The sequence below is a fragment of the Falco peregrinus genome, unplaced genomic scaffold (assembly GCF_023634155.1).
Source record: "Falco peregrinus isolate bFalPer1 unplaced genomic scaffold, bFalPer1.pri scaffold_35, whole genome shotgun sequence".
NCBI lineage: Eukaryota > Metazoa > Chordata > Aves > Falconiformes > Falconidae > Falco > Falco peregrinus.
In genome coordinates, this window is record NW_026599603.1 from 1200118 (window position 1) to 1314735 (window position 114618).

The following is a 114618-nucleotide window of genomic DNA, read 5'->3' on the forward strand; positions in this document are numbered from 1 at the left end:
CCTTAGTTTTATTCTTATTTTTGCCTCCTCCCTTTCCAGCCACTCCCTCCGTCCCCAGCCCACAACCTCTTAAAGAGGAAATTCAATGATGTTGACAGTTAAGGGCGGGGATGGGAACTTCTGATAGCTGAGGGCTTGATGCATTGATCACGAGAAAGCGAGAAAGCGCAGCCTGGCACCTCCTGGGGAGTGCCCCTGCGCAGATGAACTGCCTGACTGCAGCATCGGGGGGGATGGGTGGGTGGGTGGGTGGTGGGGGGTGGGCGTTGTGAGCCACGTGGAGGTGGTGCCCATGGGGGAAACGCACGAGTGGGACAGCGGGGAAGAGCCTGGCTTCCAGACTCGGGACGGGGTTCGGTTAGCGATTAAGAAGAGTGGAGGCAGCAGCATCTTCCTCCGCGCGGGGCTGCACCCTGCCTGCCAGGTCTCAGACCAGGCAGTACAGTCTCCCTTGCGGCTCCGTGTGTTATGGGTGGAGAACCTGAGCGTGGAGAGGAGGGTGGGAACGGATGCCCGCCAGTTAACAGCAGAGGTGGAAAGAGAAGCACCACATCCAGTGCTCCCTTTGCAAGTTTCGTTTCTTCCTGTGGGCATCTGCTGGGGAGATGAGATGGTTAATGACCATGCTTTTGCTTTTTTTTGGCTTGAACTTAGGCCTTTTCCTGGTGTTTGCGTTGCAAGGAGATGGTAGCGTCTTGGTTCTCTGTGTGGCGTCTGTAGCATCATTGCTGGGGTGGTTCTCGTCACTGGAGGCTGGGAGCAGCGACCCAGTGGGATGTGGTCACTGCGTGTCCTCCCTGCCAGGCTGGGCAGAGGCCAGCAGTGCCGCAGGGTGCGGCTGGCAAAGGGAGGCGGCCAGGGCTGCTGCAAAGCTGGGGAAAGCTCTCCCGTGCATGCTTTCCCCTTCCAGGGGGGTGTTCTATTCCAGAGCTGAGACCCTGGATGCACTTCCACCTGCGCCTGGGCGCAGAGATAAGGCCAGGTGGCCCAGGGAGAGCCCAGGTCTTGGCCAAACTGCACCAGGCAGTCTGGAAACGGGCTCTCTTACTGCCGCAGGGCTGCAGGGATTGCCCAGGGTCGTGCAAAAGCGTCCCATTGGACAAGGCATGGGCACTTTGCTCGTGGCTGTCTCTGATTGCATCCCTGGTTTTTTCTTCCCCCTCTTTGGTTCTTCTGGAGCTTGCTGCAGCCAGCGCAAGCAGCCCCTGCGGTGTGGCTGGAGCACCGTGCGCAGGCAGCGCAGCGGAGGAGCGCAAACCTGGGAGGGGGCGGGGGGTGTCAGCAGGTTGCCCACACAACACAGATGGACATGGGAAACTCGCTGCTCACAGAGAGGCTGTTGCGCCTCTTTGTTTTCCCCACTAACTGTTGTTGTGGTGTCTTGCAGGCACAGAAGAATAAGGCAGGATGGATGTCTGTGACCCTCAGATGCCGAATGTCGTGCTCTTTGGAGGTCTGATGGTGGTATCAGCCATCGGGATCTTCCTGGTGTTCACCTTCATGGAGAAGGTCCTCCGTCCTTCTGAGGAAGCCTTGGCCAAGCAAGGCAAAGGGCTTAAGAAGACTCAGCAGAAGGAAAAAGAGAAAAAGAAGAAAGAGGAAGCTGTTGAGAAAAAAGGAAAAGGAAAGAAAAATCAAGAGAAACCTAATGGACAGGTCCCAGAGGCGCACCAAAGTGCTCCAATGGTCAGCTCTGTCACCATAAAGAAAAGCAATGTTCTTCCAGCCCATGAGGAGCAGAAGCATAATGGACCTGTCAAGAAGGTGGCTGCATCCAAGAAGAAGAGCGAGCCAGGTAAGGCCAAGTTCCTCTGCATATATCCCCGTCGGGTAAGCCGGCAGAGGGATCGGAGAAGGGCTGGAGTCATCTCATTCCCTTAGCAAAGAGCTGGAACGAACCTGCCTGGTGAAAGGCAGGAGACGACCTTGCTGCTCTGCATCACTGGCACCGCTGCGTGGAGCGACAGTCCCCCAGCGAGGCTGTGTCACGATGGAGTCCAGCTTCTGATGCCCACCACGTCTCTGCTCCCTGGCTTTAGCAAAGCGTGCCCAGCTCCGTCTGGAATCGATCAGTGTGATGGAGGGCGGTGGCAGGGCGGCAGGAGCAGTAGCAGAGCCAGGCAGAGGTGGCAGCTGGCTCAGGGAACGCTTGTCTGTGGTGAGCGCCGTCCCCAGCGCTCGTCACATTGCTTTCAGTTAGAGAGGTATCAAACTTGGCTGTGGACATCTGGGCGGTTGCTGGCGTGAAACGGCAGTTATGGGGTTGAAGTCAACTGAGGCGATGCTACTCAGCCCTGCCGTTGGCTCGAGCGCTCCCAACCCCTCCTCTCTCCTCCCCAGCACCTGCGGACTCGGATGGGCCCCTCCACCTGCCCTACAAGACGCTCGTGTCCACGGTCAGCAGCACGGTGTTCGGCGAGGGGGAGGCCCAGCGGCTCATCGAGATCCTGACGGAGAAAGCGGGCATCGTCCAGGACACCTGGCACGCGGTAGGGCTGCCAGCAGCGTCGCGTCCACCAGGGCTGGGCCAAGCCTCCGGGGGTGCGGAGGGGTGAAGGCAGCCCGTTTTCGGGCAGGCTGTCCCCCGAGGGGCAGCCTTAGAGACAGGAGCTGAATTTTCCCTGGGGCAGAGGGCAGGACCCTGTGCGTGTGGGGTGGAGGGGTTGGATGCGGAGGTGGTGGTCCCCGCTGATGTGCCACCCTGCGCCGGCAGGCCAAGCAGAAGGGTGACCCTGTCACTGTCCTGAAACGCCAGCTGGAGGAGAAGGAGAAGCAGCTCGCCACCAAGCAGGAGGCTGCAGCCGCTGCCAGAAACAAGGTGGAGGAGCTGAGCCAGGTAAGTGCCGCGCAGCCCTCCCGGCACCCCTGGCACGGGCTCTGCGCCTCACGGCTCGCCGTGTGCCTCCCTCTCCCCGCGTCTTACCCGCCCTTGGAGGTGAAGCCCAGGGGTTCTCTGGGCCCTTCATCCATTTGCTGTTTTCTCCCCAAAAAGGGGAGGAGATGCCCACCTGAGCTCCTCTCCTGGGCCTGATCCAGCCCGGGGAGGCACGTGCCCTGTTGGGCAGCCGCAGCTGGAGGGGGCTAAAGCCGTGCCCGTAAGAGACTGCAGCTTTCTGCTGCTTTCCGGAGGACAGTAAAGCCCTTCTCATCTCTTGGCAGAGCCCCTGAGCTGAGAAGGTGTTGATCAGCCCCTTTTTAAGGAGCCTGGTGCTCTTTACAGCCCCCTTGCCTGGCTCAGCCCCTTGCCTCCACCTCTCGTTGGGTGTTGAAGTCAGAAGGGACCCCCGGCGCGTCGTGCTCAGCACCTCCTGCCCCGCAGCCGCCAGGACCCTGCTGCAGCAGGTCCATCTGCCTGCAGGCAGGAGAGGAGAGGGCGAAGCCACCCTGTGCACTGAGTGCTGTGCTAAGCCCCGGCCTGTGCAGGCAGCCCCGGGCAGCGGCACGGCATCACCCAGCCGGCCAAGAGAGCACCCCTGCCTTGGCAGGGGGCGGAGGGGGGGTGTGTTTGGTTTGTGGGGGTGTTTTCTTTTTTTTGTTTTCCTGCTTTGCCCCAAACTTGATGTGATGATATTGATCCTGGGGCCGGGGAGGGGAATAAAATTCCAGGCTGTCACTCCTGTCTCTTAGCTGGCCCAGTGTGGAACAACAGTGGCATCCAGTGGCCACTGAGCCCAAAGCTTAATGCAGGAGGAAATGGAAGTGCGGAAGGGTGTAGCTGGGCCTGGGGGCAGCGCCGAAAGGGTTACACTTCTTAAAGTCTTCTGAGCCAGGAGGCCACTTGTTTCGAGTCCCCTTAAAGCAGGGAGGTTCCTGCGCTGAAACTGACCGGGTGGCTTCTCTCCTCGAAGGAGCTGGCGGCCGAGCGGGCCAAGGCGACGGCCGTGGAGGGCAAGCTGAAGGAGCAGCTGCTGGCCCGCGAGCAGGAGATGGCAGCGGTGCAGGCACGCGTGCAGGCCAGCTACCAGGACCATGTCAGCGAAACGCAGCAGCTGCAGGGCAAGGTGAGCCCCACGCGGTGCTCTGCAGCTTCCTCCGCTGGCTGCCGGCTGGCCCTCGGTGGCAGCTGCCTGGTCTTTTGGAGAAGACCGAGGTGGGCGAGGGGGCCAGAGCCTCGGGGAGGGGCGAGAGCCCCGCAGTGCTCCTGAGCCGTGGTGCTCACGCTAGAAGAGGGATGTGGGAGCATCCTCACGGGATGCAGCAGCCGCAGGGGCTGTCAGCAGCACAGACACCTCGCTGTGGCTTCCTTGCCAGTCCCTCTTGCCCATGGAGTGGGCTCCTCAGGGGAGAGCCGAGGGGCTGGCAGCAGCGGCATCAACCCCTGTTGGTCTCTCCCTAGATCCGCACCCTGCAGGAGCAGCTGGAGAATGGCCCCGACACGCAGCTGGCTCGCCTGCAGCAGGAGAACTCCATCCTGAGCGATGCCTTCTGCCAGATCAGAAGTCAGATGGAGAGCAAGTAAGACTAGGGGTGGGGGTGGGGGCAGAGCCTGGGGCCGCCCTCTGGCAAGCCCTGGGGGGGGCTGTCCATCATGATTGGCCACCCCCTTTCTGGAGGGTGCTTCTACAGACGCCCCAGCTAGCTGGAGGTAGAGGAGGGAGTGAGGAAGAGATTGCCAAATGGCTTCTGTGGGCCTGGCAGGGGAAACAAGGATGCTTTTCCCAAGTGGAAGGGCAGGGGAAGCCCTCTCTGCTTTGGAGTCACCTGTGCTGATGCTAGCGGAGGGGGCAGAGGGGACCAGAAGGCACTGCAGCATTTCTCCACACTTCGGAGAGCTTGTGCTCACCAACTTCAGAAGAAAGGTCGCTGGCTCTTTGATGGGAGCGGTGCTGCAGAGAAGCGAGACCTGCCTGGTGCATACAGAACAACCAGGAGCTAGGGAGAAGAATTTGGCGCTCCTTTTTGTAGAAAGTCTGAAATGGCTGGTGATTAACAGTGGTCAGTTAATTACAGAGCAGACGCCAGCTGCTTAGAGTGCTTTCTCCTGTGTCTGGGAACACAGATCCTTGCGTCTTCTACTTCATGAGAAAGAAATGTCTCCTGTGATGGAAACGGAGCTTTTGAAATTGATGTGTCGGCTCCTTCCACCCCATCCCTGAAGGACCAGGCGTGTCCGAGAAACAGGCCAACACAACCGTTGAGATGTTTCAAGCCCTGTTATCAGGCCCACCAGGAGGATGTGTTCCCCCTGGGTAACGCCAGGGATGCTTGACTGGCCTGCGGGCTGGAATAACGCTGCTTCTGTTGGTGCAGGCAAAACGCTGAGGTGGCCAGGTTACAGGAGTGGTGCGGCAAGCTGATGAACGAGCTGTCTGAGAAGTCAGAGGTGCTGCGGCAAGAGGAGCAGCTGAGGAAGAGCTGGGAGATGAAAGTGGCGGCCTTGGAGAGGCAGATGGAGCAGCTGCAGGTCAGGCAAGCACCTGCAAACCTGCTCCCGCCGGGTGTGAGGGTGGGGGGGGAAGCCTAGGTGGTGCACCGTGCTGGGTGGTAGCCTCAGGTGAGAGAGGAAACCCAGTGGCCCCTGCCAGCGGGTGCTCACGAGGACGTGGGTGCTCCCTCTCGACTCTGAAGCCCTTGGTGCAGGAGGTAGAGCTTGTGGCTTTGTTATTGTCACCGGGGTGTGGCTGGATTTGGGGGTTTAGGGGTGTTTAAAGGACACCTCCCAGGTAGAGCCTCTGAGCACGCTGCTGGAGCAGTGGCGCATCGCTGGCTTGTGGCCGCCGAGGCAGCTCAGTGGAGACCTGAGGTGACCCGAGATGTTTTGGAGGGGGGAGTGTCGCCAGACGGCCAAGGGAGACTCAGGCAGATGCCTTCTTTTGACTCCCATGTAGGAAAAACTAGGAAAAAAAAAAAAAAGAAAGAACCGGGGCCAGGCAGCAAGCGAACTACAGGAGCGACTGAAGGTTACCCAGGACCAACTGGCCAAAGGGAGACTGAAGAAGTGTAAAGAACAGCTTCAGGAAACGGTACTTGTGGTGGCCGCAGCCATCCCTCCCCTTGGTGCTGGTGGAGGGCAGGGGGAAGCGCGTGTCAGGCGGTGGTTGAAAACCGGAGACAAGGTGGCACTTGCTGCCAGAAACCATCTGGGTGGCTTTTGGGAAGCTCTGGGAGCACAGGAGATGGTGGCCATGGTTCTCCCTTCTCAAAAGGCAGGACCTGGCCCATCTGTGAAACGCTTTGATGCTTGAGCTGCCACGAGGATAAGGTTGAGACCCAGCTGAGTAACCCACCTCTCTTTTCCTTCTCCAGGGGGAAGAGGACAGCTTGAAGGAAGGGACTTCAGTCTGACGAGTCTGTGACCTAGACCTTACCGTCACCTTACCAAAATGCCTTACACATTCCTAAAACGAAAACTAAAAATATATGCCTGATTTACTGTAGAAAAAAGTTGCAAGCCATTCGTGACCTAAAACCTAGTTTTGAAACTTAAAAAAAACCCCAAACACAAAAACCCAACCAGTAAACACTGCAGGGATATGTTTGTAAGAAAATCTTCATACTGTTTTGTACAACTACCGTTTGTTCCCAAGGGCACCGCACCGACCACATCGGGGCAGGCAGAACCCACAAATCTGTGAAAAGGGAAGACTCTGTTTGTACATCAACTGGTGATTTTTTTTTTTCCTTTCTTTTTTACTTTTTTTGTTTTGGTTTGGGTTTTTTTGTTTGTTGGAGTGGAAGAAGTGTGAAAGTGAGACCCAGCATGGAAGGAAGCCTCTCTTTGATGGGTGGCTCTTGGCGCGTATCCTTTTGTGTATTTCTGGGTGTCGATGCATTTACAATGATGTAGTGAAAAGAGCTTATTCTTGCTTCATTTTCCGGGTTATTATTTACTAATTTTTTATTAAGTTTGCAAGCCAGCCAGGTGTTTGGGGTCACTGAAGAAGGACCCTGCTGTGGCCGGGAGCAGATCCTTTACTCCCCCGCCTTGCTTGCTGTGCTGCAAACAGCCATCCCCTCTGTTTTTTCTCCAAGATACGCAAAGGAGAGAAGCCTTCCCTTCCAGCCACGAGTGTTCTCACACTGGCGGTGCACCCCGAGGTCCCCTGCCACGGGGTCAGGCTGAGCGTGGGGACAGGGCAGAGCAGCGTGAGCGTGGGGACAGGGCGCAGCAGCACAGCCTCGCCAGCCCAGCGCAGGCTGCTCCTGCTCTCTTAAGCCTCAGCGCACCCCAGAAATTCTGTCCCTGCGGGTGCTGCGTGGTGGTGGTCCTTGGGCACTGCCAGGCTCTTCAGCCTTCTCTCTCCCCTTCTTGTGGCTTTCCTGTTGAAACTCCACACAAACCCACCCTTTTTCCCCCGAGTTTTCTTCTTTTTAAATAATTTTTCTTTTTTTATTTCAAGTTGGTTTATTGGGAAATGGCAGAGACCACGTCACAGCTTGGTGCCTGCCTCCTCACAATAAAGCTGCTGAGCCCGGCGCTGACATCAGCGGGATTTGAGGAGCTGGTGGGGGGAAAAGGCCCCCAGAGTACTTGGTACCTCTGGGGGGTGTGAAGAACCAAGGCCAGGAAGGGGGATGAAGGCCAGACCCGCCTCCCTTTTGTTCCCAGAGAAGTCTGCGTGTGCTCAGCCTCTATATTAGACACACCAGAGATTCCACGCAGGCAGGACTGGGTAGACACGTGTCCTGTCCCCCCAGCACTGCAGCTTTGGGGGTCACGATGGAGAAGGGATGTGCAAATCACACTTGGGCTCTGGGGTATGTGCGTGACCTGTCTCTGATCAGGCAAGAAAAAGGGGTCCTGCTGAATTCTGGCTGAGGGAACGGCAAGCTGAGAGCCCACCCCCCACCCCCACCCCCACTGCCTGGTGATTAACAGTGGTCAATTAATTACAGAGCAGACTCCAGCTGCTTAGAGTGCTTTCTCCTGTGTCTGGGAACACAGATCCTTGCGTCTTCTACTTCATGAGAAAGGAATGCCTCCTGTGTCTTTGGCTGTACCCTGTTTCATAATAATGCCAATGGAAGTGCCTGAGGCCACTTTAGACTGGTTTCTTGACAAATTCTACTTATTTGTCGTTTTAATGTTTGATTCATCCTTTCCACTTTCCCACTAGATTGTGGCCTCCAAGACGCATGTAAATCCCAATTAATACCCAATACTTTGCTAACACTTTGGACTACTTCAGCAACAAAGTGTGGACCTCTGTCAGAGGAAATTCCAATAGGAACTCCAAATCTCGGAATTATTTCTTGTAATAACCACTTCACAACCTCTTTTTGCTTGTGTGGTGTGACAGGGAAGGGCTTCTGGCCATCCTGTAAAAGTATCAACCCTTACCAGGATGTACTGGTACCCATTTTGTCTAGGTAGCTCTGAAAAATCTACTTGCCAATAATCTCCAGGTTCTGTACCAGATTTCAGTCTGCCCATTTGAACCTTTTTCTTAATCACTGGATTGGTTTTCAAACGTACTTCACACTTTGCAGTTACCGTATTAGCTATTCCCAACATCTTAACTGATATTACTTGCTTTCCCAAAGATTACTAAGGCTTCTGCTCCCCAGTGACATTCTTGATGTCTCGTTTGAATCATCTCTCTCATCACAGGAGGTGGAATTACTACCTGTCCATTAGGAGTTACCCACCATCCCGCTAAGTTTTTCTTAGCATTTAATAACTGACCCAATTTGTCATCTTCCTCTGAATATCTCGGTTTCTCCCTGGGAAGGGTTACTGTTTTAGAAGGAATTATTGCCATTTGCAATGCTTGTTTCTTTGCTACCCTTTTGCAGTCTTATCAGCTAAATTATTCCCAGCTATTATTTTTGTATTGCCAGTCTGGTGTGCCGTACAGTGCATGATTGCTACTTGATCTGGCTTTTGAACTGCTTGCAATAATCGTAAAATCTCTGTTTGATGCTTAATGTTTGATCCTTGAGAGGACAATAACCCCCTCTCTTTCCACAAAGCTCCATGGACATGCACTACCCCAAAGGCATATTTTGAATCAGTCCAGATATTTACTCTCTTGTCGTTGCTTAATTCTAAGGCTCCAATTAAAGCGATGAGTTCCGCCTTTTGGGCTGATGTGGTACCCGCCAATGCTCCTGCTTCTATGACTGTAGTCTCTGTTGTTACCGCATATCCGGCGTATCGGACTCCGTGTTCCATAAAGCTGCTTCCATCAGTATACAGTTCCCAGTCTGGTCTCTCCAATGGCACATCCTTCAGATCCTCAGGACTGGAATAAACATACTCGATGGCAGCCAAGCAATCATGTTCCAGTCGTCCTTCTTCCTGTATGGAACTTAAAAACACTGCAGGATTTACCAGGTTAGTTGTCTTTAGAATCACATCATCCTGTTCAGTCAGTACTACCTGGTACTTCATCATTCAGCTGGGAGACAGCCAGTGTCCCCCCTTCTGTTCTAGGACAGTTATCACCATGTGTGGCACATAGACTGTTATTGTTCTTCCTAAAGTCAATTTCCAAGCTTCTTGTATGAGCATCACTGTTGCGGCCACTGCTCGCAGGCAGTTTGGCCACCCTTTACTCACTGTGTCCAGTTGTTTAGAGAAATATCCGACTGGTCGTTTCCAGCTTCCTATCCTCTGGGTTAACACGCCCGGTGCAAGGTGTTGCCTTTCATGTACAAACAGCTGGAAATCTTTGGTTAGATCCGGCAGTCCCAAGGCAGGTGCAGACATTAAGGCACGCTTCAACTCTACAAAAGCCTTTTGTTGTTGTGGGCCCCATACAAAGGGAGGGTTCTTTTGGGCCTCGTACAGCAGTTTAGCTATTAGCCCATAGTTCATGATCCAAAGGCGACACCACCCAGTCATTCCCCAAAATGCTCTGAGTTCATGAATATTTCTCGGCTCAGGTATACCACAAATAGCTTCTTTGCGATTTTTTCCTAATTGTCGTTGTCCTTTTGAAATCTCAAAGCCCAGATATATCACAGTCTGGCAGGCTATCTGGGCTTTCTTCCTGGATACCTTATACCCATTTAGTCCCAGGAAATTCAAGAGGTCAATAGTCACCTGTATACAAGTAAATCTTTCTTCTGTAGCTATCAGTATGTCATCCACATATTGTAGGAGTAAATGCCCAGGTCTTGGTTTGTCCTGTTTCCAGATTTCAAGTTCCTTTGCTAAATGATTTCCAAAAATAGTTGGACTGTTTTCAAATCCTTGGGGTAATCTAGTCCATGTCAGCTGCATCTTTTGCCTGGTTTGAGGATTTTCCCATTCGAAAGCAAACAGTTTTCTGCTTTTCTTTTCCAAAGGTATACAGAAGAAAGCATCTTTTAAATCAAGCACTGTAAACCACTGATAATTCTCCCTCAATGCTGTTAACAGTGTATAAGGGTTTGCTACTACAGGATAAATATCCTCAACTATTTTGATTTACTGCTCTCAAGTCTTGTACCAGTCTATATTCACCCGAAGGTTTTCTGACTGGTAAAATAGGAGTATTATACTCAGATTCACATTCTTCCAAAATTTTATACTCCAAAAATTTACCAATCAATTTCTTCAATTCCTGTCTCACTTCCGGTTTGATTGGATACTGTTTAATTCTCACTGTTCTGCGCCTTCCTTCAAATCTATTTTAACCGGTTCTGCTAGTTTCGATTTACCAGGAATATTTGTTTCCCATACAGTAGGGATCACTGCCAAATCCACCTCCGGTGGAATTTCTTGTTCCTTTACCTTTTCTTGTATCGTCAGGATTTCTCCCGTTTTTGACTCAGGTATTTTCAAGAAAAGTTCTCCTTCGTCAAAAACAATCTGTGCATTTAATTTGGATAACAAATCTCTTCCTAAGAAGGGTACCGGACATACTGGTACATACAAAAATTCATGTGTAATTATCTTATTTCCAAATTTCAAATCCAGGGGTTGCAGGAATGGCCTGTTGTTGTTCCAATTTTTCCTTTACAGGTATTTAATAAAAAAATGTCGCTTCTGTATCCACTCCCAACCTCACAATTTAAACAACATTTTTTTCCACTTTCTTATTATCAGAAGTTACAGCCATTACCAAATTATCTCCAATTGTTAGCTTACATTCATCCTGCCAATCCTTTCTTTGTCTTAAGTAAAAAAAAACAAATCCACATCTGGCATTTTATTCCATTTCCCTTCTCTTTTACAATACAGCATTAACTGCAAAATAGTGTTATAATTCAGTGTCCCATTGGTGGGCCACTTTTCGTGATCATCCAATATATACAAAGGCCACCAGTTATTACAATACTCAAATTATTACAAACTCAATCATCTGGCTCTTTTGCAGATCATCCTGTAAATTTCCCCAATGTGCCAATAAACATCCCAACAAAGAATTTTTCGGGATTTTGTCATTTACAGCAAGATTACCCATGCTTTTACTTTTAAACAACCAAGTTAACTTAGTTGCCATGGTGTAATTACTCACAGTACAATACACAATTATTCAACTCTGTCACTCCGATCCGCGGATCCACACTCCCACTCGCTTTCGTTCTCAATTATACGTCTGACCCTTACAGCCACACTCACACTTTCCCACAGTTACTTTAAACAAACATATAACACAATATTATACCTCTTAATTTTCTTCTTAATACACAAACTCACAAAACAACAAAGAACACCAAAAACTTCTTCTAACTTCTTGTTAGAGGCACTACCTTAGAGAACACTATAGCGTATAGTTTCTCTTGTCTCCGCTTTTGTCCAACCCTGCAATAGCTTTCGCTTATGTCTTACGGGCAGACGCCTAGGCTTCCACTTCCACAAGGATCCTTTTAGTCCAACCCTGCAATAGCTTTCGCTTATGTCTTACGGGCAGACTCCTAGTCCTACCCTGCGCAGCTCTTTCACCGCGTCTGACAGGCAGACTTACTCAGTGGGACTCCAACCCACTGGTGGGACTTCCTCCCACTCTTTCCCATACAATTATTATAGTGGGACTCCTACCCACTTCCTCTAGTGCACGCACTTACTACAATTAAAAAAAGAAGTGTCTTACCCAAAAATCCAGGGAACGTCGCGAAGAGCCTTACGGATCGGGGATCGATGGGTGTCCCCGAGAAATCCTCGGTGCCGGCCGGAACCGATCAGGTCCCCGACTCCTCCGGTCTCCTTCAGCGAGGTCCCATCTGGGTCGCCAAAACTGTTACCGAAATCTCGGACTGAAGAACTTATCGACACCAATGTGATGTAGATAAGCAGACACTTCTTTATTGACGGCCGGGTGCGTGAGCGAGTCCTCTCACGATCAACGCAAGCCAGGTCCCAAAATCAGATTCCATAGATATAACTTATTCATACATATTCATTAATTATTCATACATAATCATAACATTTCCCGTAAATCATTTACATACTCTCCTCCTATATCCGATTGTGCGCAGTAGAGCTTAGAAAGGTCTAGAAATGGGTCTGGGGTACGATTTGGGTAGGTGGTGTATGAGTCGGTGGTCGCGATCTCCCCCTGCCGGAATTACCTTTTACTGAAGTTCACAGTTTCTTGGCAGGTAACCACAAGCTGTTCCAGTCGACTCTCCCCAGTTCCCATTCATCTCATATTCTGACATTTCAGTACACCTCTGCGTACAGAAGACTGGTTAAATACAAAGAAACCTTTCAACCCTAAAGTTATTACCTAAGTTTTAACGATGGTTCCAGCCCCTTCTTCTAGCCTTGGTACAGGACGTACAGAAGATCTCATAGCAGCTTTTACTGTGCAACTAAGAGTTTCATTAAAAATATTTCTTATCCTTCTATTTTTCAATTTTATAAAATGATTTTATAAAATCAATTAATCAATCAAATAAAGTCAATCAATCTTAACTTATTAACAAATCGATAACATGTCTTCATTGCCTTTCACTAAAATTCCTCTTTCCTGTGAAACCAGTTGTGTTTGTGGGTTTGGGATCTTTTTTTTCTTTCCTCCCCTTGTTCAGGGAGCAGTAGCCCAGCACAGTTCCACTTTATTTTTTTCTGGTGGTGTTACAACAGACATTGTGCAGTCCTCCTAACGCTTTGTCCATCAGTAATGCTTTCACTTTTTTCTTGTTCCTGTTTTAAGAGACACTATTGTTTTCTTTCTAAGGGCTGTATTTCTGTTATGTCCTTCATGATGAGTGAATTCAAAGTACTTTCAATGGCATAATACACTTTGTAGTGTAATTTTGTGAAAATGCTTCTCTATGAATTACAAAAAAGATTTCATTTTCTATTATTTCAGAGGTAAACCCTGAATTAATCAATCTTGGATGTGGTGTTTCTGTCTTCTAGAAATACGTGAAGCTTAACTTTGTTTTTATAGGTTGAGAAGGAAAAAGCAAAGAAAGATGTTCAAAAGTGCAGGCGGTGGCAAAACAGGAATGTGTGGATAAATTAATTAACATCACTAATCGGCAAATGAAACAAAAGATTACTGTAAGGAAGAATGACTGTTTGAAAATGGAGAATGAAAACACGATAGAAGAAAAAGACAAAAAGATTTTTTCATTTGGGGAGAGCTCAAAATTATTAAAATGCCAGTGAAAGGGTAAGCTAAGGAAATAATCTCTAATTCTTATTTGTAGTACTATGTAAGTGTCTTAGGTTTTCTGATACTGTGGTAGTTGAAGTAGTTTCCTCAGTGGTGAAAGCCATAGTGAGTAGTCCACTGCTTTTCAAAAAGTGAAGAAAATTTCTTCTTAGAAAACACTAAGCTCATGATGGAGGTTCAAATTTGTGGCCTGCTCTAAAAAAAAGAAAAGGAAAAAAGAAAAGAAAAAAAAAACCCATCCAAATTCCTGTGATTTCCTTGTCAATACTGAGGCAAAATGCATCTTTGAAACCAGAAAGAAAAGCAGACTGGAAAAAGCAGTTATTTTTGTAGGAAATGGCCACCTAGAAAAGAAAAGTAGGAACTTGGGGTTTGCTACTACTCCCTTTTCTAGGTGATTTTAGTGATCTCCGTGCAGTTGGTGTTTTCCTTTTCATTAAGTTAATATGCCCTTTGTCAGGAGAGGGTGATTTGAAGAATCAGTCAGCAGTGTGCAGGCGAGCGGAGGTTATCTTTATTCGGCAGCGCTGGGTGCATGGGGGATCGCGCCACCAAAGTCATGCACCCCGAGGTGACTTTTCAGTCCCCCCTTTATACAAGCTACTCAGACCTATTCATGAGTTTTCCAAGAAATGGTTTACATATTCATTACAATTCTGAGAATTCATTTACATATCTCATGCCTGCACAATGTCCTTGAGGAGTTGTCTCTGCGCAGACTCTATTCCTCAGGGGCCATGTTTAAAGTCTTTGTCTTCGCCACGTTGCATGTACAACAGGAATCTAAGACAGAACGTCCCTTCTGAAGATAACCAACCCAAGGCCTTAGCAGTCTGTGCATCCGTCATGTGGCAGTAAGGGTCCTTGGACATCTCCCGACTTTTAACTAAACGTAGGTGCGTCATCCTTTAGATAAGTGGTACAGCATTCGCTATTCAGAGTTCCCGTTGTTTGTCAGGCAGCACCAGTCCCGCTGTGTCACCACATTTCCTTCTCAACCTGGACTTGGGACAGAGACCAGTCCTGCAGACACCTCGGCAAGGAGGAGCCCTTGATGAGGACGACGACGAGCCGCTTTTGGGTGAGCTCAGAGCTGACTGAAACACAAGCGAAAAGCCCCAGCTCAAACCAGGCCGCTTTGCTTTTCTTGGAAGTCACAAAGCTTCGCTCTGGTGGGTCTCTTTGCATCGGAAACCCTTGTGCTCCCAACGCTGTGACCTGTGTGGGTGCCAAGTCAGAGCAGTCCGTCGCCGCCTGCCTTTGAATTCAAGGTTTGAACCGCGCAGTGTGGCCAGAGCGGGCACATGCTGCGAGAGGTCACGGACCACCATTTCCCTGGCCCTGCGGCTGAGCCAGCGCAGCCCGCTGCTGTGCCGGGAGCGGTGGGGACAGTGCCGCTCTGTCCCCACACAGCTGCCCAGAGCTCAGGGGAGGGGGCGGCCTGGAAGCGCCTGGGCTCCAGCGGCCGGCCAGAGAAAGCCCCCCCAGTTCTCTCGGGGGAAGTGACTGACATGTGCAGGGTTTCTCCTGCTCGGACTGCAACAAGTTTCCCAGGAAGCTCCCCAAGGCGTGGGCGTTTGGGTCTGAAGCCCCCCGGGCCGAGAGCAGGCGCTGCCAGGGAGCTAGAGCCCGCGGCAGGCTGGCCGTCACTCAGCAGGCAGGTGAACCTGCTTCCCCGCGCCCCACTCCATCCACCTCCGCCAGCTCTTACTTCCAGCCTGCTCCCCCCGCCCCGTACCCCCATCCTTTCCCCCCGTGCGGCAGCTGCAGCAGGCGCGTACCAGCCTCCCGAGCCCCCGGCTGACGCGGGGCACTGGCACGCTCAGCCGGCAGCGCTGGCCCCGCTGCAGGAGGGCTAGTCCGCAGGCTGCAGAGGAGTCACTCACTGACCCAGGGAAGGGAAAGCCCATTTGTTTAGGCTGTTTGAATTTGGCACGCACAGAACATATCCCAGTAACGCACGGGAGGCTAAGGGGTTTGGTTTGGTTTTTTCTTTCTTCTTCTTCTTCTCTACAGACATACAGGAAAACTCTGTGCAACTCCCATGTACACACTGCACAAAGGAAACAGCTTTAAGCAACCACCGGTGAAACGTGGAAGCCTTTTAAGATCTCTGGAGCTGGCACAGGAATGCTTTCTACCCCCCATACAAAAGGCATTTCAGTTTCAGGTCAGACTGTCTAGGTGGTATTTCCATGCATTTCTACAGAATTAAAGAAGCTAACAGACAAAAAGCCCAGATCAAGCCATATTAGTCAGGCTGATTGGTTCTACCACGTTAGATCAATAGTGATTATGAACAAACGGACCAAGTGACCAAAGACTGGGGCTGAGAATACCACTTTTTGAGATGTGGTTTCTTTTCACTGTACTACCCATAGAACTGGAGCACTCTGATAGAAGTATCGGCATTTGTAGACGCCTCAGAAGCATCTGACCCGCTAGTAAGTGTGTATTAGAGAAACGAAGGTAGTTCTAAATTAAACTATGTCAACAGAAAAGTAGTTGATAGAATCCCTCAGGCTGAAGGAGAACTCAAGGCACTTCATAACAAGAACACTGAACCTCTAGAACAAGTGAACCTTTAAATATTATTACTGCACCGTGAGTTTACAAGAGTGGATTAGGACTATTTCTCCAGAAAAATGTGTCTATTTTATGTCTGTTTCACTTCAGGATTGGCCTTTATTAGTACTGCTCTGCAACTGCTAGCACTAAGAATTTAACCCAGTTTTTGTGCCAACAGGTTGTTTTAGCCTAACTTTCACTACAGGTTTTCAGTTCTGTATAAAGTGGTTACAGGGGAAACTGTTTCTGAGTTTGGCCATTTGACCAGCAGCCTCAAAAAGACTGACTGAATTTTGCTTTTTACAACTCGGAAAATTAAGAACAGGAACCAGTTTGTTCTCACACCCCCACCCCACCCCCACCCCCCTTTCATCCCATGACACATTGACACTTTGCAGCGTTGGACCAACATTTTTGGAGACCTTTAGCGTTAATCCATTGGGGACAGTATTGGGCTGCTGGACAACCAATGCAAATATTAATAAACCAAGAGAAATCCTTAGATTTGATTTGTTGAGGGTCATTTGTACGTACGAGCTACATCTCCAAAATGTGCTTTATTCTACCAACAGCTTCCCTGCATTAGTGAAACCCTTGCCTAGAATGGTTGCTTTACATAACTGATCTATTAAAACATGGAATGCCTGTAGAGTTGTGGCACTGCATGACATCTACACGGGACTTGCTTCAAAAGCTACGACCAGGGAGCCTCCTGGCTTCTCAGCAGTGCAAGCTCGGGGCAGGTCCTCTGGCCCATTTGCTTGGCATTCGTGCTTTATTAGTTCATTAGAACACTAGTATTCTCCTTAAAAAAACACACAACACAACAACAGGAGGCATTCCTTTCTCATGAAGTAGAAGACGCAAGGATCTGTGTTCCCAGACACAGGAGAAAGCACTCTAAGCAGCTGGCGTCTGCTCTGTAATTAACTGACCACTGTTAATCACCAGCCATTTCAGACTTTCTACAAAAAGGAGCGCCAAATTCTTCTCCCTAGCTCCTGGTTGTTCTGTATGCACCAGGCAGGTCTCGCTTCTCTGCAGCACCGCTCCCATCAAAGAGCCAGCGACCTTTCTTCTGAAGTTGGTGAGCACAAGCTCTCCGAAGTGTGGAGAAATGCTGCAGTGCCTTCTGGTCCCCTCTGCCCCCTCCGCTAGCATCAGCACAGGTGACTCCAAAGCAGAGAGGGCTTCCCCTGCCCTTCCACTTGGGAAAAGCATCCTTGTTTCCCCTGCCAGGCCCACAGAAGCCATTTGGCAATCTCTTCCTCACTCCCTCCTCTACCTCCAGCTAGCTGGGGCGTCTGTAGAAGCACCCTCCAGAAAGGGGGTGGCCAATCATGATGGACAGCCCCCCCCAGGGCTTGCCAGAGGGCGGCCCCAGGCTCTGCCCCCACCCCCACCCCTAGTCTTACTTGCTCTCCATCTGACTTCTGATCTGGCAGAAGGCATCGCTCAGGATGGAGTTCTCCTGCTGCAGGCGAGCCAGCTGCGTGTCGGGGCCATTCTCCAGCTGCTCCTGCAGGGTGCGGATCTAGGGAGAGACCAACAGGGGTTGATGCCGCTGCTGCCAGCCCCTCGGCTCTCCCCTGAGGAGCCCACTCCATGGGCAAGAGGGACTGGCAAGGAAGCCACAGCGAGGTGTCTGTGCTGCTGACAGCCCCTGCGGCTGCTGCATCCCGTGAGGATGCTCCCACATCCCTCTTCTAGCGTGAGCACCACGGCTCAGGAGCACTGCGGGGCTCTCGCCCCTCCCCGAGGCTCTGGCCCCCTCGCCCACCTCGGTCTTCTCCAAAAGACCAGGCAGCTGCCACCGAGGGCCAGCCGGCAGCCAGCGGAGGAAGCTGCAGAGCACCGCGTGGGGCTCACCTTGCCCTGCAGCTGCTGCGTTTCGCTGACATGGTCCTGGTAGCTGGCCTGCACGCGTGCCTGCACCGCTGCCATCTCCTGCTCGCGGGCCAGCAGCTGCTCCTTCAGCTTGCCCTCCACGGCCGTCGCCTTGGCCCGCTCGGCCGCCAGCTCCTTCGAGGAGAGAAGCCACCCGGTCAGTTTCAGCGCAGGAACTCCCCTGCTTTAAGGGGACTCGAAACAAGTGGCCTCCTGGCTCAGAAGACTTTAAGAAGTGTAACCCTTTCGGCGCTGCCCCCAGGCCCAGCTACACCCTTCCGCACTTCCATTTCCTCCTGCATTAAGCTTTGGGCTCAGTGGCCACTGGATGCCACTGTTGTTCCACACTGGGCCAGCTAAGAGACAGGAGTGACAGCCTGGAATTTTATTCCCCTCCCCGGCCCCAGGATCAATATCATCACATCAAGTTTGGGGCAAAGCAGGAAAACAAAAAAAAGAAAACACCCCCACAAACCAAACACACCCCCCCTCCGCCCCCTGCCAAGGCAGGGGTGCTCTCTTGGCCGGCTGGGTGATGCCGTGCCGCTGCCCGGGGCTGCCTGCACAGGCCGGGGCTTAGCACAGCACTCAGTGCACAGGGTGGCTTCGCCCTCTCCTCTCCTGCCTGCAGGCAGATGGACCTGCTGCAGCAGGGTCCTGGCGGCTGCGGGGCAGGAGGTGCTGAGCACGACGCGCCGGGGGTCCCTTCTGACTTCAACACCCAACGAGAGGTGGAGGCAAGGGGCTGAGCCAGGCAAGGGGGCTGTAAAGAGCACCAGGCTCCTTAAAAAGGGGCTGATCAACACCTTCTCAGCTCAGGGGCTCTGCCAAGAGATGAGAAGGGCTTTACTGTCCTCCGGAAAGCAGCAGAAAGCTGCAGTCTCTTACGGGCACGGCTTTAGCCCCCTCCAGCTGCGGCTGCCCAACAGGGCACGTGCCTCCCCGGGCTGGATCAGGCCCAGGAGAGGAGCTCAGGTGGGCATCTCCTCCCCTTTTTGGGGAGAAAACAGCAAATGGATGAAGGGCCCAGAGAACCCCTGGGCTTCACCTCCAAGGGCGGGTAAGACGCGGGGAGAGGGAGGCACACGGCGAGCCGTGAGGCGCAGAGCCCGTGCCAGGGGTGCCGGGAGGGCTGCGCGGCACTTACCTGGCTCAGCTCCTCCACCTTGTTTCTGGCAGCGGCTGCAGCCTCCTGCTTGGTGGCGAGCTGCTTCTCCTTCTCCTCCAGCTGGCGTTTCAGGACAGTGACAGGGTCACCCTTCTGCTTGGCCTGCCGGCGCAGGGTGGCACATCAGCGGGGACCACCACCTCCGCATCCAACCCCTCCACCCCACACGCACAGGGTCCTGCCCTCTGCCCCAGGGAAAATTCAGCTCCTGTCTCTAAGGCTGCCCCTCGGGGGACAGCCTGCCCGAAAACGGGCTGCCTTCACCCCTCCGCACCCCCGGAGGCTTGGCCCAGCCCTGGTGGACGCGACGCTGCTGGCAGCCCTACCGCGTGCCAGGTGTCCTGGACGATGCCCGCTTTCTCCGTCAGGATCTCGATGAGCCGCTGGGCCTCCCCCTCGCCGAACACCGTGCTGCTGACCGTGGACACGAGCGTCTTGTAGGGCAGGTGGAGGGGCCCATCCGAGTCCGCAGGTGCTGGGGAGGAGAGAGGAGGGGTTGGGAGCGCTCGAGCCAACGGCAGGGCTGAGTAGCATCGCCTCAGTTGACTTCAACCCCATAACTGCCGTTTCACGCCAGCAACCGCCCAGATGTCCACAGCCAAGTTTGATACCTCTCTAACTGAAAGCAATGTGACGAGCGCTGGGGACGGCGCTCACCACAGACAAGCGTTCCCTGAGCCAGCTGCCACCTCTGCCTGGCTCTGCTACTGCTCCTGCCGCCCTGCCACCGCCCTCCATCACACTGATCGATTCCAGACGGAGCTGGGCACGCTTTGCTAAAGCCAGGGAGCAGAGACGTGGTGGGCATCAGAAGCTGGACTCCATCGTGACACAGCCTCGCTGGGGGACTGTCGCTCCACGCAGCGGTGCCAGTGATGCAGAGCAGCAAGGTCGTCTCCTGCCTTTCACCAGGCAGGTTCGTTCCAGCTCTTTGCTAAGGGAATGAGATGACTCCAGCCCTTCTCCGATCCCTCTGCCGGCTTACCCGACGGGGATATATGCAGAGGAACTTGGCCTTACCTGGCTCGCTCTTCTTCTTGGATGCAGCCACCTTCTTGACAGGTCCATTATGCTTCTGCTCCTCATGGGCTGGAAGAACATTGCTTTTCTTTATGGTGACAGAGCTGACCATTGGAGCACTTTGGTGCGCCTCTGGGACCTGTCCATTAGGTTTCTCTTGATTTTTCTTTCCTTTTCCTTTTTTCTCAACAGCTTCCTCTTTCTTCTTTTTCTCTTTTTCCTTCTGCTGAGTCTTCTTAAGCCCTTTGCCTTGCTTGGCCAAGGCTTCCTCAGAAGGACGGAGGACCTTCTCCATGAAGGTGAACACCAGGAAGATCCCGATGGCTGATACCACCATCAGACCTCCAAAGAGCACGACATTCGGCATCTGAGGGTCACAGACATCCATCCTGCCTTATTCTTCTGTGCCTGCAAGACACCACAACAACAGTTAGTGGGGAAAACAAAGAGGCGCAACAGCCTCTCTGTGAGCAGCGAGTTTCCCATGTCCATCTGTGTTGTGTGGGCAACCTGCTGACACCCCCCGCCCCCTCCCAGGTTTGCGCTCCTCCGCTGCGCTGCCTGCGCACGGTGCTCCAGCCACACCGCAGGGGCTGCTTGCGCTGGCTGCAGCAAGCTCCAGAAGAACCAAAGAGGGGGAAGAAAAAACCAGGGATGCAATCAGAGACAGCCACGAGCAAAGTGCCCATGCCTTGTCCAATGGGACGCTTTTGCACGACCCTGGGCAATCCCTGCAGCCCTGCGGCAGTAAGAGAGCCCGTTTCCAGACTGCCTGGTGCAGTTTGGCCAAGACCTGGGCTCTCCCTGGGCCACCTGGCCTTATCTCTGCGCCCAGGCGCAGGTGGAAGTGCATCCAGGGTCTCAGCTCTGGAATAGAACACCCCCCTGGAAGGGGAAAGCATGCACGGGAGAGCTTTCCCCAGCTTTGCAGCAGCCCTGGCCGCCTCCCTTTGCCAGCCGCACCCTGCGGCACTGCTGGCCTCTGCCCAGCCTGGCAGGGAGGACACGCAGTGACCACATCCCACTGGGTCGCTGCTCCCAGCCTCCAGTGACGAGAACCACCCCAGCAATGATGCTACAGACGCCACACAGAGAACCAAGACGCTACCATCTCCTTGCAACGCAAACACCAGGAAAAGGCCTAAGTTCAAGCCAAAAAAAAGCAAAAGCATGGTCATTAACCATCTCATCTCCCCAGCAGATGCCCACAGGAAGAAACGAAACTTGCAAAGGGAGCACTGGATGTGGTGCTTCTCTTTCCACCTCTGCTGTTAACTGGCGGGCATCCGTTCCCACCCTCCTCTCCACGCTCAGGTTCTCCACCCATAACACACGGAGCCGCAAGGGAGACTGTACTGCCTGGTCTGAGACCTGGCAGGCAGGGTGCAGCCCCGCGCGGAGGAAGATGCTGCTGCCTCCACTCTTCTTAATCGCTAACCGAACCCCGTCCCGAGTCTGGAAGCCAGGCTCTTCCCCGCTGTCCCACTCGTGCGTTTCCCCCATGGGCACCACCTCCACGTGGCTCACAACGCCCACCCCCCACCACCCACCCACCCACCCATCCCCCCCGATGCTGCAGTCAGGCAGTTCATCTGCGCAGGGGCACTCCCCAGGAGGTGCCAGGCTGCGCTTTCTCGCTTTCTCGTGATCAATGCATCAAGCCCTCAGCTATCAGAAGTTCCCATCCCCGCCCTTAACTGTCAACATCATTGAATTTCCTCTTTAAGAGGTTGTGGGCTGGGGACGGAGGGAGTGGCTGGAAAGGGAGGAGGCAAAAATAAGAATAAAACTAAGGAGATCAGCATCTTTTCAAAACCTCAGTGCTCACAGGGAGAGACCTCAGAGCCTTTCCCTTTCTCACAGCCGACAGCGGCGAACTCACTCCCAGCCGAATCCGCACTGGTGCAGCGAGGGGGTGACAGGGCAATGAAAACGTCGCCTCCAACCCCCAGGGGGGTTGTTGAGGGCTGTTTCAACCAGCAGCCCAGCTCTCCCTGCCCGCCTCGCCAAGCATCCCAGACAAAGCAGCAGAGAGCCGGCAGGCGGGCAGGCTGCCAACGCCAGCTGGAACCAGCCTCCCCCCGGCAGGACCAACTTTCTACACCAGGGCACCGCGCGAGATCCCAGCTGATACTACAGGCATCGCTATCCCAGTCCGTCCCAGTCGTTTGGGATTTCAGCGGCCTCAGCCGGCTCCATCCCAGCACAGCTGGTGCCAGCCCCCTCCCTCCTGACAACGCAGCATCACTTTGGGATGGTCCCCATCGGGACAGAGGGATTATTCCTAACCTGCAGGGTGAAAAGGGATGGATTTCCTCTTCCTGGCAGGAAACAGAAACGAGGGTCCAGAGAACATGTACCCACGTCCTTCTGCTGGCTTTAGGGCCAGACCAATGTGCCCCGGAGCTGACCGGGGCGGAGCTGAGCGCCCTGCATTCCTCACCTGGCAACCCCAACAATGCGCTGGTACCAACAGAGCTGCTGACCTCACAGTGCCACCGCGTCAGACTTAGATCAAAATTCGCCACTCCAGCTTAGGGCAAGGGCATCACTGACTGCTGGCAAATGCTCTCCAGCCCCGTCAGCTGCTCCCGCCACCTCCCAGAGCAGCTGGATGCTGGATTGGCCTTTGGGTTTTGGTTGTGGATGGCTGGGTTTTTTGAGATACTAGTGAGGGATGAGAACTTCACAAGTGAAATGCCCTGTGATGCAGCTCAAGTGAGCTCTGGCTAAAACTTACACCGTCTGACTGAATTTTAGAGGCACTAGAACTGTGCGCAGGACAAGAGCAGGTTTTGCAGTGTCTGTGACACCACAGCTGTGCCATGCAGAGCAGCACATCTGCACCATACAGGCTAGAAACCATTAGCTTCCTTCTAGAGCTGCTGCTGTGGCAGAGGACGTTCAAGCCTGTGTCTGTTGAAAGACACGATCTCAAACACCCTGTGCAACAGTAGGAATTAACAATGCGCTTGATCTAGAGATGTGGTTGTCATTACTCATTTCAAAAGGCATTGCATCTCCACGTGGAGAAGCAAAGCTCTGTTCAGCCTGTCAGACACCGTTAACCAAGGAGTAAACATCTTGCTGCAGCATTCAGAGATTTCATGCTCAGTCGGCCTGGCTTGTAGCCAGAGAGCGCCGACCCCCTTCAGTTCCTCCTGCTGCACTGGGCCAAAATCTTGCAGCCTGCAAGACAGACAGGATTGTTGTGCAGCAGTGCCAGCCTTCACACGACAGCTGGCCAGTGGACTGCAACTAGCCAGGGAGGCTGTGCTGCACAGGTGGAAGTTAAAAAAAAAAAAAAGAAAGAAAGAAATCCTGAAGAAATTCAGCTTTTCTCCACATCAGACGGCTTGGGTTGGGCTCCCTGATCTCCAAAAAAAGAATCCATTGTTGATTCCTTGGAGCAGCAAAGCCTTTCTGGTCTCTACAGCCCAGATGCTCACTCTGATTCTTTCACCCACCTCTCCAGAGCCAGCGGGAGCCGAGTCAGCCATTGGAGCCTGCCTGCGTGTAGCTTCCTCACCCGCCATACCCAGGGTAGCCCTAGAAAGGAGAGGTGCGCTCCTGAGAGAGCCTGCAGCGAAAAGGGGAACAGTCTGAGCACGGATGTAGTGAAAACGTTCTCCCCGGTATTTCTGCATTGCTATTTGGCATGTAGCCAGATGTCTGCTCTGACACACGTCAGAGAAAACCATCCAAATGCCTAAGCTAAGGCAGGGCTTACCTGCTTGGTGACCCGATTGCCTCTTCTAATGTTACTACCAAGTACATTTGATTGATTACTAGCATGCTGGAATACCTACATTAGTATGGATGGAAACGGAGCTTTTGAAATTGATGTATCGGCTCCTTCCACCCCATCCCTGAAGGACCAGGCGCGTCCGAGAAACAGGCCAACACAACCGTTGAGATGTTTCAAGCCCTGTTATCAGGCCCACCAGGAGGATGTGTTCCCCCTGGGTAACGCCAGGGATGCTTGACTGGCCTGCGGGCTGGAATAACGCTGCTTCTGTTGGTGCAGGCAAAACGCTGAGGTGGCCAGGTTACAGGAGTGGTGCGGCAAGCTGATGAACGAGCTGTCTGAGAAGTCAGAGGTGCTGCGGCAAGAGGAGCAGCTGAGGAAGAGCTGGGAGATGAAAGTGGCGGCCTTGGAGAGGCAGATGGAGCAGCTGCAGGTCAGGCAAGCACCTGCAAACCTGCTCCCCTCAGGGAGATGGGGCGGGTGGCTGAATTGTGTGGGATCCGTGGGGTTGGCCATGGGGAGAGCTCGGGGGGGAGATGAACGTCTGCATTTGGAAAGCGAGCTGCCTGGTGGACCTCTTCATCGCCTCCTGCCCTCTGTCAGTTTGTCACATGCAATGAACTCTTCTTGCACATCCCCGGCAAAGCCCAGGGGGCACGCTGCCCTGGTGGGAGCCGTTCTCGCTAGAGGTTGTACAAGTTTAATATTTTAACTGAAGGAACAATGAGGTACTTACACGGCAGACAACAACTAAATTCTTCTACTCTCCCCTTTCTGTAATAGTTAGTTTCAGAGTAGCTGTCGCCGTAATCTCTGAGAAAATGTAGAATCTTTCTTACCGAGAGAGTTGCCTGTGTCTGAACCGCGTCTTTTCCTGGAGAAAGATTTTACAGATGAATCTGTCTGTCCTACAGATTCATTCACAGGCTCAGCTCCTGAAGTGAATTGTCTCTCTTCTGTCTCCGCTGTCCTGGATTCACTTTTAACACTAGTATTCTCCTTAAAAAAAACACACAACACAACAACAAAAGAAATAAACCCAAAGATCACTCAATGTTATCTTGTAATAAAACTAATATAAAACCAATAAAACAAAATAAAAGCTATTCTTCTCCACTCCAAAAGGGCATCCAACAGGTGTTGAACACTGCCTAGACAGTTGACATAGTAAGTGTTTTTAACTCAGAATTAAGGTTGCTAAATTGAAACAACCTCTTGCAAAATATCATATTAAGCAAAATATGAGATCAGAAAACTAGAATACACAAAGTTAGGGTACATGTCCCCACAGTCTGAGCTTTGCCCTCAGTTATTAAACTAGCTAGAAGAAATAAGCTAGAAGAAATACAGGCGCGCTCCTTGTTACCAGCACGTGTAATAATGACGACAGATCTAGCTCAAACAACTTCGCAGAGCTGTGTGATGCAGAGCCACATGGAAACCACACGTTTCTGGTTGGGAATCTCACCCCACCCCATCCAGTCATTAAGACCTTAAGTTATAATGTGTTGCTTGCTTTTTAGAGCCCTCTGCTGCTGCTCTGCATGTGTTTTGCAGGCAGCCATTGGGCAGACTGGTACATTTCCATGATCATGTGGCAAAAATCTGCAGCTTAAAAAAAAAAAAAAAAAAAAAAGAGAGAGAGAGAAAAGGGCCAAACAACCAAGTTCTGTTTCTATTTCACTGAGGCAGTACAGGCCCAAAGTTAAGCACCTGGAATTTAGCTTTAGACAGAAAAATTTTCTCAGTATCACCTGTTCTAGAATATTCATCTCCTCTGCAAATATCTTATCCATCAATGACCTAAAGATGAATGACTGCTCAGAGTCTGCAACGTTTCCTTCTGTTAAGAGGAAAAAAGCTTTTGAAAACCATTATGTGTGAGTTTACAGAAGACAAGAGGTCACACTTGGTAATAAGACAGTCTTTCCAAAAATCACGCTCGCCACCTTGAGTCTGTCATTACTCAGTGCTGAGTATATAACCTGCTATGTGTATACATATCAATAGAAACACACGTACATTCCTTGACAAAGTTGTATAATATCATTCAAAAAGACCTGTGCAAATACAGTAATGGAGTACTCCAGGGAGAACTAGTTCCCTCCAACACACCTCCTGCACTTGCTGGACACCCACTTGACTCTTTTTTCCATCTTTGAAATGCGCTGTCTGGATGTACTGCTTCAGTACTGTTAACAAGGCCACGTGAAAAACACGTGGCTAGCAGTGCCTTTTGTCTGATGTCTGAACCACAACTCCTTCCCAGGCACAAAAACAAAGGCGGCAGGCAGGCTGTAGGTCACTACCTACACCAGCTAGAATCCAAGTCTCACGAGTGATGATGACCTCTTTATTCCTGGTGACATTTACATAATAATAAATTTCCAGGAAAATTAGTGAGCAGCCTTAATCAAGCAGTGAGAGAAGGGAAGATTTCTCAAGTAAGCGTTCTAAACTGGATATTCCAGCGAACAACTGCTCTAGAAACAATTTTAAATAATGAGATTTGCAGAAAGAAGAGAATAATGAAGAGCAATACCAGGTGGGGGATGTAAAAACCAAATTGCAGTGTTTGATAAAGAAAAAACAAGTAACATGCATATTGGGATAACCATTATCAAGAAACTGTTACCAGCCGACGTGGTGAAAGAAGTCTTGACACTCTAACTAGCAGTTCTGCAAAGGACCTGGGGGTGCTGCAGTGCCCAGTAAGGCTAATGACACCTTGGGCTACACCAGGACGAGCGTGGCCAGCAAACTGGGGAAATTTCATTCCCCCTCACTGGTGAACCTGTACTTCCAATGCTGTGTCCAATTTTAACCCTTACAGCTGCGTGTGTGGAAACTGAAGAGCAGTCACACTGCACAGCACCCCTTTCAGATTCCTTTTTATCACTGTGTTCGTAGAATCTTACGCACCAACTCTTCAGTAATCTAATGTAATAGGTAATAATACCATTTTCATCCAAACAGCATCAGCCTAGCCCACACAAGTCTGGTTCCCAAGCTATCCCTTTTTTTTATTGTTTGGTCTTTTAAGCGAACATGTTTCTGACCATGGATTCACCGCACCTGTGGACAGGCCCTCCACTCAGGTCTGATACTTCTGCAGCTTCAGAGTCCGAAACATTGTTTGGCGGAGAATCAAAGCTACCAAAGCTGACAGACGTGAAAGTTTTGCCTTTTCACCTCAGTTACTGAAAAACGCCAAAACTGCTTCATCTCACTCACTACTTACACGACTTACGAGACACTGACTGGACTATACCTATACCCAGCTGGAACCATGATGGGAAGCTGAGGTACTAAAACTAGCAACTCGCATGAACGGGGTTTGCTGGATTCACCTTCCCCAAAGAAAGCAAGCGTTTCAGCCTTCACAGAGGTATGCGGCCAAGGAGACTGAACGAAATAGAGGCAAATTCCTCTTGATCAAGCATTACAGACATGTTCTATTTCCACTTTAAGAAGCAAATAAAACATTTCTTAGGAGTAGGAGTGGAATAAAATATGCCCATTAAAGGCCAAAGCCTGTAAAAGTCTAGGACAGAAATTCACTGAGGCTGAGAGGGCAACACTGGATCTGAACTGTTGAATGTACTAACTCTTTTCATGTAAAGAACTGCTCTTTAATTTGCTGTCTTTTAGGAAATTGGGAAAGCAGAATAAAGCAGGTTTCTACTAAACTGTTACTTCTATGAGGAAGACAGTTCAAGGCTCAGTGCTGGTCACAAGAGTAATTAAATGCTGGGAAATACCTGAACGAAACAGAAAACAAAACAGCAAACATCTTTGTGTCACTGTAAAAATGTTCTCTTCATTTCAGAAGAGGATGTACTAGAACAAGTTGAGAACAATTCCAATGCTAACCAGAGGTGCAGAGCAGCTGCCACGCAGAGGAAGCTACAGCAGGGCTGTACAGTCAGGAAAGGCGACTACTGAGGCGGCTGTGATAAGCGATGCGGAAAGTCACAAGTGACATGCAGTAAGCAGCCAGGGATGACAGCTGAATGTCCCTTCTGAGACGGAAATGGGGAAGCATCACATGAAACTACTAACAGCCACGCACAAAAGGAAGCTCTTCGTGCAGGAATAGCCCGTGAGCAAAGTACCAGCTTGGTCAAAAGGTCCCGTATGCTAAAACCGACAGTTTCAAGGGCTGACTTCAGTCCACAGAGCAGAAACCCAAGATGAAGTACACAGCATCATCGCAAGTCCTCGGGCTGAAAGTAGCTGGAAAGTATAAGCAGGAATGCCCTGCTCTGTTTGCGGGCCTTGTTCTTGCTCTTCCCTACACATCAGATTACAGCTGTTGTTTTGAGACTTGACACTGGGCAAGACAAACCTTTGATCTGACCCAGCAGAGCTGTTCTGATGCTCTTGTACGAACAGTGGAGGAATTTGCTCCCCCTCTGCTCGTATAGAGAGGAACAGAGCGGTCTTCTGTGCACGCCCACTATTCTGTCACAAGCTTGCTCTAAAACACATGGTACCAACAGCCGCTGAAAGCCTGAGTGCTTCCAGACGCAGGGATGAGGAAGAAAACTGTGCTGGAGCCTGATGTGAGGAGTACAGGCACAGAAGCCTCCTCTGGAGAGTTCGGCACCTGCCATGACCGCAGGCTCTGGACAAGCAGGGTGTTAAGTTAACCTTCCCTCTCCTGAGTTTGGGAGGAGGAGACTAGTTAAAGAGTAGTTCTAACAGAAAGAGGGAATCTGTCAAACAAAACGCTGAACAGTCCCTGAATTGCTTTTCAATTGCTCAAAAAATGAGGCCAGTTATTTAACCAGTTACGGTCCAGGACCAACATCAGGATTCTCACAAATATACAAAACCTCCCTCCCAAACAACTACGTGGTTCATGCGCTTAATTCCCCCAGTTCTTGACAAGGAATTTCAGGTCATGGACTCCAAAGGCCTTCAACAAGGGACAACCTATCATTCTAAAAACGCAGTCCAAAAATTCTCGAAACTGACAACATTTAAAGTGCGGTCAACGCTTAATATATTGAGTGGGCACCAATTAAGGAGTGCTGCCAACTCTATGCACTAGCACAGGGATGTGCTCTTCCCTACACAGTACGGAGCAGAACAGTCTAGTCTAGGCTTGAGCTATGCAGAGGCTTGATCAGAATACACAGCCCTTTCTAGAAAGATACCCAAGAGGAAGATGACTAATCTTTATAACGCTGGCTGAAAGCAACAACGGGAGGTTTGCACCAGCTGATGATTTCCGATCTAGAAACTTCAGTGAAGGCGTCAAGCTACCGACAGAACAATAAGACAGTAGCTTCAATGCATACACAAAAATGAGATTTTGAGTGCCTACATGCAAGGTAGGTCTCATGCAGGAGAAACAGATGCAGTCAATCTCCTGAGCTTACCTTGTTTTCAAAACAAACCAAAAAAAGCGCAGAGCATGCATTTGCTGCCTTAACAGAGTAACATCTAGAATGCCCCTCACTCCTCATGAGACTTACAACTTTACCTACAGGGAAGACCAGCTCCAGGTAGACTGAAGTACAATTACAACTTGTTGTACACCACAAGGTATAAACCAATGAAGATGCTTTATACCATTCAAATGTCAAAAGACTATACTTTCCACTGAAAACAGAACTTAATAACTATTTATCAGAAACAATCTAACCGTTTATCTAAATTTAAGCAAAAATCTGCCTCCAGTGGCAATTCTCAAAATACTCTTCTTTCTTGGAGATTAAAAGACGGTATGTTACAACCTAAAAAAGCATCCACTTCATCACCACGAATACACCTGCACTACACATGTTTCCCATGCAAATGAACACCCTAACTTGGCCAACAGGCTGACACATGTCATGCTCATTAACATGGGATACTTTTTCATTCCGTCTTCTTTTTGTATCTTGCTTTACCAAGCAAACCCTTCACTGTCCATTAACAGCTTAATTAAAGAAGCCTTCGGTTCTTGAGCAGGCAAGAATATTGAAAAGCTATCGGTCCAGACCCTAGTATTACTATCAAATATAGTTAGCTCAAGAAAGATGTTGGTTTACCTCCCTTTACCCCTTACCTGCTCTGGACTGAACAATTCTTCCTGAAAAATCATGAGGGAGAACTCAGCTGGGCGGTGATCTGGTTCTTTGCTCCGTTCTTCATCTGCTTCCTGTGTGGTCAGAAGTTCTTGTAGTATTTTAGCAGCAGCAGCAGTTTCTATAGACAGAGTGGGATCGGCAGCACAAAGAATGTCAGAAGGCTGTAATGGAGACAAATTCAGTGTTCGATCTGCTGCCACCAGAAATGACGTGTCTGAAGTTACAGGAGTGAGACGTTCCAGCTGGCTTTCCTCAGTTGAAGAAGGTGTGTAACTATTAACAGGCAGTGCCTGATTTCCATTAAGCTCCAGGATTGAACTCTGGCTCTCTACAGGTGCCACTTCCACTTTTCAGCTTTGCATGATGAATGCACCTCATCGGCAACCTGAAACATGGCTTCAAGACCGACTTCTGCCTTCTTGTTTTCTTCAGATATATTACATAGCCAGTCAGATGGCATCAGTTCAGCTTCATAAGATGACTGCATTGGAGGATTCTGGAAAAAACAAAATACAGTGAACTTTTGTATAAAAAATTACCATGACAGGATGTGTATTGATTCTGTTTATCCATTTATCCAAAAGCTTGAAAGATTGTCTGTTATTCTCAGTTAAAATAGCAAGTTTAACCAGAAGAAAAAAAAAAAAAGCTACTGCTTTGTCTTGGTTTTCATTAACCACCTTACTCTTGGCACACTTCCTTTCTTCTATTCATGGTCTATCCTGGAGAGGAGCTGGTGTATGCCTGCAGATGCATTGTCTGCACACCCTTTGCACCGCAGGTGTTAAATATACCCAAGCATTCAAATCAGAGACTTCTGGTCTTAGTAGGACCTGTGGGGGTACACTAGAACCACCCTCTTCACGTGCCACATATGTAATAGAAAATGAGAGAGAAAATCCACCCGCCTTCAGTTCCTTCTAAAACTCAAGCATTCCTGTTGTGTATAAACCCAGTATAAACCACAACATTTTTAAGCAAAAGAAAAAGGTCCATATGCTGTAAATGTGCATATGGACAACACAACTTGAGGAACTCACCGCTTCTTAACCAATAACATAATTTTCCTCCTCAAGCGACTGTCCATAGGCACATCTACACAAGGGGTGCCCCCCAGGGACGCCCCAGTCCCAGGAGGAGTGGGAGTTCAAATACCGATGACAGCAAATACTGTAAAACTGCCCTGCCTGTCACAGCCTCACATCTGGACTCTCCTGTCATGACAGGGTCCCACAGAGGCACAACTCGAAGTCTGCATCAATCTGCGTAAAAACCCGACAGAATTTCAGGTCAGAAGCCCTTCTTGTAGAACCTACAGAGACTGCCTTTGCCATCACAGATCAGGTCTGAACACTACTAAAATTTTTCACTGTAATGACATCACAGGACAACAGGACACAATCAGCAATCCAGTGATGATTTTTTTAGTAGAATTCATATATATCGAATAACCTTTGAAACAGAACGAAGACAATGACAAGAGTTTTTCAAAAGCATCAAGTCCTACCCAAGTGAAATAATAGATGACATTTTAACAGCCAGTGTCTGTACTGCTACTTCTTCTGGAGGTGACTCAAAGGACACTAGAAGGGTCATTTCTTCTGACAAATACAAGTCATACAATGATGTTGAACAGAAACTCAGGTCTATTTAAAATACAGCCTTCTTTTGGAAGAGATCCAGCATGAAGGATTAGTCCTTAGTGCCTGACTATCCTTAGACCTTCTAGCTGAGGTCATGGTTAATGAAAAGCTACTTCCAGAGACGAGTAAATTAGAGAACAGGAAGCTACAGGATCACCTACTAGGAAAGCCGTATCAGATCAAATGCCAGTGAAGGACTTGGTCTCTCCCTGAAGGAGATACCACAAAGAGATGAGATCCCGTCTCCTGGGTGTGTGAAGTCAAGTCCTAGTGTGGATTTGTGTAGATGTGCCAGTTTGCAGATAGCCACAAACTGTGGAGGGTGGGGGGAAACGGAGGGGGAAATAAAACCTGGAATTTGAGAAATTTAGGTTAAGTTAAGCAAAATCTTTTCATTAAAGGCTAAGCCACCTTTATGTTTTTATGAGATAGGTTCACACATTATTCCTCTAATTTGATTTTTTTTTCAGTTCTATTTTTTTTAAAATGTTAACAAGGTGTTTCATTTCTGTTGCACTGCTTGTTTACTGTCGTAAGTAGTCAGGATTTTAATTAAGATCTGGGTTACCAAACCGTCCAGGAATAAGATCATCCCTGCCAAAAACCGACCAACCAACCCACCCATACTGAATCTTTTTCTGCCTCTTCTTAGGGGACCTCAGCTTGAAGCTGTTACAGCACATATTGTCCTCTTGGATGCACTACAGGATCTCGTATGTATTTCCAACAGGAGAAAGGAGCCACACAAAGGTACAATTTAAATCCTTTTAGTTCACCTGGAAAAGATGTGACAGACGAGGATGGGGGGGGGGGGCAGCAACGAAACAAGGAAATCCGATAAAAGATTGAGAAGTCAGGGCTTGAAAGACTAATAGCTTGCTGGTCATGCAAGCTCAAGAGGAAAAATGGTCTGACTTAGCAGAAGTGGTGAAAGAGAAGATGGGCATTTCACTCATAAGATTAGCATAGCGTGAGCAGGAATTAAAGCACAACCACACCTTTTCAGGGACTGCTAGCACTACACAAATCTGGCTTGAGTGCTTGGGCAATCGGAATTCAGACTTGATTTCTTTTTGAAATAACATGGCTGGTTATCATTCCTTACTACAAATAGAAAGTTTTTCTTCTTTTTTCTTGCACGTTTATTTCTTCCATTTCCCGTTACCTCTTGCTTCAGTTCCACAAGGAAATACTGACAGCTTAATAACCATGGTAATAGCAATAATCAAACAGCAGGGCTGCTATTAAAAAAATAAAAATAAAAATGAGGTGAGGGCAGGAAAAAAAAAATAATCGCTGAAATCCAACATGTAGCCTCAGTTCACATCTATGATAAAGCAGCGGGGAAGTATTGAGCTAATGGTTGTGAGCTGCCAGCACTGCTGCTGCAGAAGATAGCAGGAGGTCTCTCAAAAGACTCATTCCTACCCAAGGATACCGATTCATCACACTAATCCAAACCCCACTTAAGAGAACCCAAATGGAAAACGGGTAAGAAGTTGTACCCGAGCTCCCTGTTTTGTAACCAACCGTGATGAGAGTGTAATACAAACCTCTGAAACCCCGATTTCAGAAACCTGGTGAGATACACCATCATCAGCCACCATGTCTGGGTATAACCACCTCTGCCCCCTTGCCATTCCACGCAGTAATTCTCTGTAGCTTTTTCTGGAGAGCAAACTGCAGCCAACCAACCAGTTAGTTACCGGCCTGGTCTGCCCGTGTTCCAGGCAGGGTCACCTAACACTTTCAGCAGCTCAGGTGCGTACTGTACAAGCCCAGCAGCTGGCCTCCAAGACCCAGAAACTCCACCTGTCTTAATCTCTCCTAAACTTAAAAAGTGATGCTCTCTGCAAGACCCAGTAAGAACAGCACAAGGTTTAAGCTTCCTTGTCCGAGAGTGCCAGCTTTTCCTTCTGAGACCACAAAGCACCGTCTGGATCCAACAGAAACGGGGCTGGTAACCAGCTTGCTGACTGCTAGTGCGCCGATACGGTTCGCTGTCTTCGGGACTGGCCCGGCAGTTTCGTATAGGCTTTGCCACTCCTACCTAGCAGCGCACAGCGGGACCAAACAGCCTAAAACGCCCCGCAAACCACGCTTCAACAGCATCGCACTGAATTCCTGCAACTGGTGGAAGGTATTGAGTGGAACGATAGGAAATATACCATGCAATAGTTCTATTTTTTGTGAGGAACAATAAAAATGCTTAGTCAGCCAGGGCTGATGAATTTTACCGCTTTTGAGGATTTGTGCAAGTGGTTACTGATGGATGATCAATACGCCAGCCGGGCAGGATGCTCAATACTGCAGCTTGCCACATCCCCCAGCAGAAGTTTGGGGAAGTATATGCCCCAGAACACACAAAAGGCAAACTGATTATTCCCCACAGCTCAGCAAGAACCGCAGGCAAACTGCTGTCTTCTGTACCACCTGCACAGCCTGTCACCACGTTCCAGGAGAAATGACCTATGCTATGCTAAGACTCAGAAATCTCTAGAAGTCCCGTTGATCCACGCGGTACGATAGCTGTGTTACCCTGCTCAGAGACAGCCGGTTACTGACCTGGTGGAACTGATACAGGGCACTGCTCGCCTTTGGCCTTCTCACGCAGAGGATCGCCTTCCCGCAGTCTCTGCCCAGATGCTCGGCAGCTTTTTGCTGGGGGTTTCCAGGAAACAAAGCAACCACTAGCAAGTGGCCTAAAGCTCTTCTGACTCCACACACTGCCCACGGACTTGCTTCTCCAAACAACTGAGTTTTACTAGACCCTTTGGACACCGTATATTATCCTTCAATCTAGCCACAACACCACCTTTGACAACTCCTTTGGAATGATTTACTATCCCATTGATCTCGGCCTTCCGAGATAAGCTATTTAATTGTGACTTCCCATCGCTCAGACGGATCCTCGCGTCCTGGATGAAAAAAGCAGCTCACGATCAAAGTGAGAGGACAAAGATGCACTGCGCGAAAAATAAATACTACAATATCGACGGCATGACTGGCTGTTGGCTATTTATAGCCTTACACTAACGTGTTATCCAGGCCATAACCTGCCCATCTTGGATAAGCTTATTTTTTAAAAAAACTCATGAATAAAAGACAAAGGTTGATATTTACAAGACAGGAAACTGGATGATCAAGCTTGGGTAGGTCAACCCTTTTTCAACACACATAAGCATAACTTGCTTTGCTTGTCCTCTGTGAGGGGGGAAAAAAGTATATGTGTTACGCTGTAATAGAAAAGGAAGCCCTTGCATTCTTACTAAAGATCTTCTGATATCTGATAAGCCAGGCCCTCCAAATAAGGTGCAGTTTCCACTAGAATTACATAACGCATTTACAGGAAGTACTGGAGTTATCTTTAATAAGAGATCTCTGAGGCGGGGCCCATTCCAAAAAGTCACCTTAGTTTTTCTCATTCAACAAATGAAACTCAGGACTGCAGGAAGCTGTCCGGGACAAAGAAGTGGAGCTGCTTCTCAGTATTTTCATAATATTAAAGAATCTCTTTTTGTCCAGGCAAGAGCATTCTTCCAATACAAATGCAGGCTCATTAACTAAAAGTGATTCTGGTGAAGTCAAGCAAAAAAACACTCCGCTGATGAGGACACCCACTATGCTGCTACCCTGAAACCTAACCTGAATTACAAAACTACCCGTTTAACATTCAGTGGTTCTTTGAAATAGGTATTTGTAAACCACATCACTTTCACTTTATCAAGCAGATCAATTTTCAAATTTATATCCTTAATTTCACAAGTGTATAAACCTGCAGCTCATTCATACAGTCTCCTTCGCTTTCACCTCCTTTCAGTAGGCTACGCTCACCTGGAGAAAGCTGTCGTGGGTGCACGCTGAAGCAGTAGGACCAGCACAGCCAGCCAGAGGATCTGTGTGGGCTGCTGCTGAACAGCTCTGGTGTGGCTGCAAGAATTCAAACACAGCTATCAGACTGCCGGAACTTGTGTCTGGTGTGCAGTTCTATTGCTTACTTCGATTAAACATTTCAATAATCACACAGTAAGCGAAATTCCAGAAATTTATTGTTACCTCCCAAGTCATTTTAAGACCAATTTCTTAATCTTAAAAATACTTATTTTAAGATATGTATAGATATATTAAAAATATATATTGTAAAATTGATAAAACACACACATACATGCAGAAACTTCATCATCAGTCTTTTCTGTCTTAATATCACCTTTTTGACTTGGCTGCTTGAGTTTCTTGTCACAATACACCACAAAGTGCATTCACATAGCTGAGCCTAGGTGTTCATACACACATACACACTTGTGACCATGTGAATTTTAAGACTTACAAAGAAAATGAATTATCTTAACCCAGAGTGTGTCATTCCGAAGAATATCATGACTACTCCTGAACTACCACTCACCAGAAAGGTTTTCATATGTAAATGAACCCTACAGGCACAGATGTATGCCAAAGGCGCGATTGGACTTGCACTGTCAGGTGGCACCAATAACTAACATGTCTCACATGGTCTCCATGACTGATTTTTCATTATTAGACACTCTCAGATAATGAAGCTTCAACGCATTTCTTTCACCCGATTCTACTACTGTCAAAGGTTTTGCAGATAGCCGAAAGTAAACAGAACTAAATCCTTACAATAATTATGGTCTAAGGCTAGTGGGGAAAAAGAGACTTAGACGAGCATATTTTATTTTACTGACTTTTCAATAAGAATCATAATGAAAAACCAAGGAATTTTTTTGTCACGCAAGTTAACAAACAAGTTTGAATACACATAAAAAGAAATCTTTTCAGAAAGTTCTACTTTGATTTCATTTAATGGGACTTCAAAAGTGAAATGAAGAGTCAAGAATAAGATTGAACATACATTCTTCAGTTCTCTCACTTATTAAATACGTATCTTAAGGTTAACTATCACTTTCCAAACAAACTAATCTTGCTGCTGTGCTCTCATGATGAAGGAAACCAGACTTTTTCATGTGGACATATGAAGAAACACGCTTTCAGCATTCTGTATGTTATAATATACAGAAGAAAGGATAGCGGAGAGATTAAGAGATACACAGGCACAGAAGTAAAACCGCTGAGACAGTCCTAGAGCGACAGTGAAAATTAAAAGATTTATCATACTCCAGTGAAATGTCACTTACACTCTCAGAAACGCTAATTAATTCACTGGGGGTTTCAAACGCCTCAGATTCCCTAAGTTTCTGCATTTTAGTTTTGATTACACCTTGCAAAATTTGGTATGTTTTCACCGCATTCTCACACCCACCTCCCACCCCAGAAGATTCTACCTGAGCAACATAGCCAAGTTATCCTTTAAACTTAAAGCAACGAGCGTCACCCAGCGAGAGAGATCTCCATATTCATGTCTAAATCTACGCTGGTCTCCCTCAGCTCCCCTACAGGCAGTACTTCAAAACAGGCACTTCCAGGACACCGGTAATCTTACCCCAAGACAAACTCTAAACCGAGCAACGTGAATCGCACCCGAGACGCCCCTTTCCTTCCCCTGACTACGGAAGAGGGCTGGGGCCTTAGCTGAGACAGAGACAACTACAATTCATCATGATGAGTTTCAGCCTATGCTCTGTAACCATAGAAACGCAAAGTGGGGACCACCTCCCACCTCCCACCCTAATGAAGCAAGTATTCTGGATGAGGCTTGGAGCAACCTGGACTAATAGAAGGTGTCCCTGCCCACGGCAGGGGGGTGGGAACTTGCTGATCTTTAAGGTCCCTTCCAACCCAAACCATTCTGTGATTCTCAGGACACCTGCTCCTGGGAGAAGACTTAATAGTTAGCAGCTGGTAAGGCAGGCTCCACACTTTGGCCACCACAGTAATCCCTGCATAAGGGGCACAAGGCAAGGAGCATGTGGCAGAAGTTGCCTGTCTCTTAAACATTTAAGTGTGTCTACAAGAAATGCCCAGCTCCTCAGAACCCTTCCTTGACAAAAATGACGTTATGGAAACTAGCGATTATTGCCTGAAATGTTCTCAGCAGAGGTCTCAGAAGAGATGCACAAAAGATGTAATGATTTCACTGTGTAGGATTTCTAAACAGGGACAGATAGCTGTCTTTGTGAAGGTGCGGCTGCCAAAGGAGGAGCAGGCAGAAGGAAAGAATAATAACTGAGCTTTAGTTTGTTCAAGGAAAGGGTCACTGTTCTGAATTTCAGAAGTTTTAGGGAAATTAAACAAACACCACAAAACAACAACAAATAGACCACCACTCCCCAGAAAATAACCTATCATGTGATTTTTCCAATTCAAGGTAAGGGCAAGGAGAAGAACAGTAATTTGCTTCAACTCCTCTTCTGAAGAATAAAAACACTGAAGTGAGACTGATTTATTTTGTAATCAAGTGATTAAGTGAGACTGACAATTGTGGCAGAAATAATTTCGAAAAAAGAAAGGAGCCAAGACTTTTGTACTTTCTAGTCTTCAGTGCATAAAAAAATACAACATAAAGAAGCTAAGCAAGAAAAAAAAATTTAGATACAAAAACAGTACGAGCAGAATGAAATATTCTACACCAGGAGTCCTCAAACTACGACCCGTGGGCCAGATATGGCCCCCCAGGGTCCTCAGTCCGCCCCCCCGTATTTACAGAACCCCCACACCACCACCACCCCCACCGGGGGTTGGAGGGGGAAACCAAGCAGCCGCAGATGACTTCCGGCCACCTAATCCGCGCGCCGGCCCCCTGTTTAGAAAGTTTGAGGACCCCTGTTCTACACAATACGTTTGACTGATCTTTAAGGTTTAAAACCTTAACCTGGAAAAACATGAGACCAAGGCCTAGGATACTACTTCTTAACAAGGTCTCAGCGCTTTAATATCATTGTCCAAGTTTTGCTTAATTGAAAAAACAAAAATGAAAGTTAGCCTCACACCGACTAGTTTTGGACAAATGTCTTTCTCCTCGCCCTTTCACCTCAACAGAAAGGCTATCCAGAAAATCACCAGGGGACACGCAAAATCTGGAGGAAGGACACGAATAGCAAACAGAAACTCCTTTTGCTTTAAAGGTCCATCTTCCTTTTAGACTTGACACTTTCTAATTCTCACTTGAGATATACACATGGCAGAGTATTATAGAAAAATATTTGAAAGTCTCACTTTAAAATCTGTTTTTGAAAAGCAAACGCAGAAATTTTTTTCCATACCTGTTGGATAGCAGGTTTGTGAGTACGGCACTGAAGATGCAGAGCTGCTACAATTTGCAATGGATGCGGCAACGCTTTGAGTCCCTTGCTGAAGTGGCGGAAGAGAAGCCACAGGCTGGAGTGTGTACGTGGCTCCCGTTGGAAGCGTCTGGAGTACCGGAAAGGCAGCCCCTTTATCTGGAAAAGCTGGGGAAGCCCCTTGCCCTGGCAGCAACCCAAGTGGTCCCTGCTGGATCCAAGTGGAAGGGACTGGAGTCGGACCTAATCTTTGTGCCGGTGAAGTGCTGGGGGCTCGGCACGAGGTTGCCGTGTAGGAGTAAGGAGGGAAAACACCTTGACCGTAAAGTTGATGAAACTGTCCTACAGCAGCAGTCCTGCAGTGGGTACAAAATAAAGCGAAACAAGTGTTAAGGAAAGGAGTTTTCACAGGCAAAGAAAGGCAATATGAGGAGCCAAGGCTCTACAACATGATTTGGGAAGACTGCCTTTGCTCCAGCATACTTATCCCAGAAAGGAGACTGTACTCTTAGACCCGAGCATGCAGTAACTGCTGTGCGGCACACGAGTGAAGCGCCAACACAGGTGTCTGCGTAGCATTCAACCTCCTTCAACTGGCAGTAACGAGTTACCCATATTTAGAAATGTGCCATACATCGGAAAGTGTAGTAACTTACTAAACCAAACAAAAGCAATTTGAAAGTACTGTGTGTTAAATCAGACAATACATTTTAAAAAAGGGACATCATAAAGCAAGATTTGACCAAACTCCACTACTGACAGCTCACAAACAGCTAAGGGAAGGGCAATGTCAAAATCCTCCAAAGGACTTTGCAAGTACTTTATGACAAGTCATTTATTTGGTCAAGAAAAAAAATTCAAAGCCAGTTTTTCCTCAGTCAGCTCAACTAGTTCAGTGCAGACTAAAATATGCCAGACTTTGCCATTTTGTTATTTCCTAGACAGTCCTTTTATTCTTCTCTATTATTTTACAGTTTCCTCTCTCAGACAGTTACTGTTTCATGAAATGGTATTTGCTTTTATACCATGACAGCCCAATTTCTGTTTCGGTGGCTTTCTTGAAACACTGACAGTAACACCCCGAACGCCTGTGCTCATTGATTTCTCTAAGAACTACTGCATTTGTGACTCCCCTGCAGGATTGCATTTAGCCATGAGAATTACAAGTTTCAGGATGGTTCACATCAATAGGGTTGATCTAGAAGCCAGGCTTTCTCAGACCTGTAGTTTCCAATTCTCACTCAAAAGGTGTTTTTTTAAAAAAAATAGCCTCACATTTACCTCTGGCACTCCTCTGACGGAAGCTAATTCAAGAAATCAGTAACATACAGTCATTATTCTGCAAGTTCACATTTAACCATTAAGAATCACTAAATAAATACCAGCTGACCCTGAAGATTTGCTAAGACTTAACATATAGGACCGTTTATTTCCTGTTCAGTACTTTCACCATTTATAAACAGAGAAGGAACAGGGGTATGAAAATCCTTTTGTTTATATTTTACCTTTGGATAGGGACATGAAGATTATCTAGTTCTAACACATACACAAGACACCACAGGATGCCAAGTTACCCACCTCCCGTTGCTGTCCAGGAATTGTTCCTGAATGTTTAACACAGCGTTACATGCTGCAAGACATTGGGAACAGACTGACGCTTTGCAAACACAAGTATCTCTTATCTATCAAATTACCTCACATTTACAGCAAAGACGTGTCCCTAAATAGTCAGTACAGAGCGCAACAGTGCATTGTCAGCCTGTCAGAACTTGACTGCATAGAAACCCCAGTGTTTTCCTTGTTCAGTCTTTCTAGAAAATGAGACTCCTAGAGCAAAAACTCTGAAACTGCAGCCATCAAAACAGAGGACAAAAAATGAACAGGTCATCTCTTTCTAATAATTTCCTTTACCAATGGTCTGCATTACATCAAACCACATGTCACTGAAGTCTGCAATGACTCACCTTAGCCTTAACAACGTTAACATCAAGTCATTACTTTAAATGCTTCCTAGCCTCCCTACCGAAATAAGTTCCATCCCTTCTCCGATGCTTCATCTTGTTTTCTTGGTATTGCACGTGCAGTTCCACACACATCACGGAAAACACCACTTGAATTAGATGACAGTTCCTACCCTGACACAGTAACCACGAGCATGGTGATACCCTACTCTGCTCTAAATGCCAGCCGGTGCTGCAGAGAGCAGTACCGTCAACTGCTTCTCCCCTTCCCCTGGTCGCACAGTCCTGCCGCTCCTCCTACACCGCGCCTTACAGCTCTGCACCCACGGGGTGCATCACCCGGGTCCAGGAGCCAGCCACAAAAAGGCTGTTGAAGTCTTCTCCGATCGTTGCGCTGAACCAACACGTTGCTGTATCAGCTGCAAGGAAGATGACAGTTAACACGCCACCAAAGGAATGGGAAGCAGGAGTGCTCTTCTGGCAGCAGCCCACAGTTAGAGCAGCCCAAGAGCACTGCAAAGCAAGATATTCACATCTGCCTTACACAGCGCCAGCTACAAAGCTTTCGGGCCGATACAAAACGTGTGGAATAATCCTGAGGGCTCAGACTTGTCTTGGGAAAACTCAGATCCTCTCAAAGAGCGTTAGACAGAAAGAAAACACGTTCTAGGGCTTTTCAGCAGTATTATTTTCTAATTAGCTCTCACCTACTCATGCAATCCATTTTAAAAACTGCATAGCTTGTGAATTCTTTTTCAGGAGACAACCGACAAAAATCTTACTACCAGGTCTTGCCTCCTTTGCACAAAACTAACACGATGCTCTAATTATCACTTCACATGACTCACTGTTTCGCACACAATTAATGACAGCTTATTAAGCACCCCTACTGACGGGCATCCTTACCGACGGGCAAGAAGCGGTAACGTTCATCTGGTAGAGCTGTGCCAGCTCCACAGAGATCGGGCAAGGGTGTTCTTAGTGTAGCACGCAATGGAGACTGTACTATAGTCTACAGGCAGCCTGAAATACGTGTGAACCATGCTACTCATGCTTACTGGCAGCAGATCTACCTGCATAAACAACGACAGCTTCCCTACACCAGGTGAACGGAGATGCCACCGGCAAGGACAGGTAACCCTTCTCCCTCAGGGGAGTGCTGATTTCCAAATCCCATGCCACCCAGCGCTTCTCAAAAACCCACCAAGGCCCCACACGGCCCCCTCCGACTCACCAGGCCTGTTGGCATTGCTGAGCGTCGAGGGCGGAGGCAGCGGCTGCCCGTTCAGTGGCGTGCCAAGCAAGCGCTGGAAGCGGTTGGGTGGGCGGCTGGTCACATCCAGGCCCGCTGCCATCTTCGCCTTGTTGCCCTTCGTCAGGCGCTTCAGGTGGACGAGGAGGTCGTGGCGGTCGCGGCAAAAGTGGGGGCTGCGGAAGCGATGCAGGGGCCCGGTGCCGTTGCCACCGTTGCCTTGTCCACCCTCTGGGCCCGGCCCCAGCACACTGCTCCCCGGCAACACCCCCACCTTGCGGAAGCCATGGAGACCGAGCTGTCGCATGAAGCTGCTGAAGTTCGTGGTCTTGAAGAAACCGGCGGCTGCCGCTGCCCCACGGCCACCCGGCTGCGCGGCGACGGCCGGCCCGGCGCCCAGCAGCTCGCACTCACAGCGCGGCTGGTTGATGACCAGCCCCCGGCCGGAGGCGCCCCAGCGAACGGAGCGGCAGCGCGGGCTGTTGACCAGCCGCCGCAGCCTGGCGGGGAAGGTGTCGGCACTGACGGGGCCGGGCTGCTGCGACGCGTCCGTGCCGGTAGGTGGCACCAACGCCGCGCTCAACCGCCGCCCCGCTCCTCCGCTTCCCCCGCCACGCGCCGAACGGCACGTGCCCCGCCTGCGAGGCGCCGCCCGCCGCGCGCGGCCCCCGGCCCTCAGCCCCGCCGCGGCGCTGGTCCGCGCAGCGCCCCGGTCCCTCGGCACGGCACGGCCGCAGCCCGGCCCCCCCTCAGCTCGCCGGTGCCCTCAGCCCCGCCGGTGCCCTCAGCCCCGCCATCCCCCTCAGCTCCCGCCGTCCATTCAGCTCCCCAAGTCCCCTCAGCCGGGCCATGTCCCTCAGCCATCCCCCTCCGCCCCGCCGGTCCCCTCGGCCACCCCCTCCGCCCCGCCGGTCCCCTCACCCCGCCGGCCCCTCAGCTCCGCTGCCACCAGCATCTCCCCTAGCTTCCGTGAGCGACCGGGCGGCTGAGGCCCGGGGCCGAAAGTTGCCGCTCGGGGCGGCCCCGCCGCCAGCCCGGAGCCGTCCCGGCGGCAGCCTGGAGGTCCTCGAACCACGGCGCGGGCGGGCGCCGGGCCGTGGAAAGCGGCTGCAGGCGGGGCAGAGCGGGGAGCACGCGTTCCGCAGCCCCGCGCCCCGCCATGGCTGCCCGCCGCACCGGGACCGCGCGCGGGAAAGGGGGCGGGGCCGCAGGGCCACGTGACACCTCGCATCCCAGGGAGGGGCGGGGCGGGGGCGGGTTCTGCTGAGCAGCCGGGCCTGCCCGGGCCGCTGCGCTGTCGCGGGGTGCGGGCGGCGGGGACGGAGGGGACGGACGGGGGCGCGGGCGGCGGGGACGGAGGGGACGGGGGGGACAGAGGGGGACGCGGGCAGCGGGGGGCTGGGGAGCTGCTCCATGTGCCGGGGGTGCACCGGGCTGGTGCTTACCCCGCCGGGAGGAATGCTGCCGGCAGAGCAGGTGTTGCAAAGTGTCGGCTTAAAAACCACTGGCAGTTCACAAAAGGAAAAGCAAATTTATGAGGAGCGCAGAGGAACGCGGAACAAATCGGGAATTGTGTCACGTTTGCCCTAAACCCCCCCAGACCTGTGCAGCTCTGATCCCCACGCCAGAACAGATCAGGTGGGGTTAAAATGGGGCAGAGAAAATCAGCAGCGAGGGTAAGAGCTAGCTTCAGCGGAAGGAAATACTGAAGAAGGAATCTTCAGAGGGGCGGTTATTGTATAAAAACATAGGTAGTAAAGTTGTAGTTAGTGTAAAGGAGGCAAGCACGACTGCTGGAGGTTTTCAAATAGGAGAAATCAAATCAGGTACTTAATCACAGGGAAACCGGGGAACTAATTGCCACAGGATGTTTTGGGTACCACGATGTTACTTGGCTAAGGGAGGGTGTGGGGGTGTGCGTGTGTGTGAAGAAAAGAGAGAGGAAAAAAGAGAAAGAACAAGATTAGCTATATTCACAAAGGCCAGAACTCTTAAGCGGCACCTTTGTCACTGCGAGTGCTTGCACTGTGCGCTGGCACAGCTCTGAGGCGGTGCCTGAGCTGCACTGGTGCAGATCTGCCCTCTCCTCAGCCTTGTGCTGCCAGCTGTGACTGCAGGCAGACTGCAGGAACCAGCAGAACCATCCTTACCGCTGCAGAACAGGAATCTGCTACGAACCAACAGGCAAAGAAGAGCAGGGAGCCGGGGAAGGAAGAGTGCGGTGATCTCTCTCTCTGCTTGCATCTTGCCCACAGGTCACCAGCAGTGGCGGAAGAAAATGACATTCCTCTCTCTTGGCTGCCCTCAAAGCAAGACAGTAGCGAGAAGACTGAGCACCTGTGTGTTTCGTGACCTCAAATACATTATCTTGGAGTTGTCGTAAAATTTCTTAGCAAGAAGGTACAAACCCAAACCTCTTCTTTAACTAAAGTCGTCCTTATTGCTTTGGTTTACAGCACAGCCCCTAACCACCAAGGCAAGTAAAAGCGCAGTAAGTTCCAGAAAGGGGGCAAAACTGAATAAACTGATGGGAAACCGTTCCTATTTTTAAACTGAAAGTAATATCCCTCTGCTCTTCCGCATAGCTGAAGTGAGGAAAATGGTGTTTGGGCGGGGTGGCTAACAGAGTTTCACACTTCAAATTAAACCAGAAGCAGAAATTTTGTCAATGTTGTCATCAAAGCTAAATCCAGCACCACAGAAGGATGTTGCTTTACCCAAGGAATTAACGGCCTGCGATTCTAGTAACCTCATGCTGTCGTCTTCCCAAGAGGCTTTGCATTTTTTTTCCCCTCGGTAATAATTTATTAAGAATTACGTTGCTCAGTGTAAACAGCTAAAACTTAAGTAAAGCATACTGAATGCAAATCTGAAAAATCCAGAAAAATGTCCACTTCACAAAAAATTCTTCTCGGCATTCCTGAGGTTGTCTTTTGCATTTCTTCAGTGAAATGAATCTGGGTTTCTCTCCCCCTGTGCAGCGAGAGTGCCAGAAGACCATGACTACCTGATGGTGGGACAGGTGAGGTTTTTAGTGTATCATCCGTAACTCAGGGCAGAGCCAGCAATACGTAGTCCATAACTGAAATGCAGAGCATGATTCCCTAGAACTAACACACAGAAACATCGGTCCCTTTGGTACCACTGGCCATTCTTGACTTCAGCCACAAGAGCGGATTCATTTGCCACTTCATGGTCAGTGGGTTAAATTTGGTCCTGAGGACTTTAATCGTTACTTTGCTGTCAAAGATTGTTATTAGCCAAAGGTGATGGGAGCTGCAAGAAGAAATAGCTTATTACTAATTTGTGTTATGGACTCAGTGCTTTCCTTCTTTTTCACCCATGAAATTGCTGTTAGCCCACACGCCCCTGCGGCGAATGAAGAGACGGGACGCAGCTTGATGCAAGCAAATGTCAATTTATTGTACAGAAGCACGCGTTTTTATACACTTTCAGAAGCTGCGCGTTTTAAACAGATTGGTTCTTGAAGCTAAGCCTTGCATACTAGGCAATCCCTGATTGGTGGTTAACTGCCATCAATTAACAACAAGGTGTTACCTTTCCTTGGCGCCTTCCTTGGCGCCATCTGTCCCCCACTCCCCTGTGCTCTGTAAACATGCCTCATCATTGTCTAGACAAGCTCGAGCACATTCCCCTCAGCTAACGGATTGCCACGCATGGTCCTAGTTTCCAGCCCGCTCCGCTCCTGCATCTCCCCCTTCCTGTTGCACAAAAAGAACCTTTGAAACCGAACGAGTAAAAACAAGGTATAAGTAATAGAACAAATAAAAAAGCAACTAAGACGCATTATCAATGGCAAAATAACCCACTGTCTCTGTTCCGTACAATTTTACAATTTCCCCTTTTTGTTTTTGAACAGCTAGTACCAGGTTTGCCATGTTCTGCAGGGCCCTTGCAAACCTGACAGCAACCAAGGTAATAGCAAACAAACAATACTGCCAATTGAGTGAATGGATGCCAAAAAGGCTGAAATTTTCTCAGATTTTGATAACATGTTGCTGCAATGGGGCGCCTAAAATCCACGCAGCACATACCATCAAAATCTTCACAGCCATGTCCTTGAACCAACAACAAAAAGCAGTGGCAATTTTGACTCACATGCTTAACCGCCTACCAAACAAGGTGATTTAACTCTTTAATGCTTTCCCTGCTGTTACTCCGGATAAGAGAAGAACCGCTGCAATACGTTCCCATCATAGCCTCCTACTACATTAGCATCAACAGAAAGACAATTATCGACATTCAAAGTGTAAACAATATCATCTTCTTTTGGATTAACATTATACATAGGTGGAAGGGCACACCAAACAAGAACTGGTTCAGTCAAAAAGTTTGAAACATAGCATGCCTTCTCTGAACATACCTCTGGGGTCATTCCCTTCATTCCCTCTTTTTTTATGCAAAGAGAAACACTTCCACCAAAACAGAGAAGCCCCTATTTACATCTCTGAGCCAGGACACAAACCGCAGCTGTATGGTCCACCAGGCTCAGGGCAGGAATCATTCATGCAGTTACATAGCTATATATCTCTACAAGCGTGCAGACACCTATTAAACACTAGATAACCATGTTTATCTTTCCTATTCTCCTTCACAATACCTAGTTGTTTTCTCATCTCTTGTTAGGTCAAATATTCTCCAGCTTCCTCTCCTGTATCTCTCTTCAGACATTCTCTGTCCTCCTCTTTTTTGCTTGTTAATTGCGACGAGGCAAAGGTTGTGTGTAGCTGGGTGACCATGACCTGATTTATGTTACAATCAACTAAACACTGAATATAGGAAAAAAAGGTATGGGAGACATAAGGCAAACATCAATAAGGTGGTTAAAGATAATTATAATAAATCCTGTAATACTTTTCAGTCATGGCCCAAAGTTTCCCAGCTGTGAGAAGAGACCAAAGGCATCCCGCCCCTGGCTCTGTTGCAGATCTTTGTTTTAAGGCTTTTGAGTTTTATATACTTTTGTAAATTAATTCACAGTGGTCACTCAGATTCACGTAACACATCCTATCAAAGTCTTCACACTTGTGTCCCTGTGCTAATAATAAAAATCAATAGCAACTCGGTTCTGTAGCAACATATGATGGACAGAATCAACATCTGTTAATGAGCCAGAAAAAAAAGAACAGTATTTGTAGTATTACTTTGTGTAGCAAGCTAGCAGCCTAATTTACTAAGCAAGTTAAGAGCGTGTACTATTCTTACAGAAGAGATTAGAGAAGCAAAAATCTGTTATGCTGCATTCCAGAACTCAGCCTGAGAATTACAGTCTGCTGTGAGTTCTGCGTTACAATCATTTGACACATGTTGGGGTTGCGATTGTGAAAGTTGCCCGTTTACAATTTTCATTGACATTATCACAGCCAGTTGTTTTAAAAGCAACCCTTGAGCTTCCTGATGTTCGACTTGTTGCAAAATATTCTGAAGCCAATCAATCAAGTTAGTATTAAAGTTAGTGACTCTCTAGGACCCTGCAAGACTGTGGCAAGACTCCCGCATCCTGGCTGCCTTAATAGCCATCTCATTCATTTGCAAACAGTTGTCCCTGGGATACCTTGCCTGAGTCACAGAATCGGCACAGTTAATTGCTCCAGCTAACTGCTCATAGTTAACAGCAATTCCCGGATTAAGGTTTTCAGTCAAGGCCACTACACATAGCTCACAAAAATCAGATAACCACATCATATACTGTATCAGTTAGTACCATACAAAGCAATGACTTCCAATCACGCAGTGTGAGTGTATAAGGCTCTGCCATCACTTCAAGAAGGGACATAGCAAATGTATTATGAATCCTCCCTTCCCGCACTGCTTTGCTTAACTCTGTAACAGCCTTGTATTGCACAGGCTGCCACTCTGCAGGTTGATTTGTCTGACAAAATACTGAACATGCCCTAGCGACTCCCAAAACCCATCACTTAAGTGTTTCCCACTTGCATTCCTGCCACCAATCCCTCAGACCCCCTTTCACCCTCCCCCAAAATACAATCAATGCATCAGGAGAGACGAGGGGGTGGGGAAAAGGTCTAGCTCCTTTTCCAGATCTATAGGACCTGGATCAAAAGGTTTATCAGTGTCAATGGAATCATTGTCCGAGTTGTCCTGTTCCCGTGCTTGGTCCTGTGTTGTGAGGGTCGCTGCAACCAGTGACAGAAGCTTTGGGGGCAGAGGAGGTGTGGACAGAATCGCCATCACTGATGGTGTCTTGAGAAGAGTCGCGCTGTCGGTGGAATTTACAGCTTCCTCTGGTTTAGCACCGTTAGTAGAATTAGTCCACACTTGGCAAAGAGTAGTCAGAATTTGCCACCAAGATGTTAAATGCATTCCCGACACAGAGTTCCCTCCGCGGCAGCATCATACAATTGTCTGCTGTATGTACACACTTTCATTCTTTCAAAGTCTCTAAGGTTTCTTGGCTGCTCACCTGTCTCGATGCATACAGGCGTTATCCTCGGGGTTTAGGTTGTCCGCCTGGTCCAGACAGCAAGACGATCGTTCAGCCAAGCCGCCTCCTCCGGAACGCAGCCCTCTTCCACGAGCTGTCTTTTTTCCGTCCTTATTCTTCCAAGGCTTCGGAACACCACCATAGGGGTCACCGTTTGAGGAGATTGAGGCACGGACTCCCTGATCTGACTAGAAGACCCTTTATGAGTCCATAAACGTCTCCTTCTGGGGACGAAGCCTGATTCCCCATTACGGATTTCCCACAGCTCACCTCTCAACTCCGGAGGGATTTCAGGCCGGCTCCTGCTTCCTTTCAGCAGATCATTCAGAGTTCTGTGGGATTCGCTGCATGTCGCTCAGATAGGTGATTCGAGAGCCCTTCACGTTAGATCCTTAAACGCATCGCGTCGGAGTCACCAATTTGCGGCGAATGAAGAGACGGGACGCAGCTTGATGCAAGCAAATGTCAATTTATTGTACAGAAGCACGCGTTTTTATACACTTTCAGAAGCTGCGCGTTTTAAACTAATTGGTTCTTTAAGCTAAGCATTGCATACTAGGCAATCCCTGATTGGTGGTTAACTACCGGCACTTAACAGCAAGGTGTTGCCTTTCCTTGGCACCATCTGTCCCCTACTCCCCTGTGCTCTGTAAACATGCCTCATCATGTTAATTGTTGTCTAGACAAGCTCGAGCACATTCCCCTCAGCTAACTGATTGCCACGCGTGGTCCTAGTTTCCAGCCCGCTCCTGCAGTGCCAGAAGCTGCAAATGCCAACCCAGCTGTTGTGGACTGGGTTAAGGCCGTGTGGGTTTTTTCTTGGCCTGGAGAAGTTGGAGGAAGGACCGTCTGTGGCGTTTAACGTGGTCTCTGGAGCCGACCGTGGGAGGATCTTGCTGGGCCGTGGGTGCTTGGGTATTGCCATGGTTTTAAATGCACGTGATGCCAAGCAGTAGAGAGCTGCCATGTGCTTAGGCTCTGAGGGAGGTCGGGTATGTCGGGTGGAGGAGAGGAGGGGCTGGTAGTCCCCAGCCTGTGGTGCCCCGCAGTATGGGGCGGGATGGGAGATGCCCTGGCAGGACCCTGCTAGCTGAGGAGAAGAGCTGGGTGTGAGGGAGGAGGGACTGCTCCTGCTCTGCATCTGTGACAGACCACTAAGCCCCGCTCCTACAGCGTGGTGGTACTGCAGCATGGTTCTGTCCTCGGTGTCGTGGGGGCTTAGATGGCTCTTAGCTGCCAGAGGAAACAGGAGGCCAAGAGGGCTGGGGTTAAGGCAGCGTCAGCCCCAGGAACAACTACTTGACCGATCCTGTAACTGCATAGATATGGGTGTCCTTGACAGCTGTACCCTTTCTTGTCTAGGTTGAGATGTGTGCCGATACCTTGCAGAGTCAGGTCTGAACCTCTATCCGGAATCTATCCATCCTTCTGTGGCACTGTCTTCTGGCAGTCGCAGCCTTGGATACTGCCTTGTTGACTTCCATGTCAGAGATTCCCCTTGAACTGTGATTAACTTCTTGAGGCTTGTAAATTTTCTTCTGCATGTACACAGAGACAGCTGTCTGCATTAAAGGGTGTCATAGTATTAAGGAAAAAGAAAAGCTAGGAGGCATCACACTTGTTAGGGCCAAAGATTTTGCTTTGTTTTAAAAAAGCAATGGGAGGAGAACAACTTACTCTGCAAGTAACTGCACAGTTAATGTCTCAAAAATGCAGGCATTTGAAATGCTGTCTTGCTTCAGAGAAGAAGTAGAGAAGCAGTTCAGAGTTTGGAAGTGAGATGTAAACTAAACAAAGTGAGAAAACGAAATGGGTTCCCAGCATGGGTATAAAAAGGGGGACAGCAAAGCCAGGGTTGTGCGTTCAGGTCTGTGCTACCAAAACCAAAATGAAATCGTTGTTCTCCCCTACAGTGTGGGACTGCATTGCTCAGAACGTGGCAGGGGAAACACGGACAAAAGGAGCCACCTTGATTTTCCTTCTTTCTCATCGGGAAACAAATACGAAGCCTGTTCTGGCTCAAGAAGACTGAGCTGCCTATTTGGGACTTCATCAGGTGTCAGTGGGTAAGTGATCTGACTGCAGTTATTTGTTAGAGGATGTTTTGGTAGCATCTAAAATGATTGAGTGTTGCAGTCAGTCCTTTCTTGAACCGAGCGCTGGAGTTCTTCCTCCATGGGTTAAAATGGGGGTAGTGAAGGCTCCTTCTGCACCCCCTCGTATAAGCTGCCTGTGGCAGCACTTCCCCCCCCTCCCTGGATCCTCACTGCAGCTCTTTGCCTTTGCTGCAGCTCTGTGTCCTCTGCAAGACAGCAGCCGTGTCCAGTTATTCTGTGGGTTTGATGGCGTGGGTGCAGCAATGATGACAGGAAAGGTGCTTCTGATGTGCCTGTTTCAGACCCTGCGCAGGGGTTTTGGTGTTCAGAAGCTGGAGAGTGCCTGTGCTGTCAGGGTTGACCTCGGAGCCCGCAGCAGGGCTTCTGGGGGGTGCTGGCTGACGGTGCTCTGTGTCCTTCTAACGCTGCAGCAAAGGAGAGGTTAATAATGCAAGGTGCCTGCTCTTGCCCGCGGCTGTAGGCTCCTTTGTTTCTGCAGGAGGAGAAGAGCTGTGTAAACAGTGTTTCCCCGGGGCTGGGGGGAAGGATTTTCAGCCTGGGTGGAGCAGCTCCCTGCATGAACCAAGTTCTCTGTGCCTCTAAAAGAGAGCAGGGCCACCAGCCTGGTTTGGTCAGACCCCGCTAGGATGGAGCAGGGTGGCTCGCTTGTGCGCTGCGCTGTGCACGAGTGTGATCCCCTGTCTGCTTCCTTGGGACTAGCTGCAGCCTGTGCTGCTGGGCATGTGTCTGTCAGGAGCGCAGGCAGCCAGCTGGGAGCCAAGTGTGAACCGGGAGGGATGGCTCCCAGCTGAACTGGATGGTGGCAGCTGGATGCTGTGAAGGAGAGCAGAGGTGAGCTGCTGGGGCAGGGGGGGTGTTGGCAGGGGAGGAGGGGCTTGGTCCCTGCGGGAGCAGAGCTGGCTGTGTAGGACCCCAGGAACAGAACGGAGAGGGGGCAGTGATATAAACCCTGTACCCCCAAGTCCATGGTCGTGAGCTTGGATGGTGCTGTGATTTTCAGCCTCTGGGCTCTTTCTGAAAGTGTGCGTCTCCCCCAGGGGAGGTGGCTAAGCCCTGTCCCGGGGAAGAAGCCTGGAAGAGACTTGGTTGTCCTTCCCCTTCCCTGTCTCAGCTCCGCCTGTGTGTCTGGGCGTCCAGCTCTGTGACAGGGGTGGTCTGCCTTACATTTCCATCTCCAAGCATGGCGAAGCCCAGAACTGGGTCAGAAAGCGGTGGCTGCAGTCTTCTACATCCTGCAGGGCATCCTGAACCATGTGTGTAGGCTTGCCAAGTGTGGGCACCCATACCGACTGTAACTTCAGGTCCGTGGCTGCTCGAAAATGGCAGCTTGGCAGGGCTGTCTGCTGTCTGTAGCCATCAGGAGCCGTGGCTCTGGTGAAAAAGCTGCAAGACCAGCTGGCTGTGGCCTCCCTCTTGTCGTCTGCCAGCAGGCTGGCTGACAGCACACACCAGCCGTGCCATCTCCCCAGCCTGCTCTCTGGGAATGCAGTGTATTCCTATCCCTCAAAGTCCCCGTGAGCTAGAAAAAAAGAATAGTCTGCACTGTTCACCTTCCCTGCCCTCAGAAATGAAGCAGCTTTGGCACAACGTGTGTGTTTTGCAAAATGCTGGAGCACCCCAAGGGCTTTGCGTGCAAAACATGAGCGAATCAAATCAAGCTGCCTTTTGCAGAGAGCGTGGGTCCCCTTCTGCTGGATCACCAGGGTCTCTGCAGCTCCCCTTGCACGGGGCTGCATCAGCTCTTCCCTGCTGCCTGCCAGGGTTTTTGTCTGGGTGTTTAAAGGCCCTGGCAAAGGGAGTTTGCCTCCCGTGGGGCTGGGAGCGGGTTGTGCAAGGGGGACCCACGCTCTCCCTCCAGTGACAGGCACTGCAGGGAGGCTGAAGAGCCTGTCTGAGCTGGGGCCCTCTGGGTGCTGTGCTTCTCTAGCCTGGGTGGCTGGAAGTAGCTCCTGCAGACCATCTTGGCGTGCTCTTGCCGAGCGATGACCTCTTCAGTGCTGTAAGTTGGGATTTCCACAGCAACAAGCTGTGCTGCTGTGGGTGCGCTGGTGTAGTTGCCCTCCAGTTGATGGGCGTGGGTATGTCCAGCCCAGGGTCTGGCAACAGCAGATAGAGATTTGCCTCCATTACATGTGAGAGTTGGGATGTGGGAAGAGGAGCAAAGGAGAAAAAGGCTTTGAAGTCAAGGTGTATGCATTAAAAAAACAAACAAAAAAAAAAAAAGCCCCCCAAAACTGAGCATGTTTCTCTCTGTCCAGCACGCTTGAACTCCCCTGTCCCAGGCTTCTCTTGTACTGTGAACTCTGCTTTACTTTAGGTTGAACCTGTCTAAGAAAAAAAAATAAACTGGCTAAACTTTGTGCAGGAAACTCTAAGATCCCGATGGGTCTTAACCTATACGAGAAAACAGAGTGAACTAACCCTATTGCAATGTCCACGTGGTAAAATGGGGGTGAGCAAGCTGACCTGTGATCGGAGGCTGACGAAGGAAGGCGCTGGCTGGGAAGAATGGTGGGTCCTGCCTTCCCTGCTTCCCTGCCCTGCGTTCGCCTCTGCCAAGTAACGACTGGCTCATCTCGGTGGCAGTGCAGGGAGCACAGGCTAAAAGTGAAGTGGCCCACGGGTAGCGTGTAACTCTGAGATCAAAGTCCGGAGGGAGGAGGGTGAGCCCTGGCTGTGCAAGGCACCGGAGGGTGAAGTGCTGCACATCGGGGTGCCTTTTTATTGCATGCCTTTTGTGTTTTGTTGCTCAGTCCTTGGAAAAGACTGTGCTGAGGATCAGACGTGGCCCCGTGTCCCTTTCCTGTACCAGGCTGAGCCTTGCCTGAAGGGCTGCAGTTACCCAGGATTGCAATGCTGGTGTTCCCAGGTGCAGTGCGATAATGGCTGTGGGCCTTCTGAGGTCCAGTTACTTGGGCAGAAGCCTTTTTGAGAAGGAAGTATGGGGAAGACTAATATACAACACAAATTCTTTTTGGATGATTATTTCACACTCTGCGATCCCATGGCATATGCCCAAGGCTCAGGCTTTGAGGTGTCCTGCTTGGCTTCTTGATGAAATACCAGCGATGCTCACTCTGAAGTGGGAATAAGTCTCCAGCTGTCTGATTTGGAAGTGCTCTCGTTTGCCATCTTACGCAGCTCCATGTTTCCCCTGTGGTCTCACCAGCCAAAGAAGCAGTTCTGTCCTCCTAGCTGGAGGAGCCTCTGTGTCCTTGAAAGGAACGTGAGGGATTCAAACAACACTCAGCAAGCAGTGACCTCCCTCGAGCCCTGTGTCAGACCCTGCACAAGGGCAGGGCAGAGGCGCCCAGGTAAGTGCATCTGTCTGAATGGACCACCGGTGTGCCTGGTGCCCGAGCTCCTCAGCGAGGGCGTAAGGGCACCTGTGGGCTCTGTCAAGAGTTGAGAGCTGTGTGTGATGCTGTGCTTAGCAGGGTTTGCTGGCTGCGGTGCTTCCCTGAGAAGGACAGGTCAGTTGTGCTGGTTTGTGCCCGGGTGTGAGCCTGCGCCGAGAGCCCCGCCGCAGGCAGGCTGCGAGGGGCGCGGTGGCAGCGCAGCAGGTGAGCTGCTTGAGCTGGGCTCCAAGTTATCCCAAAGTGAGCAGGCCAGAAGAGCAGCTGGTCCCTTCTGAGGGCAGTGCTGGCACCTCTGTGGGTTGTGTGGCTTGATTTTTAGGATCTGTTGTCATAGTGGGTGTTTCCAGATGGCGTGTGGCTCTTGGATGATGAGTCTGGAGTGCTGGCTTGCTTTCTTAGCCCCGGGGGAAACCCTGTGGGTCCTGCCATGAATTTCTCTAAGGGCTGCCGTGTTTTGTGCTGAGACGGGCAGGGCTGTGGCTGTGCTGAAGCTGGGAGGGTGTGTTGGAGGCAGTGTGGCTGCATGCTTGCTGTGGGCGTTGCACGCGTTCCCTGAGCTGCTGTTGGTGCTTGGAGAGCAGGCTGTGCTAGCCAGGCACCTGCAGTGCCTGTGCCCAGCAAGTGCAGGGAAGCGCGGCTGGTTCCAGTTGCCCTGGGGCAGGGGTAAGTGGGAGCTCCCTGCTGAAGCCGTGAGCTGGTGTGGTAGCTGGGCACAGCTGGGCTCCTGTTTGTGGGTCCCCCTGGGCTGGCAGAGGCTGGGTGGGAGCCGGCTGGGTGCTGAGCATCCCTGCAGCCCTCTGCTGTGCCTCTCCGCGTCCCTGCCGTTGCCACGGTGGCATCGGCCACTGTCCCTGCCGTTGCCGCGGTGGCATCGGCCACTGTCCCTGCCGTTGCCGCGGTGGCATCAGCCACTGCCCCTGCATTAGCCACTGTCCCCGTTGAAGTGGCAGCCAGGACAAGGGGCTGGCTGTCAGCGCCGACCGGGAGTGCGCGGAGTGCGCGGGTGTCCCTGCGGCCCCGCCGGTGAGGTGGCGGGTGGCTTTCGGTGCCGGGGCCACCTGCGGGTGGGAGGGCTTGGGAGCGGGGCTGGGGGCAGCTCGGAGCGGGGACACAGAGGCAGGGCTGTGCCTGGGCCGGGGTGACACGGCTCCTGCCAAACGCCTCCCGGCAGGACGTTGTGCCCATCTTCCGGCGGGGTCTGTGTCCCTGCAAGGAAGCTGCTTGTGGGCGGGAGGGTTTGGGGGATGTGGCTGCCTGTGGAGGGAGGGGGGGGCTCCTGAGGCACCTGGAGGCTGCAGACATCCCTTGTCAGGCACCGGCAGTTGGAGCCCCTTCTCCTCCCCTCCCGAGCCGGACAGGGAGCGAGCTTTGCTCCCCGAAAGAAAACTCGGTTCTTCCTTGCTTCCCATTCCCACGGGGTGTCGGTGTGCCTGCATCCGGACTGGGTTAACCGTGGAGGGGGTGGAAGCTGCCTGCTTAGCTGCTGCTGCTCTCGCCCTCCTCATCTTGCTTTCTCCCTGTGTTGCCCCGTCTGTAAATGAGGGGTGAGATGAGTTGTTCTTGCTCTGTCTACAAAATGCTGTGAAGGCTCGCGAGGAAAAATCGGACAGATGGCCCAGGTAGAAGTGACTGCAAAGCTCACTGCTTTCCTTGCATTTTAAATCCATAGGTGACTTTCTGAGAAAAAGCAATTTGTGTATACATCTAGAGAAAATGCAGAGGCTAGAGTGCTCCAGGAGGGAGCAGATGATTCTTAACAGGCTGTCCAGCCTCACCCCTTCACTGAAGGATGAGCAGTAACTTGGTGGTGAAGCCAAAGCTTCCTCTGTAACACCTTGGGGTTGCAGCCAGTGCTGTAGTATTACAGCAGCAATCCAGAAAATGCAGAATATTTACTCTTCTGGCAGCCAGTAATGTGTGTGTGTGTGCTGGAGAAGCAGGCAGAAGGCTGGAGCCGGCCCAGGCCGGCTTGGGGGGTTCTGTTTCTGCTTTTGGTTGTTTCCCTGCCTCCACTCTGGTGTCTTCAAACTGAGTTAATGTTTATGCTCTGCCAGAGGTAGAAACTCCTGTGTGACAACTGGGCATGAATATACGTAACTTTTCACTGAGGAAGTTTTGAAGACTGAGGTTCTAACACTTTGGGTTGGATTAAGGCTCGTAGGAGCATTTTGGACAACTGGGCTGATGCCCGAGCTCTCAGGGTCCTGGCAGGTGAAGGCAGCTGGTGGGTATACGTGAACACCGTGCAGCCTGTGCTGTGCGCTGCGAGTTGATGGTGCAGAAACTAAGAGATGGTGCAGAAACAAGGGGAGTGAGTGGTGTTTAGGGCTGCTGGCAGTGTCCCTTGTTCCATCTTGGTGTGCACTTAAAGGGTGGATTAACAAATTCTTGCAGATCATCAGAATGGAGATTACTGGTCTTATGCTTTTTCATGCTGCCCAGGGAAGCGGTTGAGTCACTGTTCCTGGAAGTATTGAAAAGGCACATAGACGTGGTGCTTAGGGACATGGTTTAGTGGTGGACTTGGCAATGTTAGGTTTATAGTTGGGCTCAATCCGAAGGGTCTTTTCCAACCTAAATGATTCTATGAAATGCGATCCAGGTGCCAGAAAAAGAGTAAATAAAGAGGGAGTTGCAAATCTGCAAAGCTAGGGTAGCCGAGATCAAATGCTGGGTGAGGCAGCCTGGAAAGGGACAATAGTACTGTAAATACTTAGGCAGGAACCAGAGTTACTGTAAATGATGGTACATGAGGCTAGGGAATCTCCAAGCAGACCCTTGGAAGTGAGCTTGGTTGCTGTCACTGTCAGCTGGCAGCTGAAGTTTATTGAAAGAAATTAACAGGAAGGTATAACATGAGGCTCCTATTAATTATCTCGGCTATGGTAGAGCTTTTGTAATAAATTGCAGGATGGCAGAATCAAAGTGATAAATTAGAGGTGGACTGGAATATAAAGGTGACAGGTGAGGCTTCCTGCGTAGCAAGGCTTGATTTAGAAAGCACTCAACCACTTAGCAGCGGGCTGGAGGGGCAAAAGAGTAGTCTTGGAAAATCTGCTTCTCCTTTCCTGGCTTCCTTGAGATGCTGTTGATATGGTAATTATAGGTAAGCAGGTGATTTCTAAGCAAGAGATGTGATGATGCTACTGAAGCCTGAACAGGGCAAGATGGTCTAACTGAACAAAATTGTTCAATAGCATCCTGATTCTCACTTTTAACGGATCTCCTTGTCTTGCTCTTCCAGCAAAGTGTAATAGAAAAGCAAATTAAGCAGTTGCTCCAGAGAGAGATGGTTTATCTTTGCGGAAGCAAGAAGAGGATTTATTGTGTATGCCAAAGCAAGACTGAGCCACCAGTCTGTGCTCCTACCAGAAAAGCTGGGTGTAGTGTGTTGCAGCGCAGTGTGCGGGTCCATCCCCAGCCTCTGCCTGGAGGGCAATCGGCTGGTGTCAGACCGGCTCAGAGGCTGGTGCTGGTGCTGCAGCACGAGTGACGTGGGGTCCTTCGAAACAGGAGCACTGGCACATGGCATGGTGACAGCTGCAGGATCTGTATGGACAGAGCTGTGCCTTTCCGTCAAACTGCCCTTTTTCTCCTAGTGGGCATTAGGGATTTTGCTGTTTGTTCTTAATTTCCTGTCTTGTTTGAGCACAGTACCATCAGAGAGCGGTTCAGTTTCATTTATAGAGGGAAGCTGTTGGACATGCACACAAAGGGATTTGGATGCTTTAGGGCCATATCTAAGTGCTCTCGTCAAAGTGTTCCTCAGCACAGCTTTTGCCAAGCTCACGGGTGCTGAAGGGCCACTCTGTGCCTGCGTTGGTTGAGCTTTCTGACTTTTCAAGACGTGAAGCCCTGCCTTGTGCCTGCAGATACTTTGGCTGTACGGCCCTAGCCCGTATCGTGAGCCAGGCAGTGTTCAGAGGTTAATACTGCTGCCCTAAGGAGAAGAGGTGCTTTTATTTATCCTTAATGTAGCTCATGGCCAAAACACTCGCCTGGGAGCAGGATGATCCTGTGCAGGCCCTTCTTTTCTGCCTAACCTGACTCAAGGAATCTCTGTAGTAGCTGTGAGCCCACATCATGAAACGGATCCTTTTCTGTCACCTTGAAGATTGTCCTGATCTTTTTGATTTTTTTCTCCAGAGGCTCCTTATGTGCTGCACATGAGTCATTAGCTAAAAGACTTTGTAACCCAGGGAGCAGAGCCCCCCCAGCCAAGGGTTTTCCTTAGCTCTCAAGCATCCTAGCTGCTAGCCTGCAGATCAAGCTTTTTCTCACTTGCTTTCTGGAGGCAGCATTGCTAGGAGATCTGGAAGTGATCTTGTTACCGAAATCTCGGACTGAAGAACTTATCGACACCAATGTGATGTAGATAAGCAGACACTTCTTTATTGACGGCCGGGTGCGTGAGCGAGTCCTCTCACGATCAACGCACGCCAGGTCCCAAAATCAGATTCCATATATAGAACTTATTCATACATATTCATTAAATATTCATGCATAATCATAACATTTCGCGTAAATCATTAACATACTCTCCTCCTATATCCGATTCTGTGCAGTAGAGCTTAGAAAGGTCTAGAAATGGGTCTGGGGTGCAATTTGGGTAGGTGGTGTATGAGTCGGTGGTCGCGATCTCCCCCTGCCGGAATTACCTTTTACTGAAGTTCACAGTTTCTTGGCAGGTAACCACAAGCTGTTCCAGTCGACTCTCCCCAGTTCCCATTCATCTCATATTCTGACATTTCAGTACACCTCTGCATACAGAAGACTGGTTAAATACAAAGAAACCTTTCAACCCTAAAGTTATTACCTAAGTTTTAACAATGGTTCCAGCCCCTTCTTCTAGCCTTGGTACAGGACGTACAGAAGATCCCATAACAACTTTTACTGTGCAGCTATAAGTTTCTTATAAGATTTTTTTTCTTATCCTTCTATATTTTAATTTTATTAAATGATTTTATAAAATCAATTAACCAATCAAATAAAATCAATCAATCTTAACTTATTAACAAATCGATAACAATCTTGTCTGGGCTGACGAGCAGGGCTGAGGAATGGATTTGGCCCTCTCCATCTCCCTGGGAGGGCAGAAAGGTTTGGGCTGGAAAACCAGAGGAGTTCAATGGCAGGGACGCAGCTGAGTGTGGGAGCAGGGTGCTTGGGTTTGAGAGCAGGCTGAGATGCCAGCGTTGGATGCTGCGGTGCTTGCAGGCTTTGCACAGGTTCCATGTGGCTTCTGCCATGCAGCTCCATGAAGGCACTTTGCAGCTAGTGGTTTCCCTTGCTAAGCACCTGTGGCTGCTTTGTCAAGTCCTCTGAGTGTGAAGCCTGGCTCCAGCTGTGCTGCTTGCCTGCAGCAGGCAGGAGTCACTTCTGTGCCGAGCCGGGGAGGCTCTGGCATTGCTTCTGAGGTGGGGGAGCGGTGGGCAGGAGCACGTGGTGGCAGACCTGTGGGTGCATCTGAGGCCAAGCATGAGAGCCCTGATGGGTCTCACCTTGACGTCTGTCTTGGAGTTCTGCCTTCTGAGGCAGGAAGCATCACCCAGCGTCTGGTTCCCTTTCTTTAGAGCGCTTCTGTCTTGGAGCCTGGAGCGCACCGGGGTGTCATATCTGAGCTCTGCAGTTCCTGCTCAGATTTGTGGCTGGACACCATGTGGGAGACGTGTTGGAGTGAGTTGCCGCAAGCTAGCTGGCTGGAGAGCCAGCTTTTATCTTCCCTGACCGGACTGTAAAGCCCCAGATAATGTATGCTGGTTTTCCAGCGGAGGGTTCCTGGTTCCCTGCCGAGCAGATGTGCTGATTTGGTTTGCTTGTGGACGTGAGTCTCATGGGAAGCGTTTGTTTATGCCGTATGCTGCGCTGAAAATGCGTGAAGCTCCCTGGCAGCCGAGATGGCCTTGTAAGTTGGATGTCCTCAGCTGGCGTGTGTGTAGATGTGTGCACGGTTAATTGGAACAAGCTCATTAGGTGGCTACTCACCAGGTGCAACAACAGAGGACACCCCAAAGGCATTGTTGGAGCTGTGGCAACACGGTGATTTGCCTGTTCTCTTTTGCGTTGATGTGCTTGGTGTCCTCCCCAGGCAAGCAAAATAGGAATTAAGTTCTTGCTTTGTAAGTCAGCATGGAGGTTTTTCTGTACTCCTTAAAGAAATGAGTAGCTTGTCTGCAGTGTCTGGATGAACTTACCTGAAGCTGGGATCTGTGAGTTTTTGCTTAATTTCGGGATGTCAAAAAGTGTTAGGGTAGAGCTGGGTCTTTCAAGTCCCATAAAATAAGAAGTGGGCAAATCCATCCGTCCCTTGGTCCAGTTAGCCAGAAAGGGAGGGGAAATGATTTCTAGTCCAAAGTAGTGCTTAGTAAGTGCTGTACATACCTCTCTTTGATTTTTGTCGATGCTTGAGACCTGCTTTCTGGGGGTGTTTTCTCCTCTTTCCCTTTCTTGCACCCGCACTTTTTGAGATGCAGATGGAGAGGTCGTCAGCAGGCTGGTGGTAGAAAAAGAATGGCCCATGGACCTGTTGACCCATGCGGCCTGCAGGATGAGGATGCTGGAGAAGAGCTGCCGTGAGGATAGCCTTAAGTGGCCCTGCTTTCACTAACGTTGCGTTTATATTTGAGCTAATTGCTCATGCAGCTTGAATGGTTTCATGCTTTTCTTTCTGCTGTTACACCTTCGAACGCCTGTAGGGAGCCTTGAGTTTGGGTGTTAATAAGTGAAAAAAGGGGCCCTCGTTCTCCATGGAGAAAGGCTCTTGGTCACTGTGGCAATTTCATGCCTGGAAGGAGTCCTGTTTGCTGGATCATTTTTGCAAGTTAACCAAATTAGCTTTGAGAAACCATAGTTGATAATCAGAGTACTGAGCTCTGTGCTCCATTAGTTAAAACCATCACCAACCTCCTTGCACAAAGGGTGGGCATTCGGTTTGCAAAGTAGGAGAGCGGTCTGATTTTGATGCTCGGGGCAGCAGCGATCCCCGGCTTTAAGGTTGTTCCTAATACTCTGAGCACTTAGTAGGGTCAGGCGCAGAGTCGCATCGGGTCAGCTGCTTTTGCAAAATGAAGCAGTGAAGTGACATTTCTCTTTTGTTCCCACCGAAAAACTTTTGAAGAGTAATAAAGGACAGTTTGGGTATTAATCGAGATTTGGATAAAAATTCCAGTAAATAGTTCCAAAATAGATGGAAGTTGGAGGGAGAAGGTGAGAAATGCCAGCAGGCTCTGATGTGTGCGTGTGGCTTGTGAAAGGCTGTTTTGGCTCAGGGAATGTTTGTTGTGGGGTTTTACTTCTATCAATCTTCACTCTTCTGCTTCAACATGGTCTAATTATGAGACAGGGTGGGGAGGCCGCAGTTATGAAGGATGCCACAACCCGGAGACACAGCTGTCTCCTTTGGGTCTGCCATGTAGGGGATTCTGGATTTTCAAAGTCCTGTTGTTGTTCCTTGCAGGTCAACTGAGGCATGGCCACTGGAAAGCCCTGCTGGTTCACGGGGTCCTCCAGGATGGCTGCTGGATTCCCGAGGCAAGTGGTAGTGCCTCGTAATCCGAAGCTAGTCAGAGAGACGGAGAAGCCTGCAACTGTAAGTACCTGCTGCGGCCAGGTAGGAGCTGTGTAAGGCTGGAAACTGCCCCCACGTCCTTCCTCTACCTGCCCCTCCTGTTGTCTGGCCGCACTGTGAAGCTGGACACCACCTCCCCGTCTCTCTGCTGCCGTGCTTCTGTCGGAGGTGGCGATCATGGTGCAGTAGGGGATGGACTGTGTGCTGCTTCAGGGCAAGCCCAGAGTCTGTCTGGATGTGCCACCGGAGCCAATTTAAATGGACGTACCGGGCATTGCACCGGAATAGCTGAAGCATGAGCGTGTGCTTCGTTCTGTCCCCTTCGTGTGGGCAGCAATGTTTTGTCACCTCGGGATGCTTGCCAGCGCTGCTCTGACCATAACTGCCCTCCAGGCAGCTGGGCATGTGGTGGGCTGCTCAAACTCTGCCTGAAGGTTTCGAGAGGTATGGCTGGTCCCAGATGGAACAGGTTCCAAAACAGTTGTTCTGTCCCGTATCCCCTGTGGAGCACAGACCCAGCGCTGCAGACAGCAGCAGAGTCAGGGCAGTTCCTCCTCCCCATCCTCAGATGTCCTTTGCTGACCAGAGCTCACCTGACTGAAGGCGACCTGGCGCTGAGGCTCTGTCGAGGAGATCTCTCTGCATACTTCTGTGGAGAGGTCTCGGAGGCCAGAACAGAGAAAACAAGTGCTAATTCAAAAGAGATAACTAAAACCTGGAGCCATTCCTCTCCACCTCAGTTTTGGCACAACACTGCTTCTCTGCTTTCCTCTGACTCACCCAGCAGTGACGTCTCCACACGTGTGGTGGTTGTAAGCGTTGTGCAAGGATGGAGTTAGGGGGTTGCTGGTAACTCCTCCCGACCTTCTTCAAAGGTCACTGGCTCAATCCAGCAAATCTGAAGAGGAAACAAATGCCTGAAGAGCCAAATCCCCCAACATGTCACATCAAATCACAAAGGAGAAGCTACTGGGACAGAGCCACTTGGTTGGAGCGTGTGTATTCCGCTCTCTATCATTAATTTACTGATGTTAAATATTTCAGCGGGTAATTATGGGACTTCCAGGACTATCCTAGTGGCTGTGATCACAAATTATTCATCAGTGGCTCTTGCACAAGAAAAGCCTTTCTGAATGAAGGCATTTCTGTAGCTCTTGCTGGTGTTTTGCATTTCAGCTGACTCCCTCTGCCTTCCTGAAGGAGATGACTCTTAGCACCAAGCAGAGGCTGGCCAGCACTCGGGAGATGCGGCGGCCCCAGATTACCCAGCTTCTCGACGTGAGTGAAGCCTCCCGTCATAAGGTAGCCTTTTCTTGCCCTTTTCCTTGCTGTTTGACGTGACATTTGAAGTGGGCCTATGCTTGTGACAGGCTTGCCTCCAGCTTATCTAAATGCCTTGGTGGCAGTTTGTCGTTTCAAACTGCTGCTGGTGGTGGTGGCGTTCCTTCTGCTGGGGGAAAGGTGAAATGTTTTCCCCCAGTGAGCTGTTGAAGTCCTGGCCTGCACTAAGCCCATATAAATCACCTCTGCTGAAGTTGGTGGCTTTTGCTGGAGACGAGCTACTGTGGCTAAAGCATGATCCTGGAGAAAGGCTGGGGGGGGACACAAGGATGCAAGTTTGCAATTTCCCACCCTCCTGCTGAAATAGGCAGCCCTTGGTCTGGTGTAGTCTCTGTCAAACGCTTGGGGTCATCGGATGGCCTCAATGGTGGCAGCGTTGGTCTTTGAGGGCTGAGGGCCTACGGTAACTCTTCAAGGTGTAGCTCAAGCAATTGCATGAATGCTTTGGGTTGGAACGACGAGTGGGACCCTTACAGGGTGTTAGATTTTGCAGGCTGCCAGGTACACAGGGGAATGGCGCTGGGCAGAGGGGAGCGGGTGTGCTTTATCTGGATCAGTGTTTGCTTACATGTATGTTGAAAGCTGCTCTTCTTACACATCTGCTTAGTAGAACGCACGTTCCAAGTGGGTAGATGACTGAGGTAGGCTGTTGAGTGGAAAAGTGCCAGCAAGAGACCTGTAACAAATTGGTTGGGGATTGCCTTAGACAGCACGTGAGGTTGGGAACGCCTCGGATGAGCGCACACAGAACTGGCCGTGTGCTGTGGCTGCTGGCTTCAGCACGACCCTGACTCCTGTGCAGAAGCAGGAGACGTGCCTGTGTCTTGTGAGTGCGAAGAGTTCAGCTGGAAGGGGGGAGACAAAGCAGGGAGGGATTTTCTCCAAGTAATGCCTCTGCGCCGTAAGCGTTTGCTGTTTCTGTGTGTCGTCAGGCGCGCTTCTGTAGTGGTATTAACTGACGTGGCAATAATGGACTGTAATGAAGCATCCGTTGAAAGCTCATGGGAAAAGGAGATGCCAAGTCCAGCCCTATTCAAGTTGCGCAGTAGTGCTGGGGAAGGAGCTGAACCTTATCACCTCATCTGTTGCTTTCTTAACGGCGGTGTTCCTTTTTGGCCTGTCTTCTCTTCCTCATGGTTTCTAGGCTGTGTATCAAAAAAGAGATTTGAGGATGGGTTGGACTTGGTGACTGTCTCAGGGTAAAGATAATCCCCAAACTGTTTCCCGTGGAGTCTCCTGTAAATGCTTGGCTTTCACTTGCTGCACGAGTGCTTACGGCTCTCGCAGTAAGTGCTCTGGAGCGGTGTGACCGTGTTAGCCCAGGGCTCTGCCGGAGGTAAGCGCTGCCTTGCCTTTTGGAGCAGGAAACCTGGAGAAACGGCCAGCAAAAGAGCTGCTCGCTTGAGCCTGCTCAGTGTGGCCCAGAAACATTTGATCTGCTCAGAGCACAGGTGGGTGAGCTGCCGTTCCCCTGGCGTGAGCTGGGCAGGCGTACTCACCGGGAGACTGTACTTCACTGGGGACCGATGTAGTATTCTCTGATTGATGAATCTTTCTCCCAGCGGCTGAAACTCTGTTTTGCATCTGCAGTTCTCGGCACCTTCCCCGAGACAGCGCTCGTTCCAGCCTTTCCCGTCAGAGGTGGTATTCCAGAGCTACGTCCCCTATGAGGTCTATGAAGTGCCACTGACTCTGAGGAACGAGGACAAGGTAAGTGCTGGGATGTGGAAGTTTAACCCTGTGCTGGAACTGGAGAGCAGTGTCATCCGCGCGGTGCACAGCACAGCCAGTCGCCTGCTGCAGCACAGCACATCCGGAGTAAAATGTCTCGCCACCTTTATTTTGCAAGATGGTGGAAATCTTGCCATGCTGAGGTTTCTCGCCCTGGTTTTGGCTGTGTGTTGGTAGTACCTAGCTGAAAGGAGCTTTTCTAGTCAGCATCCTTCCCCCTGAAAGCCCTGGATGGCTGGGAATGTTGAGGGCTGTACAGTTCTTCCCTGCCCTCGTGCTTTCCCTCGAGTGTACACCGTGTCCTGGTGGCTCCGTGGTTAATCTTGGTTTCCACAGGGCACCTCTGCCTCTGGGTGAGCTGCACAGAGAGCTGAACGGGCTGTCAGAGCTCGGGGGTTGAGTCTTCTCCGCTTTATGCTGGAGTAAGTTATAATTAGTGGTAACAGCGCTTCAGGAAAGGTGGTTTGAAACAGCAGTGGAAACAGACTGATGTAGCAGAAGCAGTGGGAGGCCTTTAGGTGCCGCTTCAGGCTCCTGCTAAGCTTAATTGGGTTCTGCTCAGGTTTTTCTGAGGCAATGTGACGCTCTGCTTCCCCTTTGGAGAGCCACAGCACGTTCAGAGTCAAGTGCCCTCAGAGGTCTCCACCTTTGCTTGAAAAACCTGATCATTTTGAGATTTCCGAAGAAAGCTGCAAATGGAAAAGTTGGAAAATGTCAGCAGTTTTGTTCCACTGTAAAGAGGGAAATTGAGACCTTTTGAATTTCAGTTGGGGAAACATTTGCTGGAATGGGGCATGTGCCAAGAGCAAGCTGGTGGGAAAAGGCAGAGGGAGGAAAGGAGCTGAGCTCGGTGTTCTCTCACTGCGCACTTTCCTACATGCAAGGGTTTCTCTTGATACGTAGCAGTAAGTGCACTGGCAGCAGAGAAAGGTCAGGAAGAGAGGTGTAATTAAGGATACTCTTTTGTAATGAGGAATAAGAGGTATGTGTGAGGGGAGGGTGGGATGGGAAGATGGAAGTGTGCGCAAGAGCCGGTGAATTCCGCCCAGATTTCCAGATTTACCTGCTGGGGGGGACAAACAGGTGGACAACAAAAAAAAGCTGCCAAGGCAGCGAGTGGAAGGACAGCGGGAGAAGTCCAAGTATTTCCTGAGAGAACAGGTTTTGACAGGGATGTGGGTGAAAAGGGAAGACCCTTTGGCTGGGAAGGATGCGTGTGTGGTCCCTCAGTTATTCCTGGAGAGTACTGCACCATTCCTGGTCTGGCATTTAACTTGGGAACGTGGATAAGGTGTGGCATGGGTGCCTGCACCCAGGGAATGCCACTGGTGTGGTCTACACTGGGGTTTGGGCACCCCTTGCTGTAGGTATCTTCTTCCCAATTAAAATGTGCCTCAGTTTCTCTCTTCCTACTCTCTGCTTCGTTCCCACTGAGTCTTTTGGCTTCAGCTGCTCCATTATCCATGCAGCACCTCAAAATGGTTATCTTTGCCAAGTACCAGCCAACAGGCAAACAGTTGATTTGCTCTGTTTGTGCTTCCTCAGGTGGAAAAGAACATCTGCATAACATTTCTGCCCTTCCCAGTAAGGAATAATAAACTTGTCCAGCTGCACCTTGGGGTTTACGTGCCCTGTAAAGGGGGAGGCAGTGTGTGAATGTGGGATTTTTCCAAACCGAACTAGTTTTGAAGCCGGTAAGACCTCAGCCATTGGAGAGCGTGGGTGTAAAAGTAAGATTAGCTCTAAGGAAAATCCTTGGTATGTTCTAAATACAGAAAGGTAGAGATGATAATCCTGAGAGGGTGTTCTATTCTAATTTTGTTGGCTTTTGGCAATGTCCTGGAGAAGAGTGGTGTTGTGCTCTGTCTCAGAGTTTTCGCGCTGGTTTCCCAGATTCTTCTGAATCTTATACTGCATGGCAGCCTGAAGTTGTTTGCCCCCTAAAAATCCAGCTGACAGCAAAATGTATTCCAAATAGAGGCTCTGTAATGGTGCAACTACAGAAGTGCTTCGCTATATACTTACTGCTCTCACCTGTGTTGTACAATTGCTTTTCTGTCTTCAGGCTGTTCCTCAGCACCCTCAGGTGTTCTGGGTGGCTTTTGCTGAAGGTCTTAGCCACACGTGCTCCTCTCCTAAGGGACCTGGTGACCAGACTGCTTGTGTGCGCTGTGAAACTGGCTCCTGGAACCCGCTGCCCCAGGACATTGCTGGGTTCCAAGGGCGTTTGGAGAGTTCAGGACTGCCTGGGCCATGGGTTACCAGGCTCGGGTGGGTGGTGCAGAACAAGCCTCCATTTTTTCCAAGCCTCCTGTGGGGTTGTTGTTTGTCAGTGAAGCTGCCCGTGAGTCCAAATCACCTGCTTTAGACTTTGAGATTTGGTGCTCAGGGGTCGAGAAATGCCTGCGTGCTGTCTGTGTGCTGGTGGTGTCCCAGAGGGCAGAACCGTGCAGCAGGGTGCCTGCAGGGACTGCTGGGGGTGGGCAGGGATCCCCAGGGATCTGGCTTGCCTGCGCTGGCAGCTGCCTGGCTACAATCACAGGCAGCAGGAGCCTCCGGAGAGCAGAGGTTGGCTTTTAAAACTGAGACTCCAGCGGCAGTCAGTGCCGGTCATGTATCTCGAGGCAGAAGATGCCTTTGGAGCCCATAGTTGATAGCCAGAGCCTGGGGGGTTGCCTGGATTTCCATCACTTTGCCAAGTTGCTGGCTCTCATCCTCTGCATCAGCCTTTCCTTGTAGCGTATTGTGCTTCTCCCTTGCTTCTTTACAGCTCCCTGTGAATTTTCCTAGCCATCCTCTGTTTGTGGGGTTGTCGCTTTGTCTTCCCATGTTCCTCCTTTTGCTCTTCAGGCTTGCTTTTATTCCCAGTGAGGCCACAGTATGTGTGGTCTCCTCCTCTTGCTGGTCTGCATGCATGACTCTAGCACTGCAGCTTGAGTGCCCTGCTCAAACCTAGCATGTTAAAGTGCATTTCTTCCTTCCCCCAGGATTAACACGTACTGTTTGGCTTTCAGATAACACAGTTCCCTTCTAGGGGCATGACTGCCTGGGTGTGTACAGGCAGAAGCCGGCAGGTTCTTTGGGCCTGTTGAATACACGGGTGGCTTGATTCAGATATTATATCTCGGTGCTGCTGGTGTCTTCCCTGCTTGGCCCTTCCTTCATTGCCCTGCTGCCTCTGGCCTTGAGCTATTTTGCCCAGGCAGAAGGGATTAATGTTGACTCTTGTGTATTATGTGCACGTACCTCCAGAGCTAAAAGTGCTTTGGAAAGGTGGTTAAGGAAGGCTATTGGCAGGTCTCTTCTGCTCCTGTTTCCACAAGCTGCAAAATCATACTTTCTTACCTTTTCTGCAGGTTCCTCAGCTGCTGAAGGTCACCTTGGAGAGGTCACCTTATTTCAAGTTGATCAGCCACCATGCCGTGTGCCGCAAAGTACCGCCTGGCATGCTTGTGACTTTCCACATCGTTTTCACCCCCAATGAGAACAAGGTGAGACTGGAGGTCCCAAGAGACAGGTGCCTTCAGCGGGAGGCGAACCTGCGGGGCTGGGTTCAGAACAGGGCGTCTGCTGTGGGGTTTGCGGCACTGCTAATATCTGTCCGTTGCTGTATGGTTATGGGTTTGCTCTGATAATTATAAATACAAAAGCCTATTTAAAATTGACCTGTTGTTTGGAGGACGCGAAGTTGAGCCTGATCAGAGTGAGGACCACCACTTTTGAAAACTGGAGTCACTGGGATGTGTATCACGTTGGACACAGCAGTGAGACAGTGGAACGTTCTGTCTGAAGCCGGCACTTTCCTTGCGCACTGGTTATAGCCCGTGCCGTGCTGCAAGGTTTGCTCTAGGCTGTGGTCAGGCAGCCTGCGGCTGGTCACATCCTGGCTGGCAGCACCATGCGATGCCACCGCAGCAGGGACTGACGGGCTGTGCATTCCCTCCCCGTGCTTTCCTGGGCGTTTGCAGGGGAAGGTGCACGTGGGACAGTAGGAAGATGGCCGGGAGGAGTGTTGATGTTTAGCCATCCCACCTCTCTACTCAGTGTTAGGGGCTTAATTATGATAGAAAATACTAGAGGAGTGAATAGATGCAGAGAGCTTTCCTCTTTCCCATCTGGCAACCAGTTCCCTGCCTCACCCTGGGCTGGAGCGAAGGTGATGCTTTTTCATACCCTCTGTGTTCCAGCCTTGCCGCTGTGCTGCCCCTGAGGATACTTGCCTGCCTGTGCTCCAGCTGTGATTCTAGGGGAGAAGATGTGCTCGTGGCGGGGAGCCAGCCTGGCACAGCCGCACTGAGATCTAGATGTCTTTAATCACAGGGGGCCGGTGTGCTGCAGATGACAGAGACATCTGGAGCACACCCAGGCATTGAAGGGGCAGGTAGAATCTGCAGGCAGACACTTACCCCGGAGCCTTTGGGCAGTCACGCTGGTGTGGCTGTGGCTGTGTGCATGTGGCTGTGGCTGCTGTGTCAGCTGGCACCTATTCCCTGCCCCATGTGCCATGCTTTTGCTTGGAGATTGGAACATCGGTGCTGTGGCTCTGGCAAGCCTGGCACGGTGCCGTGATGTGAAGGGGTGACAGTGTTGTCTGGAGGCTTCTTAATGCAGAAGGGTTTAGCACATGGCATGGAAGGGAGGAAGCATCGCAGGGGCATACAGACAGGCTGACTCTTTCCAGCAGCACTCTGCTGCCTCTTGGCAGGGTTCTTTGTGTGGCTGTGTGGGCGAGGCGAGGTTAGGGGATAGCTCTGAGCCAGCTGATGCTTCTGCGCCAGGCCAGAGGCGCAGGATCCCTTTGGGCACAGCTGTTCTCTCATCTTCTGTTTGCTGCTTAGATTTAGTTTAATGCCCTGTCCTATCCTCAAACAGCGTGGCTGTAGCAAACCAAAGAGGAAATGCCCTGCGGCCCCTGGCTCCCTGAGCTTGTGAAATGATCTGTTGCTTTGGGGAGGGACTGAGAAATGGTTTTACATCATTCGTATGGAAGGTTAAAATGACCTTGGCCTAGGGCAGTTCTCCATACTGCCCAAGTGACATAAGAGCTTAACCTCACCGAGGTAGGCTTTGCAGAGGACGCTGCTTCCTTTAAAATGTGATTTATTAGTATTCATGAGCATTCATTTTTGGGGTGGAAGTAAATTGGTTCCCATGAAGGGCAAATTGCTGCTCTTCAACTATAGAGAAGCAGCAGAGCAACACATGAACATCACCCCAAATAGAAGTAGGGTGAGAGAACCCCCAGGAGCACTCATGTCCAGTACTTTGTCCCTTGTCTTGCCCTTGACCTGGTGAGTGTGTGGCATTAGGGAGCTGTGCCAGCGAGGTCCTCTGCACAGCTTCAGCGACACCCTGGCGGTTTCTGCTGACCTGGGTTTTGTGCTCCTTGCAGGGCATTGGGGGAGGGATGTGGGCTGCTTGGTGAGGAGCACAAGGGGATTGTACAGCAGAACCAGAATGTTGTACAAACGGAATGTTTTGGCTCATACTTGATGGAGCGTGAGTCAGCGGAGTGCCAGAGTGCTGTAGCTGAGCTAGAAATGCATCAGTAGCATGGTCAGGATGTGCAGAGCACCTTGCAAAGCCCTTAGCCAAGAGGCAGGCTTTGGGAAATGGTTCCGTAAAGCCTCCTGCGCTGGGCTTGCAGTTGCTTGCCTGCAGAGTATCTGTGTGTTAATTGTGGAAGGCTCAGGAGTGCTGCCTTTGAACAACCTCTACATCCCTGATGCTGCACGATCCACAGGGACTGTGGGTAACCCAGTGAACTGGGATGCGGGTCTTCCTGATGGGGAGTTGGTTTGTATAATTCTCTTGCTTTGAATCTGTTCTTCCCTGGGGTAAGTCTGACTTCAGTGAAGTCACTCCTGAATCAAAGGAGTAGAGTTGTGGCCAAGCCTTAAGTACTAGGGCCATGTGAGCTGTTGGTGGCTGAAATGCTGTGTGCCGCGTAGCCCTTTCTTGGAAAATGAGCAGTTCCCTGCTGTCTGGCAGTCATTTGGGAATGTGCCACGTGATTGGACTGTCAGAAAATAAATAAACAGCTGGTGTGCCTCTTGGTTTATTGGCACTTGTGTTATAAATGAACTGCTAATTTTTCTGCTGGGCAACATTTCCAATTTGTTACTCTTGCTGCTTCTGATTTGCACGTTTCTGTTTTATGGCTCCAGTTGTACAGCGTGGGTGTTCTCGTGCCAGCCCCTGTTCCCACATGTTCTTGCGTTATGGTCTGACGGCCTCTGCTGAATTGGAAACCATTGTGGCACTGACTGGCAGATAAACAACAGACAGAAATACTTCCATTTGTATGTCCTACAGGCTTATTAATAGTTTATTGTGGAGGAAGAAGGAAGTAAGAAGCACATAAAAACATAGCACAGCTTATTCCGTGTTGTCGTCTTGCTCTTTTCACTGTAGCAGTGCACTGTTTTCAGGCAATGCAAGTTCAGTCTGTGAGGTTTGTGAAATTCATTACTGGTGCTCGGTGGAGACTGAATTAATGCACATTGATTACTATGAAATACGACAGGACAGCGAGTTACTGCATTACTGAAATGAAGTCCTTTACAATTCAGCGCAGCCCTGTTAGATGCTTTGTAGCGCCCAGAAGCTATTCCAAGTATACTTTCAAGATGACTCGTGTGGGGAGGAAAGGGGCAGAAGACCAAGGCAGATGGCCCGGTGATAAATGAACCTGGAGCTAAGCGACTCATTTCAGAGTGCTGCGAACCGGCAGCTGAGGGGGGCAGGTGCAGGGGCACCCCCTTCTCCTGCGACTGTATCTTCATCCTCCGGTCCCTCCTCTCTGGTCATGGCCCTTATTTTCCAGCCTTTGATATCAGGGTTTCAGCGGGAGCTTTCCCTGCTTGGCTTGCCGTGTGACCTCATGCTACAAGGATCTTTTCTGTGCAAGTCGTCTGCTGCAAGGAATTCAGTGCAGGATTTAGGATGGGTTATGCAGGAAATCTGACATCCGAGTGTGGTGTTGTGGGCAGCTAAGGTTGATATCACTGTGGCAGTATTACCGTTAGCCCCTGAGTTTGCAGAGAGCCTGAAACAGCATCAGAGACGAGCAGCTGCTTCAGTTCCAGCGGGTGCCAGTTCAGATGCCAGTGGCGATACCTGGAAGGCCAGAGCTTGTAACTTACTGCTTGTCAAAGGGGTGTGAGAGAAGGGGAACCATCGTACAACTGTCTGCCATCCTTGCAATGGAGAGGGGAGTTGTATGAAGGATGTAGTCATGTTTTCATGAAAATCTGTAGCCTGAAGCTGTGTCTAAACACAACAAACTTTAGAGCATAGATGGGATGCAACCCCTCTGTCATCCAGGCACGTTTATTTAGAAACCTGGTCTTAAACAGTCTGCTAAGGGTTTGTAGTTGCGAAGCAGAACAAGATTTTGAACTGGTCTCAACAGTTGCCCAGGCTGTAAGCAAGTGTGTAGCAGAGTTAGTGTCCAGGTAGCACGAGGCAGTGCTGCAGTGGAGACTGCAACCCGTTCCCCACCCAGGGGGGCAATTCAGCTTTCAAAAGCTTAAGGGACCATGGGTCCACAGCGACACAAACAGCCAGCTTCTGCCTAGCACCCCTCCTGCCTTGGGTTTCGCCCTGTTTGGGCTGACGCTGCATTCAGCCTGGTGCAAGGTCCCACTTTGGTGGGGTGGTAGAGCGTGGCTGAAGGGTCAGCCTGCTCTGAAGTGCTGAGTCAAGCCTTGCATGGGATGCCATGTTCCACGGTGTCCCTGGAGAGGGGGCTTGGGACATGATGTGCATCTGCATGAATGGTGAGAGGCATCTTTCTCTCCCAAGGTCGTGGTTGTCTCTGTGAAACCAAATCCTTGCTGCTTTAGCCTTGCCCTCGGGTCCCTGGAGAAAGAATTCCCTTTCCTTGTGCGTTGCTGTGCAGGTTGTCCCGGTGCCCCTCACCAGCAATGGAGCTGGGAAGGTTGCCTGTGCTTGCTTTTGGGGGAGGGGGGGATTTATTTCTTGGGCTCTTAATTACCTTGCTGTCATCCATTTGCTCCTTAGCAATGACAACGACTTGACAATTACTTCCTTTTACTTCCCTCAAATACCTCCAGTTGTTTTAAGTTCCTTTTTTTTTATCTCCCTGCTGATCTGAACTTGCATCCTCCTCTGTCTACCTGGCATCTGGAAGAGAGAGATAAGTAAATATGGCATGCCAAGACTTAATAAGGCAGGTAGCTTTCAATTGGCTTTGCCTTTGTTACAGTAATGTGGCCGAAATAACAACAACAGCAAAAGCAAATGGCACTCTCCATTTGCTAATGCAGTTTCTGAGCATCTGAACAGTCTGGGAGGTGAAGTACCCAGGAGGTAATGGGTGCTTTAAAGTCATATGGGCTGCCCGTAGCTTTTATTTTAGAGGGCTTGGGCTGCAAGATTGAGTACAAACTTGCTAATTCAGAAAGACTTGCTGAAGATGAAACCCTTGCCTGGAATATGATGTTAAATCCTGCAGGTTGCTTGCTGCAGTTCCCTTGCTAGTATTTTACCTTCCAAATAGGAAAAGCAAAAGCCCTTGTGCAGTTTGTAGGGTGACTGCTTGAGATGTCTAGAAGAAGAGATCCTTCTTTATTCTTTGTGCCTTGGATGGGGCAGCATCTGTTTTGTCAACCTTAGTGGTGGGTGAGGCGCTGGGTGGTGGGTGAGGTGCTGGGTGTCAGCTGTTGTGTTGGAGCACTGGGTACGTGTCTGTGCCTGGGCTGGCTGCCTTAGGGCCCTTCCAGGAGGGGATGGGGATGGGAGCGGAAATCCCAGCCGTGGAGGAGTCTGGATCAGTTCTGCTGAAGGGAGTTTGCTGCTGTATGCAATTCCTAAATCAAAGCACCTGCTGCTTCAACAATGATGAAAATATCAAATTAATTAAAAGCACTGAGGAAAAAACCAGGGCAGCCAGTGAGTGATGAGAAGCAGAGCTTTGATCAGCTCATCAACAAGAGCGCTGCTGGGGGTAATGGCTCCTGGCCCTATGGCAGCAGCTTTACCACTGATTTCAGTGGGGGCAAGGTGATAGTTCCAGCGCAGCGACGCCATGCCATACATCTGGAGACTGCTCTGCTCATCCCTACAGTAAAATGCTTTTGGTAATTTGATTTGCCTTCCTGCTGCTAAACGCCAGGCAGCCGGGGCGCGGGGGGGATTGCCTGGCTCTGTTCTGAACGAGCCAGTGGCTGGGAATGCACAGCCGGCTTTGCTCTGGTGGGGTGTCTGAGTGTCCCCCGTGTGCAGCTCCCGATGCCGCCTGCCTGGGGTGGGTGTGCTAACCAGGCACCCCGTCACTTACTCCTCTAGAACAGACCTTACAGAGGGGTTCGATTACGGCATCAGCCAGAGCTGTCTCTGTGTCCCCTGGGGCTGGGTGAGATGTAAAGGGAAACTGAGATGAGGCAGAGGAAGAACTCTCTTGAATTGCAGTGCAGAGCTGGCGTAGGCTGCTGAGGGCAGGGGTGGAACTGTTAGTGCTTTGAAGTACCTGTGAAACCTCTTGCAAAAACAGTTTGGGTCTGGAGCTGAGCCGGCTCTGGTGTGGGGAGATGGGTCAGATGGCTTTTGAAGGGTGCGTGTCCCCAGCCTTGGCCCTGTAAGGCTGTGGGAGCGGGTGAGAAATACAGCTGTACCCTACACTCAGCTGGCATCGCAGCAATTACCGTGTCCAGCTTGTGAAGCATTTCCCCAGCGACTGACCGTTGACCATGCATGTGCTGAAGTCCTTTTGAAAGTGTACCTGAGCATCCCCTGCCAAGCTTCAACAAGGTCTCCGCATTGCTGGCTTTGAAGTTAGTGCTGTGGCACAGCTGGGTTCTCAGTGGTGCTTCCAATAGTCTGCGGTGGCGATTGAAGCAGGTTCCATTAGTGCTGTGATCCCTTGCGTGAAGCGACTCTGTTTTGGTGCCTTGGAATCAAAGCATCAGATAATTGTGGTGCTGCCAGCTTGCTGCGAAAGCGGGTGAATCAGTGGGCTTGTTTCTTCTTTGCAAGTTAACAACTGTGTGCAAGTCATGCTGGAATGAAAGGTCATGAAGGTAAAAGGTACTATTATTCCGTTATTGAACGCTACTGCAACAGTCCTAGAAAACAGCAGTTTTTCTTCTGCCGTGGGAATGGTGCTAAATGCATTGTGCTGAGATTGTTTCTTTCCCTGCAGGATTATTTCCACGAGCTCATCTGCATCACAGAAAGGGAGAAGTTTGTTGTGCCAATCCGAGCTATAGGTGCCCGAGCTATCCTGGACTTCCCCGACCAGGTGAACTTCTCAGCCTGTCCAGTCAAGTACAGCACCCAGAAAACGCTGCTGGTTCGCAATGTTGGTAACCGGGCGGCCCGCTACTGCATCAGCACGCAGAGGTAGGGAGCTCATCTTTTTTTGTGCAAAACACTGTGGCGTGATAATATAGTTGGGAAACAGCAACAAAAAGGAACCGGAGCACCTGAGCTGCCGTGCTGCTGCCGTGGCTGGAGATGGGCAGGGCTCGTGGGTTTTGCTGTTGATTATAGTGTTTGAAGCATGGCGCAACCTCTGCTAAAACCCTGCAAGCTGCAGAGTGGAGTTTTATAGTGCAACGGTGTCTTCAGAGCACAGTCGTGCAAGACTGATTCTGTTAGACTGAAGGAGCAATTGTAAGAAGGCAGCTGGACTGCCCTCGGGCTGTGGAAGATCCTGCGGGGCAGACGACAGCTCTAGGAGCTCAGTTCCTGCAGACCAAGGGCAGTGTTAAGAAATGGGCAAGCTCTGAGCTGGTGGAAGAGACATTTAAGAATTTATCAGCAGCTTTATCAGCAGTTTGTCTAGAGTAGCAAGTGCAATCAGAGATTGTAGATCAAAGCAATTGGTATAGAGACCCTGAGAAAAACAGGGTGTGGTCCAGGACCTGGTTCTCCAGTAGGTTTGATCTGGTCCCTGGGATCAAATATTCTTCAGCAGAATGAGCTTGTAAGTGGAGATGAGCTGGCAGTGGCTTCAAAGCTGCACTACAGCCCCAAAGAGGAATGCCTTACAGCGGGGGCACAGGCCAAAGATGCAGCAAATACCTGGTGCGTGGGTTGGGAGCCTTTTCTAGAGCTTTGTCTCTCTCAGATCTCCTGGAAAGTGCTCTAGCATGCTGTAGTAGCCACCACCAACCTCCTTGATCCTCAGTACCTTCTGAAATGGTTATGTGGCCCTGTTGGACAAATATGCGCGTTCCTTGGGAGGCCACAAGCACGTGGTATTTGGGCAGTCTCCTGGTCAAGTGCCTGATGTGTGCGGCGTTGTGGACAACCTGTACTGTTCCTGTTGGTCTGAGAAGACAGTCACTGTTTTTCCAGTTTGCTGAACTGCACCTGCAAGGAAACCAGTTCAGCTGGCTGGTAGTTAGCTCCGAGTTGCTTGGTCCCAGAGGTCTTGGTGCAGGAGCTGAGGTCCAGAACACAGCAAAGACGTGCCGTCTGCCTTAGTGCACCTGAGTTGCTTCAGTTTCTTCCCCAGGAAAACAGGGGTCAAGAGAAGGCTCTTTGCTCTTTCTCCTGGGAAGCGTGAAGGTCCAAGAGGCTTCTACCAAAGCCTGGCGAGGCTGTTGAAGCAGGCTTCCAGGATGCTATTCAAGCAGGCTGCTGCTTTTCACTGTGGAAATACGTAGGCAGGACCTTGTAAATCCCTGTACAGCTTCCCTCTGGGATTTCCAGATCTAGTCGTCACCACCAAAACAGATACCCAGTCGTGTCTGGCATCTCTTGGCAATGTCCTTGCCAACTCTTCTGTTGAGTGATCCAGCGTGTGTTGAATCCTGCTTGATACGGATTTTATGCTGAACTTCAGCAATTAAATTTTTCAGTCCTGATTTGCAACAGAGAGATGGGAAGTGTTACAAAAGCTTTATTTCATACGACACACAAAAAAGTACAATTCTGAATAACTGGATTGTGTGTGTGCAGAGATCAAAAGCTGGTAAGATTTCCCATGTCAGCTGAAGGCATCAGTCATCTCTTCCATTTCATTACGAATTTTTGAAAGCCAATTTGAAATTTCAAACTGATGATTTAAATCTTTGAGTATAAGCAGCGTTTTATTCTAATGAAGTCGCCTCCACTTTCATTCAGATTTCTTTTTAAATACTCTGAAGTTCCTGTGTTTCTGCTGTTTTTATTTTTTTTGCTTTAAGTGTTCAGCAAAATGTCATAATGGATTCTTCATTGGGAACTTTCTTAGAGGTTGAGTTCCTCCAATGCCTGTCTGTCTACCATCTGCTTGGATATATGCACAAATGTATAGGAAATATGAGAAATTTGGGGGCTATATGTGAAATGGAATTGGGCTGATGGAGAAGAGAAACTCAGAATAACTTTGGAAGGGACCTCTGGAGATCATCTGACCAAACACGGCGCTCAAAGCAAGACCAGTGTCAAAGTTCAGTCGGGTGTGCACACAACATGAGAAGTAAGATCGGGTAATACCAGCCTTGCTCTGTCCTCCTCCAGGCTGTGCAAAGCCCTTTATCCCAGCATCTCCCTGTATGTCCTGTGCTGCAGCCTCTAAGCTCCCTTTCCGTAGAAAGGCTTTTGTGCCCTCCAGCCTGTACTGCCAGGGATTCTTCCACCCCAAATACAGGTGGCTGCATTTCCCATCCCTCGGCTGCATGCAGTTCTGCTGTGTCCCAGTGAATGGCAGCCCAGCCCTCCAGTATCTGGACCGTAGTGCCCCAAGCTTGTATCCCCCACTCAGAATCCAAGTGTTCCCCCCTCTTGACCAGGTCAGCACATCCCCTTGCAGCCTGAGAGCAGAACCCCCACGTTCTTTCTCCCTGTGCGATGAGGCCATGGTGTGCCAGGAGCGGTTCTTCCAGCCAGTGCTGGGGACTGCACTGTGTGACAGTGGGTTCCCTGCTGCTTGTGCTGTGAGAAGTTGCTCAGGTACCTGCCCCGAGGTCCCAGGTGAGCTCAGTGGCTCCAGCAACCCCAGCAGAAAAGAAGTGGCCTCCCAGCTGGCGTGACAAGTAGGCTGGAGAGTCAGAGCAGTACTAGTGTAAATATAGAAAGTCTCTTCCTGTCGTTCTCATTGTTAAGGCTGGATAACGAGTTTCTTCTCCATGGCATTCAGGGAGATAAATGTCATTCCAGTACGTTTCAGTTGAAAATGGCGTCTGGAAGCAGATCTCAGCACAGCACTGCCTTTTCCTGACGTTACAGACCTTGTGCTACGCTGTGCTATGGCGTCAGAGAGGATCCGTCTGAGAAGATACATTAAGGAATGGCCCATCAGGCTCTGAAAGCTCAGGAAATGATGCTACAAGGTGCAGTGCTAGGAGCCCCCTGTAGTACCCCTATACGACATCGAGGTGTGGGATTGGAGAGTTACCACAGGATGTACAAGGACAGGACAACAGATGCCAGAACAGATCCCTATGAAATTGCTTACTAGTCTGGTGTTGCTCCCTTTCTGCAGGGCAGTAACGGGCAAGATCTCAGCAGGTTCTGGCGGGAAGGTCTCCCTCAGGCTGGTGTGGCTAGAGGAGTTTATACAAGCTGGGGATTGCAAGGCACCGCTGGGAGATCTGGACCTGTGACAGTTTAGATGTTGTACAACAAAGCAAACGTACAAATGGACGTAGTTAAAAAGGATGTCAGAAAAGAAGCTGTTAAAAAACCTCCAAACCTTATGTTTCCTGTTTTTTCAGGAGCAGTAGTGATTCACTAACAGGGTAGATCTAACAGGAAAAGGATTATCTTAAAGAACAGCTCACAATTAATGGAGAGAAGGCCAGAGTTTAGCCTGCCAGCTTCATCTCTTGGCAGTGGCTTTCATGTGGCTATTAGTGTGTCAGGGACGTTTCCTTAGCATCTCTTATCTGTAGGCTGCAGGGAACAGCTTAGTGATGTGGACTGAAATTCAGAGTTCAGGTTAAGCATGGACCTTGCATCCCTCTGGGTCTTGGAGAACCAGGTCTATGTGAGGGATACCAAGCTCCTGCGACAGCAGTAACAAAGTTGTCCCGTGGGTACAGCGTGGGGTGGGAGGCAGGAGGTGCGGTGTCTGACTTGTGCTCTGTTTCTCAGTCCTGAGAATGAGTCCTGACCTTGGTGGGATCCTCTTCTTCTGATAATTTGAAGATGGGAAGATACCTTCTTTCTCGGGCATCCCCTGAAGTCATCCTCAGGAGTGTTATGCCCATCCCAGCTATCTGAGGGCAGGGGTATGCAGACAAGGGGATGGGATGGGAGGTGGTGCTGAAGTGTGGCCCTTAACCAGCAGCTTTTCTGTTCTGGCCATGTTTCGGGGGGGGGGGGGGGGGGGAGGGGAAAAAAAAAAAAAAAAGTTGGGGGAATTTTTCTGTGCCTTTCCCCCAGCAGGCAGTGATGCTAGCCAAGCACCAGCAGAGCCCTGCCCAGTATAACCAGGCACAACCCCCAGTGCAGGTGCAGGGCCATGTAGAACAATCCAGTTCTGAGGCTGGCAGGGCCTTGGCTTTCCTCCTCCCTCCCAGGTGTCTCAGGTCCAGCACGTGAACATCGCAGGCCCAGTGCTTCCCCATTAGTCACTGCCAATGTTCTTGCTGTTGTCAGGGGAGCAGGTCAGGCCCCTAATTGCAGCAATATCTCCTTAATGAGCAGGAACTCCAGCAATGTCATCAGCTGTCACTGCTTCCATGAATGAAGCTCAGCTCGTGCATGGCTCCAGATTTTCTCATTATTTTTGTGTGCTGCATTCCCTAATCACTGGGAAACTCTCTGGAAGGTGTTTTTGAGGTGACAAATTGACCACCAGCAAAGCACTAAAGCCAGTAACTTTTGCTTTCTAAGTGAGGCTGTACAGGAGCCACAAAGCCCAGCTGCTGTTGTGCAGGAGCATGTTGCATCTGACTTTTCCCTAAGCGTTAAAGAACTGAATTATGTGTCTGTCAGCCGAGAGCTGTTTACCTGGCCACAAATCATAATTGCTCGTGTTAAATCTAAAGTACACCAACACGTTTTCATAATTATTTCCAACACATTGCACAGAATTCCTCCAGCAGGCCAAGCAAACAGTTACCAAGCTTGGATTACAACCCGGAGCCCCAGATTGCATTGCTTGTGAATACACCGAAAAGCTCCTGTTAAACTTGCCTCGATATGCTCCTGCTGATGGTGCTTCATTTAGCCAGAGATCTAATTGTTCAGGTTGTAAATGGGTACTCCTTTTGTGTCTTGTTCCCTTGTTATTGTATCACTCTAATGTGCCTTTGCACTCGTAGAGATTTTTCTTTGCTTAGAGCAGCTTTCACTGAAACACTGTTAAAATGTGCCCTTTCTTAGGCAAAACCAGGATGCTTTCAAGGTAAAAAAAAAAAAAAAAAAAGAGTTGAATTCTGCAAATTAAACTCCAGTTATTCTCTGGTCTTCAAGAAGAAATTCTCTTCTCCCTGTCTGATTTCCAGGCTGCAATCTCACTGCCTTGACATTTGTATCTCTTGAGGTGTATAGGTGGCAGGAAAAGACGGATTCCTGAGGAAGTCTGTGTCAAGCTGTGCATGCAAATAACCCTCACCATCTCCGTGCCCTTCAAAAACCCTCCTCCGATCGTATTGCTAGCAGTCAGACTCTTGAGCCTTGCTGCAGAGAACTGGATGCAGGGTATGGGGGAGACGAGGTCGTTTTATAGCATAGGATGTTCTGAGGGCTGGAGCTCTTCAGGAGTCGAGTCGGTGGCTCAGTCTCTGATACTGTCTGTTCTCTTTTTCTTCTGCTGACTGTGGTTTGTTTGCTTCTTGCTTGCGCAGGTGAGCTGGAGTGAACGAGACAGCCACATAGTCCCCAAATGTCCCACAGTAATCCTGATGTGCCTCTCTGTGTTGCAGCCCTTTCTCTGTCGATCCCTCTGCTGGGACTCTTGGGATTGGTGATGCCGTACAAGTAACAGTGGACTTCCACCCACAGAAGACTGGTGATTATTCCGGGTCCCTGACAGTACACTACGACACAGGTAAGTGCGGGACACTGCATGGTGCCCACGCTCTGCGTCCTTCAAAGCAGAAGACTGTTAAACTTGCTTTGCAGACTCCTCTAAACCCTTTTCTTTCTAAACCCTTTTCTTTCAAAACCTCTGCATGTTTTGGTGCTTCAAGTGAGCAGGTAAGGGGCAAAGGCTGAGTGTGCCCTTGTTCTGTGTGGCTGCGTGCTGGTCTCTCCCTGGGGGACGCTGGTGTCAGCCGGGAGCGTAAGTGTGTCTGTGTCCCCGGCTCCTCTCCAGGAGAGCAGCAGTAGGGGATGCTCAGCAAAGCGTGTAGAAGCAGGCAGTGCATGTGCTTTCTGCCTCGTGGGCCCTGGAGTTAGCATTTTTCTGTGCTAGAGGCTTTATTCTCATCTTTGTTTAATCACTTCTGATGGTTTTACCTTCCAAGCCTTTGTCCAGTTGCTTTGTGGGTTTGTAGCTATGAGCATCTGTAGGCTCCCATGGCAGTACGTTCCAAAGGAAGGAATATTCTTTGGGAAAGTGCTGGTACTACACTTCTGTAATTTCTGACTAATACTATTTCAGGCCCTTGGGTTCCTGTTTTACGACAAATGGTGACAAATTTTTCCTCCTTCGGATTTTCCCAGGCCGTTTGTGCTCTTACAAACCTACCTATCTCTTCTGTGATTTCTAGGTTAAGGAATCCTGTTCAGTCTTCATATAGAAGCTGCTCTGTACTTTGGAGAAGGGCAGAAAGAATGATTACATTTCAAAGGCTTCAGCTTGGCTTTGAAGATCAAAACTATACCCATTATTTCGAGACCCACGTGGCCATGGGTTTAGACAGTGAGACCATGATAGTTTTCGTGGAGTTTATTTTGCAGTAGTTAGTTGTCTCGTAGAGCATGAGGTCATGTTTCCATGAACCGGAGTTGTGCATGCTCGAAGCACTGTGCATGTCTCCCAGTTCTTGGGTCCTGCTTCCTCTGCTTGCCAACGTATGCCGAGGATTCAGCGGAGGGGGAAGGCAAGCTTATAAAGCACGCCTGCCTCTGTAACGCTTCTGAACCTCGGTTATTTTTGTACGCTGAGTTGTCTGTTACAGAAAGCAGGCTGTCCAGTCACTGGAGACGTTGCTGTTTCTCGCAACATAACTCGTGTCTGGCCACGAATCCCTCCCACTCCTCCTCGGCTCCCTTAAGAGCAGAGAAGTCGAGGTTATACAGGCACGAAGGCTGAACTCTCCATGTGTGGAGATGAATGAATGGCTGCAGAGATCTGTTTGAAGGGTGAGTCGTTCTCCAACCTCCCTCCAAGAGAGGGGGGGCTCTTTTTGCCGGCACGACTGTGATACTGCCGCATTGTGTCTGGCTTAGGGTTTAAGGAGTCCATCCAGTAGGCAGCCAGCTCTCCCCTTGTGCTTTTGTGTGGCAGCCTTGGAAAGGCAGGTCCATCCCCTGGCTGCCTTGCTGTAACCCGTGCAGCGAGGGGAAGGCTCTGCCTCGGCAGAGGGATGCTCTCCAGGGATGGCCGGGTCGCTGCCCTTCTCAGCTGGGGCTGGCTCTGAGGCTTTAAACACGCTCCACAGAAGTGCCATTTCGATGGAGAATGTCTCGTGTTTGGGGTTTGCTTCTCACCTGGGAGGCCCTCACCTGCAACAGGCAGAGTAGGCTCGGTGCTCAAGTTTGTGCTTAGTTGACTCCTGGGAGTTGCTTGGTAGGAAGAATGAAGGTTTGGAAGCTCTGGCAGTGAGGGACGCTTTGGTGGGGGTCTCTTCTGGAGGGTGAAGTGCTGGCAGGTGCTCCAGCAAGACTCCAGGCGTTAATCAGCTGCCGTGCACAGCCAGAGACTCTCTCCTCTTCAGCTCGGTCTGAGGCGGAAAGCAAAGGTGTGTTCGCTCGGGTTGTGGGACAGCTTGGGAATACTCGGTGTAGACTTGCACGCTCAGGCATAGGCACCAGCAGGCTCCAGGCAGAAGAAATGGGCTTGCAGGGCTGTGATGGGCAGGTTGGTGTGGGCCGTGCCCCACCGGTCTCATTCTGACATATCTTCACAGACCCACAGCAAGTGAGGGCACTGCTGCCCCAAGACAGTGAAGTTTTCATCTGCATCCCATCCTGTCGTGGGCTGTCACTTTGCCTGTTTCTTTTTACGTCCCTCTTCTGCCTGCATGCCCCAGGCATCTTGTCATGTTGGCAACAAGGGATCAGGAGAGACACAACCCTGGTGGCGTGCTTGCAGGAGACTCTGGGCGAGCCGTGACCGAGGTGGGGCCTCCTCAGAGTCACCTGAATGACTTTGGATGCAGAATTCCCTGTGACCCAGGTGGGATGGCAACCCAAAGGCCACCTGGGCACACTGAAAACATCTCCCTGTAGATAGTGTTGCCTTGGGGATAAATGTCTACAAGCCCACCCAGAAATAAGGTGCTTAAGGTGGTGCCCAGGACATCCTCATGCTGTACACCTGCAGCTCTTGGGGTGCAATAAATATATTGATCTGTGGAACTGCTCACACAGCTAAAAGCTGTGACACTTCTGTTCCCTGTGGTTTCCTCCGTTCCTTGTACTCCCATCAGCAAGGGCGATGAGCAATGTCTGCCTTTTGCTTTGTTCTAGGTGAAGATACGCACACAAGCCTTCATGGAGCCGCTGAAGATGTCAACATCAGGCTGGACAGAAACTCCTTGGCAGTTGGGAAGACCTACATCACGCTGTCAAATCACAGATGTGTGGTCATCCACAACCGGAGTAAAATCATAGCCCACTTCCAGTGGAAGGCTTTTCTTACTCAAGAGGAGGAGGATCAGGAGAAGCTGAGGTTCGTTGGAAAGATTCCTTTCAGTAAGACACACTGCCCAGGAGTGAAACTACCATACGGCCTCAGAGGGATGTTGGTGCTTTTTTGGATGGTGTAGGAGAAATAAAGCATCCACCGCATCCGGGTCTGTGTCCATGGGCTTCAGGGTAATGGAGCTCGGTGCTTCCCATTCTGGTTCCATCCATGTTCCAGCTGATGTTTTGGGGAGGAAAGGTTGATTGCAATGACTGCATTTCCTCGGAGAGCAAATTCCCGTCTGTGGGAGCCCTAAATCAGTGAGGCCAGGTCCCTGGGCTCGCAGGGGGTCTGTGAGGCTGAGGAAAGTGTCGGCACTCCTTACCTGGGACGGCGTTGAGCGGTAGCACCTAACAGCTGCAGGCAGCGTACCTGCTGTGATATTCACTGCAGTTTCTTCCCCTCCAGCTCTGGTAGGATGGCAACCTTCTTCAGCCTGCTTTTGCAGTAGTGCGCAGGGCAGGGTGCTTTGCTGGCCCCGAACGTTGAGGCCATCCGGCTGTAGGATGCTGAATTGCCTCGCGCTGTCCCGGCTTCCAGCACAGCGAGGTATCCCTGCCCCTTCTCCGGGGCTGGGGAGAGTTCGGAGGTGGAGGGTTCTGCGGGGAAGGCAGGGACAGGACTTGGAAGTGCCTTTGGGCATCAGCACCTGTGTCTTCACGGTGCTGAGAGATGGGGCAGGCTCTCCAAAGGGTGTCTCTGAAGCTTTGAAATTCCGTTTGGGGCAGCAAGGAAATGCTTCTAGCCCAGGGGGAGGCACTGGAAGTGACACTTCAAAGCTGGGGTGATGTAGGGGGGTCCTTGTGTGACTTTTCAGAGTTGGACGGCTGTAGGTGTATAGGAGTTAGTCTGAACCCAGAGCTGATCAGGAAACTGCCTTCAACTGGAGCAATTTTAAAGGGCTTCTGAGCAAATAAAGTTCAATGTAATTAGGTCAGAAAAGCCTTGAAGGCCAAAACTAGTTTTCCAGTCTTCTCTGTTTTTAATTACACAGTGTGTGACTTTGGTGCAAGCGCAGTGTGCTAAAGGAAAAAATCTCATGACCTTGTCTTGCTACTTCCCTGCACCATTCTTTTCGCATCTCTCCCCAGCTGCCCGTCACAGATGGGACCCTGAGCGATCCTCTCTCCCCTCAGAAGCGACCAGCTTTCGCCACAGTTAACGTGTTTCCCCAATTTTTTTGCAGTGACGCTTGATCTCGTGCCAGCCTGTGTTCTTTACTGTGACCAGGGCGCTTTGTTCTTCCTTACTTGCAGTCTTAGGGGTGGTCATGGCTCCGAGGCCACTGTGCTGCTGTCGGAGCAGCTTTTGAGATCTTTTGAGAGCAGAGAGGACTTTGACAATGGGAGGAGGCAGTGCAGCAGCCTGTGCTTGGCTGTCACCCAGAAAGACCTGGCTCTCACAAGGTCTACCCAGGGGTTTGCTCTGTCTCCCTCCTGCAGGACTTTCTGGGATGTAGCGGTGGGATTCTTGTCCGTTGCTGAAGGCTGAGTTGAGGGTTGCTCATGTCGGTGGCTGGAAGCCCTCCTCATGCACAGCGCTGTAGGTCAGCCATGGAGAAACATTTCCCACGACACTCCACTGGGAGCGAGCCAAAGAAAGTATTTTTGGCACCGGTGACAGCATCTGCCCGAGGCTCTGTCTGTGTGCCGCTAGGAACGTCCGTGACTGTGTTTCCTTGCTGATTGTATTGGAATTCAGCTGGGTGGTGACTGCTGTCCTGTTTATAGCGTGTTGCCTCGATTTTCTGTGTACGGAGCCTTCCCCTCATCCCCCTCGAGTAGTCACCTGCTGGTTCTTGGTGGCCGGGGGACTGGAGCGTGAAGGGGGCACAGCAACGTGCCAGCTGGGAAGCAAGTGCTCTGCAGCAGTGCTCCCTTCTCACCTCTCGGTTGTGAGCTTTCAATGCTGCAATGATCGCTGCTACAACTACCAAGTAAGGGAGAGGTGACCTGTGTCAAAGCTCTGTGGAGAAGGCCCAAAAGAGGAAAAAGGTGAAGTGGTTCAAGGCTGGATGTAAGGGTTTGGATTCAGAGGTGCTGGTGCTGACTTCTTTATTGGCTAATGCTGATGCCAAAACGGCACAGAGTAACAGCTCAGAGACTAATTTTGTCTTTAAGCAGCAAAGGTATTTATTTCGTGCAACACTGGGGAGCTACCGATTTGCACCGGACAAACTAGCTCCGAAGTTTTCGGTGAAAAGTCGGGTAATTTATACAGTTTTTGTGAGAGGTTACAACATCTTTACATACATATTCATTTGATTTTGACATCTAATCATTCTATTCATAATAGGTGGGATCTAGGTGGAGTAAACCTTTCAACTTTCTTTGTTCAATGATCTTCTGACTCATGGTTTTCCTTTAACATCCTCAGTGGAACCTTTCCTAATTATTCAGAGTACACGCCTTTACCTTTTCTAATCATTCAGAGCACATTCCTCTACTTTAACGTGGTCAGTGGGAGGGAATAGGCCCTGCCATCTCTCTCTTACCTCAACACAAAGAGAGCATCACCCAGAGCACAGTACCAAACACATCCTGACTAATCTTTTTAAGACCTTGCTCTGTTTTAATGCCAGGCAAAGCTCTCAGGGCCTCTGTCTTCATGCACCTAAACCCATTAATTTCACTGAAGTGATGCGATGCCCGAATGCATTAGCTTGCTTTGCAAGTGCTCTGGGATCCTCTGCTGGATGGCAGTGTAGGCAACAGAGCAGCCAGTTTGCTTATCCCTGCCGGTGCAAAAGGGAAGATAAACAAGTGATGCTGGTAACCTGCAGCTGAAGCCCAGCTGCTTCTCCGCTTCCCAGTGAAGCACTGCAGTGGGTGCTCCTTCATCTCCATCCGTCTCCCCCGAGCACCTCTACGGGCAACAAAGCCATCTGAGGGTGTTGGTGGGGTTGTCCATTAGTCGTGGCTGTAGCCTTGAGCCAGGAGGCTCCCCTGAGGGCTGCTAGCTTTCAAACCCCTCTTCTTAGCTTGTGAGTGTGGCGTAAAAGTACCTGCCGTGCCAGTGCAGGAGTGATAACCTGATCTGCTTGGGACCCCGTGGCTTGGGGTCAGCCCCTTGCTGAGCTGCTGCTGCTCTTCCTCCCCCAGTGCGTTGCTGCTCCTGCACTTACATGACAGTCTCTGCAAATATGTTGTTTATTAAATGATCTGCTTGGTTTGTGTCTCCCCATGGCTGCAGGCGCTGTCGCAAGCTGCAGAAGCAGGAGGAGAATGAGAGGAATTCTTTTCTCAAGCAGCGCGCGGTGGACCCCACGCTCCAAGAACGCCTTGCCCTTCTCTCCCGTGCCTTCCAGAACCAGAGGGCAAAGGTGCAGGAAGACTCTATGCTTTTCTCTGATGATATTTTTGCCATTGAGCCAGTGGTAAGTGATAGCTGGGAACCTCCCTTCCTCCTCCTCCTCCTCCTCCTCTTCCTCCTCCCTGAATGAGGTTGCTTGGCAGATCCCCACATCAGTGTCTTGATGTGCCGAGAGGGAAGACATGAGGTTTGTAGTGAGGCTGGGAGAGATTGTTGCAAAAAGCATTTCTAAACTGCGAGCTCCGGGCAGGCGCTGAGAGCCTGCCTAAAGCTGAGCTCTGCTGCAAGGGCTGTAAATTAAGGGCACTTCCTAAGTGTCCTGACAGTGTTCCGAGGTATCGATGATTATATATAAGGGCACTCCTTACACGTAGCGTATGGGGATTAACCATGAGTATTAGTTCACATACTGAAGAATGAAAAGGTCCTCTATGGAAAGGAGGGCAAGTTCAGCCCAAGTTTAATTGCGGCAAGACCAATCCCTTCATATAATCTGGACTTAGACCGTGCCTGAATCTCCCTCCCAGCATCGTCTGTGACCTGCACGCAAGGCTGGCGGGTTTAAACAGACTTTTTTGAGTTCTATTGCACGCTTAGAGAAAAGTTTTTGCTTTTGTATTTATGCAAACAAAACCTCATGTCCTTCAATTAACTAGAGCCCTGATTCTGAGTATTTGTGTGGTCTGAGATGACGAGTGCCTGCTGTCTGAGCAGTGTAAAATCCCTTCTCATCTTGGAGCAAACCCTAGAATAATCTTAGCCTCTTCTTTCTTGTAAAATAGGTGAAACTATTGTTTTATTATTTATTTTTAAGGAAGGGGATCGTGTTCTCTTCTTGGTTGCTCCTATAGCCCGTACAAGGCTGAGAGCCCCCCATGTCAGCACAGCTGCAGTTTCACACCGCCGCAGCTGAGAGCAGCGTGATGTGACCAAGAGCCTGTGTCGGAGCAGCAGGGCTGTAGCAGGGAGTGGGAGCTGATCAGCTGAACATGAAGAGCATCCTGCAGTGTGTCAGCTGGTTTTGGAGCGTGTCCCAGGGCTCCTGCTGCGGTACAGCCGACTATACCTCCATAACGAGCTTAACCTGCTCTTGGGCTCCTGAAGTGCATTAGGGTGAGGTCCAGCAGCCTGGCTGCCCACTGAGTCCTGGCGCTCCCTGTAGCGCTGTACGGACCCAGAGTGTAGCCTGGCCTCACGCCTTGAGTGGAAACCTTTCCTAAATGGCTGTGTTGATGTTATAGTTTGCTCTAGGACTGAGCGTAAGTGGGCTGCTGCAGGAGCCTCTCCCCTTCTGTCCTGTCCAGCATTATCAATCTTGTGATTCCCATTAATTCCATGATCTATGGAACAATGAGTTTCACATTCAGAGTTTTGCTCGTGTCTGTCTTCCCCCCCGGCATATCGGTGTCTTCACATCAAATGTTAGTATTTTTTCCTCTTTATCAAGTGTAAAATCTAAGAATGCACTGCCGCCGACTTCCACAACCTTCTCCCCGGTGACAGCCCTGTAACTTTTAGCTTGGGCAGGCCCCTTCTGGCAGCGCCGTGTAAATCTGCTGGAGGGGCCCCGCCAGAGCCTGGACCTTGCTGCCTCGGACCTTCTGGCCAAAAGCGGCTGCTGCTCTTCCCACCTATCACCCTGGGAGCACCCTATAGAAAGAATCAAACCCTTGGAAGAAGCGGCTGGAGGTTCCCAGAGGTTAGGAGGCCGCTGGAGGGACGATAGCCTTGGAAAGGCTCTCTGGGCAGGGTGGCTTTGCAGGGTTTGTGCAGCAGCTTTGCTGTGTAAGCGGGCCGGTAGCTGCCAGGTGTTGCTCTCTGTGGAAGCTGCAGCGGGTTATTTCAGCCTGTATGGGGTTAACTTGTGGATGAAAATAATAACAAAAAAGGAGGCAGTGATTTTGGAATTAGCATGTGACCATGAACATTCCGAGCAGCCATCCAAGCCTGTGGGAGACAAGCTGTTGTGTAAGTCTGGCTTTCTGAGCGTGTCTCCGATTTGATTTATCGGAGATGTCGGCTGTATTTCTGTCACAGATGTGCTGGCCTTGGGGTTCATCGAATCCCAAAGTCAGCTAAACTCACTCAGCTGGAAAAGTGCGCTGTTGTTAGCAGATACATATTCACCAGGCCAACGGTTCTTTTTAATTTTCTTCCTTTCCCGCTTAGCTTCGTTTTTGCTTATGAATTGTGTTACACTTGCTTCCATTAACGGGAGATGTATTGCCTCTGTCAGCCTCTGAGTAATAACCAAACTGCCCCGAAGCGTCCACAGGGCCAATATATCTGATGGCGGCACATAAAATAGACCAGTGAGTACCACTGGCTTGTGATCCAGCAGAGACGAGCAGCAAAAGAGTACTTTGTTAGATAGTTGACCTGAAAGACTGATACTGCTGCCTTAGGCTGCCAGAAGCTTGTTTTCTGGCCTCAGTGGAAGGAGAGATTTGGTTTGAAGGCTCAGGATGCGCTCTCCTTCCCCGCTTGGTGCCCCTCTAAGATGAAGACCTCAAGCATCGCCACTACTCTCAGCATTTCATTAACGTCCTTCCTCAGCACAGCAGCAGCGATGGTTTGTGTGGCGGGTGGTGCTGGTAAGCCTGGCAAGGCACAGTTTGTCGCGCAGGAGCCGAGCGAGGGCTGTCAGCAGCTCTCTGGGCAGAGGGCCCCAGCAGCTGGAGGATCTAAGGGCACCACTGGGCAGCTCAGCCCACGCAGTGCCCTTTAAGGAGGAGCGCAGAACGCCGGTGAGCCGGGGTGTGTGTTCAGCCGCAGCTGTCAGGCTGGAAGCAAATGCAAGCAGCTGCCTAATGCACGCCCCCCCAGGGACTGCCTGCCCAGGGTGAGACCACTGAATTCAGTCTGTTAAACATACAGCGAGCAGCTGGGTGAGGAGCGCTGGTGAGTTATTAGACTCTAATTAGCCAAGCCAGGGAAATCCGTCATCTGAGTGTTTCTTCTCAGTGGCTCGGCTTAGGCAAGCTCCAGGTGTCGTAGCAGGGCTTATGTTGTTCGGAGCAGCACCCCAAAGGCTTTTATTCCTGTAAATTCAAGATTACTCTCTGGACGCTTTTGAGTCTGTGCAGCATCCCAGCAGGACCCGAGGGATCTGCTATCTCGTACGCTGACTGTGGGTTGCAGGCTGGTGTCCCCAGTTTGCTTCCTCAAGCGAGTGTGTTATCATCTAGTAATGCTTCATCTTCCTCCAGTTGCTTGCTGGGTAGAAACACAAAGTCCGTTTGATCTGGCAAAGTGTTTTCTCTAGGTTTTGAGAAAAATCCAGGTGACTTTATTGTTTCTTCTGTGTTCTTACGCTTGGTTTGTTGGAGTTGGAAACGGTTCTCTCTACCTGTTCTTCCCTCTGAGCAGGCTGTGCATTAGGGAATCATTGTAGCTGCAGCCCAGTAACTCAGCATGTCATAGCTCTTTAATTTTTGTGGGGGCTGGCCTCTGAGCTCTATGTGCTAAGTTGATGGGAAGTATTATAGTTGTTTAATATTTATGCTGTGGCAGTGCTGGAGGCTCCACTCAGTTCAAGATTCCTCTGGACAAAGCACGGAGAATACCCAGCAGCAAGCAGAATCAAGCTTTGTGCATAGAAAAATAACTGTTCTTTTTGTGGTCTTCCCAATTTTTTTCATTGCTTTAAAATATTATTACGGTTGTCAGAGATGCATATATTTATGCCAACAGATGGATGAAGAAGCATTTGTAGTGCTGGGGACTGAGGGGAATATCAGTGGTGCCTTTGTTGAAACCGGTCGCAAGAAGCAAGAGCCTTTAGAAGCCAGGGATGTCTCTGAAAACACATGACGAGGCTCCCTGGGACTGAGCACCAGTGCCAGGACTCTGAGAGAGGGGGAGAGAATGAAGACCCTGAGGAAGCAGCGGTTGCGCACACACTGGTACCATGGGCCGGAGTTAAATCCCGGAGCAAGAGCCTGGCAAGGAAAAGAGCTTGCTGGTTGCAGTAGGTGTGGAGCTGTAAGCAAATGCCATCTCTTCTTGTTTGAGCCTGTGTTCAGGGAAACAGGGATGTACGCACCTTGCAGAGAGGACTGGGCTGCATGTGACTCTCAGCTCCCTTCTCGGGTCATCCATCAGCTGGAAGAGCCTGCGAGCTGGCTCAGTGCTGGCGGCACAGGGCAGGAGGAGCCTGGTCTTCACTGCTCCCCAGGAGGGCTTGTTCTGCTTGGTGCTGAGTGCCCTGACTCACCAGAATCCATTAAAGAGTTACATGCACGTACAGGTTGAGGGTATAAGAGGCAGCACGTTTGTAACGAAGAATGGAAAAATCCCTTTGACTTGCTGACTCTCTTCTGATCTGGGTAAAACATTCCCATGGCCATAGGGAGACAGGGATGCAAGGGAAGGGTTGGAGGAAAAGGTGCCTTGTGCTTAGATCAGCTGGTACTTCTGAAGAAATGCTTGATTTGCTGAAGCCAGCCAGTTGGGTTCCTTTATTAGAACCCTAATTAAGAAAAAAAAAAAAAGCCTTTACCAGGTGCTAGTAAAGGTAAGGGACTGACATTTTTTGCAGCTGCTTCCAAAGTCTTACAAACCTGGATAAGTGCTGTTTGCTTCTTGCTCTTCATTGGTGCTCTAAATAAAGGCTTACAGGGCTGTGGTTGAAAACAAGAAATGTAGTGTTTGAGGATAAATGGTTTGTTGTCTGCTTCTGTTTTAGGAGGGAGATGTCTGGCCAAATTCTTCAATTGAAATTAAGGTGATCTTCAAACCCCGAGAAGCCCGAGTCTATCAACAAACAGCCTACTGCGACATCTCAGGTACGGCTCCTTTCTCCTCCTCCTGCCACCCACCGCAAAGGCAGGGCACAAATACTCTTCCAGCCCCCTTGGTCCCCGTGGACTTGCTAGGAAGGGCCGGTGGTCAGCAGGGCAGCGCCGGCACCTTCCTGCTGTCCCTGTGGCTTCCAGCTGGTCTGTGCAGAGCCAGGGCTTAGGATGCCTGGCTCTGACCACTGATGGCTCTAGAGCAGCCAAAGCAGCGAGGGGATAAGCCTTCCTACCAGGCATTTGCTCTGCTGCAAGGTGTTTGTAAAGGCCAGAGAGCTACACCGCAGAAGAGCTTTGGTGGACGAGCACTGAGCCCCTGTAGACCTGCAAGATGAGCCTTGGATCCGTGGATGCACTGTCAGGCTCCTGAGGCGGTAGGAGCTGAGTGAAACGTGCCCCCTGCCCCTGGGTCACCTCCCGCTCTCCAGGCGCTGCCAGACCGTAGTGGCTGAGCCCCGCTGAGCGCAGGGTGTCTGTGAAAGTACCAGGCGTGTGCCGCTCTCCCTGCGTGGGACCAGTCACCTCGTGGCTCAAAGTCCGTGCTGCATCTGCGTAGTGTTGTACAGGGCTCGCTGCCCTCAGCAGGGTGAGCTCCCTGCCCAGGAAGCACAGTGCGAGCAGCCTGCTAGACAAGCTTTATGCTCCTCCTGGCTGACAGAAGTGCTGTCACGGCTTTTGCTGGGAGCGGTTATCACTGACCCACCGCGTTACGCTGCCTTTGCCCTTACAGAGGTGTGACGGCTTTGCTGTGCTGGCACGGGGCAGGGAATGCTTGCAGCAAGCTCCGTGGTTCAGGTTACCTTGTCCTTCCTCTCCGTCTGTGTGGTGCTGCTTGAGGTGGTTTTCAAGAGCGGGAGGTCCCTGTCAGATTTCCATCCAGGGAAATGATTTTCCCCATCTAAGAGGAAGGAGGTGCGAGGCCAGTGGTCCCCAGCAGCCAGGCTCCCGTTCTGGAGGGTGCTGAGATCACTAACCCAGCTGCTTTGATCCCGTCCTTACTGCTCCAAGCTGACGGATGCAAAGGCCATGAAACAGCTTTTTATTGATACGGTAACTGCGCAGGGTTCAGCAGGCTGCTGGGGCGCGGCTGTCAGCCGGCTGCTGGGCCTTGCTTGGGCTCTTCCTTCTCAGCTCCTGTGCGGTCATCTCTGATGGCAGCGATACAGACAGCAGGTTTTTATCTTTGGTTCTGTTTTGTGAGCTTTGTGCCTTCACTGAACGGATTTCAAAGCTTGTCTAAGTGCATGGGAAGGAATTCCGAAATCGTCTTTTATGCGCAGCATATCTTCTTCAGGGTGCAAAGTGATTGCTAAGTTATAAAGCAGCCCGAGGGCTCAGTTAGAAATGAGAAGCCAGCCCCGAAGTATATCTCCTGAGGGAAGAGAGGGGTCCTGTATCTTCTCGCGGAGCACCTAGTGCTGGTGCCACCCAGCCCGGAGTCAGGGACTGACTCCGAGGCTGCCTGGAAAATCCAGGCGAACCGAAGGAATTCTGTACTGACATGGCAACCTCTCCCCAGGCTGTGAGACCAGGCTGCCCCTGCGCATCAAAGGGAGCGGCATAGGGCCCCAGCTGCGCTTCAGCTTTGACCAGCTGGACATCGGGAAGGTTTTTGTTGGATCAGCCCAGAGCTATGAGGTGAGCAGTGGGGTTTTCCGGGGTTGGGGTGGATCCTGATGGCTCCTGGGGCAGCGGTGAGCTTTGTGGGCCTGCGGGATTTCTGGCAATGCCAGCAGTTGTGAGCACGGAATATTTGACGTGAGTGAAATGTGGGAGTTTTTGCAGAATCTGGATAGTTTTGATGGGGTCTGAAGGGTGTGTCTGTTGTTCCCAAAGCCCCGATCCCTGCTTTTTGGCAACCTCCCTTTGAGACCAGCTGGGAGGCTTCATGCAGAAAAACCAGCCCTTGACACATGAAAGCAACACCGGGTCAAAAAGGTCAGGATCCAGAGGCTTTTGTTTCAGCCCTAGATGCACTGCACCCTGGTACCCTGGCGGTTAAAAAGCAGCTGGAACAAACGTGTTGTGTTCCAACTCGAGTCCGTTGCAAACACCTTTCAGTGAAGCGCATCCTCCTGGCTCCTGGCGCCGGAGGGAAGCCGGCCAGCCTCCCCGCACAGAGCTGCCCGCGCAGGCACCGGGAGCGCTTTCCCTGCTGACCAGCCTCCTGCCACCCTTCAGACCTGGTGCACCTCTGGCTCTGTGAACAGAGCAGAGCAGTTCTGGAAATGAAGCAGAGGAGCTTTCTACATGTTTCCCTCCCCCTACCCATGATGGCAAGTTTTCTGTCAAAAAAAACAAACCACCAAAACCCACACAAAGAAAAAAAACAACCCAAAAAAACCAAAAACCCCCCAAAAAACAAACCCCCAAAACCCCAAAAATCTAACCCCCCCAAAAAAATACAGCAACTGAAAGAGGTAGAAAATGAGGCAATACGTCATGCCAGACGCTTTCAAAAGCTTGACTGTGGCAGGGAAGGACATGTTAAGGGGTTTTCTTACCAAAATCTTGTGCGCTCTATGCATTTTTAATGCTGATACTTTATGGAGTCTATTTATATAAATTATTTTTTTTCATTACTTGAGAAAATGTGAATGAGTAGATGATACTGTAGGTGCTGTATTGAGCAGCCAGACTGGAGGTGAACCTCAGCGCAGGATCCCTAAGTGCAATTTGTAACTAAGGTGTAAAACACATGAGTAGTTTTCCAGTTACCAGTGCAGAGTTGGAATAGGTGAATGTTTTCAACAGCAGCTGCAAAACTGGAAAATAAGGGCTGTATGTCTGCTTCTGTCTCAGTTTTTCTGACAGGTTTTGCGGGGACAGAAATTAGGGAAAAAACCTCCAGAGCAGGTAGTTGGGAGCGCAGAAATGGCAGGATGTCACCTGCAGCCATCGGAAACTGTAGGGCTTTGCTTTTGGGTAGGTCTGGTGACCAACAGCGTGCTGGTACTCACAGGCAGGTGTGGGCGCTCCTTGCTGAACGTGAAGAGAGCTGAATCTCACCAAGCGCCGCAGGATTGCGTCGCTTGTTGGAACAGTAAATAATGGTAAATTGGCAGATGATGGCTGTGAATATTTGTGAAAGAGAAATTCTTTAGACTAGGAGGAGCTGCTATGCACCTCACTCTCGCCCTTTCTTGACGTGTCTGGTTGAGCAAAGACAGAGAGACTCTCGGATGAAAGAAAAGAATAAAATGAGCCTCACTGACGTACCCTAGCAGAGTCGGGGAGTGCTGCTGAAGCTGGTTATAGGGCTGTCCCGAGGTATTTTCCACATCAGATGAGCTTGTTGGCGGCAATGGGAGCTGAATGTGTTTGCCCTTGGCGGGACTGGGCTCGTCTGGAGCAGAAGCAGTTAGGTGGCGATGCGCTAGTAATGCTGTGACCACCCTTTGCTGCTCTTTGGGGCAGGTCTGCATCGCCTTGGTGATGCAAGTCCAAGCGGACTGCTCTGTGTCAGTGGAATAAGCCCAGGGTGACTCAGTTTCTGTGAAGTTATCGCTGTTCTGCATGCAAAAGCCCAAAGGCAGAACCTGTCCCGTTGTGTGTTCTTTAGCTTCAGCCAAGCAGCAACACGTGGCATCTTCTGCCTTTTATAGATGTCTAATTAGAGAAGAAATCAGCCTTCTGTAAGGAAGGAAGATTCCTCATGTATTTCCATTTTGATTTCTTGCTGCTGCAGGCGATCCTGTTTAACAAAGGAGTCATCGATGCCCCCTTCAGCTTGGTCCCTCCAGGGACGGCTCTGGGCTCCTGCTTCTCCTTCCACCCCCAGGAGGGCATCATTTCACCAGATGGCCTCCAAATCCTCCGGATCTCCTTCAGTTCCACCATCCTGGGGCCATTCACAGAAGAATTCCGGTTCAGTGTGGGTGGGTCCCCTGAGCCTGTGACCTTGACTGTCAGGTGAGGAGGGTTCTAGGAGCCTGGTGGGCACATCTGTAGCCATCTCTGGGTAATCATCTCCCACCTACCTCATTTGGTGATGGAGCAGAGAAAAAAGGGTGTCGTCTAATGTCTTAGTCGAGCACGAGGGTGACGGGTTGGTTTGAAACCCACTGTGGTGCTGAGACCAGCTTTTCCCTGTCCCGGTGGTAACAAAAGCTGAATGCTTTGCAGTTCTTTTTAACCAAGCCAGTTCCTCCTCTGCCTTTGTCCTTACAGGGGCTGTGTCATTGGACCAACTCTCCATTTCAATGTACCTTCCCTCCACTTCGGTGATGTCTCCTTTGGTGAGTGTGCCCTGGGCTTGGACTGCAGGTCGGGAGGTCTGTGCCTTACTGAAATGAAGCACTTGAAGAACATCTGTCGCTTGTGTTCCTCCACAGCAGCCTTCAGGGTGTTAAAAGCAGGGCTGCCGCTTGCTCAGGTGGTGTTTTACTGTCGTGAGAGCAAATAGGGCCAAAGGAATAGCAAGCCAGTATTTTTCTGGTGCCCTCAGAGCCTGCTCAGCCCCAGCCTCCCATACCTTGGCGACAGAATGATGGTGAAAGCCTTTGTCCCAGAAGGGCCCAGGGGTTGGGGCTGCAGGAGAAGGGCGTTGGAGCCACACGCTAGCCTGTGGCTGCTCAGGGCGAACGCTCCTGCTGCAAGGCGAGGACACCACTTACCCACTTGACCTTTAGTGTGAGATGTTGATTTGTGCCGTGAGGGCTCCTGGTTATCTAAGCCCAGGCAGTAGCTCTGTGTTGGGCACTGATGTCCCCAGAGATGTGGGCTCCTTCTCCTTCCCCAGCTGAAGCGCTGACGGAGCGGGTGGCTGAGCCCCAGTGTCTCCATTGAAATGCAGATTCTGATTCTCCATCTCGAGTCTCACAAAAGGCTTTTTACTGAGATGATCTAAAGTTTAAATGTGAAATCAATTGCGGATTGATTGAAGGGCCGTTATCATTCTGCACCCTGGATGCCTCTGTGTTTTCATGATGTTTGTGGGCTTTTTAAAGTAAACTCATTACCTTCCCCGAGCCGCTTCCCCCTCTCCCTGCATCACCGCTCTGCCACTGCTGTGTTACCTTTTGAATAAATAAACCCACAAGAAACGCACCAGGCAGGAATACGGTTGTGTAATAGGAGATTCATCCTACTTAATCTGATTTCGTTAACAAGGCCTTTTCAGCTGAAGGCAGCTATTGTATTTTTGCTTCTTGTAACTGTGCTGCTGACTGTTGTCTGCCTCTGGCGACTTCGGTCCCATTTGGGGCTGTGCAGTCTGTGTGTGTCCTTTCTGTGCCCCCCCCACCCCCCGGCCGGAGTAATTGCTGGCGGTGGGCAATGCTCACTGCTGATGGGCACGGAGAAACATCTGCTGTGCCTGCAGGTGGTTTTCCTCCCTGTCTGTATGCAAATAGCGCTTGGTAAGCAGGGCATGGGAGGTATCTCCTTCTGGCAGAGCTGGTGTCCGCTCCAGAGCAAGCTGCGGGCTGGTGTCCTGCCTCTGCAGCACATCCCCTGCCACCCAGTGTGGTTGTATCACTGGTTTTCCATTAGGGAAAGCAAGTGTCAGAGCTAAAGTGATGTCAGGTGTTGCGGGCAGTAATCAAAGGCAGCGAGGATGTGATGTCCCCATTTGTTAGGTAAGGCGAGACACGTTCCTGCTCGTTTCTAAGGAAGCGTCAGGTTTCCTGCAGTGGGGTGGGCTGAGTTGTCCTGTGCTCAGTCGTCCTGTGCTCAGTCTGGTTGCCCCGAAACAGGAGCTGCCTTAGGGATCCTGCCTAGGGAAGCTGCATCAGAGTGCTGTGCATCATGTTGTAGTGCCCAGTTTCGTCCTTCCTTGTTATTGAAGAGAAGCTACAGCAAGGAAAATCTGCTACTTTCATATATTGAAAACCAGGGGAATGTTCATGGAGTTAATGGGGAATTTTACAGGCTGAATTTTCAGGATAAATGGTCTGTCTGGATGCACGCTCGTCAGTGAGAAAGAGTTGGGGCTGGTTTGGGGGCAGGTGAGAGGGCTCCTCACAGTTAGAGGGAGACTTCTGCTCTTCAGCACCAACACCGCTGCCCATTGCCAAGGAAGCAAGCTCGGCCGTCGAGAGAAAAGGCAACTTCAGTCACAACTCACTCCTCCCCGAGCTTCTCAGTTACCTGCCGTGCACATTGACAAGAGCTCAACTCCAAGCAGGGTTTTATCCTAACAGGAGAGTCGCAGCAGGAATCGCAGCGTAACTGGGGACTTAACTGGTATTTGTCTCACCTTTCCAGGCTTTCCTCACACCCTGTCGTGTCGCCTCACTAACACCTCCTTGGTGCCTGTGACTTTCAACCTTCGCATTCCTGGCGATGGCTCAGGACAGCACAGCATCACCAGTTTTACTCAGATTTCAGACAACGCTTGCCCGTCCTGGAGGAAGGGAGCCCAACATCACGTCGAGCCAATGGAATTTACCATAATGCCTTGCAAAGGCACCGTCCGCTCCCAAGGAGCCCTGGATATCCAGGTATGGGATGAGCCCGGCTATACGTGCTTCAACAGGTGGAGCTGCAGCGCTGCTGGCTTTGGGCATAACCGAGTAAGAGATGGGCTTTTGTTAGCTGGGGGACTCTGGGATGGAGCAGCGTTTTGTTTCCAGAGTCGTAAGCCAAGGATCACGTATCGTGTGGTCAAGCACAGAAGCCGTGCATGTGTTTCTGAGCTGCTTAGAGCGATTTGTTTGATTTGAAGGGGGCCGAGGAAGGGTGAGGACGGAAGGTGGCTGTTGAAAAGAGAGATGCCATTGCCTAAAGCAGTTTGCTTTTCTTCCCGGTCTTATTTTTCCTCTCCTGTTGAGCAGGATGAGTTGCATTCACTGCAGCGGGGGCTGAGAAAGCTCCAGCAGCCATGAACAAACTGCACAGCTTTTGCTGGGCCACGTTTTGCCCTCAGCTTCCCAGTGTAAAGCTGAACTCGTTCTGGGAAAGTCAACAGATCTCCCCTGGGTTCCCGCTATTGTAGTTGAGATGAAAAATTGGTCCCTTAATACAGTGGTGAGTAGACCATGAGTTGTGCTTTGATTTAGCTTACACGTGCCCTGGTGTGCAAGGTGTATTTCACAGGTGGGGTTTGTCAGCAGAGTTTTGTTACTGGGAAAGGCAGTGGTCCACACGTGGAGCAGCAGCAGAAGCAAGGCAAAACACTCCCTTTCCTTAGCGTGGAAGGAGAAGGGCAGGACACCACACGTGCGTGGCTGATGGCTTCTGGGAGTGCTGAAGTATTTGACGCCGCTCTTCTCCTCTACCAGGTCACCCTGTGTTCCAACACGGTGAGGCAATACGAGCTGGCGCTGGTGCTGGACGTGGATGGTGTTGGCCAGGAGGTGTTGGCGCTGCCTCTCACAGCCAGGTACCGGCGCTTTCCTTGCAGCTGGCCACCTTTCCCCACGTAGCCAGGCCCAGCACGCTGCCTGGCGTGTGGTGTGCTGGCTGCCGCCCCAAAGGAGAAATGGTGCTTCATGAGCTGGTTCTGCCCAGCTCGCTGTGAGCACAGCCGTGCTTTGCCAGCGGCCCTGTTGAGAAGCACCTGTGCTCCGTGCTCAGGGCCATGCCTTTCTTGTTCTGTTTTGAAGGCAACAGTGCTTATATTCCTTGTTGGCCCGTCGTCTGGGACTTGAGGAGTAACGAATCTGCAAAGGGCTGCCCCTGCTTCTCCCTGCAAGCGGTGGGCTTGTGTTGGGTTGGCCCAAAATGCAGCATTTGTTTGGAAGGCAGCGAGCAGCCTGCTGAAAGCTGGGGTCTGGCTCAGTTAATGAAGGCATGTGCAAATGGGAAAGGGGCTTACGGCAGGAGTGGTGGGGGGAAACTAAAGGGGAAACTCGTCCTTGGTGTGGCAGGTGAGCTCAGCTCTCTCTGGTTCTCTTGAGCATGAACGTTCCCAGACTTAAGCCAAAAGCTGCTCTTGCTGCAGCCACGCTCAATGGCGTTGCGCCGCAGCGGGTGCCAGTTTAATGACGAGAGGGACACAGTTCTCTGGTGCTGTTCCCTCTCCCAGGCAGTCAGCCAGGCGGTGCCTGGGCTGCAATTTTGTAAAACGAGTGGGAATGGGAAGAGTCAGTGTGTGGGCTGGTGTGTGGAGGACCCAGGCAGCTGCAGGAGCTGGGAGAGGCTGGTCACCCACTGCGAGAGGCAGGCGGTGCTGGTGCCCTCCATCGCGGGGGCAAGCGGCTGAGGTTTCAGGCAGGGCGAGAGCGGTACGGGAGAGGAGGGAGTTGCTTTTACTGAGATGCGGGAGTCTTGTTTTCCTTGAGCTTTGGGGAGCGCTGGTCCTCAGCGGGAAGGCTCCCGCAGAGCTCGTGCCTTGCTGGGACTGTGGGAGGGTCCTTGCCGGCCTCCTGGGGCAAAGGAGGGGCAAAGCTTGATGAGAGAGCACTGGGGCAGGGCACTGGGCAGCCTCTGCCACGGGAGTCTGGGGCTGCCCCTCCTTTACAAGAGTCTGTTGATAAAAAAGAAGTTAGAGGTGAGTGATTGCTGTAGAGGTAGGAAACGTCTGTCTGGCAGAGACAAATGCCTTGTGTCTATTTCATGCTGTTTGGGGAGTGAACAACTTCTGCATTCTCTGTGTCTCTAATTCCTTTTGGTCATCTCTTCACCCAGATGTGTGGTTCCTCCGCTGCACGTGCTCAGCCCTGTTCTGAGATTCGGACGGTGCTTTCTGAAATTCCCTTACGAGCGGACACTGACCCTTCTGAATGACAGTGATCTTCCAGGCTGCTATGGAGTCCTTCCTCAGGTTTGGCATTGCGTTCGCCTCCTGCCCTCCAACGTCGTTATCGAGGGGTTTATTAGGAAAAAAGGGGGTTTGGAGAAGACCTTGCTGTTTAGTGTTCAAACCTAAAGTTTTGCAGAGAACGGGAAGCTACCTGAATATGAACTTCAGGAGCAGTTTGAACTCTTTAGGAAGCAGTTTTGGTTCTAGTCTTTGGGGTGCTTTCATGCAGAACTTTGAGGGTTGTGAAAAGCAGCTGCAAGGAGGCCGCCAGCACCGGAGTGGGTGTTTGTGGGTGCAGCAGCTTTTGGACCCTGTGAGGATGCTACTTAGCCCCATATAAATCTTGCACCTTGCGTTGCGCTTCTCTGCTTTCTCCTAGGGATTTTTAAAAATGCGGGTGAATTTCCATTGTAGTAGATGTTAAGGAGCTTGAAGTTTCCTCAGATTCTGAGGTTCTGTCAAATTCTGACAATTGTCTTCTTTGATTCTGTCCCTTATAGGAGCACAAGGAGGATGCTGCTGTGTGGTACTCCAGCCCTGTGCCGTGTGGGATTATCCAGCCTCACAGCTCGGTGGAGATCCCGTTTACGCTGGAAGCCCAGGCGATGGGAAGGCAGGACACTATTGCTAGTGTCTCAGTGTTTGGGAATGAAAGATCCCCGCTGGTGAGTGCTAGGCGAGATGCGTGCCTTTGTGTGACTCATCTTGGTGGGGCATAAAGTGTACTGGGGTTCTGCCAGGGAAAAGGAGAAGGTCATAATATGTGGCTGGTGTGGACAAGGAAAGAAGGGATTCGTGGCATAAGTAACAGCTAATGCCTAGAGAAGGGTGGTGTCCTCGTAGGCGTCTGAGATGGTGTTTAATTATGGGCGTGTGAAGCGGGATAACAAGCCCAGCCTGAAACCCAGAACAATTCCTGGGTCTCTCGCTCTCCTGCATCATTAGATGAGCAGCAACTGCTGCTTCATTAGAACTTTTGTTCAGGAGCACACAGGGACATTGCTGCATGCCGCTAAAGCAAGGGCGGTGTAGGAGGCCGTGCTGAAATGATGATTTCTGTAAAGCTGGATTTAAGCTTTCATGAAAGTCAGGTCCATCCCGCCTGAGAAATATCCATCATATCTCTTTGCCAAAAGCCCCATCCAAAGATGCATGAGACTCCACGCTGCTTGCATCTGGAGCACAGACTGTTGTGTGTTTGGTTTTTTTTTTTCCCTACCAAGCTTGGAAAGGGGTGAGGCGAAGCATTCCTGGACTAAAGCCTCCTACAAGACATTGGCATTCAGGCATGTACAGCAGCAACAACAAAGTGTAGGCAAGAGAATGTTGTATGTGGTGTCCTGGCTTCCACTGGCTGAAACAGAGAACAAATTTAGTTAATAATTTAATTTTAGAACCTTTTTAATTTAAAAGGAGATTAACTTTTGAAGCAGCTGTTTTAAAATGTCTTGTCCTCTCTCTGAGCACAGAAGGGGATATCAGAGGATTCCTGAGAACCTGAAGCTTTCTGTAACGGAAAGGAAGGCTGGCATTTTGAAAGCAAATGCAGGGCTATAAACTTTTTATAAAATGAATTGAAACGATGATGCCAAATCCCCTGGATGCCACTGATCATCTCAACCCCGGCTGCTGGGGATGTGCATGTAAACCAGTCAACAGCAAGGCCAGGCAATGCAGGCTTTGCAGGGAAGTCTCACGTTTGACAAAACAGTTGCTCGCAGATAGAAGGCATGCTTCCCTGGAAGAGGAGGGTTTCTCCCCACTGGAATAGCCAGTTGTTTAAATGTCACCTGGTTTTTGAGCTGCAGGTCCCTTGAAAAGCTTTTACCCTTGGGCTAACAATTTATAAATTGAAAGTTGACCTTACCTTAATCTTTTCTATTTGGCCGTGAACGTGTCGATGTTTTGCCCAAAGGGCGAGCATTTCAGCTGGAGAATCGTAGCTGTCCCTAAAGAAAGGACTAGATGCATTGCGTTTTCTATAGGTCTGTCTTCTGGTTGCAGTGCAGTTCCAGTAGTTCCCTGGTAGCTGACGCACCCAAAGCTTTCTGGGCTGGCAGAAGAGCTGGCTGTCTTGTTACATGTCCTGCGCTGGTGGCAGATCCTACCCGTACGGCTGCAAGTCTGACCTTGGGAATCGCTGCAGCGTGTTCCAATAGAACTTCAAAGCTCGTTCTTGCCTTCGGCTGGGGTGCCCAGTGTCGATGCCTGGTCTTTACCGCCATTTCAGGCGGAACGTGGTACAGATCTTTCATCCAGGTTGTGCAGAGTCCCTCCACAGCTCTGTTGTCGGGTATTTTGTTTGCAGGTGACCGCGTGCCAGCTTCAGTCTGGTGTGTGTCATCTGCATGAAGGAGCTGGTAAATCCCAGCCCTGGCGTTACTGGTGGCAAGGCAGCCTCGTGTGCCGCGGGCAGGGGTTTGGCAGCTGACCGCTGTCAGAATAAGCGGGCACTCGAGCACAGCTGTCCGCCAGGGTCAGATGCTCTTCGTTCATAAGTGATCAAATGTGACATGACCTACCTGTTGACAAAGCCAGAGGTGCTGGGGGGTGGGGTGGGGTGGGGCGGTGGCTGGTGGCTGTTTCTGTAGCTGTGGCAATATTGCTGATGGCAGAGCTGCCATCTCTTCTTGCTGCCTTTCCCTGTGCCATGTTGCCTGTAACGCTGTTGCATGGCATTTTTCTTGTCCCTTTTAAGAACCCTGTAGACGAAGGGGTTGGGGTTTTTGAAGCCCTCTCCTTGGTGGTGAGGATGCGTCGTGTTAGTACACAGGCTGACAGAAGCCAGCTTGCCTGGGCATCCTCCAGATGTTGTTCTGCTCATTCCCAAAGAGCTCTGCCCTGCCTTTGCTGCTGCTGTCCTGCTGTCACCAGGAGGCTGAGCTGGCTGGCGAGGCGCAGCTCTTCCCTGCAGCTCCTCCTTCCCGGGAGCTTTGGGCAGCATCGCCCAGACATGCATCGTCGTGCGTGGCTTCAGTTCCTTATTTTGGAGGCCCCAGCCTTGGTAGGTGAGGTTTTTGGCTCTTAGTTGCATGCATCAGTGGCCTGTCAAGGGATGAGCATTTCTGGATGCTGCTGCTTCTGGCTGAGTTGGGCTGGTGATTCTGACAGCTGTCAATGCCACTTCCTTGAGCCAGACATCATTAAAGGTTGTACACGGTGGAGGCTGGTTTCTTTTTCGGTTAAATCGTACTCTGTGCCCTCCAGTGAATCATACAGCATCTGGTCAGCATTGGGAGTTTTATGCATTCAGATCCTGTTGAAGTGTTGAGGTGTTTGGAACCAGTAAAATCCACAGCAAGACTGGACAAATTCTCCTTGTTTTTAATGATGTGGGAAGGTGGTTTAGCAAAGGGATCCGTGTTCCTCCTCCAGTAGTCTGTGCCAGTTCTGCAAGGAGAAAGCTTTTTGGGTCTGACTGTCAAGAGGAAAAACACGGCTTGAATGATGTAATGAATAATTAATGCCTGTTATTCATGTCATACCGGCAATGCACCTAGGCACACATCAGAGGCAAGTAACTTGCACGATCTCTGCTCTGAAGAGCCTGCTTCGCTTCTGGCTTGTGCTGATTTTCAGAGGTGCATTTTTGGGAATGTCAGAGAAGTAACCGTCCAAGTGTCACTGTGCAGCAGCAGCGGTCAGGGAGGTTTGGGGCTCGGCTGAGCAGCAGAAGGAGCGGGAGCAGGCACAAGGCAGAGAAAGGAGAGCTAACTGTGGAGGAGGTCTGGAAAGGAGAGCGTGGGACCCAGGGTTTCTCTGTCCCCTGAGAACGGGAGCTTGTGGCTTTCAGATGGGATCGCTCCCGAGCCTGCACTTGCCCCAGGCCTTCTGTTTCAGCCTTGCAACACTGAAAACTTCCAACAGCCGTACTTATCGCCCCGTCGAGGAGGAACCTTAGAGCTGTCTCATATTTTTTAACTTCCCCTGCTTTTCTTTTTTCTTTCCTACCTGCTTCCTGGAGCAGAATGTGTCTTTAGTGAGCGTTGGAGAAGAACCGGTTGTCTATGTGCATCCGAGGGAGATAAATTTCGGCAGTATTCAAGTTCTACAAGATGCGTCCAAAAGTCTCCACCTCTCCAATCAGGCTGTCATCCCTGCATCCTTCTGTGTAGAGATGGTAAGTATCTGTGGGGCTGTTTCCCAATGAAAATTGACTGGTCTGTAGCAGCCTGTGGCTTGATTTTTACATGCACCGTTTCCATATTGCTGTCTCGGAGAGAAAGCAAGGCATTCCGTCCCAACGCAGCGAGAGAAGCCTGGCTCTGGGGGCAGTTTTAGCTGGGGCACCCCTCAGTAAAGTAGACAGCTTGCATAGACGCTTGTGCAGAAAGGAGTCTGGATCATCTTTACAAGTTTTCCCTTTGTTTTCTGGAGGGTATTTAACCGAGAGTCGTGTCTTTGGAACTCTGAGATCAAGAGGCCCCTGTGGCCCTTTGCTCCTGGAAGGGCATGGATTTCCCGACACTTTCCCCATTAGGTCTGCGTTTGCTTTGTGTCAGACTGCTGTTTGTGACAGTCTGGGGTGTGAAGTTTGTCCTCAGCCTGGTTGTGGTGAGGTGAGTTTCACACCTGCTGGGGGCCCAACCAGCTGTGGTGTTGCACAAACATGTAACGGTAAGGGTTGTGTAGCTACAGGGTCTGTGGGCTCCGTCGCGTTGCAGAGCATCTCCGGGGGCCAGCCGCAGGGAAAGGCCGTTGAACTGATGGAGGCCGCAGCTGACAAGCTGCGTGGCAGGTGGCAGGAGGCGGTTGGGTTGCTGCCCTGGCGGGGGGGGGCAGGGCTGGTGCAGCCAGGGAGGGCTCCGTGCGGAGGCTGGGTGGGATGTGCCGCTCACTGGAGGTGGGATCTGTGAGGGGCTTAAAAACAGGGTTGGGGGGAGGTTTGTTCTGCTCCACGCTAGGTGGGCTGGATTTGTGGAGCTGGTTCACCCAGGCCTGGCTCTGTGGGCTTGGTTGGGTCTGCGGGTAAAGCATCAGGCAGCGTGCGAGAGGCCAGGCTCAGCCTCCTGGGCCAAGGAGGAGGGGGACGAATTTCCTCCTTGCTGCTTTTCCAGCTGTTTGGGGGACAAAGGTAACCTCCAAGTGGGGGAGGGATTCCCAGGGCAGCTTTCTCTGAATCCACCATGAAAACCCACTTTCCATCTGTGGCGAGAGCAAGCCACCAGGGATGGCTGGTACTGGTGTTGAAATGATGGGTTTGCATGCCTGTCGCAGGCAGTGACCCGCAGAGCTGTTCGGGTCCTGCTGTCCCGGTGCAATGCCTCCCTCCTCCCCGGGCAGCTCGCGGTGTAGCCGGGGGGCTTGCAGGGTACATCTGCCCCTCCGTTGCCTCAGGGCCCTAACCCATGGGACTGGGCAATAAAGCCTGTCGTGCTTCACCGCCATCTCTGCCAGTCCTGGGGCTGATCAGTCACTAGAGCAGTAACACGAGGCGGCTCAGGGACGGTTTCTTTGCCTGCAATAAAGACGGGCTCTGCTTGAGCAGTGGCTTGGACCAGATGATCTCCAGAGGTCTCGCCAGCCCCAGCCGCTCTGTGACTCTGTGTGTGATGATCCCCCCTGCTGACTCCACGGGGCCGAGTTCCCCCATGGTGAGCATCTCTGCTTTTCAGGGCAGCTGCTGCTCTCATGGAGACGTGCCAGGAGGCAGGTCCTGGGAACCTGCTCCATCAGCCGCTTCACCAAAGGCTCTTCAGACAGACTCCGGGCACGGTGCTGCTGAGGCTGCCTGATGGGAGCAGCGCGGGCGTGGGCGAGATGTGCCCGAGCTGCGCCCTGGCCCTCAGCAGCTGCCTGCTCTGCCGCTCTTTTGCTGCCCCAGTTGAAGTTTTGCCCTTGGCTGCCTTACGCTGCCTGGCAGCTCCTTGACGGGAAGCAGAGGGGACTGAATAATTGTGGAGATAAAGCCTGGGATGCAGTCGGGCGTCAGGGTGACGCGCACGTGTCCACCTGAGAGCGGAGCAGGCTGGGCTGTGCCTTAGCCCAGCTGATGGGTGACACGGGCATCCTTCATTCCCCCGTGTCCCTGAACCCAAGCCTTGTGTCCTCTAAAGCGCCAAAGCCGCTGCTCTGATTCCTGCTTGGAGGTTGCTGCAGGGGGGTGAGCCGTGATTTCCCTGTCTCCCATTTGTTGGCCAGTCTGCAAACGGTGGCTGTGAGGCTCAGAGATCATGGTCTCCACTTGAAAGAGCGAGTTATTGACTGAAATTTTCACAGGAGCGTTGCATCGGGAATGTTATGCGCACTGACCAGCAGCTTGACGAACTGAACGAGGTTAATTTGAGGGGCAGCAACAGGGCAAACGAAAGGCTGGTGTCTTGTTTGAAACAGAAAAGGAAGATGCTGTAATGCTGATGGCCGTGCTGCCACCCCGATGGTACTCTTAACCGTCGAGTGAAAATTGCTCTTCCTGTTAAGGCAAGCTTGCTGCTCGCTTTGGGGGAGGCAAGATCATTACCTGAGCAAGCCAGGATGATTTGTGGTGAACTTCACTTTGGGACAGTGACTTCAGGAATTACTTGCAGTTCCCCTCAGGCACCAGCTTCCCTGTACCCCTCTCCTCTCTGCTGGGTGTGTTGTGTCTGTTCTATTCTCAGTTGCAGGGAGCAGCAGGGAGGGAGTATCTCTGCCACCAGAAGAAAATAAATAAAACCCTGCCAAATCTGTGTGTTGAGATGGGGCTTTTTGGGTGGGAAGAGGGTTGTAGGGACTGCATACCCGCGTCCTCGGTTGGCTTATCCCTGCTTGCCAGGGTGTCTGCAGCTCTGCGACCCTTGGGACCAGTGTGTCATCCTGTGCTCACCCAGTGAATCCTGTGTCTGTCGGGTGTGCTTTTCCCTGTCAGATTGCTTTCCCAGCTGCCAGGCAGCCCAGCCTGCTAGGGAATCCTCTGGATCCAGCGAGGGGGGGATTTTTGTCTGTCTTGGGTAAAAAAAGACTGGAGCAATGGGTCAACATGAAGGAGCTGTTGCAGCTTAGCTGGGGGCTGATGTAACCTGCTGATAAAAGTGGCTGTTTCTCCTCCTTGCTCCGCTGTCATCTTCTTTTCCTGCCTCCCTAAGTGACTGATTTTTGCCATATTGACAAGTGCCAAAGGCTTGTTATGGATAGATGGAAGTGTTTGCTCTCCCTGCAGAAAGGAAAAAGCATCGTTCTTAGATCATTTCCTACTTGTTCTTTGTCATGCTGTCTTCTCAGGGATCTTTTGTGTGACTGCTAAGGTTGACATCTCTTGGCATCACAGAAGGCAGCTGCGTATCACGTCTCTGTGATCAGGAAAGAAAAGACAGGCCTAGGGTGTAATTTTTCTTAATCAGTGGCAGCTTTCTTCTGCCTGCATAACCCCCGTGCTGGGTCTGTTATATGCTACCGCAGGGTGGCAAATGGTTTCCCAGTGCCTTGTAACGAGGAGGAGACAGAAAAGCTTCCTTGGGGTTTCCTCTTCTCATGACAGTCGTAATGCGGGGTCCTGTCTCCTTCAGCCTGAGCCCTGAGCTCCCGGATCCAGAGCCCTGTGCTCCAGGTGAAGCTCGCTGCTGCCTGGTTTCCAGCAGTGCTTGTACAGCCAGCTGGGTTGTCTTCAGGAGGGTGCCTGGTGGCTCAGTGCAGATCCCCGTCTGCGTTCCCAGGGATGAGCTGCTGCCACATTCAACTGGAGCTGACCTTGCAGCATAGACCAAGATTTCGTTGGTTGGTTGGTTTTTTTTTTTTTAAAAAAAAAAAAAAAAAAGCTGTACCTGGTTATCTTGTCACTGGGATTCGCTGTGGATAACTCCATGGATTTTTCAGGCAGCGTATAAAGGCTCTTGGTCAGGTGCGGTGTAAGCAAGGGCAGAACACGCAGTTCCCATACTCTCTGCTCCCCTGTAGTGCAGGATTTGTTTCATTTACTAATTTCATTGCTTATTCCCTCAAGCTTTTGATGACATTGCTTTTATTAATGAAATGGCCATATGGAAAGACCGCAAAACACGGAGATAAACTTCCAAACAGTGCTGATGCTGCTTTAGTGACTCTGTTTCTGGGTCTGGCTGACGGGCGATTCTGTTGCTCTCTGAGCAAACCGTGCAGGTTGCGGGCAGTGAAGGCTTCGAAGAGCACATCAGCATTGTCTGCAGTTCTCCCCAGCTACTCTCGCTGAAGTCGGAGCAGACTTCAATCAGCAAGAGGATGGTTTTCAAATCTACTGTAAATCACTCCCCCCGCCCCCAAAGCAGCTGAATAATTGGCCAGCCTGTCAGTGTTTGCTCATAGTGAGACAGAGGCAGACAGTGCTGCGCCCTTCTCATGATATCTGCAGTGCTGTTTAGAAATTAGGGTTAAATTAACTTTCCAGGGTACGGGCAGCACTAGCCCTGCATATGTGGCCTCTTCCAAGGTGAGCAGAAGTTTTGAAGATGGATAGGCTTAACTCTTTCCTGAGCTGTCCCACCAGAGCCTCATGGTGCTCCAAAAGCTCACCTTTAGAATGAAACCCTTGGTTTGGCTTTAAAGGCTGTGTTTTGCTTATACACAGCGGTACCAGTTTGTGCATTTCCACCCAGTTTGGTTTTGCCGGAGCCCTTTGTTGTAGCTGACAGGGCCTGGAAACACACAGCATCAGTCGTGAACAGGGCTCGTGGCCAGGAGCGTCCAGTCTCATGCTGGTGAGGGGTTGTACCAAAAGCTGAGGAAGGTAAAAGGCTGTTTCCCTCCCAGTGTCACTCAGGCTTAGGTCCAGGGCACGTGGGCCTTAAAAGAGGGAGCAAAGGTTTGGAGGAGACCTTGGAAAAGGTGCCTGAAACCTGGCCTCAGGGAAGAGTTTGGATTTTATGGCATCCGGTATCTTCTATGGGTTCATGGTCTTTCAAAATTGCTGTGTTTCAGTAATGGAAGAAATTGTTACTCTGCTCATCTAGGAGAAGGGAACTTGTCGCATTGTGCTGCACCCGCTGGCCAACAGGGTTCAAGAAGGGTAGAAGTCTTCAAGGCAGTTACGCTGCTACAGGCCAGAGTGACTCAGCTGAGCTCTCTTCCCAAGGGAAAAGCCGGAGGATTTTGGTTGTTCAATCCTGTGCTTGGCAGCAGCTGGCCAAGCCGTGTCCGTGTCCTGGCTGGAGAGCCCCGATGTGCAGAGTGGTGGCACTGGTCTCCCCAGCCCAGCGGGGAGGGCAGATGGGACCTGGAGGGCTGAGCAATGGCCAGGGGACACAAATGGAGACAAGCTTTGCTGGCTCACTCAGCAGCTGCTGTTAGCTGAAGCAAGTGTGACAAATTGGGCTCCGTTGTCGGTGGCAGTGAGTGCCACACTTTAATTCTTTTTTCTTTTCTTTTTTTTTTTCCACTGGCTTTAGAAGCTCTGCCTTGATTTCACAAAACTTCTCCTTGCTGGTGCTCTGGGGCAGAGGCTCAACCAAAGCGGTCCCCCTGCTTTTGCCGAGGAGATGCTGGTGCCGAGGTGCCAGGAGGAGGCTGGTGGCTGGTGGGAGCATCCGGCCAGCCTTGTGCTCTGATCCCCACCCTGTGGGCCTTAGGGTGCTTCTGGGCTCTTTCTGCCACTGGCAGTTTGTGCGGGTGAGGAGTCACTCTGCTATGAAGAGCACAGGCTCCCGCCCCTTAGGACAGCTAAAGCCCCTGGGACAAGGCTCCGTGCGCAGCTGATGTGGTGGGGGGTTATTTCCCCTTCGTGCGTGACCCCCACTGGGGGCGGTGGATCCGCCTGACGAGGTGTGAGCGCTCTCTCGCCAGAGCTATGGCTTGGTAAAGTACAGCTGCATTTTTCATGTTGAGTTCTGCTGCTTCTTCCACTCGTGCAAGGCTGGAATGACCAGATGGCTTCCATTAACGGGCTCAAAGTAACTTGCAGAGGGCAGCGTGGTGGGTCCTCGGCCATCCCTTGGGGCAGCCATCCAGCCGTCCATCTCTGATGCGCGCTGATGCCCGCTAGAAGCAAACGTTGGCAGCTCTTATTCCCAATGAAATCTGTCCCAGGAGAAGCTAACGATCTCAGCGCTGAGCTTCTCGAAGCGGTTGATGCCAGCCCTTGCCTGGCGCTCTGGCTCTGGCGTCCAGTGGTGCAGGCTCCTGCAGGGACAGAAATAGCTGCTGTCTTTGTCTGCCCAGCACGTGCAGCTATTGCATCGTGTCCTGGAGCATTCAAGCCTAAGCAAGGAGCAGGGATCTTGTCAGAAGTTAGATTTTGGCCTTCAGAGCAGGGGGATGGATGCTTTTAGCGTGTTCCCAAGGGATTTCTTGTCTCTGGGACACAACCTGGACCGGTGTAGGCAGAAGCTGACCTAAAAACCTGAGCGGAGCTGGTCCGGCAGAGCCTTTTGGTCCTGGCAGGTCTCCTGTTCAGCGGTGCACTGTGCTGCCCCTGGGACCCACACCAGATGCTAACGGAAAGGATGAGGATGCGATGCAAATCGTGCTCCTCCGGAGTGGGCTATTGGCCTGGCAGGGCACGGTGGGTCTGCGCTGGGTCACCCTGGGACACTGCGAGTCTGGCTCCATCGAGACAGCCTGTCATTGTTCCTCAGTAATAGTTCCTTGGGTACAACTTACTGCGCGGCTTGTTGCCAAGCTGTGATAAATGAGCTTTGTCAGATAGCAGACTTGCAGATTCACCTCTGGAGCAGAGCTATCGGGTCTCCTTTTCAAGCAAGCTGCTCGGTGTCAGCGTGAATCGGAGGAGAAGTTGTACATTAACGTCAGTGAAAACCTAACGCCCACTGGCTCGGTGTGAATGAGCTGGCTGGGTAGCCCTTGGCTGGCGGCAGCGCAGCCGATGCCTCCGAGGCCAGCGACCAGCTGCAGGGACCACAGGGGAGGGTTGGTGGGAATCCTCCGTGGTCAGTGAGGTCCCAGTGTTTACCCCGTGGCAGCCACCTGCCTCCATCCCAGTCTCGTCTTGCTTTTTTAAAAATTTTTTTCAAGACTCTTTTTTTGAAGCCCTAGAGGACAAATTAAATGGAGCTGAGTGTATAAATGTTGCTGGTGCCTGGAATCGTTTTGATGCCTTTGGCACGCTCCGTTATGGGATGCAGGCATGCAGCCCTGACCTGCTCTACGTGGAGGGCACAGCCAGCCTAAGGAGCTAGCGTAGCGGGAGCACCTACGCTTGCTGCTGGGACCCTGAATGCTCAGCAAGTTATCGCTTCCCTGGCCTCCAGCTAGCCTTCACCTTGTCAGCAGAGGTCATTTTGGGGTGTTATTTTAAATGTTTCTGTGACTTCAAAGTGCTGCTTGGTTTTCTGCTGCTCTTCTCCCTTGGGCTGGCTGGTGTCCTGTTAGAGCTCAGAGCTGCCAGCCCGCCGGACGGAAACTCGAGCTAACTTCACCTGGATCGAGCACTTGCTTTTATCATGTCAGGCCTCTGAGCACACCATTGTTTTCTATTTAAAGGAAAAAAAAAAAAAAGAAAAGGAAAGTAACCCTCTCCTCGACAATACTGTAGAGTTTTGGATGAGTGGTGCCTGTCATCCCAAACACAGCGCTGAACTGTGATGCATGTAGCACTGATGCTGTGACGGACACTTGAAAGCCACGTGTCTGCATCCCAGTGCATTTCCTGCTGGCCCGGGAGCACTGCGTGCATTTCTCTTCTGCGAGCTTGCTCCTTGTGAATGTGGCTTTAGGTGGGCTGGAGGGGTCCAGCACCTCTGTTGCCCCATCCGTAGAGGGAGGCCCGTGAGGACCCAGAGGAAAAGAGTGCTTGGGAAGCCCAGGCCATGCCCACAGGGCACATGTCTTGTGGTTTTCTTTCTGCTTCTTGTTTCGCTGCCCTGCTATAAACACTTAGAGCTGACTTTGCCAAAGCAGAGGGCCTTGGGGCACCTCGCTGCAGGTGATGATCCGTGGGAACAGAGGGCTGCAGCCCTTGAGGGGCTGTTGAGAAGCCTGACTCTTGGGAAAGAAGACTTTGGGGTTTCATCAACCGCTTTTGCAAAGTTATTCTTTGGGGTCTCAGCAGTATCCCCCAGCCGTGTGGCTGCGGCGGGGGGACTGGAGCAGTCCTGGCTTCCTCTGGCCTGGAGCCTTTATGGCAGAGCCGGCCACCGTTGTCGGGAAGCCAGGAGATATCAAGTGGCTTCCCTGGGTGTGCCCTCCAAGAGGGAGGCTGGAGGGACAGTAGCATTCTCCTGAGGGTGAGCATCCCTTGGGTCAGACAAAGCTGGGTTAACAAAGTGAGTCTGTTAAGGGAGGGTAAAACAGAGGTTGTATGAGCTCCTGCACGGGTGCTGTTTCCAGGCACTGTAGCTCAGAGTTGGGGAAACGAAGCCTTCATGGTTTTTACCCTCATGTCTTTAATCCTTTTCTGCATCCCGCAGGAGACCAGGGTCCATGGTTTCCATCCTAAGTTACTGTTTGGCTCATCTTACAGGCTGGCAAACGCTCGCGCTGGAGGATTGAACCCAGTAAAGGAGTGATCCCCCCCGAGAGCGAGGTGTCTGTGGCCATCATAGCAAACTTGGACGACACCGAGAGATTTGAGGATGAGGTGAAGGTGTCCATAGAGAACAGCCACACCTACGTCATCCCCGTCCAGGCTGTCGGCACGGGCACAACGATTGTCACCGACAAACCCATTGCTCCGGAGCTCAACTTGGGCCTCCGCTTCAGGTAGGGATCTCTCGGCTCCCACTTCCCACATGGGCTCGGCAAGGAGTTTTGCTGTAGTCCTTCAGGCTAGTTGTTCTTCAGTGCTCGAGGTCCTGGCTCTGCTTCACCGAAGCCACAGGAACTCCTTTAGGAATGTTCTATGGCCATTTCAAAGTCGTTAGATACCCTCAGAAGCTACCAAAATGGAAACCAGTTGCTAGGTTGTCCCTGACTTGTCTTTAGTTGGAATATGTTTATTTCCATACTTTATCAAAGAATGAGCTGGAGGAAAACAGCAGGTCCCAGAAGCCTCCTGCTGGAAAATGCTACATTACAAGTATAAACATATTTCTGTTTGCAATAACGTTGCTTACCTTTCCAGTCGCTATGGACTATTCTCTCGCAAGAGTGGAAAACCTTGGTGGTAGCTTGTTAGCAACTCCTCGACTGAATTAATGGTGCTGGTTTATTTCCCTTGTGCCTGGGAGTCCTGCAGGAGCTGCCGAGTTTCTTTGCCCTGTATCATCCATCAGTTTGCTCGTCTTCCCCGATTCCCCGGCTGGGCCGCTCTTTAGAGGCGCTTGCTCTTCCCTCGTTTCCCCCGCCCGCTTTCCTTGCGGTCTGCCAGCACTGCGGCGGCGGCAGCCCGAGGCAGAAGCGAGCGAGGGTGCCTGCAGGAGCAGCTCTGAGCGGGAGAGGAGGAGAGGTTGGCTGAGGTTGGGTGGGATAAATTGCGTGTGCTACCTGAAAGAGCTTAGCTCGGGAGGGGGCATTCGCGGATCCTAGTGCGTGTGTCTGAAACTGGCTACATTCTTATAAATGGGAGAGAAAATAAGCCTTTTCAAAGCGCTGTTGCTGTTGGAGTCCTCTTGGGACGAGAATAATACTCTTCTCCAAGTGCCTGTTCCTTTTGCTGGCTGCAAAGAGGCTCCACAGTGCTCTGATACCTAAATTTTGGGCTAGAAAGAGGAGGTTGATGCTGCCTTAAGCATTGAGGCTAGATTAGTGGGGTGGGGTGGGGTGTTGGGGTGTGTTAAATGTGCACCCACAAGCCCCCCAGGTAAGCAGGGACATTACAGGGAGATTGGCACTTGGCCAGCGTGCCCTGTGCTCTGTGCAGCCACAGATGGGCTGCACTGCGGAGGGGAGAGTGTGGGTGGGATTGCTGTCGTCGTCCTCTGCCCCCCTTCGTGTCTTTGCCCGCAAGCTAGTTGGGAGCCGCCGTTGGCAGCGGGTGCAGAGCTGCCACCAGGTGAGCTGGGGGGACCCAGGTGACATCCCAGATGAGGTGGGCTTTCCCAGAGCCACAAATCAGGCATCTACCCAGAGCTTCCCCTAGCCTTCATCTGCCGCTGTCCACAACAGAAAACCGGTTCATACTAAGCCTTGTACACATCATTTGTAAAGTGTGTTTCAAAGACTCGTTTGTTCTAATCTGTCACTTCTGTGTTGGTGTTTAGCTGCTTGTGGCAGACGTGCATTTTGCAAGCCACGTGTTCTGTACCTTTCAAAAACCCAATAACTGTTGTAGGAACAATTCTGTTCCTGGTGGTGCTCAGATTTATAGAGGGTAGAATAATTATTCCACGCTGGCCTGCAGTTAGTGTTTCTTTACATAATGGAACCAATTTCCATGGAATATTCGTTTTGGTTTATATCTAGCTGTAGTGGTCAATCTCTTGTTGTCACTCCATTCCCTCAGCTGGTAGACCGGGTCTTGTTGCTGTGTTTGTCTTGGGCGAAGCTTATGCTGATCCTGCGTTCTCACAGTGCGTTTACCTTCCGAAGACACAAAACCATCTGCCCTGTTCAGCTGATGCGTTGGGGGCAGGGAGAGTTGGATGCTCCCTAAGAGATGGGGGAGTGAGGGGGGTAAGATGGGCCC

At 50.7% G+C, this 114618-nt stretch overlaps 4 protein-coding genes and 2 long non-coding RNA genes across 6 annotated transcripts; 3 read left to right on the forward strand and 3 right to left on the reverse strand.

The window, feature by feature from the left end:
• The first annotated feature begins 1407 nt into the window (after positions 1 to 1407).
• Positions 1408 to 8393, forward strand: LOC129783342 (ribosome-binding protein 1-like). Its single transcript, XM_055793325.1, has 8 exons — positions 1408 to 1795; positions 2341 to 2489; positions 2714 to 2836; positions 3849 to 4001; positions 4337 to 4455; positions 5251 to 5404; positions 5829 to 5963; positions 6247 to 8393. The coding sequence occupies exons 1-8, from the start codon at positions 1408 to 1410 to the stop codon at positions 6283 to 6285; spliced, it is 1260 nt and encodes a 419-aa protein (XP_055649300.1). The 3' UTR covers positions 6286 to 8393.
• A 5064-nt stretch (positions 8394 to 13457) lies between these two features.
• Positions 13458 to 15629, forward strand: LOC129783370 (uncharacterized). Its single transcript, XR_008745260.1, has 3 exons — positions 13458 to 13493; positions 14455 to 14577; positions 15513 to 15629. It is a non-coding gene; the product is annotated as an uncharacterized LOC129783370 (long non-coding RNA).
• Positions 15630 to 16926: 1297 nt separating this feature from the next.
• On the reverse strand, positions 16927 to 20527 carry LOC129783343 (ribosome-binding protein 1-like). The gene is made up of 5 exons (XM_055793326.1): positions 20140 to 20527; positions 19446 to 19594; positions 19099 to 19221; positions 17934 to 18086; positions 16927 to 17598 (listed from the first exon to the last, which is right to left on the reverse strand). The coding sequence occupies exons 1-5, from the start codon at positions 20525 to 20527 to the stop codon at positions 17476 to 17478; spliced, it is 936 nt and encodes a 311-aa protein (XP_055649301.1). The 3' UTR covers positions 16927 to 17475.
• A 3505-nt stretch (positions 20528 to 24032) lies between these two features.
• On the reverse strand, positions 24033 to 39142 carry LOC129783369 (uncharacterized). The gene is made up of 3 exons (XR_008745259.1): positions 38789 to 39142; positions 29946 to 30463; positions 24033 to 24886 (listed from the first exon to the last, which is right to left on the reverse strand). It is a non-coding gene; the product is annotated as an uncharacterized LOC129783369 (long non-coding RNA).
• A 1934-nt stretch (positions 39143 to 41076) lies between these two features.
• LOC129783344 (heat shock factor protein 5-like) lies at positions 41077 to 44773 on the reverse strand. The gene is made up of 4 exons (XM_055793327.1): positions 44737 to 44773; positions 42941 to 43126; positions 41972 to 42613; positions 41077 to 41186 (listed from the first exon to the last, which is right to left on the reverse strand). The coding sequence occupies exons 1-4, from the start codon at positions 44771 to 44773 to the stop codon at positions 41077 to 41079; spliced, it is 975 nt and encodes a 324-aa protein (XP_055649302.1).
• Positions 44774 to 49247: 4474 nt separating this feature from the next.
• On the forward strand, positions 49248 to 112758 carry LOC106112480 (hydrocephalus-inducing protein homolog). The gene is made up of 20 exons (XM_055793354.1): positions 49248 to 49400; positions 50399 to 50551; positions 61418 to 61549; positions 62705 to 62830; positions 64460 to 64579; positions 67957 to 68091; positions 74766 to 74965; positions 80428 to 80552; positions 83141 to 83342; positions 86550 to 86733; positions 91357 to 91456; positions 92985 to 93103; positions 95154 to 95377; positions 95636 to 95703; positions 97673 to 97908; positions 98689 to 98789; positions 100037 to 100184; positions 100661 to 100816; positions 104119 to 104271; positions 112516 to 112758. The coding sequence occupies exons 3-20, from the start codon at positions 61430 to 61432 to the stop codon at positions 112756 to 112758; spliced, it is 2760 nt and encodes a 919-aa protein (XP_055649329.1). The 5' UTR covers positions 49248 to 49400; positions 50399 to 50551; positions 61418 to 61429.
• Positions 112759 to 114618: the final 1860 nt, after the last annotated feature.

Bases quoted from the DNA above. Each gene is read 5' to 3' on its own strand.
- LOC106112480 (XM_055793354.1), top strand. From the start codon at position 61,430: ATGGCCACTGGAAAGCCCTGCTGGTTCACGGGGTCCTCCAGGATGGCT. The intron at 68,092-74,765 runs GTGAGACTGGAG...CTTTCCCTGCAG, and splicing joins TCACCCCCAATGAGAACAAG to GATTATTTCCACGAGCTCAT. The intron at 95,378-95,635 runs GTGAGGAGGGTT...TTGTCCTTACAG, and splicing joins CCTGTGACCTTGACTGTCAG to GGGCTGTGTCATTGGACCAA.
- LOC129783344 (XM_055793327.1), bottom strand. From the start codon at position 44,773: ATGAGGTTACTAGAATCGCAGGCCGTTAATTCCTTGG. The intron at 43,127-44,736 runs GTAAAGCAACAT...CCCCGCCTGCAG, and splicing joins GCAGGCCGTTAATTCCTTGG to CCGCTTTCCACGGCCCGGCG. The intron at 41,187-41,971 runs GTGGGTTTTTGA...TCTTCCTTGCAG, and splicing joins GGGGGCCGTGTGGGGCCTTG to CTGATACAGCAACGTGTTGG.
- LOC129783343 (XM_055793326.1), bottom strand. From the start codon at position 20,527: ATGGATGTCTGTGACCCTCAGATGCCGAATGTCGTGCTCTTTGGAGGT. The intron at 19,595-20,139 runs GTAAGGCCAAGT...TCTCCTCCCCAG, and splicing joins CAAGAAGAAGAGCGAGCCAG to CACCTGCGGACTCGGATGGG. The intron at 17,599-17,933 runs GTGAGCCCCACG...GTCTCTCCCTAG, and splicing joins CGCAGCAGCTGCAGGGCAAG to ATCCGCACCCTGCAGGAGCA.
- LOC129783342 (XM_055793325.1), top strand. From the start codon at position 1,408: ATGGATGTCTGTGACCCTCAGATGCCGAATGTCGTGCTCTTTGGAGGT. The intron at 1,796-2,340 runs GTAAGGCCAAGT...TCTCCTCCCCAG, and splicing joins CAAGAAGAAGAGCGAGCCAG to CACCTGCGGACTCGGATGGG. The intron at 5,964-6,246 runs GTACTTGTGGTG...TTCCTTCTCCAG, and splicing joins AAGAACAGCTTCAGGAAACG to GGGGAAGAGGACAGCTTGAA.